The sequence below is a fragment of the Brachypodium distachyon genome, chromosome 2 (genome assembly GCF_000005505.3).
Source record: "Brachypodium distachyon strain Bd21 chromosome 2, Brachypodium_distachyon_v3.0, whole genome shotgun sequence".
NCBI lineage: Eukaryota > Viridiplantae > Streptophyta > Magnoliopsida > Poales > Poaceae > Brachypodium > Brachypodium distachyon.
This window is the reverse complement of record NC_016132.3, coordinates 1,278,829-1,412,516: the sequence shown is the minus strand read 5'-3', so window position 1 is coordinate 1,412,516 and position 133,688 is coordinate 1,278,829. Positions and strand designations below refer to the sequence as shown.

At 46.1% G+C, this 133,688-nt stretch overlaps 22 protein-coding genes and 2 long non-coding RNA genes across 61 annotated transcripts in view; 12 read left to right on the top strand and 12 right to left on the bottom strand.

Annotated features, from left to right (window-relative positions):
* The window catches only part of LOC100830622 (alpha-xylosidase 1), a 5,397-nt gene extending 1,141 nt beyond the window's left edge, over nt 1-4,256 (bottom strand). The window contains exons 1-3 of the mRNA XM_003567961.4: nt 3,760-4,256; nt 2,663-3,321; nt 1-974 (exon numbers count right to left, since the gene is read on the bottom strand). The exon at nt 1-974 is cut by the window's left edge and continues 1,141 nt beyond it. Of these exons, the coding sequence (XP_003568009.1) occupies nt 1-974; nt 2,663-3,321; nt 3,760-4,022 (1,896 nt within the window). The 5' untranslated portion in view covers nt 4,023-4,256. The remainder of the gene's footprint in view (nt 975-2,662; nt 3,322-3,759) is intronic.
* A 9,214-nt stretch (nt 4,257-13,470) lies between these two features.
* On the top strand, nt 13,471-14,318 carry LOC100828875 (protein NEGATIVE REGULATOR OF RESISTANCE). Its single transcript, XM_003565244.4, has one exon. The coding sequence runs from the start codon at nt 13,576-13,578 to the stop codon at nt 13,984-13,986; it is 411 nt and encodes a 136-aa protein (XP_003565292.1). The 5' UTR covers nt 13,471-13,575; the 3' UTR covers nt 13,987-14,318.
* A 5,321-nt stretch (nt 14,319-19,639) lies between these two features.
* On the top strand, nt 19,640-24,987 carry LOC100828577 (metal tolerance protein 7). 3 transcript variants are annotated; one of them, XM_024460262.1, is made up of 5 exons: nt 19,640-19,943; nt 23,530-23,648; nt 23,721-23,966; nt 24,066-24,377; nt 24,462-24,987. In XM_024460262.1, the coding sequence occupies exons 1-5, from the start codon at nt 19,814-19,816 to the stop codon at nt 24,804-24,806; spliced, it is 1,152 nt and encodes a 383-aa protein (XP_024316030.1). In that variant the 5' UTR covers nt 19,640-19,813; the 3' UTR covers nt 24,807-24,987. The 3 variants fall into 3 exon arrangements, with proteins under 3 accessions (XP_024316030.1, XP_010230408.1, XP_024316031.1); XM_010232106.3 differs by lacking the exon at nt 19,640-19,943 and adding an exon at nt 21,665-22,067; XM_024460263.1 differs by lacking the exon at nt 19,640-19,943 and adding an exon at nt 22,102-23,448.
* A 3,223-nt stretch (nt 24,988-28,210) lies between these two features.
* LOC100828274 lies at nt 28,211-31,690 on the top strand. The gene is made up of 6 exons (XM_003565242.4): nt 28,211-28,816; nt 28,908-29,347; nt 29,458-29,928; nt 30,266-30,724; nt 30,838-31,040; nt 31,130-31,690. Exons 1-6 carry the CDS (start codon nt 28,518-28,520, stop codon nt 31,379-31,381), a joined length of 2,124 nt encoding a protein of 707 aa, XP_003565290.1. The 5' UTR covers nt 28,211-28,517; the 3' UTR covers nt 31,382-31,690.
* A 7,639-nt stretch (nt 31,691-39,329) lies between these two features.
* LOC100827969 (zinc finger protein STAMENLESS 1) lies at nt 39,330-41,461 on the top strand. Its single transcript, XM_014898998.2, has 5 exons — nt 39,330-39,607; nt 40,017-40,129; nt 40,336-40,470; nt 40,613-40,694; nt 40,782-41,461. Coding segments are annotated over exons 1-5 (750 nt in total). The 5' UTR covers nt 39,330-39,605; the 3' UTR covers nt 41,200-41,461.
* A 6,032-nt stretch (nt 41,462-47,493) lies between these two features.
* On the bottom strand, nt 47,494-54,942 carry LOC100846707 (extended synaptotagmin-1). 2 transcript variants are annotated; one of them, XM_010232103.3, is made up of 15 exons: nt 54,536-54,942; nt 53,693-54,083; nt 53,327-53,401; nt 53,137-53,244; nt 52,662-52,694; nt 52,493-52,582; nt 51,828-51,953; nt 51,236-51,379; nt 50,684-51,097; nt 50,447-50,578; nt 49,556-49,777; nt 49,193-49,468; nt 48,840-48,977; nt 48,123-48,428; nt 47,494-47,992 (listed from the first exon to the last, which is right to left on the bottom strand). In XM_010232103.3, exons 2-15 carry the CDS (start codon nt 53,879-53,881, stop codon nt 47,774-47,776), a joined length of 2,472 nt encoding a protein of 823 aa, XP_010230405.1. In that variant the 5' UTR covers nt 53,882-54,083; nt 54,536-54,942; the 3' UTR covers nt 47,494-47,773. The 2 variants fall into 2 exon arrangements, with proteins under 2 accessions (XP_010230405.1, XP_010230406.1); XM_010232104.3 differs by having other exon boundaries at nt 54,540-54,942.
* Nucleotides 54,943-59,168: 4,226 nt separating this feature from the next.
* LOC100843652 lies at nt 59,169-63,791 on the top strand. The gene is made up of 10 exons (XM_003567920.4): nt 59,169-59,748; nt 60,096-60,233; nt 61,064-61,249; nt 61,668-61,805; nt 61,918-62,039; nt 62,162-62,294; nt 62,370-62,499; nt 62,604-62,683; nt 62,764-62,895; nt 63,122-63,791. Exons 1-10 carry the CDS (start codon nt 59,281-59,283, stop codon nt 63,356-63,358), a joined length of 1,764 nt encoding a protein of 587 aa, XP_003567968.1. The 5' UTR covers nt 59,169-59,280; the 3' UTR covers nt 63,359-63,791.
* Nucleotides 63,792-64,245: 454 nt separating this feature from the next.
* On the top strand, nt 64,246-65,819 carry LOC100827659 (protein MAO HUZI 4, chloroplastic). The gene is made up of 6 exons (XM_003565240.4): nt 64,246-64,384; nt 64,471-64,666; nt 64,766-64,866; nt 64,940-65,068; nt 65,212-65,300; nt 65,407-65,819. Exons 1-6 carry the CDS (start codon nt 64,340-64,342, stop codon nt 65,543-65,545), a joined length of 699 nt encoding a protein of 232 aa, XP_003565288.1. The 5' UTR covers nt 64,246-64,339; the 3' UTR covers nt 65,546-65,819.
* LOC100840115 (endonuclease 2) lies at nt 65,813-69,289 on the bottom strand. Its single transcript, XM_003567908.4, has 8 exons — nt 69,095-69,289; nt 68,817-68,988; nt 67,045-67,146; nt 66,798-66,937; nt 66,587-66,679; nt 66,418-66,485; nt 66,247-66,320; nt 65,813-66,141 (listed from the first exon to the last, which is right to left on the bottom strand). Exons 1-8 carry the CDS (start codon nt 69,209-69,211, stop codon nt 66,011-66,013), a joined length of 897 nt encoding a protein of 298 aa, XP_003567956.1. The 5' UTR covers nt 69,212-69,289; the 3' UTR covers nt 65,813-66,010.
* Nucleotides 69,290-70,883: 1,594 nt separating this feature from the next.
* Nucleotides 70,884-73,041, top strand: LOC100837987 (endonuclease 2). The gene is made up of 9 exons (XM_003567901.4): nt 70,884-71,116; nt 71,203-71,377; nt 71,475-71,591; nt 71,694-71,749; nt 71,883-71,966; nt 72,062-72,154; nt 72,254-72,321; nt 72,542-72,615; nt 72,775-73,041. The coding sequence occupies exons 1-9, from the start codon at nt 71,006-71,008 to the stop codon at nt 72,882-72,884; spliced, it is 888 nt and encodes a 295-aa protein (XP_003567949.1). The 5' UTR covers nt 70,884-71,005; the 3' UTR covers nt 72,885-73,041.
* A 3,749-nt stretch (nt 73,042-76,790) lies between these two features.
* LOC112270999 lies at nt 76,791-93,818 on the top strand. The gene is made up of 3 exons (XR_002963756.1): nt 76,791-76,940; nt 81,238-81,244; nt 93,808-93,818. It is a non-coding gene; the product is annotated as an uncharacterized LOC112270999 (long non-coding RNA).
* Nucleotides 78,174-79,667, top strand: LOC100827361 (transcription factor JAMYB). Its single transcript, XM_014898792.2, has 2 exons — nt 78,174-78,684; nt 78,763-79,667. Exons 1-2 carry the CDS (start codon nt 78,417-78,419, stop codon nt 79,566-79,568), a joined length of 1,074 nt encoding a protein of 357 aa, XP_014754278.1. The 5' UTR covers nt 78,174-78,416; the 3' UTR covers nt 79,569-79,667.
* On the bottom strand, nt 83,405-91,133 carry LOC100835530 (mannose-6-phosphate isomerase 1). Of its 29 annotated transcripts, none has more exons than XM_024459839.1 (10): nt 90,609-91,133; nt 90,317-90,484; nt 89,397-89,609; nt 88,200-88,466; nt 87,425-87,638; nt 86,162-86,276; nt 85,828-85,897; nt 85,309-85,742; nt 84,151-84,237; nt 83,405-84,060 (listed from the first exon to the last, which is right to left on the bottom strand). In XM_024459839.1, exons 1-6 carry the CDS (start codon nt 90,948-90,950, stop codon nt 86,233-86,235), a joined length of 1,248 nt encoding a protein of 415 aa, XP_024315607.1. In that variant the 5' UTR covers nt 90,951-91,133; the 3' UTR covers nt 83,405-84,060; nt 84,151-84,237; nt 85,309-85,742; nt 85,828-85,897; nt 86,162-86,232. The 29 variants fall into 29 exon arrangements, with proteins under 29 accessions (XP_024315607.1, XP_024315610.1, XP_024315612.1 ...); XM_024459842.1 differs by lacking the exon at nt 84,151-84,237 and having other exon boundaries at nt 85,309-85,418; nt 85,624-85,742; XM_024459844.1 differs by lacking the exon at nt 84,151-84,237 and having other exon boundaries at nt 85,309-85,418; nt 85,631-85,742.
* On the bottom strand, nt 92,607-95,783 carry LOC100832551 (putative receptor-like protein kinase At4g00960). The gene is made up of 5 exons (XM_003567883.4): nt 95,250-95,783; nt 94,948-95,158; nt 93,761-93,998; nt 93,494-93,644; nt 92,607-93,404 (listed from the first exon to the last, which is right to left on the bottom strand). Exons 1-5 carry the CDS (start codon nt 95,469-95,471, stop codon nt 93,000-93,002), a joined length of 1,227 nt encoding a protein of 408 aa, XP_003567931.1. The 5' UTR covers nt 95,472-95,783; the 3' UTR covers nt 92,607-92,999.
* Nucleotides 95,784-97,145: 1,362 nt separating this feature from the next.
* Nucleotides 97,146-98,267, bottom strand: LOC100827050 (Bowman-Birk type trypsin inhibitor). Its single transcript, XM_003565238.3, has 2 exons — nt 98,100-98,267; nt 97,146-97,840 (listed from the first exon to the last, which is right to left on the bottom strand). Exons 1-2 carry the CDS (start codon nt 98,200-98,202, stop codon nt 97,356-97,358), a joined length of 588 nt encoding a protein of 195 aa, XP_003565286.1. The 5' UTR covers nt 98,203-98,267; the 3' UTR covers nt 97,146-97,355.
* Nucleotides 98,268-99,909: 1,642 nt separating this feature from the next.
* On the bottom strand, nt 99,910-104,067 carry LOC100826742 (Bowman-Birk type bran trypsin inhibitor). The gene is made up of 3 exons (XM_003565237.4): nt 103,869-104,067; nt 102,923-103,507; nt 99,910-100,705 (listed from the first exon to the last, which is right to left on the bottom strand). The coding sequence occupies exons 1-3, from the start codon at nt 104,005-104,007 to the stop codon at nt 100,212-100,214; spliced, it is 1,218 nt and encodes a 405-aa protein (XP_003565285.2). The 5' UTR covers nt 104,008-104,067; the 3' UTR covers nt 99,910-100,211.
* A 559-nt stretch (nt 104,068-104,626) lies between these two features.
* Nucleotides 104,627-107,155, bottom strand: LOC112268510 (tetraketide alpha-pyrone reductase 2). Its single transcript, XM_003565235.4, has 3 exons — nt 107,016-107,155; nt 105,312-106,153; nt 104,627-105,036 (listed from the first exon to the last, which is right to left on the bottom strand). Exons 2-3 carry the CDS (start codon nt 106,136-106,138, stop codon nt 104,886-104,888), a joined length of 978 nt encoding a protein of 325 aa, XP_003565283.1. The 5' UTR covers nt 106,139-106,153; nt 107,016-107,155; the 3' UTR covers nt 104,627-104,885.
* On the bottom strand, nt 104,649-109,596 carry LOC100825804 (uncharacterized lipoprotein syc1174_c). 2 transcript variants are annotated; one of them, XR_002963145.1, is made up of 9 exons: nt 109,292-109,596; nt 109,033-109,149; nt 108,800-108,928; nt 108,516-108,692; nt 108,152-108,292; nt 107,561-107,749; nt 107,387-107,458; nt 107,016-107,282; nt 104,649-105,036 (listed from the first exon to the last, which is right to left on the bottom strand). XR_002963145.1 is itself a non-coding variant. In XM_024458998.1 (8 exons), exons 1-8 carry the CDS (start codon nt 109,562-109,564, stop codon nt 107,085-107,087), a joined length of 1,296 nt encoding a protein of 431 aa, XP_024314766.1. In that variant the 5' UTR covers nt 109,565-109,596; the 3' UTR covers nt 106,780-107,084. The 2 variants fall into 2 exon arrangements, 1 of the variants encoding a protein (XP_024314766.1); XM_024458998.1 differs by lacking the exon at nt 104,649-105,036 and having other exon boundaries at nt 106,780-107,282.
* Nucleotides 109,597-109,964: 368 nt separating this feature from the next.
* LOC104582480 lies at nt 109,965-113,375 on the bottom strand. Its single transcript, XR_002963146.1, has 4 exons — nt 112,562-113,375; nt 112,029-112,470; nt 110,563-111,104; nt 109,965-110,386 (listed from the first exon to the last, which is right to left on the bottom strand). It is a non-coding gene; the product is annotated as an uncharacterized LOC104582480 (long non-coding RNA).
* Nucleotides 110,069-111,988, top strand: LOC112270791 (translation initiation factor IF-2-like). Of its 2 annotated transcripts, XM_024458999.1 has the most exons (7): nt 110,069-110,214; nt 110,325-110,381; nt 110,587-110,634; nt 110,794-110,850; nt 111,038-111,082; nt 111,535-111,591; nt 111,727-111,988. In XM_024458999.1, the coding sequence occupies exons 1-7, from the start codon at nt 110,085-110,087 to the stop codon at nt 111,747-111,749; spliced, it is 417 nt and encodes a 138-aa protein (XP_024314767.1). In that variant the 5' UTR covers nt 110,069-110,084; the 3' UTR covers nt 111,750-111,988. The 2 variants fall into 2 exon arrangements, with proteins under 2 accessions (XP_024314767.1, XP_024314768.1); XM_024459000.1 differs by lacking the exon at nt 111,038-111,082.
* Nucleotides 113,322-116,469, top strand: LOC100825497 (protein ABCI7, chloroplastic). The gene is made up of 3 exons (XM_010232099.3): nt 113,322-114,258; nt 115,390-115,649; nt 115,776-116,469. Exons 1-3 carry the CDS (start codon nt 113,401-113,403, stop codon nt 116,092-116,094), a joined length of 1,437 nt encoding a protein of 478 aa, XP_010230401.1. The 5' UTR covers nt 113,322-113,400; the 3' UTR covers nt 116,095-116,469.
* A 388-nt stretch (nt 116,470-116,857) lies between these two features.
* On the bottom strand, nt 116,858-120,118 carry LOC100825192 (factor of DNA methylation 1). The gene is made up of 7 exons (XM_014898484.2): nt 120,089-120,118; nt 119,063-119,612; nt 118,581-118,762; nt 118,164-118,253; nt 117,814-118,083; nt 117,491-117,685; nt 116,858-116,916 (listed from the first exon to the last, which is right to left on the bottom strand). Exons 1-6 carry the CDS (start codon nt 120,116-120,118, stop codon nt 117,659-117,661), a joined length of 1,149 nt encoding a protein of 382 aa, XP_014753970.1. The 3' UTR covers nt 116,858-116,916; nt 117,491-117,658.
* A 2,644-nt stretch (nt 120,119-122,762) lies between these two features.
* Nucleotides 122,763-126,447, top strand: LOC100839694 (multicopper oxidase LPR1 homolog 2). Its single transcript, XM_003567822.4, has 3 exons — nt 122,763-123,409; nt 124,543-126,105; nt 126,202-126,447. Exons 1-3 carry the CDS (start codon nt 123,179-123,181, stop codon nt 126,253-126,255), a joined length of 1,848 nt encoding a protein of 615 aa, XP_003567870.1. The 5' UTR covers nt 122,763-123,178; the 3' UTR covers nt 126,256-126,447.
* Nucleotides 126,448-126,714: 267 nt separating this feature from the next.
* On the bottom strand, nt 126,715-133,416 carry LOC100841219 (probable ubiquitin-conjugating enzyme E2 23). Of its 5 annotated transcripts, none has more exons than XM_024458472.1 (9): nt 133,302-133,416; nt 130,200-132,215; nt 129,874-130,011; nt 129,625-129,769; nt 129,350-129,549; nt 129,113-129,185; nt 128,885-129,024; nt 128,398-128,709; nt 126,715-127,562 (listed from the first exon to the last, which is right to left on the bottom strand). In XM_024458472.1, exons 2-9 carry the CDS (start codon nt 132,159-132,161, stop codon nt 127,293-127,295), a joined length of 3,240 nt encoding a protein of 1,079 aa, XP_024314240.1. In that variant the 5' UTR covers nt 132,162-132,215; nt 133,302-133,416; the 3' UTR covers nt 126,715-127,292. The 5 variants fall into 5 exon arrangements, with proteins under 5 accessions (XP_024314240.1, XP_003567875.1, XP_024314239.1 ...); XM_003567827.4 differs by having other exon boundaries at nt 129,113-129,182; XM_024458471.1 differs by having other exon boundaries at nt 129,350-129,769.
* Nucleotides 133,417-133,688: the final 272 nt, after the last annotated feature.

The window sequence follows — 133,688 nt, the reverse complement described above, 5'->3', positions numbered from 1 at the left end:
GAAGGCCCCGAGCTCGATCCACCGGCTGCAGAGCTCCTCCAGAAGGTTGGGATCCGCAGGGTAGAACCCGCAGATGTCCGCGCCGACCATCGGCATGCCGAAGATGCCGAAGTTGAGGATGGTGGAGATGGAGTACCGGAGGTTCTCCCAGGTGCCCTTGTTGTCACCGGTCCAGTGCGCGGCGTAGGCGCCGGACCCGACGAAGGTGGAGCGTGTCAGGATGAAGGGCCTCTTGCCCTGGAGACCTTGAAGCCCCTTGTGGGTGGCAATGGCCTGCGAGAAGCCGTACAGGCTGTGCGCGTTGTACTCCAGGATGCCGTTGTAGTGCGTGGCGCTGGTGGCGATGGTGTTGTAGCCGAGGGGGGCCGACTTCCCGGAGGCATTGATCTTGTACGGTGGATCGTCCCATCTGGTGTTGGTGAGGTTCTTGCAGTCCAGGCAGCACAGCCATGGCTCCTTGGAGTTCGGCACCGGGCACTTGTGCGTCGTCGGGATGGTGCACTTGCCGGTGCAGAAGTTGGAGACTTCGTTCATGTCGATCCAGAGCCCGTCCACTGGGACAAGCTCATGGAACCTCCGGACCTCGTCGATCCACCATGACGCGCCGTTCGGGTTGAGGAAGTCCGGGAAGTAGACGGGGCCTGGCCAGACCTGGGCAAGGTATGGCTGACCGTCTAGCTTGATGAAGATGTCGCGTTCCATGCCACGCTGGTACACGCCGTATGAGCTGTTCACGGCGATGCCGGGGTCTATGAGGACGATGTACTTCATTCCCTGTGCATGGATCTTGTCGAGGAACGCTAGCAGCTTCGGGCGAGGATAATTGACAGGGTCCAGTGTGAAGTCCTTCGCGGCATCCATATGGTCATCATCGTTCCAGATCACGTCAAGGGGTATCTGCGCATTCCGGTAGCCCTCCACGACCGCCTCGACTACCGAAAGATTCTGGTATCCCCACCTGCATTGATGGAAACCTGAACATAAAACATTGAGAGGCTATCAGATTACTGTGTGAAAATTGCTACCTTTGGTGCTGCAAATGCTCTTTTGTTTAAATTTGGAATGATTACAGAGTAAAAATCTATATGATTTACATCTATTATGCTGCATGTACATTTCTAACTTTACCTGCGATGAAAACAAGTATTTTTGGTGATAGCAGTTGGACCACATCTACTGCAAGAAATCAAATGCAAGACTACTGGCAAATTTATTGCTGTTTGATATTTTCTCTCGGGTCTCTGACCATATACAGAGCATGTTTTGTTTTGGTTTTTACTGTGACTTTTTCAGAGCAAGCTGGTCCATGAGCTGGGAATATCAGTACAATGCAAGTGAAGTTATCACGTGAGACACAGCTAACAATATCTTGTACAAACAAATACAAGATATTATTGACAAAGGTATTCATGATGGTCACCATATTATTTATCTGAATCCATAAATGCTGTCAATCACCTATGATGATTTACTACAGAGCTAAAGACAGGTAATTGCTCGTAATTCAGCTGGTATGCTAATGGTTTGTGTTCAAAACCCCAAAGGTAGTACTAGTATTTTATCTGTAAAAAAACAAACTAGCCCCAAATATGATAGACTGATTGGTCTGTCATGCCTAACCCAAAATCATTAGATTATATGTACAGAATATTACAACTAGAGAAAGTTAAGTAGTGCTGCCAACAATTACACAATATGATTAAAGGAAGTAAACAACAGTCTACCAAGGTTTTTACCCAAAATCCAGTCGGGAAACCGGAAAATTTCTATGATGAAATAATTTTAGAGAAATCAGCAAAGCAAACTCAAAAACTAATACTAGGAGATTCACACTGTTACCAGGAAGGTATAATGGATTATGTTACGATGATTCCTAAAGCACAAAACAAACAGATTCAGAGAAGTACTGGAAACAAGGAGACAAGCTTTGCTACTTTTCTGGATGGACCTACAACTGATTCCGCGCATATACTGATGACTAATATAGCAACACTGCTTCCAGAAACGTTACAATTACAGGGGGGCTACTGTAGTTGTTTTTACATTATCTACACAGCATTGATTAGGGACAACAGTTCAAGGAAAACAATTTTGCTCTCTGCAGTCTTCTGAAACTGAACCTAAAATAGTGTGCACCTAACTGACAATATTCCACCCTTACCGGATTATCCTGTGATGATGCCTAGACCACAACTGAACAGATTCACATGAGTATGCCTTATACTACTTGCAAACAAGGAGACCAGCCTTGCTATTTTTCTGGATGAACCTACTGATTATGCCGGCATATATATATTTGGATGACTTGTACAGTAAAACTGCTAGCAGAAAGGTTACGATTATATTTTTCTTTTATATGGCTGAGTATGGCACATTATCTACACAGCATTGGCTAAAGACAACAGCTCCAGCAAAACAAAAACAAAAAAAATACTCTCTGCAGCCTACTGAAACTGAACCTAAATTAGAGTGCACCAAACTGGCAATACTCCACTCATAGCATATGAAACCTATATGTGATCAGTCATTTTGGACGCTAGCTAACCGTCTGATCAGGTGTCGAATGGATCAAGAGTAACCATATAAAAACATTAAAAATCACAACACAATTTAATCCAAAAAAATGAAAACAAGATAAGGCAGAGCCCATCATGAGTCTCACCAAATGCCCAATACGGCATGGGCGCAGGGCGGCCGATCATGGCCGTGTACTGATCAACTACAGCGAGCGGCGTCGGCCCGGCGAAGAAGTAGAAATCAAGGAGACCCCCAATGACCTTATACGTCAGCGAATCCCCTCTATAGAAGACATCCATGGCATTGCTGTTCAGCAGCAGCACGGCATGGGCGACGCCATGGCCGCCGATGTTCCTGAGGTCGACGTACACCGGGTGGGAGCCATAGAGATCAGTGTTGAGATTAATGGCGGAGGCGTCCGTGGTGAAGATCGTGTAAGGGTCGTTGGGGCGGAGCTTGATGCCGCCCGGCTGCGTGTTCTCGCCCAGCCCGTACAGGGCGGCGTCCTTGGGCAGCCGCGTGGTGAGCTCCAGGTACTGGTCCTTGAAGACCAGCGGGCCGCCATGGCTGGTGTTGAAGAGAGTCTGGCCCGTGGATTTCCTGTGCACCGCGAAGTGGAACGGGTCGCGGCCGTAGGTGAAGGACAGAGACTGTCCGGAGTACTCGCCGGTGGTGAAGGGGGCGCCGCCGGGGAGCTTCGTTAGGGGCGGCGCTGGCTCGCGTGGGAGAAGGTCGTAGGGGACCTCCCACCTCTGCTTCTCTGCGTCCGTTATCTGCACCCTTACTCTGTCCTGGGTCTCGTGCCTGAAGAAACAACATTGTGTGATATTGCGCCATTAGAAATTAAGCCATGAAGCTTGGGCTCTAACAATAAATCAGGAGCTACTCAATACTCATGATTGGAATATTAAAAGTGGGAGAGAGATCATTGGAGCATGAAAACACATGGGAATCTGACACAAACAAGGGGAACAAGTAACTGAACATTTCGCTGCCTAGCTAAGACTCTCCCTCAAAATTGGAGTGGCAATTGTTGTTTATTCTTGAAGAGATGAACAGATAATTTATGTTGCAACCACAAACATTCCCCTCAAAGCTACCGGTACTACTACTACTACTACAAAGCGCGGTTTAATATTAATGAAGGGGTCGGCGGTACCAATGGAACATACAGAACACTGTGCAAAAATAAAAAATAAAAACTGGTGAAGGACGAGCTAGGAGCAAAGATTTGTTGCTTACTTGACGAAGAGCCTGAGGCGAGCGATGTCAGGGCCATAGGTGGAGCTGGGTTGCTTAAGCTGCAGGGAGCCGACGAGGCCTCCGCCATTGGGGAGCTCGACCAGGGACACCAGCTTGTACCCGAACCCGGCAGCAGCCTTGGGTCGTGGCGGATGTGCCTTTGCAGGAGCAGCGACGGCGCCATTGCTGCTGCCCACCAAGGTCAAGAACAGGAGAAGGAGGCGCCATGGGAAGAGATGGGGAGAGAAACGAGTGACGAGCATTTTTCTTCTTCTGGTTTCTCTCACTCACACTTCACTGCCTTTTTTTTTTGACTTCACTGGCTGGCTCACTCGTTTAGCAGAGGCTCTGCTCGCAGCAGTGTCACGAGCGAGTGTGGAAGATGAGAGTGAGAGAGAGACGTTATGAATTATGATGAGTGATGAGAGTAATGAGGGGGTGTGAACAGTGTCAGTACTCGGTCCTGCATGCATTGAGTGCCATTGTACAGCATGCAGTGTATGTATATGGAGCACGGTGTGTCCTACCTTTATAGACGACGACCTGTGCTCGAGGAGTTCTTTGTGCCAGTGCTTGACAGGTGGACCCGTGCAAACTACAGCGGTTACCAAGGCCTGATTGCTGCTGGTAAAACAAAGTTATGCCTCATGGTATCCAGTTTTCACCCCCAAAAGATGCTGTACATTCTACATTTCGTACTCCGTTTCACAGATCATGGTGTATGAAAAGTTGCCCTTTTTTACCGAAGTACTATTACAGTATGTACTACCATATTCTGCGACGAAGCGAAACGTTGCTAGTACTACCAGTAGAGTAAAACTGAACCTCACTCCAGCTCGCCTCGCATCAAAGACACCTCGACAGGTACGTACTGTATTACTCCACGTAGACCCGTAAAGTTGTAGCAAAAGATGCTGCTGCGTCGTTTTTCTTTCGTTTTGGCCTTTGCAGAAACCGAAAAGTGGCCGGTGCATCCATTTGTCTGTTTGGTAGACGTGATTACAGAGAAAACACACACGGAGTAAGAGAAGCAGAGAGCGTGCGGTTTTTTTAAGCACGCGGTTCGACGAGATCGAGAGGATAATCACCGAAAAGCTGAGTACAGAGGGGCCCCGGTGACCATTGAGGCATGTTCGTTCTCGAGGCGCTACAAACTTTGGGCAGACAGCAGCTATTAGTACTAGTACGTTTAGGCTGCAGTTTTCACATGGCAAGCCTAAAATGTTGTCCGTTTCTCTGAGGCTTAAGCTCGTGTCGTGTTATTAACTGTAAACAATGATGGAAACAGAACCGATCATTTATATATACTGCCTCGAATTTTTGCATCACTCAGAGACAGCGCACCAAGAAAGATACCAACACCCTCTGACTGATATCTACATGGTGATTTTAAGGTTATATAAAACATGGTGATTTGTGCTCTCTAGCTACTGTCGTGCCCTTTGTCGCTGCAGGAAAAAAAAAGGCGTGAAAGAAAGGACGTCCATACAAGTACTGTGTAACGCCCTGAGTCCCTGACATCCGCGAATGCGATTACGCTGTATTGATGCAGTTGAAACAAAAATATAAAATAGTCTAGACAATATATTTATATTTTCGACACTTCCCCTCGCGTCCAGGCTATTTTAGTTTTTAGACCTTTTGGTTCTGATATCATGTAAGACTGATGCGGTAGCCAATTGAACCAAATTCCGAACTTATGAAAAGAGGCTAGCATATATATTCATATTCTCAACACTCACTCTCACGTTTAGGCTATTTTAGTGCTTAGCGTGGGTTTGGTGTAGGCCGCAAAATCTTTTTTTTTAATACTGCATGAGCAGGGTCTCGAACTTGACTCTGATATCATGTTAAGATACCCCATCTAGCCATCTATACCAAAAGACCGATCTGATAGGAAGACGGGATTTGATATACTTAACACCCCCTTTCACATCCGACGTGGATGTGTAAATTAAGAAAGAAACTCCCCCACGCCCGACGTGGCGCGTGGATAATATTGGGAAAATGCAGGGGATTGAGACTCGAACTCGAGACCTTTTGGCTCTGATACCACGTAGAAATATGAGATTGGAATCCTAAATCGGTATTCCACGATGCTTGATGTTGTATTAATCTGACCCTCATATGGGGTATATATAGAGGTACAATAAGAAAGATAGACTTGGAGTACGAGATAAGTAATTCGTTAAACCTATTCTATCTTATCTCTAATACCAACCATGTTTATATTTCTAACATAAGGAACATGGGGAAGACAGGGGACCCAAGCTCAGGAAAAATCGGGAACAAACGGAGGCATATACACATGGGAATATTTTGTCCCTCGCCAGGAAATCGGTGGCCCGGTGCGTTTTCGTGTCCAATCTCGGTCTCGTTCACGTCACTCAACGTCCATCATCGGTTAACTGATTGATTGATTTTCTCTTCCTTGTTCTTTTTTTTTCTGAGAGATCTCTTCCTTGTTCTTGCGCGAAAGAAAAGAGATCATGGACCGGCCCTGTACGTTGCGTGAGGTTGATCGAGGATAAGGGGAATCAAGCACCATGCACCGCATGGACACGGAAAATATACTATCGGATTAAAATTCGGGTCCGTGTGCACTGTTTTCTGACACCCTCGTTGATGCGTGCAATCGTGGTCGCGCGGAGATTGAGTAACTGATGAGCCCTTGTTTCTGACACCTCGTCATGCGCTGCAAGCAATCAATCGTATAATTGAGCTAGATACGCTCGTGGGAGCCGGACTCAATCGTTCTTGGAATCTTTGACGGATCAGATTAATTGTATGTACACGAAAGTACTAGTGGCAGCGCGAATAGTTTTTGAAGGATTTCGCAGGGTTTGCTTGCCGATGTTTCTTATACGTCGCTTAGTGCATGGTTTACTCGTTGGTCACAGGAGATCAAGATCGGGATCTTGTTAATCCCAAGCACGTGCGTACGTTCTGCGTGCTCTAGCTACGGATGTGAGATAGTGTCAAGATCGACGCGGGAAACTTAATTAGGAGACAATAATCAAGCAAAGTCATGCAAGGAAGACCGGTCGTCGTAGCGTTACGTAAGTTTAATTGCTTGCGCGAGCAGTGACTCGAATGCTATGGGTAGGGTGCATCACAAGCACAAGCAAAGGACCATTATTCATCGATTAATTCTGAACGGCCGCTTTGCATGTATTGTATATTTGTATGCATGCATGTATGATGTATCCCCACGATCGATCGATCGACACGTGACGGAGCTGGCTGGCTAGTGGCGAGACCAGCGACGTTTGTCCTGCATGCATACAGCCGCTTGACTTTGGGTGCCTCAGTGACCAAGTGTACGCGAGCCAGCAGGCTGAGCTGGGCCTAGCTAGCTTTTCACGTTGCCACGTTGCCTGTCAGGAACGCACGATCAGGACCTCCGGCCGGCAGGCATATGCCGATGGATGTGATGGCGTAAAGCTTTGGACTTTTGGAATTTGGACCAGCTGCCAGCCATGAGTGCGCCTGCCGTGCGCATGGCGATCGAGCTACGTACAGTATAAATCGAGATTTCGTCGTCGCGTGTCCTGGGTCCAGGGCCCTCTAGATTTCGAATTTACACTCAAGTCTTTGTATAATCATTGCAATTTCATCATACGAGTTTCATATTATTATGCTTTGGTGCTCCTAATAACTCCTCACTGTGTTATTTTTCTGCCTCCGCCCCTGCCTGGGTCGGCTTGTAAGGTACGGCCACGCTCGAGTTGGATGCATGTTGACCGTTGCTGCCGCGCGCTGCATGCATGCCCATACGGGACCTCTTCCCGGTGGGGCACGGCGCGTGTGTTTACTGTTTAGCCATGCATGGGACCCAAGTACTGTTTGTCTCGGGTCCAACGGGATCTATAAAAAAACGGGACGGGACCATCCTGCGGTGCATGCTGCAAATCCTATCCTACGCGACCCTGTGGCTGTCGTGGCACATTGGCACAGTGGCACCATGCGATGCGAACGAGCATATACCCTGTGGGCTGTGGCCTACACGTTTTGTTCCTTCTACTCGATCGATGGGTTACTGATCGGACGTCGTGCGTACGCATGTCTGATGAACATGGAAAACACGCACAAACAACACGGGTCCATTTTCGCGTCCAACTTGCTGTATGCAATCGTGTCACGCAAAGCGTAAGCTATTTCTGGGGTTCCAAAAAGCCACACCCTGCGGCCAGCTGACAGCGATGAAACCGCCTTAGCGAGGTTGTGAGCATCAACATTATACGAGCGCTTCTCGTGCTTGAAGGAAGCCTCGGCAAAACACTTCTTTATATCCTCAATCTCCTTCAGAATAGTGCTATAAGCCTATAATAGCCTAGGCTCTCAGCCTTCAGGTCATTTATGACAGTAGAGCAATCGGACGCCGAAACAACCCTGAACGTAAGAACCCAACAGCTAGGTAGCGACCGGCCCAGGAATCTTATCGTAAGGTCCTCCTAGCTGGGCCGCGGGTCCAAGCAAGAACACAATAACACATAACAGTTGGCACTCAGCGGGGTCGATTAGAGAGAGAAGGCTAATCTGGCCCGCCGATGCAATTAAACAGTCAGAGGCCGCCGCGGCTCCCGTGGAGTACGGGCCGGCCCGAGTGCACCATTTTCATCACACTGAGTCTTATTTGGGCCGGCCTGGATAATAAAGAAGAGCCCAGCATGCAACAGCCAGCGCAAAGGAAGTTGCCCTACGCGGGCCGAGAAGGAGAAGGCTAACTTTTAACCTGGCCCCGTCGGTGTTGTTTATGTCAGATCTCGATCTCCTACGGTGACGCCATCAGAACGTATATATACGTGTCACTCGTCGTTTTTTTTCGTGTTGGCGACAAATTAAGTGGGCTGTGGGCGTACGGTGTTCTTCTGTGCACAAGACGGTACCCACTCACTCAGTGTGAAATACAAGGACGGCGTGTCCTTTTCCCCTTGCAAATCAAGACAGCGATCGGCCATCAAAAATGGTCCCCTTCATAGGTACTCCTACTGTTCATTTCAACGCAGTCAATGGCGCGTCCACGTCCCGATGATCTCTCTAGCTTGCGTGCGTGCGTGCTTGCGTCAGGCTTGCATCACCCCGCATGAGTCATGAAGCATGAGAGTGAAGACAAATCACAAGCACACGCAGGCAAAAAACACTCAGCTTTAATTTATTAACGATCGTACAGGTACTATTAGGTCCTTGGAATTCCATGGTCAAGCTAGCCGTCAATTACGTAACTATCATCGTGCTCACGGCAACAACTTTGCAGCACATCAATAGTTCGAAACAATATTGCCGGCCGTGAGTTACTTGTTAATCAAATGTGCCCCTTCTTTTTGCTTGTGCACGTCACCTACCAACTACCGGCCATTCATGTTTGGAGCCTTGGATGGAAACTCTCACAATTCTGGTCGTTCATTGGTGGGGATGAAAGGAACGAGCAACAGTGACTAACACTAGCTTCCTCGCCAGGTAAGACAACAACAGGAAGAAAATACAGTGACCAAAACTGTAAAAAGTTATCGAAACAGGCAAACATACAGGGACAAGGGACCCCTTGTTTCGCACGCACAGCTTGTGTGACCTCGGTTTTGTCATCGATTGAACGGTTTTAGTTGGCCGAAAGGGATAATAGACGAGGTTTTTGGTTTTCTTGTTGGCCACCAGCCCGAAGATGTTCGTGATGCCTCGTCATGCCACGTCGAAAGGTCACTATGAGTGGTATGTCGGCACATGTGCCTTAATCTGCTGATCGATGCAAGATACAGAAAGCTACTCTTTTTTATGCTAGTTGGTTAAGCAATTGTTGTTACTCTCTCCGTCGCATATTAAGTGACGAAATATTACATGTAATATTTCATCAGTTAATATGGAATGCACGGTGGTTACTGAAAATCTAGCCAAGAAAATTTCGATTGGAATAAATTAGTGCAAACTGTGTCAATGTTTATCCAATCTCATCAGGAAATACTACATGTACAAGCCCAAGATTTAAAACCATATGTTTTCTTTTCTTTCGCAACATACCCCAATTCTTTTTTGAGAGATACCATACCCCTCTGAAAAGAAGGGGAAAAAAAACAGAGAAACTTGTCCTCAGTCAGCCTCTCGGGGTGTTGTATGCTGCGAGGGGCATCACAACGAAAAGCAACAAGACATAGAGATCCGTATTGATGGTTCACCAGGATAACTATTCACTGTTTAAGATGCTCTAAGGACTGTGTATACAGATGTCTGATCAATCGGACACTGATAATTGTCGCCGGGTGCTGCAACAAAAGATAAGGGAAGATGCCACCGCTACTACAATGCTTGGCTGGGACTAATTAAGAGGGTTTTTATTTTTTTGAGACAAGGGACTAATTAAGAGTTAAGCCACACGAATTTTAAAGGAGACCTAACTTGACCCGGACAATAGGGCTTGAGAGTCAAGGTCATTGGAGCGTGGGCCCACCGCGGTAAGAGTGATGACAGCGATTCCTTAGCCGCCTAAGTGGGCTGACATCACATATGTGACGGAAGCACGTGATATCACGGCTTTTCTTGATTCTTGATTAAACCCTCTGTTTCGTTTTTGCTTTCTTCCACCGATAATCAGAACGGTCACATTCCATTGTCAAAAGCTCAAAGCCATGGCAGAAGAGGAGCCGAAGATGCAGAAAGAGCCCCTAGGCACTGCAGTAGTATAATCGAAATTCAGAGCAAAACCATTTTTCGGGCGACCAAAAGTCGCATAGAATATATGCACAATAAAGTCAAAAGAGCAAAAGAGGTTTGCGCAAACACGTTTTTGCACGCACACCTCATGAACATCACATGTGGTGGTCAAGTCATGTAAAAGAAGCGTGATTTAGACCCTTAACAAACAATAATAGTTCATTCAAAGAAATAACGACATTGACTTTTAAGCAGTGTAGTTTGCCTAGTTAACTATCCTTAGGGCCATTATCAAGAATAGTCATTGGGAAGTTATCTTGAAATCTGGTACGCATCCCCTCTCCCCAGCAACAAGAAAAGGGAAATCAAAATCTAATACTCACTTCGATTGGTAATATACTAACTTTGTACTAAATTTCAAGACAATCATGGATTGGAGGGAGTCTAATTCATGGCCTTGAAAATAAAAAGACAGCTCTAGATGAGGAGTCTGCACTTTTAGCTAGATAGGCTGGTAGGCAGCTCCTTGGTGAACATAAATCGCGAGAGAATCATATGCCCCTCAATCCCAAAATAAGTGAGTTGGATTTGTATAAATTTTTATATAAATTTACGTCACCTTTTTGAGACGGAGGGAGTATTATATATTCTCGTAGAGAGAAGATGTAATTTCTAAGTGCAAAGTAACATCTGATCTTGTACTACCTCGGATTCTCCGATCTTTTATCATGCCTTCCATGATGCCTAGAAAATTGACAGATTCATGCACTCAAGAACTCAACTTCACTTTTCTTAGTGCACTAAACTACCAGTTGCTCATTAATTAGGTTGCGTTGTTTAGTGCATTCCACAAGAACAGGGGAAGGATATGCAATAATCACAAACAAACTAAGGAGACTGTGTTGATGGGTCTCATTTTCTTAATTGAGTGGTAACGCAGAGTCTCGGCCAGGTTTGAGTACTAGTGACTTCCGTAGCATGATGCGTCAGCATCACGACGAAAGGCCCAGAAAAGATTAAGATCACAAGGAAAATATAATTTATGATGAGACCGCTCTGACAGTGATTTTCTATCCAGTATTCATTTTTATTTTTCCAATGTCTTGAAAGTGATGCGATTATAACTGCTCCATGTGAATAATAAGATGCTTTACATTTGGACATTTGTTTGCCGATTCTCATCCGACGCACCAAACCACCCTTTGGTTCAAATCTTAATTAGTGTGGGTCGACGGCTATGGAGGCCACAAGATTAGCGCATCATAACAAAATCGGGTACTAACTGTCATATGCATATAAGTTCCATCACGGAAAAATCCTGGCGATAAGCAAATTGCAAACTCTCAACACCTGTCCTATTTTAGTGGACAAAATACAGAGTTAAAATTTCACACTGTCCCATATTCCTTGTTAAGGAATCAATTATTAGTGGTGATGAACAAGATTTCTTTTGACGAAAAACATCAGCTACTCCCTCCGATCCTAAATTGTTGTTGAAATATTACATGTATCTCAAATTTTTTTAAGAATAGATACATGCATATTTGGACAAATTTGAGACAAGAATTTAGGATCGGAAGGAGTAGTATTTATCGCAAAAGAAGGCCAGAGATAATTAAACTAGAAAAAATGGAGTTTTAAAACACTAAGAATCACACACACATAGAGTTTAGCTCCAATTCGGGTCAATTTCAACCCGAAACTATATAGAAAGTGGACCAGCTAGAGTACGATTCAACTCATTTTACGTTTTGTAAGTATTTAAAAAGTGACAACTCTCACATAGAGAACCAGACATACACAATGAGTCTCATCAAAATTTCAAACTTTTAGTTCTTATGATGTCGCCCTTGGCCCATAAAAACAGAAACTATACTGTAAAAAAAGTGTTTGACCCATAAAAATGGTTACTAGAAAATGTTCTTTTTGCATCCTAAGTCTGTTCACTCAAAACCAGGAAATATCCTTCTATCTTTTCTTTGGGCAAGTACGGAAGCCTTCCTTTCTTGTTTTTCTTCCTAGATCTATTCCTTTTCTGAGATATGATTCACTCACATTTTAATTTTTTTTGTGACATCATAAACTCGGGTGCTCTTTTCATTTCACCGCCCGATCGATGCTAGCTTGAAGGAACCACCTTCCCTACCGTCCTTGGATGTCATCGGCCTCGACTTGTTCTCGTCGCCGCTGCCCACGCCACATGTCCTTGTTGTCCGCCGACAAGTCTGTCACCTTTTACAATACGTTGGCATAATCTTCACCTTGGACCCCCCCAAACTTCTGCTCTTTCACTCCTTTTTTCTGTCGCTCCATCGACCATTCTGGATGCATTCCAGTGGAACCGTGGAAGTATGGCGAAACTAAAGCGAAGTGGCGGCACACGACTATCGCGACAAAGGTAGATTCTTGTATGGCGATACGCTGCGAGAGCCCATGCATATATGATATGATATATAGCATCAAATGCATGACCGCCAAACTAACAATGCATGCATCCTCCACAGTCCACGTTAGCCCACACTTAGCTTCGAGCGCGTGACACATCAAAGAGCTGTTTCGCACGTCGATTTGGCCCATCTTCTTTTTTGACACGATTGGGCGCATCTTTGAAAGTTGAACAACATGTAACAGACAGAGGGCACCTTAAGGCTTAAGCTAGCTTTGCCGAAACCCTTTCCCGAAAGGAGCCAGACCGGGAGGCCTCGGACCGGCCACCCCTTTGTACCGATCGCCACGCAAAGGCAAAAACAGATAGCCGGGAGCGGGAGCGGGACAAGCCACGTAGTAGTATGTGCAAATGGAGCCTCAGCAAATCTGAAACCATTCGAGATTTGGGGCGGGGGTTTGCATTGCGTCAGCAAAGACGAGCAGCAGTACGTAACCATTTTGAGACCAGGGGCTCGTCCCCGGTCCACGTCCTAAAGAAAAAGAAAAAGATAACAAGACCTCCCGTAGATTTGCTTTCCGTGACAGATTTTTGAGCTTTTCCAACTGGCCGTTTAATTTATTTTTTCTCTCATCGTGACGACTGACGAACGACGCGGCAATATAAGGCGTGCTGGGCTTTCGGGTTCTTCTTTTCTTCCGAAACACTCTTCGGTTCGAGCCCAGAATCCAGACGAGACGCAGCACCCCACCAAACGTGTAAAAACGCTTAGATTTGGGGATACCATGGAAGCGGCGGCGCCCACGGCCACCGCCAAGCGCAAGCGCGGCGCCGCCACCGCCGCAGACAACGCGCCCTCCGCCGCTTCAGTCTCCGCCGCGGCCATCGACGAGGTGTCGGACGCGGAGGTGGAGGAGTTCTACGCCATCCTGCGCCGGATGCGAGACGCCTCGCGCCACTTCTGCTCCCCGGCCGCGCGCGCGCCGGCCTGGTGCCCCAGCTTCTCCTGGGAGGACTTCGCGCCGCGGCCTCCCCTTCCGCCTCCGGCCCCGGCGGCGCCTCCGCCGCCTGTCGAGGAGCGCGTCGCCGAGAACGGCACGCCGCCGCCGCGGCCTGTCGCCCTCGACCTGAACGCCGAGCCGGAGCCCGAGGCCCCTGCGCCGGCGCCGGCGAGCCCAGAGCGCGTGCGTTCGTAGAGGCCATGCCGATCGGCACCCCCAGGACGAGCCCGCGTGATCGATGCCACCCTTCGGCTTGCTTTCCAGCGATGCTCTGATCTGGTAGTTACTCGGTGAACTTTCTCCGAAATCACCAGTGGTAATTCGGTCTGTTTAACTCTTACTGTTACTGCTCCCTTTCTCTTTCTGCTCCTGTCCTCGCTGTGTGAACGACTTAGAGACTTGTAAGAAAGAAGTCCGAATAGTCCATTTGTCAATCAATCCCGGGGGCATACATGGATCCAGTTTCACTGTACCATTCCATCGTTTAATGACTGCTTAATTAACCTCGACTTTTTTTTACAGCTTTACTTAACTTGCTTACACCTGCAGCCCTGCTACTTCTCTTTAGTGCCAGGATTGTTCTCTCAATCTCCCTTTTTTCCTTCTCCTGTACAAATCTTGAATGGAATGAGATTCCAAGGACGCTAGCTAGCTAGCATGGTCCAATCTGTCGTACTAGCTGAAGAAAACATTCAGCATCCTGCAGCTTCAATTCATCGGTCCGTGCATGCTTAACCATTTTGTTTCTGGGGATTGTCGATCGATGCTAATCTCTTCTGTTTGGTTACGACGGACTTAGTGTGGAGTCACATTTCGAATGCGCCACATAATTTCCTTTTGTGCACAACAAACTTGCTTTCGTAAAGAAAAGAAATAAAAGGTGTCCCCCATGCATAGTGGTAGCTGCAACTTTCACTCCCAGCCGTCCGTCCAGCAGCCAGCATCTCTTTTTGCTAGTTGCTACGACTTAGTACTACGTGCTCTGGCTAGGCTGAGCGAGTAGTACACTTGTAGTACAACTTAATTAGGTCATGGTTACTAGCGTGTCTAGGTGCTAATAGATACGCGTAGCGGACAGTAAACTTTGTAAAAAGGAAATCAGCGGCAGCTATGGAGTATACTAGCACTGTACATAGGAGTTTATATCGTCGGTAGCATAGGACCAGGACGTAGCAAACATAGCTCAAAGACTTTCTTGCACGGTGCCAACTTCGCCAGCATAGTCGAGTCAATCTAAATACACATACAATATCTAAGCTTTGCTAAACAAGTGGCCAATTACAGTAGGTACTACTGGGCTACCAGCTATATATACTTAATTTTTCCAGGACAAAGCTGCGGTTCCAAGCAAACCACGAGAGGGTCGTGTTCGTACGAGGAGGACTCGTTCGCGCGTTCCATGTGTAAGTGATTAAGTATAATGCTTTAACTGACCAGCCTCGCTAGCTTGGTCATTAATTGAAACCTTCCTGCTAATCATGAATAATCAGCCGCTGGCCCATTTGACATGTTCCACAACAACAACGAGGACCACGTACAAGGAGTTGCACGATAATAGAGCAAGATAAGATATGGGGGCGTTAATGGGTGACGTCATCACCGAGCCATCGGCACGAGAACGTGACGTCATCCGCCTGGTCGAGCTTAGCAGCAGAACGGTGGGCTTAAAATTTCTCGTGTGACTGACTGCGGCGTTCGGTCAATGAAAGATAGTACATGAGTAATTGCAAGTCTGTCCGTGCAGTACATGTTTCCGAGACATGACAGAGTCGGACGGACCATAGAGCTCGTCAACAGGCCCTGCACGCCATCCATTGATGCCTACACGCGGTTCACGAGGACAGACCACTCTGGCCTGGCGTCCTGATAAGGGAAACGGAATTAATCGGGATCGGGTCTGACTCGATCGGCTCCTTTTTACTGAATGCACAACGCCCATGCCGATCGATGAACAGTACTGTCTCTTGGGCCTGCGAACGAGTCCCTGTTTACAGCAGCTCGATAGGCACGCTCGTACGTACGCCATCAACAAGACGTCATGCCTCGCATCTGACGTCACGCCAAACGGACCCGATTATTAGCGTTATAGGAATATTCCTCCACCGTGAGTGCACGCATTAGCTAACGGATGCGTGCATCTTAATTCCGCAAGTGTGTCGTGATCCACAAGCTAGGGGGACCCGGCCGCCGGTGCACGCTACGCCGGCCGGTGCGCCACAATAATATACGCCGACACGTCCAACCGGCCGGCCGAGATAGCAGAGTCTTACTCCGTTTCTAAATATTTATCGTAGTTTTACTACAAATTTGCACTAAAATCACGACAAGTATTTATGAACGTACAAATTTGTACTAAAATCATGACACGTATTTAGTAACGGAACGAGTATTACATATGCATATCGTTCGTGGCGTTACGTTCCGCACCGACAGGGAAAAGGATGTGTGTCGCGCAGGGGTGTTTGAGACTTGAGAATGAGAGGGACGTTTAATTCCTTGTCGCTCAAATTCTAGCGTCCGAGTGTGAAGTGAACATCGTCATGCCGGCCGCCGCGGTTAATTAGATAGGATTAGCGTGCAGAGAAAAGTTTAACCCTGCTAGTAGTTTGCAGCAGCCAAAATCCGGAACCTACCCTTGTTCCTTTGACGGAGCTCCTGGGGTTAATTACTACGCCAGCACAAGACGTCACCCGGCCGCAAACCGCCCTCTGAATGCACGCGCCATTGACGGAGCACGTGACGCGCCGGGAAAAAGGAAAGAAAAAAGGCGATCGACCCTTTGTGTGTGCGAACGTGACCGACGAGCCGTTTCCAGTTACGGCCACGCCATTAATTATTTTGCACGGGGCCGGACGGACCCCTCCCGCCATTAATTGGCAACGTGATCGGTGCAACATGTCCATTTGGCCTTCCAAACATGAAAAAAAAAACATTTGGAAACAAAATTTAGGAGATCTCCTCTCAAATGAATGATAGCTAGCTGTACTGTATTGTCCTCTCCGGCTCTCCGCCCGGTGGCCGGCCGGGGTGCCCGATCGTGAACACAAAGGGCCGCTTGCCCGGACACACGCACGCATGCAGGCGATGGCCTGACACGCATGTACCTGTGCCACCTGTGTTTGTTGGTCAGGTTGCCCGTCTTGCCGACACGGAAAAAAAGATGTTTTCGGAACACGCGTAATTCCGTCAAATTATCGAGCACAGTGCTACTGTCAGTGGCAATTCTGTCGCGATCCTGCGTGGGTCTGTCCCGTGCCAGATTGCCAGCCTGCACGTCGTTGGCCCGCGACGTCACGGTCGGGGTCGCTGCCATCTTTCCCCAGATTATGGGCTAGCCTTTTATTTTATAATATATAAAAAAATGATTGTGGGCTCCCTACCCTGATTCTCTCGTATTGGACATACAGTACAGGCCGTTCCGGCGAGTAGGTATACCCGCCTAAAAATACGACGCGGCTAGCTTTTTTTTTTTTAAGCAAATACTCCGACGCGGCTAGCTCAGAGCGGCGGTGTCTGGGCACTTTCTGGTGCGTGCCCAGCCCAAGACTTCTGCCATACGCTATCTTTGCTACGGTTTTAGCCCATATAGGCCCTTCCTTTTGGTTCCTCGTCAGGCCCAACAACTTCGTTCACGATATGCAAGATAAACTTCCCGTGAGAGCGGCCCATCAGCGGAAAATATAAAGATCTGCAGTTGATTTTTATGCACTCCGTCCACCCGATCATATTTCTCCGTCCCAAAGTACTGGCTCGCGTGCATGGGCTGTGCTCGAACCGTCGGCCTTCTACTCGTAGGCGTTTTTTCTTCTGAGACGATCTTCCTCGTAGGTTGCGAAGACGGGCTTGCTTTCCCTGCGGTTGTTTACGGCCCAGGTTGGCCTCCTGATGCCATCCGATCGTTTGCTCCCGGACCCCAACATGGGACGCCCACGCGGAAACGAAATGAAGGTACAAGATCCTTCAAGGCGTACTTGGTAAACAAGAGAGGAGTTTCTCAAAACAAAAACAAACAAAGAGAGGGAAAAAAGTACCCATTCCGTGCTGGTGCTCAACTGCTGGAGTAGTTCATTTCTGTACCTGTTTCTGTATTCATGGGGATGCTCTAGTTATGCAATCAGCGGTAGCCAACTCTAGAACAAATTATGTACATTATGCAACGCAGATACAAAAATGTCAGTAAATATGATTGCGATAGTAAATCCATCATCCCCACCTCACACCAACCACATATCCCTCGTACTCTCCAACAATTTGCTAGTGCCTTCATTTTCTATACACACATTACTAGTTATATACTGTACTATGTAGTGACGTCCTATGAAAATGTTTGCATTTGGCGCACTCGAGGAACTAAACACAATTTTTAATCTGTACAACTAGCTAGTGCCTTGTTACTTTGCTTAATTAGATCGTCCGGGCGCAGGGCATATACTAATCCTGATGGCGAAGTGGCGTTAGGTGCCAAAACGGCATGTTACACACCCCGAAATCCGTCACCACTCGAACCGTGTCTGCTCGCAAACGGATTTGCCAAAGCCCACACAGATATATAGTAAGTACAAGAAGCAGAGTCGGTGGAGTGCTTGCCTTTTCACGTTAGCAGCAGACGTGTTTTTTGTACGTAGAACGGCACCCACTCCACGACTGGTGCTTTGGAAATGCTAATAGCTTAGTCGTTTTTCTGGGAGGACATGATTACGGGAAAACTGCTCGCTCGTGATCGTCGTCACTCTATAGCTTTACCCAGCGAACGGTCTCTCGGCCCGCTTCTTTCTTTTTGGCGGCTTGTGCTACTTCATCCGTCACGTTTCTTTGTCTTCCGTTCTCCCGCTTCGCGTGTGGGACGAGGCCGTGATGTGTGTGTGGTACACGCGTCCGTTCCCCTTTCTCTGCGTGGCGCGTTCCGGCGAGAAACGCCCAAAACGACGTCGCTCGTGTATATCTATCCCACTGATCGTGTTCCCGTGTATAGGTAGTGATCGGTACCCGACGTCTGGGCTTATTAGAGCGGTGGCCGTTTGATCCATTGGAACCCGGCTCCAAACCCCGGTCTTGCGGTGCGGGTTTAAAAGCAAGATTTTAAATCGCGTTTGAAAGCGGAGTTTTTCAAAAACCTACAACTCTTATAAAGCGCTAGAATGCGGACCTTTAAGGCATTTCGCGTTTCGAATATGAAATGACATATATGTCTTGTTCAGTAGGGAAATTCAATATAATTTTGGCACAAACCATTAGAGAATAATATCATAGAACCATAGTAACTTGAGGACCGAGACATCTAACAAGTTCACACGAAAATTAACCATGACAGTTGCAGCCTATAGTGCACGAGCGGCATATAATTAACAAGTTCAGAATTCAGATTAAGAAACAAACCATGACAATTGAAAACAAGTTCAAAACGAAGTTCTTAGCAACAAAAGGTAATACCGAAACGAAAGAATAAAGGTCAAATATTTCAGACACAACGGAGAAGGCATATCAATGTCATCTGCAGATTTTCTTGCAGTTCTTGGTCACTTTTTTTCTTCATAATTTACCTTGGGTTTTGATTCCGTTCCGGTGGAGGCCCATAGCGTTATTGTGGACGAAATTGCGGAGTCAGTTTCGCACGAAAGAGCGTTCTTATCGCGGAATTGTGGGCGTTGCGGCAAAATTCATCATCGCGTCGTGGTAGCCCGCCTGAACCTTGATAGCGCCGCAAAAGCGGTTGAATAGGGCTAGATTTGAAATCCTGTTTAAAAGCGGGTAACGAGAGGCAAAGCGCGCAACCAAACCGAGCCAAACCGTCCGCGTCACACTCGCAAACCGCTGCATGCATTAGTTTTCTCGTCCTGCGTGTGCAAAGCACATACACACAAGTCGTCTGCTCAGCGCGGTTGCATAGTACTATTTAGTCGATCGCATTTTGCGTGCCGTTGCTCCGCTAGCGATTTCGTTCCATATCCATCTCTCGCTACTCCTCTCTCCGCCGTCTTCTTCGATCCCTGTCCGTTCTCGTGTGACAGTTCCGTACGTTGGCATGGGGGAGCAAGTGCAGCAGCAGCCGGAGGCGGCGTCATGGCGGCTCAGCGCCAGCGACTTCCAGATCCCGGAGCGGCCCAAGGAAGTCCCGGCGCCCTTCCCCACCAGCGTCTTCCTCCGCGCCCACGGTACGTGCTCCTCTGCTCTCCTCCTCCGATATCACTTACTCTAGTACTGTATCATCTTCCTTGCCGCTCTCGCCCCATGCCTGCTCTCTTGTTATCTTTTACCATTCCCTTCACAATCGTCCCTTCTTTACACGGAATGAATTTGGTAGCGTGCTGCATGGGCGCGTTGTTTTGTCTCTGCGTGCATGCTGCTGTACTGATTTACCCCCGTCCCAAATCCCGATAGGATCATTGATAAATAAGATGATAAGTTGTGCCTGATGACGCTGTTCCCATTTCGTTCACCAACCGTGTGCACCGAGCAAACGCCGATCAATGCCGTCCACGTACGCTTCTGTCCCAAAATCGTTGCCAGACTTAGGTCCGACGACAGAAAAGGGAACTGAGACTGACTGACCGGGGTACGTTGATACACGCATGTGAAATTTAGTTCCTGGCCTTCATCACTTTTCCAGAAAACTATAGCGTAAAATTAATGAGATGGTTCACCGGCAATTCTACACGACAACATTTTCCTTGTTCTTCTTCTAAATTAAGGGCGTTTCAACTGATGATGAGAGACTAATCTTTGTGGCGTTTGCCGGGAACTGTGTGAACTGCAATTATCTTGTGTAATGACACCAACAAGGGCGCACTGCCTAGTAACATAATAACCTAGTGGGACTCTTCTTTTTTCTTGGCTATAGTCTGAGATGATTACAAGGTCTGTACGTGTGTAAAGAAAACTTGAATGCCGGAACAAGTGGAAAGCAACAGATAAGAGTGACCGTCTGACCTGTACATGTCGTTCCCTAGTCTTCAGGTGTGCGACGTGTGGGGAGTGACTTGCTTCGCTACTGGACACCACACCCCACTGAAATTTCCAAGCGGCGACCTGTACTGTAATCATGCCTTCTGGGTTCCCAAGACGTTGACACTGGGAAGCCAAATGAGACGGGTTTTATTTGGGATACCTGGGATATTACGCAATGCATTCTGATGTCTGCTGGTCCATTTCTCCCCTGTGGGCCTGTGGCTAGTGTCCCAAGGCTAACGGGCCGAGGATCTCTCGCACTGGATTTTGTGGGAGTTTTGAGCACAAAGAGGAGGACTATCAACTCGAAGCCCATTTGGCCATAAACGTATCTCTGGTCTTCTGGCAGTTTCGGCCAAATTTTCGGGCGAGACGCCGAACATTCCCAAAAGGACTACCGTTCCATGTGCACCACCAAAGCTTTCGGCAAAAGCGTGAAAGAGGGTTGTTAATTTGTTATTACGAACTCGGGAACCACCTCAGCTTATGTCGTCACGGCACGACACACAAGCAGTAGTAGTCACATAATTAACCCGCTCGGAGTCGCGTCCGATCGATAGTCCTCAATTTGGCATCGATCGGCGGCCGGTCGATCGTCTTCGGGTAATCGTCGCCGCCCGCCACGTACGTACGTACGTACTACTAGTACGTCGCACCAAATCTTTCGGACCAACGTAGATAGTAGAATTTTTTTTTGTTCAGAAAAGGAGGGAATCCCCCAAAATAGATAGGCATAGAGCTGTACCGCGGGCGTTTTACAGCGCGTGAGAAGGAAGAATCCTCCTTTCCATTTTCGCCGGGGATCGACGTTGAGCGCAAGAGTAAAGTTGGAATCCACGTACACCGGCGCACTTGCACAAGCACGATACGACACGGCATGACTCGAGCTAGTCGAGACGACGCGGACTGGTACTAAAGCGACCGGGCAAAGCAGGTCGGTGGCGCAGCTAGCTGGAAATGATGCACCGGCTGGATCGATCGGCCGGGCACGTGAGTGTATATAGGAGGTCTCCGACCAGTGCTGCAGCTAGCCTACAAGTATATAGTCACGATCCAAATTCAGGCTAGTACCACGCGACGCGAGAGATTCAGTACGTACTTAATTACGTACGCCTTTGGTTGGCTTCAAGCTTGATCCATGGCGGGCGAGGACAGGCCGGGAGGATCAGGAGATCAGGGAGAGCCGTCGTCGGCGTGGAGGCTGCGCATAGGCAGCAGCGACCTGCAGCCGCGCCTGCCGGAGACGGAGACGACGGAGCGGCTGCACCGCCGGCCACCACCTTTCTTCTCCAGGGTCTTCGGCGCCGCCGTTTCCTGCGCTTCCTCCCATGGTACGCGTGCGCAACTCGCCGGGCCTCTTGTTTCCTCCTGCTTCCTAGCAGTTTCCTTCTCGCCTTTGCGACTAATTGTACGCGTGATTAATTTGTGAGTGCTCGTTGATCTGATTGCTTGCTGATACCTTTGCACCATATGCTCCGTCAGTTTCTTCTCTCCCTTTTTTCCTTTTCTTCTTTTTGGGCGGGGAATATGCTCCGTCAATTCTTCGTCAAAAGTTGGAAGGGATTGGAGATATATGTTACCCAACGGGTCGGAAGATTCGACGACGGCCTTTACTTCACCAGTATCCATTCTAGCCCGAGAAACGAGAGCATTCTCTTCTTTTTTCTGACCAAGCACATTCTCGTCTCTGCACCATGGTTGAACTGTCGAAACTTAATGAAATTAGAGAGACACTGAAAAGTTGACGACCGAGGTGCCGCTTAGGTTTAAGCAGTACTGTATTAGTTTTTGCGTTAACATGGACTGCTGTGTAACACATCTTGTCGTTTCGAACGGGAAGTAGATCGAAATACAATACTTTTGAATGCGTTTCTTTCTACACAGCTTCCTCTTGATTGTGTGGCTATGATAAGGATGGATGGTGTGGTTTTGGCCTGGCAGCCGTTGGGGCTCTTTTGACGACCAACATGATCGCATTTTTTTTTTAAGGAAACATGATCACATTAGGTTCTAAAATATTTAATTTGGTCAGTTGGGTCTGACTCTGTTCCACTCGTGTGACCATTAATGAACCACAAATGTTAGTGCAAATCAGTCAAGGTACTTTATACTAGTATAGTACTATATATTAACCTATCCCCCACGCAAAAAAGAAAAAAAATTATCAGGGAAGCAAACAACCCCTGTAAAATGTACTCCCTCTTGGACAAGCAAGCTGGATCCCTCGTGGATCGCACAAAACAACAAATCCTGGATTCATTTTTTTTTTGAGGGGACAAATCCTGGATTCATCATCCCTGGATTTGTGTTAGCAGCCCCGTTCACTAATCTCTCCATGGCACGGCTAGAGGGAATGGCCTGGCCCACACAGCTGCTAAAATGTTGCAAACCAGGGCAAGCCCATGACGGCCCACAGAAACGGCCTAACAGTAACAGCAGGCCAGCAGCCTAGGAGAAGGCCTTAATAATTTGCCATGGCGACGAAACTTTACCAATGCAGAGCATTCGTAGTCATCTCTTGTTGCAGGCTATACATCATGAGCTTTTGTTGTCCAGCAAGTACAGTATCTATTAATACTGGCCATTAAGTTAGCATGAGTCCATGCGTGTATACATGGTTTCAGCCAATTGCACTGGTGGGTATCAAGTATCATGAGATAACATCTTTATAGCATTTTATCGGAATACCGAATTGAAGTCATAACGCGACAGGTGAAACAACTTTTATTAATGATCTGTTTTGCAGAGTAGTTTAATTTCTGACGAATGAATCGTTTGCCAAATCATTTTCAGGGAAGCAAAGGAAAATCGCAAAGTACTACGAGAAGCAGGAGAGCCTTCTGAAGGATTTCAGCGAGATGGAGAGCATGAATGAGTTTGGTTGCTTGGATCAAACCAGTGCTCCAACTGAGGTACAGACCTGCAAATACAGAAACCCAACCTCAATTGCTTAACTTGACTGGTGATGCCAATCCACTGCTTAGGATGAGCTGCGGCAACTGGCCAAGAGCGAAAGGCGGGCCATCAACCTGTCGAACGCGATCAACCTGATCCTGTTCGTGGGCAAAGTCGTGGCGTCGATCGAGACCGTGTCGATGGCGGTGATCGCCTCGACGCTGGACTCGCTGCTGGACCTCCTGTCAGGGTTCATCCTGTGGTTCACCGCGCACGCCATGAAGAAGCCCAACAAGTACAGCTACCCCATCGGCAAACGGCGCATGCAGCCAGTGGTACTTACAATTTCACCAACACCAACACGACCAAGCTCTGCATTTCGAATTCGCCAAGCTGAATTTACTGAAAAAATATTGGTTGGGCTATCAATGTAGGGCATCGTGGTGTTTGCGTCGGTGATGGGTTGCCTGGGGTTCCAGGTGCTGATCGAGTCCGGGCGCGAGCTGATCACGCAGGAGCACCAGGAGTTCGACACCCGGAAGGAGCTGTGGATGGTGGGCAGCATGTCGTCCGTGGCCGTGGTCAAGTTCTTCCTGATGCTCTACTGCCGGACATTCAAGAACGAGATCGTCCGCGCCTACGCCCAGGACCACTTCTTCGACGTCATCACCAACTCCGTCGGCCTCGTCTGCGCCCTCCTCGCCGTCCGCTTCAAGTGGTGGATGGACCCCGTCGGCGCCATCCTGGTAAAGTAACCAAATTTCACTCAAATTCACAGTGAATTCGGACAAGAGACACGTTGAAGTACTGAAGCAAGAATTGGGATGCAGATAGCGCTTTATACGATCACGACGTGGGCTCGGACGGTGCTGGAGAACGTGGGGGCGCTGATCGGGAGGACGGCGCCGGCGGAGTACCTGACGAAGCTGACGTACCTGATCTGGAACCACAGGGAGGAGATCAGGCACATCGACACCGTGAGGGCCTACACCTTCGGGACGCACTACTTCGTGGAGGTGGACGTGGTGCTCCCCGGGGACATGCCGCTCAGCCAGGCGCACGACATCGGGGAGACGCTGCAGGAGAAGCTCGAGCAGCTGCCCGAGGTGGAGCGGGCCTTCGTTCATGTCGACTTCGAGTTCACCCACCGACCCGAGCACAAGGCCGATGTCTAGTTGGCTCTCTTTTGCCCGGCTGGCCTGCCTGCCTGCTTTTTTTGCCAATCGTTTTCTGTTCGTTTCGTTTTCGAGCTTGGCTTGGCTGGAAGTAAGTATTGTAGCACGCAGGGCAGGTTATGCAAGTTGTATGATGATAACAAACAATCTGATATGCAAGGTCATGTCTGGTTTATATCTATTTGTGTGTGTCCTGATCATACTACGACGGCACTCTTTACTTTGCTATCCGTTTTTTTTCTTCCAAAAAACCTTCGATTCCATGTGTTGCGCGCGGGTGCATGCCGCTCGTCGGTCGGACGATCGATCAGAAAAAGAAAAAGAAAAAAGGAACAATAAATGCAGACCCGGCGCACGCTACGAATTATTGGGCACGTACGTAGGACACCCTGGCCGTCCTCAGGCTGGTAGGTACCAGCGCCAGCGAGAGGCAGCAGTATCATTGCCCGATGATTGTTTGGCTGGGATCGACTTGGAAGAGCGAAGAAAATTAGTACGACTAGTCCTCAGTAGTACTACTTTGAACTTTTCCCGGAGAAGAAGAAGAAGAAGACGACCTTGGCATCCGCGCGCATCGATAGGATTTCACCTGTGATGCAGATGCACTGACGCGCGCAGGCGTGCATACCATTGCTATGCGTCAGCTTGGGGGCCGTCCGTACGCCAGAGTCAGCCCCGAATGCGGCACCGTGTACCGCGCGTATCTGACTGGGTTAATGACCCCTCCTCCCACCGTAGATACGCGTCACGGACGCCGGTGATTACTTAGAGCAGAGCAAGATTAAGATTAATAGTTATAGTCTGCTGCCGCTGGCTCTAAGCATTGCCATATCATCTTATAATAGTTAGCATGTATAATAAGTTGGCTATAAAAAATATTATTTTATTAATAGCAGGCACATATTACAGTTTCACAGGGGTCTTGGAGCACGTGTTGCATCTGATTACTAGTTAACAACCCACCTTTCTTCTCTCTCGTCTTCTCTTTTCTCCAACTAAACATCAAAATAATATTTTAATTCTTGTAGCCAGCTTATAATTTTTTTAGCTGCATTTCAGGTCCCAGTACGTCCTCCGTGCCACTATCGGTCCGAGACTAAACTAGGGGTACTGTACAACAGTCCACGGTGGGCAGGGGAACACTGAAACAGAGCATGCAATTTTCCACTCACTCGCTAGTCACTAGTACCAGATACAGTACGATCTGTTTGTTTCTTTTTTTCCTGCTCTTTGACGTACGCTCGAGAGCCGACAGAGGCTTGGAAGACTTTGAGAGAGATCGAGGCAGGCAGTGGTCCTTGATTCCCGCTTCCCACAATCCCACCCCGCGTTACTAATTTGCTCAGGCACGGAAACACGGGGACGAACGCCCGCAATTAACCTGCATTCCACCGTTCGATGATGCCTCTACTGTTCTGTTCGTACCTCCCAAACACAAAACAACAAGAACGCCCCCCGCTGTTAGCTCTTTCTCTCTTAGCCGCCTCTGTAGTCTGTAGTCTGTAGACTCTCTACTGCCACAGTCCACAGCTTCCCCTCCGCCTCTCTCTCTGTTTCCAAATTCTCTCCGTTCTCCAAATTCACCGCAGAAGACGCCGACCGATGCTGCCGCAACCCGCGGCCGGCGGCGCGCGTGGTAGTAGCCGGAGAGCAAGACGGAGCCCGGCTGCAAGCAGGGCGCGCTACGAGCAGCTGCTGCTGCTCGTCGCCATCATCGTGTGCCTGGCGTCAGCGCGCCTTAGCGGCAGCAACAACAACGTGATTCTTCTGGCCGCCGCTGTCCCGGTGCGCCGCCCGGGAGCAGCATCGTCGGTGGCGTACGACGTCGGCTCCCGGCCGGCCCCTGACGAAGAAGAAGCCTCGCCTTCCTCTGACGCGCGGTTCGCGGACGACAAGCGGCCGATCCCGAGCTGCCCCGACGCCCTCCACAACAGGTAGGAGGAGGAATTAACTGGAGGAGCTAGCACGGCGAATCAAAGAGCCGTATTGCCCTGCAATTGCATCGTCCCGGCTCATGATCGATCAGTATTGCCTCGATCGATTTGTACAGGTTCACGAACCACCCATGTTATATTTTCTTCTCCTTCTCTGGCATACCGTATAGAGTAACAGAGACGATGATGATCTTTTTTGCGTCGTTGATCGATTCACATGCATACAGTGTTTGTTTTTGTTTGTGCCTGGAGGTGGAAAAGTTCGACATGGCCATGTCAGGTTCTGAACGTACGTACGATCCCCAACCCCTGCAGTTTCGTTCTGTGATCCTGCAAATCGAGTAATGTCTTTAGTAATTTACCCAGAGATTTCTGAATCTTTGCCGGGCATGCATACGCGCAGGGCGTGAGCTGTTTATCGATCAACCAAGGGATGAGCTATTTGTTACTGATCCATACTCCCGATACCACGAGATGTGATGTTTTTTGTTTTCAGTGCACGTTAGGTCCACTCTGCTCACATGCAGAGGAACCTGTCGGATCCATGGCTAGATCTGAGCCCAAGCCGGGCCATGCGTGCTATACATGGGCTGTGGCGATGCGGCCTCTCGAGATGTGAGTGGGCTGCAGGCGGACGAACCGTGAATGGAAGAATTGGGCCTTTTGGCCTGTGGACGATCGAAATGCCTTATGCGGGGGAGAAGTTTCTACGCGGGATGAACAAAACTGCAGGCCCAGCCAGTGGCCTACCTACCCCAGCAATTGAGTGATTCTAGATGGGCTTTTGCTGACCTGATGCACAGCAGCTATCCGGCCGGGCCTCTAAATTCGGATCGCTTCGCCTCTCAAAAAAAATAAAAAAAATCTCAACAACCGGCCCGGTCTTTTTGCTTGTGTCTCCCTAGATTTAAAATACTATGATGGAAAGCTTAATTCTCGGTGACAAACGTACATCCTCGAGAGATGACACGAATTAACAATGATTCTTTTTTAGAATTTTGCGCGCATGCAATGATGAACTCACTTTGATCAACAAAAAAATGAAATTAGTCCCAACTACTCTACTAAAAATGTACCACACGTCCACGCTATACCAGGAGTACACTACATCAAGGCGAACGAATTGAGGACCTGAAGACCGACTGATGGATGGCGAGCGAGCGCGCTATACCAAACCCGCAGGCGAGGCGATGAAACGCATCTCGCATCTAGGCTTAGCTCCTAATGCAAGTCACTTCAAGCAGGGCCTACTGGGCAGCTACTAGTTTACTGCTGCTCTCTTAATAAACACTCCCAGATTACTTGCTTGCTAACCCTGCCTGCCTACCCACACATCACATCCCCCACCTCTCTTTATATCACGTCGGGGTCCCATGCATCCATGAATGATACCACCGTATCAAAACTCCCCCTGAACTACCTTTATGGATGCATCCATGGATGGGAAGCCTATAAAACTCGTTGTTTCCCAAACCATTTTCCCTTTGATCTCACAGTCACAGGCACCACTTCCATTCCTTTCCCTCTCGTGCAAAGAGCCAAAGAGCAAAAGCAGCGGCCAGCTGCTAGCGAGTGTGTGCGCTAGCTGCGCCGTTCTGGTTGGCTTCCTTCCTTAGCCCAAAGCCAAAGGCCAAAGCACGATTACTTACACAAAGCAGAAAAGGCTTCTCAGCGTCCCCTGGCGTGTCTGGCACTGGCCGGCCTCTAGCTAGAACAACAAGCGCGCACACATCGTGATTCACTGCTTGATTTGCAATTCTGTCACAAGTATAGATAGATGCGTAATGCGACCGGCGGCAGCTGCTCTTCGTCTTCGTCTTCGTCTCGGGTGGGGCTGCAACAAGTGTTTGGCTCGCAGGCTCCTTCTCATGGCCAGCTTATTACCACGTCGCCTGGTCGTCCTCCCATGGGAGATCAGCAGGTGATGCGCCGGGTGCCTGCTGCAGGTGATCTGCTCCATGGCCTGGTCTCACTCAACGTCCTGCTCCTCGCCGTCTTCCTCGTCGTCTTCCTCCTCGCCAAGCTCCTCGCTCTCCTGCACCGCCCCGGCACCGCTGCCTCCGATGACACCACAAGGTACTCCAAATTAACTGCTGTTCTGTTCAATTCAGAGATCTTGGCAACATTTTTCAGATATGAATTGATTCTTCTGTACACATGTGCGTAGGGGTCATCATGGTCGTGTCGACGCCGGAATCGATGGCGAAGGAGATGAGCGGCGGGAGGAGGAGGCGCTGTTCTGGTTCGACGAGGCCGTGCTCGAGGACAGTGCTCTGCTTGGCCTTGCCGATCAAGAAAAGGATCACCATCATCATCACCTGTACAGTAGTAGCAGTGAAGCTGGCAACACAGCTGCTGCCCATTGCGTGCAGGTGGCGCAAGAGAGCTGCGCTGCCTTTAAACCCGCGGCAGAATCTCGATCATCTACCGGCCGCATCTCGATCTCGCCGCACGAAGAGAGACAGTGCGACGACGACGACGCCACTACGGGCCTGAAGGAACAACGAGATGCCGCCGTCGATGGCGACGAGGTCCCCATGGCGGCGCCCGTTCGGCAGAATCTCCCGGCCGCCGCCACGACAGTACCGGAGAATGCTTCCGTCCAAGGCAAGCTAGCTACTTTTACACTGCAATATTCCGTTCCATTTCCACCCCGTTTAACTTTCACCCGCACAGGATTCTGAGTTCTGAAACTTGGGTTAATCCGTTAATTGCAGAGAAGGAAGGAAGCAGAGTCAGAGGAGACGATCCTGTTCCTGACAGCGGCGGGCATGGCGAAGAAACAGAGGAAGCAGAGGAGGATCAAGAAAAGGGCGCCGGCGCCGTCGGCTACAGCAGCTCCGAGGTAAAGCTGTTCGTGAACCGCCGGGCGATCGCCGACACTCGGAAGCTCTTGCCGGAGTGCGGCGGCGCGGCCACACGGGCGCGGCGGGAGAAGGAGGAGGAAGAGGACTACGGCGGGGACGACAGCTGCAGGTTCGGCGCGTCGACGCTGACCAGCGAGTCGACGTCCAAGAGCTCGGTGGAATGGCAGATGATGGGCTCCACTGTCGGCAAGGACTGCTACCCCTTCTCGTCGTCGTCCCGCCGGAGCTCGGCCCGGTGGGAGTCCTACACGCTGTTCCGCAAGTACGACGAGGACATGGTCTACTTCCACCGCGTCGGCGCCCAGAAGCTCACCGAGACAGGTAAACAAAATTAAGAGCCCGATTTTAGCAGTTTCTTTTAGGCAATTGATTTGCTCGTCGTCAGTCGTCATCATCAGCGAATTTGGGAAATATTCCCCAAACCATCATTGCCACTCATCAATCACTTACCTAAGACAGAACTTTTCTTGGCAACGTTCGAGTAAGCTTCGATCGGTCCGTCCGTATTTCCAGTTCCCTGCAACTCTTTTCAGGAACATGTGGGTTCAGACAAGAATTTTCTTTAATTAACACGTTCCTCGATGCACGTAGAAAGGCGTTAGTAGAAGTGTTGTGTTCTCGATCACTCTCTTCATCCTGTTTATGCATGGCGTTGCAGAGTCGTTCAGGTCGATCAAGTACCAGCCGCGCTCGATGTCGCAGAGGATCACGCACAAGCTATCCATGGCTGCCGCGCCGGCAATGGCGAAGCCCGGCATCGGCGGCGACCCGGTACCGATCGGGCTACGGGACCCGTACCCGGAGCTAGAGCGCGCCTACGTGGCGCAGATCTGCCTCACCTGGGAGGCGCTCAACTGGAACTACACCACCTTCCGCCGCCACAACAACAGCAACGGCAACAATGGCAATGGCGGTGGCACGACGATGGTGGAGGAGGCCCGGTGCTGCCCTGCGCGCGTGGCGCAGGAGTTCCAGCAGTTCCAGGTGCTGCTCCACCGCTTCATCGAGAACGAGCCCTACGATTCCTCGTTCCATGGACAGCGGCGGCGGCGGCCCGAGGTCTACGCCCGCATGAAGAACTCCTCCCCCAAATTGCTCCTCGTCCCAGAGTTCAGAGGTACTAATGCAATCAGCAATCTTGCATAGTACTAAATTTCAATCCAGATTTTGTTCGTGGTTACCATTGATTGGTTGTGAAATTAATCGTGAGTGGAATCCTGGATGATGCAGAGGAGGAAGACGAGAAGGACGACCTGATATCGGCGGCGCAGTTCCTGCACATACTGGAGGAGTCCATCAGGACGTTCATGGCGTTCCTCCGGGCCGACAAGCGGAGCCACTACCAGATGTTCAGGGACATGGTCAGGCGGCGGCGGACCAACGCCACCGACCAGGCACTCATCATCGACGCCCTCAAGAAATCCAACAGCAGAGTGAGCCCTCCAACATCAAAATTAAACATCTCTCACTCACTCAGCTTCATGTCCCGTTGTCTGAATGAGACTTGTTCTTGTGGATTCAGAAGAAGAGCAGGCTCAAGGACCTGACGCGGCCTCGGCGGTGCCTGAGGAGGACCAAGGTCCGGGAAGAAGAGGAGATGTCGGTGCTGCTGGGGCTCATCGACCTCAAGGTGGTGGCCAGGGTGCTGCGGATGCCGGAGGTCACGGACCAGCAGCTGCACTGGTGCGAGGAGAAGATGAACAGGCTCAGGGTCGATATCAGGGACGGCTCGCTGCACAGAGACCCCGCGCCTCTCTTCTTCCCTGCACATTGAAATCCAATGAACCTTACTTCTCCATGCATCCAGAGCTACTCTTTTGACCGTAATCTGCTTTCATTTCCTCTTCCTTTTTTACCTTGTCGATCTCCATTTTCTTCCTTTGCGGATGTAGTGACAAAAGATAAAGTTGCACTGAATATGCAACGCACTCAGCCAGTTTCTAGTACTACTACTTGTATAAAAAGAGTAAGTGTGAGATCAGGTTCAGAGATGACGATCGATATTGTAAAGGCGTACTGTATATGTTAAGAATATGTTATCTAGATAAATAAAGGATCAACCCATAATCTTGTACTCCTAATATATACTTGGGTGCATGTGATCTGGTTCTGAGATGGACATACGTGAGATTGGGATCGGAGTACAATATTTTTCAAATGTGTTGTGTGACACAATCCGTGCATGCAAAGCAAAAGGTAGTGACGACGCATTGCATGCATGCAGGGTAAGGGCTTTGTGCTTCTTTTGCCTTTCCTTTGATCATGCGTTCCTTTGCTTTGCTTTATGAATATCACAAGACGGTGTACTATACTAGCAGCTAGCATCCAGCAAATGTCACGCACTTAGATTTGCCTCCACATTTATGTATCACCACGTCACCCCTTCTTCTACTTTCCTCTCTTCGTCTCTCTTTGCTTTTGCCATCTCATGAAAAAGCACTCCCGCAAACTTATCTTCCTTCCTTCCTCTGTATGTCTTTCCTCTGCACACGCAAAAGCAACAAGATAAAAAGGACGATCGATGAATTGTTGATATATCTGGAATTGCAAGTTTATCGTTGGGAGTGTCAATGTTGGTGTTGATAAGCTTCGAGCGAGGGTGGTAGGGACCAGATGAAACGAGACATGTTGGTGGTGGTGTTCTTACTTTTTTGGAAAAGATTAGCAGAGTCAGGAAGTGGCTCTCTCCACTGTAATAACAAGTCAAAAAAGAGTCGTCGGGGAAGCTTTATACTATCAGAAAGGAGATTGTTGGTCGATCAGTCGCTTGGAGTTTTCTTAAATTAACCTGAAATGAACGACCTCTTCGCAGCTAGAGAGATGAGCCGGAACTTGATGATGTCTACTGACAGCAACGGAGTAACAATTGGGGCAGGACGAGACTGTCACGGTAATGCCAACAATTTTTTTGGGATTTTTTTTTGGTGAAGGAGTAATGCCAACATGAGAAGAGGGAGTAGATCAAAGCTGTTGGAATTAGATCCGATGGTCGTGGCTCTTTTTTCTCGTACTCCAGTAGATAAGCTAATGAAAAGAGTTTTTTCTTGGGTAGCTAAAAAGAAGAGCGGGGAAAATACTGCCGGGCTTGCAGTCTGATATGGGCTGAGCTTCTTCATTATGGGCCTTTTCTTTGTACGAGACATCAAAGCCCACGGACTCAACAAAGCTATTTTAGAATCTGGACCTGCCCAGTACGATGCCAGGATTGTGTTGAGATGCGCCATCAGTTTTACGATCTGCTGTGGGTGTATACTGTGCCTAAGCCCACATGTTCTAAAGAGAAAAATAAGTCCGCATGTGCATACTAAATGTGTTTTGCTGTCCTAAAAAAACTAAGTGTGTTTTGCCCTATATGGCTGCCCTATATAGGGTGTGTCTTCGGTCTGGTGCGTTCAACGAACTCAAATACTGAACGGATGCACCACATCAAATACAAAATCTTCCTATGGTTCCAAGAACTTGATTTTTCTAGTGAAATGAAACAAGATTGAGTTTTTTTTTGTCCAGGCAAATAAATTTTTTGTCAACTCACTTAGTCTATGCAATCTAATTGGTTAACCAAGCATAAATTAAAGTATATGTGCTCAATGTTATTCTGCATATATAAGTACCGAAATAGGAAGATTATTGAAAATTTGACATGACTATGGTTTTATTTTTCGAAATGGCAGTTTGACATAAATGGTGACATGGGCGGAGCTCTTCGGTTTAATTCCTTTAAAATTAAGATAAAATGATTATTAGTTTAGTACTAAATTTTAACAGGTAAACTCTAATTTAGGAGGAAGATAATGCACTTTGTCCAGGCTCCACTAATTAGTTAGCTCCGCCACCGAATGCTAGGTTTGTGGGTTACTCGGCCTGGGATCAATTAATATAACATTTCATACATCGTCATTAATTATTTGAACTTCCAACCTAAATTAACATATCCACAAGCCGAGAAAATAGAAGAAGAAGATAAAACCGTTCTTGGATGAACTTTCGTGGGACTCAGCACAATGCATGATATCACGAGTGCTGATGGCCGGAGGCGGGAATAACAGATGGTACTTGTGGAGAGACATGCACACTGATCAGAACTTTGAGAAGAGAAGGTGTCGCCGGCATATATGCTACGCATGCACGACTTTGAGCAAATGTCGTGCTGGTGTCACGGCAGATGTCATAGGATGGCTTAACTTGGAGCCGATGGACGCAGGAGGATCCGGGTGAGGGAGGACGTGAAGGGAAACACGCACAAAACACACAAGCACACATAGATTTACTCAGGTTCGGAGCCCTCTTGTCGAGGTAAGACTCATACTCCTGCTTTATTGTATTAGCCGAGATAGGCAAGCTCTACAATGGCGCTCCTTGAGCTGTATTCCTGAGAAAGAAAAAGAAGAAGGGGAAATCCTAGAATGTCTAGCATGGTCACCTGACACCGGTACGCAGGCGCTGACCGCTTTTCTGAGATGATGATGGCACTGTTTCACTTTGCACCGTGTGGTCAGGAAGACCATTGAAGGATCTCGGCACCGCCAAGGTCAAGGGGCTCGTCCTTATCCTGCAAACTTACAAGATAAGAAAACCATGCCGCCATACGCCCGGGATGCCGGCTTATCGTCAGTTTAACTTTATGATGCCGGCATAGGTAGCTATGCCGGCTTTGCCTTCCTCATCTTGGCTAGGGTTGTGTCGCTATGACCCTACTCGGGGTCATCCCGCCGACAGGACAAGACAACTTTACTTTTTCCTGCCAGTCTGCAATGGGTACGGCTATCCTCTGCCGGCTTCCGTCATAGATTCTCTTTCAATGCTTCTCTAGCGTGATCACCTGACACCGGTACGCAGGCGCTAACCGCTTTTCTGAGATGATGATGGCTTTACTTTACTTCGCACTGCGTGCTCGTCCTTATCATGCAAACTTATAAAACAGGATAGCTATGCCGGCATACGCTCGGGATGCCGACTTAGTGTTAATTTAACTTTACGATGCCGGCATACGTAACTATGCGGCTTTACCTCCGTCATCTCGGCTAGAGTTGTGTCGCCGTGACCCTACCCGGGTCATCTCTCTGACAGCAAAATTCTTCGATCTTCTTGGCTTTGGCCGGGGGGCCTTTGGACAAACTTGAGTTAATGGATGCTCATCTCATCTCTTCTCTTGGGTTGGGTAGCGCATGCAATGGCACATTACAGCATGCGTGAGGACAAAGTCTATCAGTGTGTAGTACTACTACGACTAGCAGTACTGGCACTAGTGTGTGAGTGTGTGCTTGACACTTAAGATGATCAGATGTGTAAGGAGTAGCTGTTGAGCCTAGGATCCAGGACCACCCACCGGGCTGTGACAGGGCGCCCGGGTACGTTAATTTGCTTTTTGAGGCAGTGTTGTTTTCTGGCGTACAGATATTGCCAACTCCATGGTGGACAAATCCCAGACGCACAGTGAACCTAGCTAGAGTGGTGTGTAAACGGTACTCCCTAGCTTCTACTCCCTTGTCAGTATTTCTTGCACATCTAAACAAAATTCCAGTTTAGTTAACGTGCATTAGAGTTTTTTTTTAGCAAAGGGCAAGAGCTTTGCCGGTCAACTTCAATATAAGTAGAAGAGAGTTGTGTGGTTAATTTCGGGAAACCGACGTGAAACCAAATGCGAAGAAGAAACACTAAAATTAATGAACATACTAGAGCTTGGAGATATATAGGTCGAGACCACAGATTTAGTAAGCATGGAGAAGTCCAAATTTAAACTTTGCGCTGTAGTTTTCTCCGGTTTCTTTTCATCGCTCATCATCGAGGACCTACCGGCATTTTGCATCATCTCGTCATCGATTAACTCGAAGTATTGAAGGTTGGCCTAGAAACGGGATATATGCGGGATCCCACACATTTGCATCCCTAATAGGGTTGCAGTGGCATAAGTCATAGCAATATTTGAGATATGTCATCAGAAAACATGTCATATTCTCGTGATGGTCAAAATTGTTCACAAAAGATCACGACAATATGTTGAAAACAACATGTCCTTTCAAACGAAGGTAGTGGTATATCAACACGAATGACGGATTAAAAAGTGCATGATCTTGAAAGCAACAATGTGTCCTCAGATAAATTAACCCTTTCTCGAAAAAGTTAACCCCAAGTACGGTCCATGAATGTCCCCAACTCCATTCGGGTTACAAGATCCCTATTGGAAAACATTACCAAGACAAAGTGAGAAGCGAGGGGATTGACGGCGTCGATTTAATGTCAAAAACATTGGCGCCAAGGAGAAAAAGGCTCATTGCATGCAAGGAAACTAATGTCGATTTGGAAATAGATGGAAACAGAGTAAATTAGGGCATCTCCAACAAGGTGAGTCAGCGGTTACTAAAACATAACATGGCAGCTTTTTGATGATGTGGATGAAAAAAGAAAAGTAAAGAGAAAGAGATGGTTTCTTCCTAGAGAAACTAGTACTACACGGAAACCAATGTCTAAGTAACCACTAAATCACTATTGGAGAATGAGTTGTTACTTAGCATCATGTTTTTGTCGGACCAACACCAAAAGATAAACAATAGATATCTTTTGAGTCTTAGTAACAATGTGAAGAAACCATTTGTGGGAGAGGTTGCTACTATCTTTGAGTTTTGTTATTCTTTCTCATCTGTATCAGCCTTAGTAATGGCTTGTTGAAGATGTCCTTATAGAACAGTGGCCTTGGAATCTCCAATTTCTGAGATCTAGAAAGAAAGGAGTGTTGATCAACATCTATCATCTTTTCTCATATAAGAAAAAATAGAAACGAAAGATCCTAAAAACACACATAGGTACCATGGGCGTGTCCTTGCTTTCTTGCAGCCTTTCAGGCATGCATGCGGTTGCATGCATGGCTCCCCGGCCAGTTCAGCGAAACCCTAGCCATCCTCTCTCTATGCCATTTTGCGAGCTGGAGGGCGGGCATGAGGGGATGGGAGTTGCTAGTGAAGAGAAGGCGCTATATATCTAGCTGGGTCCCAGGGAGAGTTTCCATATAAAGTGGCAAGTGCAAGTGAATGAGATCGCTGATCGAGCTAGCGGCCGTATTGCGGTGAGAAAAGGGGAAAGGGAAGCAAGCAGCAACAGCAGCAGCTGGTGCAGTTGGCTGCTAGGCGCGCTGCGAGCAGTAGTGTCTCAGTGTCTGGTGCAGCAATTACAGTTACAGGGCGCCCCCTTGTCTTCTACCTCTAGCCCCCGGCCTCCTCACATGAGAACCCAGGCCAGGCCAGCTGATACGCCTCTGCCTCTGAACTAACTGCCACCTCGCCATGCAAATCTTTCACTCCCCCGGCCGGCCTCCCCTGTGTCCTTTCTCACTGTCCTATCTTGGCCGTGCCATGGAGCTCGTGCTGGATGCTGCTCTGCCCATATGCGCGTATACACACCCCTCTTCATGATTCAAGCCCATGCATGGCTAAACAAGCCCTAAGCCACCACTCCATATGTTTAGCTGCCCAACTTTGAGTGGAGCACATGGTTTTATGTTAGAGAAAATTACGAAGAATCACCACATTTGAGGCGACGTTCTAGAAAAACCACCTTTAAAAAAATCAAATCAACACCGATTTTGAGGATACATGTCACTCTGAACACAAATCTTTCGGTTGAGCACGAATTGACAAGAGAAAATGGTGATCTAATGGTGATTTGGGGATACAGGTCACTCCAATTTTCTTTTCTCGGGATACTTGATTTTTCTCTGCGATTTACTATGTTTCTATATTGGCATTTTTATATATGCACTTTGCAATTGACCTCTCTTGTGCTTTTACATACCTTTGTTTTGAGAAAGAGAAAATGGTGATCTAATCTCTTGGTGTGTGCAAAAAAAGATTTGCAATATTGACATTTCATCCGCAAATTCTTAAGTATTCATGCTAGGTTTTCAAGAGTATAGAGTGTTAAAAGTCAACTAAAATAACTCTAGACAAGAGAGAAACAGGCTTTACGGATAGTAGGAGAAGTCAACACGGGAGCGGGCAAAGAGCTGATTAATCAGGAGACATACAGCCGCCTCATGCAGCTAGCTACCCTAGCTCCCAAAGTAGACTATGACTAGATAGATGATGAACTGTCACAATATTAGTACTATCACTAGTACTCCATTAATTTACCTTTCCAAAACGAACTGTCACGATGTTGTCCATTGATTGCCCCAGCATGCATGCAAGTGTCACCTGCCGATTCGATCTCCTAGCTCTGCATGCATGCAGAGTGCCAAAGTTTGGCTGGGCTTAATCAAATTCATATATAAGTACGGCAAAGCCAGTGCATGGCAATAAACTATATGAACCAACTTGCATGTAGGGTATATGCGAACGAATGCACTCATAAATCACAAAGCCAAGAAGATGCAGATAAAAGCACCTGTACTTCTACACATAAAGCACTTAATTATACTTCTACACACATAAAGCACTTGATTGTACTTCTACATATGGCATTATTTCAGTATCCATGAGGTCTCTCACTTGTGCACAGCTAAAGCTTCACAACAAAATATATGTCTCATATTTTGCATACACGAACACAACAGCAAGCTCTCCAAAGGCACTTTTTACTGGGCATCTGATCAATCTGATCTAGGAGTACTGCCGGAGTTGTAGATCTCTTGATCCCAACAGCACAAATATACAAAAGATAACTACTCCAGCTAGCTTTGTCTCTCTCTTGTTCTTCTGCCTCTCCCTGATCTACCCTAAACTCCCAGTAGTACTTGACAACAGCATGCAGTGAACCATCCTCCTGCATGCTGCGTGCTATGGCTATGTCTAGATCTCAAAGGCTAAGTAAGCTTGCATGCATGCACCTGTAGGACCCTTGCTGGCCACATCTTTTGCTTTGTGTGTGCATATCCTTTCTCAACTAAATACCCAGCCAGGGCTTTGTAAGAGGTGCCCTTGTCTTTATTACTCTCTCTCTCAAGATGGATGCAAAGCAAAGGACACACATAGCCCTAGCTATTACCTATAGCTATACATGGGTACAGATGTGTGTTTGTGTAGTGTTTCCTACACGCACTCTAGCTTGCACGAGATCTAAGGAGAAAGAGGAGGTGGCTTACTCCATTTAATGATCCATTGCAGGGAGGGAGAGATATCAGGAATCAGGTCAGGATTCATTCAGGAGGCGCCTCAGCCGCTCAGCGTATCTGTTGCTGGTTGCAAATAGATACACGGTGCAGTGTTAAGAGTAGTGCTGTTGTGGGGCTTCTTTCCCTTTTTTCTGCCTTGTGTGTAGTTGATAGTGACCTCTACACTCTCAAACACATGCATACATACCAGATACACACATGCATTTGCGCTCTCTCTCTCTCTCTATCATACTAGCATACACTAGAAGATGAAGAAGGGACCAAGGGGACAAGAGAGAGAAAGAATAGCAACACATGAACACAACTACAGCTTCACTTTGGATAACAACCATCACAGAATCCAAGAATCACATTTGCCCCTTGTGCACACACACATGTACAGCAGCAGCATCTTAGAGAGAGAGAGAGGTGTATGATCTAGGGGTTGTAGGTGGGTATGAATGTGTGACAGGAGAGAGAGAGAAAGAGACGGCTGTGTGCAGAGAGAGGAGGGTGAACTGACAGAGAACTTTCAGGCTTCCCTCTCTCTCCCTTCCCTCCACCTAAGCTCTACTGCTAGTACTACTCCTACTGCTTCTCTCACTCTCTAGTCTCTACACACCCCAAACCAACACTTTAAAGACAGCCTTTCCCCAAATGCATTTGATGTCCCCAAACTGCAGTGTCTTTTTGCTTTTGTAAATCAACAACAATACTCCTCTCTCTCAGTCTCTCTCAAATGATCAAGTCAGTAGTACTCAGTACACTGAACCCCCACCATCCGATATATATCCCCTTCCTTTTCCTTTCTCCTCCTTCCCCTTCCAAGATCTCCATCGCATCATAAGAGTGTTCAGTTGCTTTCTCTTCTCCTCACACCCTACCACTGCTCTCTCTTTTCTCTCTGCTCCACACCATGTAAGGAGAAGCCTCTACAAGCATAACAACTACCCCCTCTCATCACTTTTTTCTGTGTCTTGTTGAATTGTTCATCTCCATGTTTTGTACATCTGTTCTGAAACACTATTGCCCCAGGCAGCTGTGTTTCTCCTCTTTGTTTTTTTCTCTTCTGCACTTGACAAACAACAACTACTTCTTACATATAGTATATTATTGTGTATTTTTATCAGATAGATCCTGTTGTCAAACTAGTATGCATATGTTTGGATCTCCACGAACAGCTCTTTTTTTTTCTAGTACTGCATTTTTTTTTGTTCTTCATGTTTGGTAGTTGCGTGTTGCATCTTGCTCTTTTGAGTTCATGTAGTTGTGTGAATCTGCAAGAACTAATTAATCTCTCATGTATTTGAACTGACCAACTTAAAAGGAGACAAGAAGGTAGCCCCTTGGACTTGAACAACCTGCCGGAGGAGTACGGCAAGCAAGCAGCGCCGGTGGAGAGTTCAACGACCACCGCCGCATCCAGCGCCGACCAAACCAGTAAGGAACTCCCAAACATTGTCGATCTGACTACCAACTTACATATAATCCCTCAAAACTTGCATATAATCCTAAAGATTTTTTTTGGGTCGATCTTCTAGCTTGCCAGGAAGCACAAGATCTCTAGATGTGTCTATGAGTGCGACAATGACGTACTCGGCTGCAAAATGCATAGATTTGAACTGAAGTTGTTAATTAATCTGCAGGGACAAAGAAGAAGAGCGGCGGCGGCGGAGGGAAGGAGAAGGAGGAGGCCGGCAAGGTGTACGAGTGCAGGTTCTGCTCCCTCAAGTTCTGCAAGTCCCAAGCCCTGGGCGGCCACATGAACCGCCATCGCCAAGGCAAGCTAGCCCAGGAACTCTACATTACTACATGTGATCCATCGATCATGCAGTCTCTCTTCTCTGCTAGCTCGTCCATAAACATGAGAAATTCCATTGGCTCGACCCTAACTTGCTGAATTTGTTTGTGTGATGGATTCAGAGAGGGAGACGGAGACCCTGAACCGCGCCCGGCAGCTCGTCTTCGGCAACGACACCCTCTCCGCCGTCGGCGCCCAGATGAGGTACTACCACGTCCCGATCGTTCGTCGATTAGGGTTTCTCATGGACGGCCGCCATTAAATGTGATTTCTTTCTTTCCTTTGCTGCAGTTTCAGGGACGTGAACATGGGAGGCGGCACCGCAGCTCCGTCAGCCTTGCTGGGAGGAGGCTTCAGGGGCGGATCGGATCAGCCGTCCGATCCCAATTACCGGCGGATGGATCTGCAGCCGGTGCTCTCGCCCTTCCCGCCGCCGCACCCCCATTACCGGCAGTTCAGGAAGGCGCCACAGATGAGCTTCCCGGCGCCGACCACGTACCCGGCCCCACCCCAGCAGCAGCCCGCCATGGCCGGCTGCGGCGACTACGTCATCGGCCACGCCGTCTCCCCCGGCGCCGCCTTCTCCTGCTTCGGCGGCGCTCCGCTCGCCGCGACCTCGCCGCCGGCCATGGCGAGCGTGCAGCCGGCGGACAACGGCGGCGGCTGCAACTGCGGCTTCGGGTGCGGCCACAGCAGAAACATGAACTAATGCTTGCCTTTTGATGATGATTAGTGTAAAGAGCCAAGAAGTCTTGTTAAGATTAAGTTTCTGGACACTGTCAAAGGGGGTCGGCGGATCGATCGGTACTGTTCCAAGAGTCTAGCTTAATTGCCTTGAAATTCTACTAGTTCTAAGTATTGGTTTCTATTGTGTTTATTTTGGCTATATATGCATGGAATTGTAGAAATTGGCCATGTTTTCTCTGATGCTATTAATTATTTCGAAATAGATGTTATACAACTTGTGCATCTGTTCATTGTACAATCTTTTTTTGTCAATCAAGCAAACTTAAGCATAGTGGAGTGAGTAGTAGCATTTAACTGGATTAATTTCTCACAAGAAAAATAATGCTCGCATGTTTTGTACTTAATACACAGTACACATTGGTACTTAAATCTCATCCGTTTATTCTGAACATAAGTTAAGACTGGATTATTCTGCAATCCTTAGATTCCCTACCTAGCTACCTGGAGTACGTACGGCACTACTAGTGCTATAGCAAAACACAGTCAATGCCGTGAGCTCAGAAGAGCTTGGCGTGTCACTCTCACACTGAACTGATTTGACACGGGCGCCAAGTCAACCAAGGCAAAGATGGCAGAATTATTATGAGCTGATGCAGAAAACAATATGCTACTACTACAATGGAGTATACGTTGGATTATGGACAGTGTGCCGTGTTCTCGAAAAACATTATAGGGACTGTGGCATGCACATTGACCGCTGTTTCTTTGATGGGACAGGTAACTTTCTTGCCTGCTGTTGCTAGCTGCGCATTAATTTCTGGTACATTGGCGCTATCATTTCTAAAATGATCACCAACAAAAGTCAAGGCCCTTACTAAAACAAGGCTGGGTATGCCGGTCTATATATGCTTGCAGCTAATCTGTATTGTAATTTCTTTTTCCGTGGCCACTTTCACTGTTTTGCTATTTTTTAGGCCCACGAGAAATTGTTGTTTGCAGCCAGAGGCTGAAATTATTGGCAATTTTTGGTGTGTGGAAGTACTATGAAATTGTCTGCGTGCCCGGAATCTTGTAAACTCAAACATGTGTACATACAACAATAATGAAAACATATACACACGTCAGTACCTACGAGATACTTTTGTATAGTTTACATAGAAACTTTGGTTATTGATTTTAATTAATCCTTCAAAATTTGGCGATTTGGTTGTCAAATTTTTACGGAATGCATTCATAAATGTGCATCTAATTTTGTAGGAACCCCGACATGAACTGATCAAACCTTATTTTATTTTTTCCTTTCCTTTACAAGTGATCCAAAGATATATGATCTTTCAAAATAATGTCTACACACGCATGGTCAGCTTGAAAGCAAAGTACTATGTGGTTATGCCTTTCATGGACCAAATCTACATAAACTTGTTTTAGAGATCGTGCGCTCCAAGATGATTGTTCTATTTTTTTTTTGGCATTGCTACAATTCCAAGAATATACAAAATGTGGTGGATTGAAACTTTGGTGAAAACAAATACAAACCGACATGCAAAAAAAAGACAATATAGAGCATTACATGTTTTTTCTTAGCTGGCAAATACATTTTTTCACAAAAACAATAGTTCCATATATATATATATATATATATATGGCATTTTTAGGATGTTTAAAACCTTAATTAAAAAACAATTTTGATATGGTAAAATGAAATTCAGCGAAGATTGATATAGGCGGTCTTAAATTTTCTTGTTTGGATAAATATACAATCTCATAATGCTCGTACACAATCACATGTTCTATAGTTTTGCTTCACGTCAACAATATTCAGGGTAAGAAGACATGCGAAAATTAATTTGAAAATATATAATTATTTGTAAATGCAAAAAATCCAGTGTACGTGCAAGACTACTAGTACGAAAATAAATGTAGCACCAGAGCCCAACAGCTAGCCAAATTTATGTTATCAACTATCTATCACTTGGATATACCTTGGGATCAAACTGAGATATGATGTCGTTACTTTCACTATACAGATCTTTATGGGTATTTCTTAGTATTTTTAATTATTGTTCTATTAAATAGGTCTAAAATACTCAAAATTAAGACTAATGAAATAATTTGATTAGCAATCTGCTCAATAAACACAAAATAGCAAATAATTTCAAACCGACAACCTTTCTCAGTTTCTCTGGCTAATTAGAAGGGTACGTGTTTAAAGCTGGTGGGAAAAAAAGAGATCATGTTCCTCTGATTAAATTGAAATTATTTGGGAACACAAGTCCTATATTTCACACGTGTATATGTTAGTTTCGTTATTATATTTAATCTAATGTGACATCCAAATCCAAGCTAAAGTATTTCAATTCAAGTATTGGATACAAGTTTGATCTCCTCCTTCTACCTCCAGGCTCACTAGTAGTCCGAAGGTAAATCCGTAGATAACTTTAATTCAAACAACTGGATTTGAACATTTATTTCAAACGATCAAATGTCAAACATAAATCTATGGACCTAATTTGCATAATTAATTAGTGGAGTAAAACTGGTTTGAACATTCATTCCCTTCACTCACGTTTGTAAGCTTCTCCAGCTCCATCCTCATCCATCCATCCATCTCAACGATGCGTCGATCTACCCCTAAGCCCCTAACCTATACTACCTAGCTAGCACTAGCTAAAGGTCCGCTGTGGGTTTGCAGCAAGCTAGCCAAGCTAAGCTATAGCTATAGCCCACAAACACCCTGCATCCGTCGCATGCATGTACACAGAGGCCAACCAAACGACTGGTGTGTGCTTTGGGCTTCTCGAGATACACATACAGATGTATGCACTGATGATACATGCACACATCTACACATGTGTACATAGTACTCGAGCTACCGTTCGAGTTGTCAAAGTAAGCACGCCTGCCTGCCTAGCTTAAGCATGCTGCTCGATCGATCGCTTCCCATCTCGATCCATCGACTCCATCTCTGTAGCTTTAGCTCTCAGTCCTACTAGCTGTAAATCAGTGACCGGCCAGGCTAGCGAGCTGCTGCACTGCAAATGCCAGCCCTTTGTCTGAAGCAGCCGCCGGCCTGCACCTGAGATCGATCAATACCTCTATTTTACTTGGTTTTTGTAGTAAGGAGAAACAAAAGGACCTGGAAACCTTTGCAGTTGGCAATGTTTGGGTGTTTATGCCAAAGCAGCCAAGCATGCGCATGCACGGTTGAGTTTACACATGGAGTAAAATTAAGCTATGGCTTAGCTAGGGAGAGCTTTGGCATGCAGGTTGTTGGTAGCCCTGCCCAAGCCTTGCTAGCTTCTGAGGTGTTGCTGCCCTTCTTCTTTTTATCTGGCCTTTAGGTGTAGCTAGCTAGCTGCTGTGCGCCGCCCCATTTGGCACGCGGATTAACAAGGGGAACGATCCAAACACATTCAAACAAACCTAGCTTCAGATCGCACTTGCAGATCGAGAGAGATCAGCATGCAAAAGGAGTACTTGCACGCGCGATAAGTGTGCAAATAATTAAAGAATGTGGACAAAAGCCATTCTTTTAATTTCTTCTCCAAAACTTGTTTCAAGCTCTTGATTTTTTTCAAATAAAATTATATTTGTAAGTACCACAAAATTCTAGAAAAAAATAGTAGTCATATGTAAATTTGAATGGTTTTGCTACTTCTAATGCGCCCGAGAAATAACTCTTTCTAAATAGATGCAAACAATCGTCTGATCTGATCAGTGAGATTCCTGCAAGATTCATGCAAGTACAAAGGATGAGAAAATCTTAATCGGACGGTTATGATCGTCGATTGAGAAATAACCATTTCTAAGTCGAGTGAGAAATAGACACTCCCAAATTTGAATGACAATAAATTTGTTCATTTACGACCCGCAAAAAAAATTGTTCATTTTATGGGCTACATGAAAAAAACAAATACTCTCTCCGTCCAACAAAAGATGCTTCGAGTTTTTCAAAATTTGGATGTATTTAGACATGACTTAGTGTATAAATGCATTCAAATTTAGTTAAAGTTGAGACGTCCTTTGTTGAACGGAGGGAGTATGTGCATTTATACTAAAGAACATTCTTTGTACCCCCTCCGTCCAAAATAAGTGACGTGGATTTGTATAAGAATCTATACACATTTATTTATTTTTGTGTGTAGACCATACACATGTCTTCATGAAATTTTACACGTACATATCTATAACACATTTATATATTTTTTCAGGATTTGGTATGCTTCTAAATATCGTTTTCATTTTTTACAAAAAATTCCGGTCACCCCAATCACAAACCTTTCACACGCGGCTGCTTTAGGTACTAGTATTATTGGAGAAGGTTGATCGGTAAGATGAATAGAGCTCGGGAGTTCTTCATGAACAAACATAAGACAATTAAACCAAATAAATAAAAAGAAAACCAGCTAGGCCTAGTATATGCATGTGTTAACTTTTGGCATGCGGAAAGAAACGGGACAGAATGAAAGATGCTACAAGTAGTAGCAGTGCACGTACGCACGTACCAGCTGCTGCATGACAAGTCTTGCCTTGTCGTGTCCTTTAATTTCTCTCCTGGAACACGTACGCACGTAGTACTACGAAAATTCATAAAACAAACAAATGAATTCGGCCTAGTAGCTAGCTTAGACACAGCGGGGCCCGATGGAGTGGCGTCCTGTCCAGGAGGCACTTGTGTTCCATCAAAAAGGAAACCCATGGTTTCAGTTTACAGGGACAAGGTCCTGGCAAATTGTGTTATGTATGGGTCCCATGGCCCAGGCCTGGCAGAAGGAGTGGACTCATTGGCTTTCTGAGAAGATACCTCTGGGTACAAAGGGGGCAGCTCCTCTGTGTGCTGTCAATCGGTGTATGGTGTGAAAAACCCATGCATATATGCACGCAGGACCAGGCGACAAGAGCTTGCGAGCCCAGCCACCACATAGTAGTATAATTTTACTCCTTCCTCAGATTAACGTGGGATTCTCAGTCACCGCACTATATATGTATAGTGTTATTAACTATGTATAGTGATATTGTAAACTTATAGCTAGGTATAGTCAACGTTCAAGCCTTAACTGTCTTTGTTGTTGAGAAATTGAGCAGCACCGAAACCAAAAGTTGAGAACAAACCAATATGTAAAATCAGGGCAGAAATTCACACACTCTCTGGATGACATTTCCGCCCTGGTTTTGTACAAATGTCATCCAACGGCACCAAAAGTATTGTCCTCCTCCAGTGTTGCTGGAGGAGGCCAGTACCTTCTCAATCGGAGTATATTTTGAACTGGAAAAAACATGATATTTTTCTCGTTTTCCAAATTCCTAAAATTTTTGGTTCAAATTTGTCTAAATATGCATGTATCTATTTTTTAAAAACGTATAGATATGTAATATTTTGATAACAATTTAGAATCGGAGAGAGTAGCAAATAGGGAGTGAGAATTTTGTGCCGTTGCCTTGATAGTTGATACTACGGCTGAACTAAGTACTTGATGGGTCGATTCATCATCAGCAACGCACAAAGCTACGAGTAGCTCTCAAAGGCTAACATCAGATTAATCTTCAGTTGTTGGAAATTAAACGCGAGGGAGAGCTAGCTAGCACGCGCGTCAGCATTGACTCCCCGAGGTCAACATTTCCCTAGCCAGCCAGACTGTGCCGCACTGCACTGCGCAGCACTTGATGAGATGGACCAATTGACTTTGCTGGCGGGCGGCGTGGCAGAGCCAACGACCACAGCCAGCCGGCCGCCCGGCAAAGCCAGCTAGCTAGTACTCCGAGGAGTACCACGAGTCAGTGCCTGAATGGATCAGCCGATCGAGAGAAGGGATATCCATCCATGGAGGACTCGGCCAGAGCCCAGAGGCGGCGTTGCATTAATATCGCCAGGCCTCAATCCCTGCGTTGATCCGGCGTTGCATTAATCTGCACATGTCCGCTGCAAGGTTTGCAATTGCACCCAGATCACTTCTGGTTCAAAAAACTTGCGACTAGCACTTGCCCGCGTGTCACAACTCACAACACTGCATATGTATTCTGCGTGCCAGCACAACGAGTAGACTAGTACAACGAGAAAACTTCAGTTTATACCCCTCAACTTGCAGACAAAGTACACCAGCTTCTTTTTTGAAGGCAGTACACCAGCTTGTTAATCTCGAAATTTCGAGGCCTAAGCTTTCTAATCTCGTTCAACTCTAGGCGTTTTTTTTTTGTTTTTTTTGCTGAAACACATTTGGGCATCGGCTTTGCTACATTGAAGAAAAATTTTAGCAGCAGCAGAAAAGTTGATGGTACAATCGTGACACTCGAGAACTGCAGCGTGAGAGCTGAGAGCTCCGCAAATACTCCTGTTCATGTTTCACAACTGAAACCCTGATGACAAAATATTGTTTGAGAACCTTTTATGCAGTGTTACAACCCATTTTCATGGAATTTGTTTTTACAACTTCAAGGCCGGGCGTTTTCGAGTGATAGTTTCTCCATCTACTGTACTTACTTACTTACAAGCACGTATATATATCCTACGGACGTGAAATAATTAAGGCTTGACCGACAAAAAAGAAGGGCTTAAGCTTTGCCATCTCGCTCGTGGAGTTTTAGCTGTTGAATCTAAACTAGAAGGGCGTCCTTGCAGGACCAGAGGATGTCCTGATGATTTCAGAACCAAGCTCGTGTATCTTACTCAGCAGCACGGCCTTCTCCCGCTCCAGCTGCTGTATGTACAGCTCCTGCTCGTCCTGGACGCCCTCCACCTCCGTCAAGGCCAGCGACACCGCCTCCGCGTCGCCCCCCTCGTCGACCAGACCCGCACATTTCTTCAGGCTGTCTCTCATCTGTCCAGAAATTTCAATTCATTCAGAGGATGCTCATCACACGGCGTATGATGATCGTCGATCCCGCAGAGGAGAATTAACGTGGCAGGAGTAAACAGCAAAGCACATAGATATATATGCATTCAGTCACCTGTGCTGATATCTTGTGTCCTTTGCCAAGGGCGGATGCAGCTGTCTGTAAGCTGGCTTTCCTTTTCGGGTCCGTGACTCTCCGCGCGATCTTCACATGGATCTCTCCGCTCCGCACACCTTGGAGCGGTATCCATTTATCAGCGGGTTGATTCGGGAGAAGCATGCTGTACTCGACGGCGCAGTTGCCTATGCTGGCGGTTGGAAGGACCGCGTTGTGGTCCTTGACATGCAAGATCAGGGGCTCTCCGGTTTCCGCAAACTCAAATGTCTGGTTCCAGTATGGAGACAGTGTCTTGTAAATGACCTGCGTGGAAAGAAATATTGGTTTAAACCGGGTTGCCTAGCAACTTCAAGTAAGAGATTGACCTTAAGTCTCCAACCTCGGATGTAGAAGAAGTGGCAAAGGCACGATTGTATATATGCTAATGAACTTTCTGGCAATCCAACAGAAGCTCTTAACAGTACGGCTAAGCACAGACTTGTACTGGTTGCGGATTTTGACTAATCCGGAGTAACTTGACGCATTATCTAATATTAATTCATGTCACATACTACCACGCTTCTTTGCTATGGTACTGGCCATATTTTCTCTACGTTAACTAAAACCACTCAGATATTCAGTATGACTTGTGCCATGCCTATTGGGACAGATTCTATGCAACAGACAAATGAAACTCTTATTCATGAAAAATATCAGTAGAATTTATCACCAGACCTTGGTTCGCTGCTTCTTGTTCCCATACTGCACCCTGACATAAGGATCACTAGTTCCTCTCAGATCAGCAGCAACAAGATCCCTGGCTTCAATTACTACGAGCTCAAGCCAGCCGGCTTCAACTTTACTGCTTGATCTCTGCAAAAAGAAGCACGGCTTAGATTTCAATAGCACAAATCAGCTGACAAAATGGTAATACACATACCTGATTACTCACAATTATGGAGGGTTTCATATGTACTACTAAAAAGAATACTGAACATCACAATTTAAAGTTTCTGGTAGGATATTTCCTTGCTAAATACTGGTGAGTGGAGACAGTCTTACACGTTCAAGTGCTTAAGGATGCATACCTTCAGACTGTCGTTCTGATCATTTTGTATTGGCTCTATTTCAAGCCTGATCTCTCCTGAATCTACTTTTTCAAGTGGGACCCAGACATCTCGGCTAGCACCATATAAAAGGCCCTCCAAATTTACTCTTGCACTACCAATGCTATCATCACCAAACGTATCTGAATTATAGCATTTGATCTTCAGATATTCACCACCAGCAAGCTCATCAAACTCAAACTTGTCATTCCAAACTGGTCGAACTGTCTGGGAGAGTGTCTTTGTTTTGTATAGAGCCTGATGGCATAATCTGAGGTTAGAATACAAAATTATATGAACTGAATGTATGTTTGTTAGTGCAACTAAAGTTGTTAAAGAAAAAACCTTTCCATACTGGAGCTTCACATAAGGATCACACTTTCCAGATTTACTATTTACTGCAAGGGCCCTACCCTCCACTACTTTGACTCTGAGCATCCTTCCTGTCCTAGATTGAAGCTTAGGGGATCGATCAGGAGAAGACTGAAATCCGTTGCTCAGAGAATTGCTCAATGTAACTGACCCATCAGTGAATTGCCATTCTTTTAGCACAAGGCTGACAGTTAACTGCAAAGAAAAGAATTTGAAATAGTGTGCATGGAATTAAGAGCAAAGCTAAAGCAAGCCTTCATAAGGAAAAATGAACTAAAACAAGCAAAAGGCATGGAATATATAGCAAAGCAAGTCAATCCTGTAGTTAGCCAGTATGTAGTCAGAACACGTAAGCACCCATAAGAACAATCCTTATGCCAATTTGATTCGAAATGATGTTAGCACCCCTACCTAAAAATTCTTCAACATTCAAACTTTTAATGACAATCCAAAAACATATGACAGAAAAGTTATAACCAATACGCTGGCAGGTCATGCCAGTGTGCCAGTTGGCATGTCTTGGACTAAAGATGAACCACTTCATAGATGTGCCTATGAAGTTGTTGGACCTACTTGACCTCACCATGCAAGTTTTTTTTAAGAACAGTGGGTGCAAGCTACTCATACAAGTTAGCAAGGTAGCGCAATCGTATACTAATAAAGAAAACCTCAGGTAAGAGTAACTTTTTTTTTCTGATGGATCATGAAAGTTAGCCGCTAATATGATTACATTTTCATCAGTGGTGCATTCATGCATTACAAGTTAAACATTATTTTGGTCTAAAAACAGGTTATGTTATGTGACAAGAACTCATGATACACGGATAGTTTATAAAAAAGACATGACAACAAAGGGGAAGTTACCTCGCCTGTGATATCCTCAAATGGAACCACCATTCCAACTTCTTTCCCACAATGCTCAGCATGCCTTGCGACCACACCAGAATTATGTCCTATAGCCCAAAATATCGTTGAACCATCTAAAACATACTTGACCTGTTTAAGTCAATTCTCAGTGTCCTTGGGTATGTGGGAAGAACCTCAAATGTCTCAAGTGGTGAAAAATATAATAAAACAAGAAGAGCACTGTCTCAACCCTACCTTTATCTCGCAACTTGTCAGGTAATTGAATTTAACACCACCAGAATCCAGTTCATACAGATTAAACTTGACAACACCTGTCTCTCCGTGCAGTACCATGTTAAATGTGCTATTCCATGTTGGATTTGGACCCTCACAAGTATTTGTTTTTCTCATCAAGTTGCCAACTTCTACTTCAATAAATGCATGTGCTACCTTGTTATCAAAAATCAAACATGCATTGCTTCCACTTGAGCTTTGGCGCTTCCCTAACTCATTGGTTGTGCCCTTTCTGCGAAGATTACTAGCTGATACAACAGTAACCGAAAGAACACCGCCAACTGCTTGTTTCTTTAGATCTACCGGTGGCAAAGAAAAACAGAGACGGCGAGGCTCAACCATTGTCTTCCCTATGGTTTCAGTCAAAAGCTTTACCTGGATGATTCACGAAGCATGCATTAGATATGTCAACTCAGTTTAGCTTCCAAATGTCATTACACAGGGACCACCACGATTACATTTAAAAACTGCAAAGATATCAAAGTCTAAATTAAATGGTCCACATAAACCCACCAGCCATGTTGAGACGCCCGGTAACTCCATTCCAGGAACTGCTTGGCTTCCACCACTTCCAAATGCTACTCCTATCCTGACTTCTGGAGTTGATTCAAAAGAATAGAGAATAGCTTCACCATCAAGGATGGGGCTCAGTAGAAGCTGCAAAAATGTAATTCAAATGAGATAGTATCAGAAACTCAATCTTGCACAAGTAGGGTGCTGCAACCCAAGTGAGAAAAATATTATTAACCCTAAACCCAAGATAAAAGTAAATAACAGTTTTAACAATTGCAGAGACAAAACAAAAATCAAACATTCAAATCTATGCAAAATTGAGTAGGCCTAACAAAAATTTGTTTCCTGTGGAATAACACAAGACACCATGTCCTTGCAGTAACAAATGCTTATAAAGTTAACTGTATGCTAAAGCTTTATTTCCAGTGTCAATCACTCAGAATTTGAAATGGCTCTTGAAAACAACTTGTTTCATCATTGCTGTTAATGGTAAGCCTCTTGGTATCATTAAACAAAGTTGAAATATCTCACTTTCAAAATAGATAATAATGGTTAGCAAGAGCATAACCAATGAAGAGAGAAAAATACATACATCTCCCTTGATGTGGATGCTGTTTACAACAATGCGAGCAGTGCCAATTAGTGGATTTGCTAATTTTGCCAAGAACATTACACTCATCTCGTGGCTATCCCAATCAAAACCCAAGGTCATGACTTGCTGCATAACAAAAAAAAAATAGAGTTAAGTTGTACACCTAATAAATGCATCGTAAAATAAATACAGCTTCCTTCTACAGTTCCACCTATCCTCCTTCTTAGAAGATAACATCTTTCAAATAACTAAGGCTACTGGGGAAGAGCTGCTCAACTTGTTTGTGCACACAAATATTGCATAGTTATCATCATAATCACTGAAGACTTACTCTTTATGTTTGGGCTTTCAATATAAGATGAGTGTTAGGCCTTTTTCATTAATGATATTGGTGCATCTTTGATCAACCTTTTTCACTATAGTATTATTTTTCAGTCAGTTCAATAAGTTAATTGAACATCGAAACAGCACCGGCAAGATTTGGATTTTGAGACAACAAATAACTATGGCAAATAAACTAAATCACTGCACATAGCTCTACAGGGTGCAGACTACAAACCGCCTGGGCAGACAGATGACCAGCACCTGAATTAATATTTCGTCCCTCTTAAGTAACTCATAGATTTCTAACTTTCACATCATACGAGACGCAGAATATGTCTGACCTGGTCACCTGAAGTCATCCAGCGCATGCCCTGACTTCCCAAGGTAGGTGGACAAGAACCAAGTGAGAATTCCTGTAATTCTATTTTGTCCTGGGGATGTGAGAGCAAGATTTTAGTACTGCAATCAGAGTAGCAACAGAAGAAGAAAAACAAATTACCCAGAACTTACTATCAGTTTTGGTCTTCGATTTTTTAAACGTCTCTGCAAAATTATAGAGCTCTAGTCAGCTACTTATAAAAAGTGCAGTATAGAAGCCATTAAGCAACATATCTTGCAGTACATTTGTTTTGTTGCAGAGATATCTTGCAGTACATATTGATCACACTAAATTAATGAAATTGCCAATGCAGTTGATTCTGGGTCAATCAACTTCCCCAAATCAAATGCAAATAATCTCAAGCTCAACCAACTCAGGTATCAGATGCTTGTCTACCGATCTACCCTCTAATGATAACTAGTCATTAGTACCTACGGTTATGATCTACTACAATTTTTAGAACTATGTGACTACTAACATCCTAGCATAAATTATTGACTATAGTGGATATAGATATCTTCCCAAAATCACAGTACATTGGTTTCATATCACTTTGATTTCCATGAGCTATAGCGAGCAAATATGAACAATGATGCAAAAGCTGACCTCAACAGTAGACTGAAACTTCCTTGACAGTTTCGGTTCCATGTAGTTGGGCCAAACTTCTATCAAAAGTTTGTTCAACCACTCGCAAGGCTCTATTGGTGTGGTAGGCTACAACAGGGAGTTAAAATGAGTATGGGTGGATCTCCATGAATAAAAAGGAACAGAAATTTAGCAAAGGATCAGAACATACTGCCGTGTTCAGTATAAGGTGCTTCCATCTTTTGTTCAAATCTTCTATAGCTATCTTCCTTTTAAACCTCCCATACTGTATACAAATAAGTGATACAGAAAAATGTTGATTACAAAAACTTCACAACCCAAAAAAGATTAGCACTTCCTAGTAAAAACAAATTATAGTCCAAGCAACAGTTTTTCCATCAAAAAGTAGTCAGCGCTAAATTGCAAAGTAACATCTGAAATTCTGAATGTCGAATCCAATCCCAGAGTCGATACTGCTTGGCGCTAGCAATTCTAAATGACATCAAACAAACTGAGCCAGACCACAGCCTATGGATCAATAAATCTGAAATCTGAACACCACAGGAGAAAAAACTACCTGAATCGTTGCCCAAACGGCAGCTGCAAGGGGAACCCAGTTGGAGAATGGCACAACCCACCGTTCGAGAAACCACGCAAACAGGCCAAGCGGGATCAGGAATGGGAGCAAGGGCTGCTCCACCATGACATGGTTAAAAAACTCCAGGGCATCCTTGGCATGCAATTTCTTCAGCCTCTTCTTAGCCATCTCTGCTCCCTTCTCTGTATGGCTTCAGTAACAAGCTGCCCCTTACCACTCTAGTAGGATTCCACACACTGACACATACACACCTTGGTACAGGTACCTCGGTTGCTTTATGCCTTTGTTTCCATTGGTTCCTGTCTTCTTGAGTTCATGTAGTCTTTTCCCACTCACTCTTCAGCACTGTGAGTTGTGGATACCTGTCCACCTGCAATTTGGCTCGAATTAATGCCCACAACAAGAGAAGACACCTAAGGGAACAAACATGAGACGATTATGACATATTGCTCCCCCCACTAATAAGATCTTTCACCTGCCCTTTCTCCGCCCCACGTTGAGAGAGAACCACATGTTCCCAGGAAGAGAAATCCATGTGGACTTTTCTCACAGTACTACTACAAAGCATCAAGAACAGAATTGACCCAGGCGAGTCTCCCCATCCAAGTCAATTGCTGAATAACGAGCCTCCTAGACCACGGAAAAGTACTAGAGGGGAAGTCCTACCTACGGCACCATTGCAATCTACTGCATTCATATCTTAAATTCTGAACTGTCATCTCTACGACAGGGATGAACTAGGCGGCAAAAAGTAACTGGCGCTTAAACACGAAGCAAATTTGCAACTGTATGAATGCAAAGGAAAGCCTTCCGAGATCGAACCAACCCAGCGCTGCAAACTCCTCCAGCAACCGCTCCCAAGAATCCTCCTTTCTTCTCAAAGAAGAAGACAGACAAGAAGAAGAAGATGCATCCTTCCCAATCCAGCCCACGGCGGGGCGCGGACGCGCCCGAGGACCAGATTGGGCGCCGTTACAACCTCGATCTCCGGACCAAAATCACGAGGCTCCTCGCCGCCGGCCGCCGAAACCTCCGCGGTACGTACGGGACAGGGAGAGAAGGGGGAATTTGTTCTGGGTTGGTTGGACTTGGGATCAATTGGCGCCCGGATTTGGGTAGGTTCCGAGCCAGCCCGCGCTGGGTTGCAAACGTTGGGACGGGGACGGAATGCGTCAAAATTTGGATTTTGGATTCCTCGCCCAGGGACAGAGAGAGAGGGGGGGGGGGGGGGGGGGGGCGAGAGGGAGAGGGAAGTTCAACCGCACCCCCTTCCTGCTCCTACTCTCTGACAGCACGAGGCTTCGGTCGGAATTCCATAAAACAAACAAAATGGAAAGGAAAAGTCGGCGTTTGTTTGTGCGTGTCGCCGTCGAAAGCGCCGGGTCTGGCAGAAGAGAAAAAGAGGAAAGAATTCCGTTGCGGTGGTGGAGGTCGCCGTCGACGATCTGTCATCGGTGTGTCACGTGCTGACATGCGGCCGGATGATTTGGACGACTAGAAAGTTCTCTGCTCCTCCGATTGCAAATGGTGGTGTCATTTCAGTTGTACAAATGTACAAAATGTACATGCTACAGTATTACCAGAAGAAAAATGTACAATCAGGGTAAGAGGGATCCGTTTGGGGCTTTGCGATGAATTTGTTTTACCATGTGCCATGTAAAAAAGAGTCACAATAGTACACCAATAAAATACTCAATTGGTGACGATTTGTCACACATTCAAACTGCATCACTTGTTTATTTCACACAAAACGGTAAGATGATCATAAATATGGACTATATGATCGAAGACAAAAGACGATTGACGATTGTACAACATTTTCGATTAAAATATACAGTAGTGTATTGTATTTAGTTCGTAAGAGCACGAGTATAAAATAGCCAGCGGCTAGTTAGACCGATGAAATTATAAATAAAAAATCACGTGGTAAATTTAAGGGGTAAGGGCATATGGTTGCACACATGCTTAATTAGGCAAACACATTTTTTTTCATGCTTGATGGATTACGCGTCTAGACTTGCATGTTGAGCGAACATCTATAGCGATGTAGAGAGAAGGAAGAAGTGGAAGAGGGGGATGGTTGACCTCAATATTGGCGATGTCTCATCTCCCCACCCCTTTCTAATTAGGCCCACACCCAACAAGAGCTTCTTGTGCAGCTTATAAGGAAGCTATCGGGACATCAATGCCCTATGTAGACACCGACAGCGATGGACATTCAGACCTAAGGAAGATGGGTGGAGACTATCATAGTTGCGATGCCTGTTTGAGCATTAGTGTCATCTATCTTAGTTTTTTGGTTCCTTCTTTTGTTGAATGAACCGTTGCAGTATCTTAGCGCTCACGAATTTGCCATGGCTCTCGAATTGGTAGGTGGTGCAAACTCTCAATGACTATTTCAATATCCTTCTTTGAAATTTTATTCCATGACTTCACTCCTCTCCTCATAATTTTCAAAACTAGCACCATGCCATTGAGTCGGTCGACAGTCAAGAGTTTGTTATCGATTAGATGAGTATGATCTACCATATCTGTAAAATATTATTTTCAGTGTAATTTAAAAGGTATGAGTTGCTTTCATATATCCATAGAACATTTCTTCCATTGTAACCGACATCACATTCATTTTTGCTTTCCTGTATTAAGAGGAACATCATACTCCGTATATTTCATTGCTCTGAGGACTCCACCAAACAAGCCGGCAACACGATGATGGACGTGTCAGTTTTTTTTTTTTGAGAACGACGTGTGCACGGTAGATACTAGAGAGAGATGACATGACATGCTTTGGGCCGGAAAATGGTGGGCCCCCGTACCAGCGCCGGCAGGAAGGACCTTCTCTCTCACCGTATGGGCCGACCGGACCGAGTCTGCCACGTGGGCCCAGACCGCGGGCACAAGCAAATGCGTGGCCAACCCAAGAATGGCAAGCCCACGCGACACGTGTGCTTAGCGTTGTGTAGGCCAGGCCAGCCCAGGACAGCCGCAACGGCGCACGCGGGCTGAGGCGCTGAGCAGCTGCTGACGCGGGGGATGACATCATCCGTTCCGATGGATGTCAATCGCAATCCAGTCCAGGATCAAAAAGATGATTGTCAAAATAAACGAAAACAATTACAATTACAGGCTTATTGCAATTTTTTTGAGAAAGGCTTACGGCAATTGGAGTAACACCATGGCGTCTGTTCTGGATGCCAGCGTTTTATTTAGTTTTTGGGCGCAATTAATGAGCAGCATCAAATGCTGTTCTTATTTGGAGGTCATCATAGATTATGATATCCCAGGAGATACGGAGTACAGATTGCTGGAAGCAGTTAATAAGCAGTGTTAAATTGCTGCCTTATTTGGATGTGTAGATTGGTGATAGTAATTTACTTCGGATATTTCTTTTATGGGAAGCAATTAATAATGACTAAGAATGAATTGCTATTTTTTTTATTTTGGAGGTAGTGGATTAATGCCGCATGGTAAGTGTGTGTGGGCCCCACCTGCGCAGCCTCACAGTGCATCGGCTCTTCTAGACTTCTACTACCAACGACCACCTGTATATTGATGAGGAGCGCATCTGGTATGGCTACGCTTTTGATTTGAATTTGATTTCAACATTTATGCACTGCCATTTCTTGTAGCTACTGCACGTTTTCCCCATGCGAGGGGAAATAAAAAAGATATAGGCATTTAATGTCCTTTATTTATTTTCCAATATTGTAGCTGCGTCCATGCTGTATCTGAAATAATTAAAAAAATTAATACTTCCTCTGTCCCATATTAAATGACTCAAATTTTGTAGCTACATAGTTTTCAACATTTATGCCCTGCCATATCTTGTAGCTACGTGTTTTCGCCATGCGTTTGACGAGGGGAAATCAAAAAAGATATATGCATTTAATGTCCTTTATTTATTTTCCAATATTGTAGCTGCGTCCATGCTGTATCTGAAATTAATGGCATGGAAAATATTTAAAAAAAAATTAATACTTCCTCCGTCCCATACTAAGTGACTCAAATTTGTCCAAATAAGAATGTATCTATACCTAAAAAGCGTCTAGATACATTTAATATTTCGGCACTTAATATGGGACAGAAGGAATATACGGAATTTTAATATCGACACGAGACTTTTGGTCAATGGAAAGTATAATACTTTCTACTTAACGCATCTAGGTATGCGTAAATAATATACGGCATAATTGCTGGAACTCACAAACAATCTCCGTAAATAATACTAGCGTGTAGGTTTTAAATACGCGACGGTCACGACGTCTTTTGTCAAAACATGAGGTGTAAAGAAGAAATCAAGTGTCATGATCAAAAGGATACTCCAACTACACTTATCAGTATAACAAAACACGTCATTGCTCTTATGGAGTTATCCGAATTAAATTTCCGTTTTGGATCCCCGACTTATCCACACAGCTGGCAATGTACTTATATCCATAGCGTCACGAAATTCCTAACAAAATCAAACCGCATAAGGAAACAAAACTAATTTTGTCGTGTTAGTGTTGTTCCCGCCTCCTTTTACATGGACGCCACGTGCCCCTGGGGTCCTCATATGGGTTTTCGCGTGTCCACAACGACGTCTCACCAACCCTAAAAATACAAATCTTGCACGCATTCATCCATGGATAAAAAACAACTAGTGATGCACCATTGTCATTCGTACCAAGTAATCCAAGTTAAGCAAAAAGATGTCGATAAGTCAATGCCGTGAAACAAAAAGGTGGTGCAACGACATGCATGCTACGTGCACGTCCAGTTTACTTGCTCCGCACGTTTAACAATACCGGACGGCTGTATCCGCCTCTTCTTACACGGGCGACATATCCGCTGTTGCACATTCGAGTCTCGACATTTTCACTCTTGTCGCACCTACATAAAAAGAAACCTAATTATATTTATCGTTGACAACATACAGTAACCCTAAATAATAACGTGGTTGCTCTATGTTCATGCACATGAAAATTGACGGACCTCAGATGCCCTATGTCCACGTTTGAGTGACATTTTTACGATATCTACGTCTCTCCCAACATAAAATCTACTTATATTTACAACTGATAAAAAACTTAAAAACCTGAATAACAAGCCAGTCTTTCAAAGAATCTAATACGGAGTGTTCAGGTTCTTACAAAAAAAGAGTGTACCAGGCAGGTTTGAAAGGCATCATAAGAAAAGGCCAATAACAAACAAGTACTACCAGTAACAAAAGGCTCGAAATTCATCCTACCACCAAAAAGGAGCAAGTACAAAATTACGTCGACATAAAAAAGAGTAGTTAGAAAGAAGAAAAAGGATTACGTCGAAAAAAGAAAAGGTCTATAGACGTCACGTAATCAAATCGCAGAGCTTGGGACACACACGGGAACGAGATCAGGAGAGAAACCCAAACCCAGAAAGCAGTAGAAACTGAACTGCACCTCGCGTCCCCGGCTCAGAATAAAATCCCCGGACCCCCCTCGTTTTCCTCCTCCTCGCTCTCCTCACCTCTCCTCCTGCCTGCTCTCTCCAACGACTCCTCTCGCCCTTCCCTCGCGCTTGCGCCCCTACCACCGCTCCGCCGCGCCATGGCAATGGACGACGTAAGCGCCGCCTCCCTGGACGCCTTCGCCGCCTCATCCTCCTCCTCCGCGCCCGCCTCCGCCGACCCCTCTCACGGATGGCAGAAGGTCACCTACCCCAAGCGCCACCGAAAGCCGCAGCCGGCGCCCTCCACCGCGCCCGCCGGGGCCGATCTGGCCAACGGCGGCAGGCCCGGCGTGTTCGAGGGCGTCGACAAGCGCGCCCAGGACCGCCACCGCGCGATCCAGGCCGCCAGGGACGCCGCGGCCGACGCGGACGGCCCCATCGCTGCATGGGCCCGCTCCGACGACTCCGACGACGACTCCGACGAGGCGGCGGCTCGCTCCTCCGCCCAGCCTGCTGAGGAGAAGAAGCCGAAGAAGCCCAAGGTGAAGAAGCCCAAGGTCACGGTCCTCGACGCCGCACGCCTGATCGACGCCGAGAACCTCGAGGCGCATCTCGTCGACATCTCGGTAATACCAATATCCCCCCGCCTCCCCCTTACCGAAATGCTTTGTTTAGAGGTCAGATCTCGCGAGGCCCGGCCTGGATCATGGTTTTGTCTCTTCGTCATGGATCGGATCTGACCGGGGTTTAGCGCTGGATCTCGCCGGGCTCTGCCCCAATTCCCGTTGAATGTTCGGTCATTAGTAGTTTCGGATTATGAGGACAGAAAATTCTCGCATAGTACGACTAGTCCTGCAGCGGTAAAGTTGGATCTCAGGATGGTAGGATCTCGGGAAAGCTTTCCTGTCGTGCTGTAAAGGTTGCAACTCTGTTTTTGTTTCCGAGATTCCAATTGTTTGTTCTGTGTGTGCAGGCCTCGTACGAGAACCAGGAGGGCATCCAGCTCATGAGGTTTGCTGACTACTTTGGCCGAGCATTTGCCAGCGTCAGCGCTGCCCAGTTCCCCTGGGCAAAGATGTTCAAGGAATCACCTGTGGATAAGATGGTGGATGTAAGTTATTACTTCACCCGAGGTTCCTCAATTCTTTATGCATATGATTGTTGTATTTGAATTCTTTATGCATATGGTTGTTGTATTTGAATTCTTTATACACATGAATGTTGTATTTGAATTACATGTGGATTAGAATCGTGGTTTATAGGATCCTTGTAGAATTTTAGGGTTCGCGCCAATGTTGATAGTAATTAATGTTGATAGTAATTAATATGCTTGTCGTTAGTTGTTTGTGTAGTGGTTTTATTAATTATGCGACTGCTAAATGTTCTTACACCATTTACACTGGTACTGCTTCAGGCGTCGTTTAGGTTTATGAAACTGTCATGGTACTTTCGGTGGCTGTCCAGTATCATTAATCATCTGAATTCCAGTTAAGGTACTGTGTAAAGTTATTTATCGTCATCAGAATATTATATTGACTATGGCGTTAGCCCTACAAGGCATTTTTTACATCTATGCGTCAATAATAAATGTAGTACGTTTGTGTGCATGTCGATAATGCCGGTTAGTCCAACGGTTTTGGCAAGTTTGTGCAGGTTGGCAGTACATACTTTTTTCCATAACCGTGTGTCCTAATTTACCTGGATATGGTAATTTAATTACTACGCTTTCACCTGCATGCTCCAACTATTACTGCTAAAGGTGCACACACTTCATAGATGATTAGACGTTGCACGTGTTTCTGCAGCACCATTGCCATTTTGACGTAATCAACATGATTGATCTTTATCTTGCATACATTTAAGAATGAGATTGGCCTTGCTTTATACTTGTATATTTTTTTGTGATGCGCCTAATTGGTTGTTGTATGATGTATCGAGCAGATCCCATTGTGTCATATTCCTGAGCCAGTTTGCAAGACGGCGAGTGACTGGATCAATCGGAAGTCTCCTGAAGCCCTGGGAGAATTTGTTTTGTGGTGTATAGATAGCATCATGTCTGAGTTGTCAGGTCAAGCAGTGGGACCAAAGAATTCGAAGAAGGTTGTCCAACAAACTCCAAAAGCCCAGGTAGCACTCAGTCCATTACGACTTTACCTATCACCAGTTCATCATAGGAAGTATCGTAGATTCATGGAAAACACAAACTATATATTTACTTGCAAATGCTATGTGTTGATCCTGAACCCTTGTCAACCGAGTCTAGCACCATTTTAGCTGCACTGAAGTGCTGATTCAGGTAGAAAGACCTGGTGCTCGAACAACCATCTTGCATTTCATAGGTAGATTCTGCAAATTGTATATTTTATTTGCTGGCATCCTACATTGCATATTGATCTTAGATATGAATCTAGATTGTTAATCTTGTATTTTAACCAGCATAAGTCTTAACGTTACTTGTTGAACTTGTGATTACAATAATGCACCAATTTCTTGTTGGAGTTGATGTTTTGACTGGCCGTGTGTAACTAAACATTGCTTTTGCCAGGTTGCAATCTTTGTTGTGCTTGCCTTGACTTTAAGAAGGAAGCCAGAGGTGCTAATAAACCTTTCCCCAAAAATAGTGGGGAACAGTAAAAATCTTGTACCGGAAAAACTTCCCATCGTTGCCTGGGTTATTGCTCAGGTATTAGTTTTCTTGATGCCTTCTTGCTTGCTCTGAATGACGCTAATTACTTTTGAGGCCGTAATCTGTATGGTTTTCTATATCCTTATACATTTTTCGTGTTATATCATAGGCATCTCAAGGTGACTTAGTGTCAGGAATGTTTTGCTGGGCTCACTCCCTGTTTCCCACAATATGTGGAAAGTCAAGTGTGAATCCTCAGTCAAGAGATATAGTTTTGCAGTTGCTCGAAAGGTATTACTTGCTGTAAACCTGTTTAACAATATTGCTTTGTTTTATTATGGAGCATGTTCTGACTGTACCTTACAGTTCATAGTCGTACACTTAAAAAGTTTTTAACAAGATTTTGTGTGCAGATTTTATTCTCCAATCAAAGCTCAGGCTATCTTATTGAATGGCGCTATTAGAAAGGGGGAGCGCCTGATCCCCCCTAGTGCATTTGATCTTTTCATGAGATGTGCATTCCCGCTTTCTAATGCCCGTGTCAAGGTTGTTTTTCCCTCCTCCTGTTTACTGCATGTTCAGTATGAGCCAATGTTCTAATTGTTGCATGCAACTCTTTAGGCTACAGAGAGGTTTGAAGTTTACTACCTTAAAATAAAGGAGCTGACTCTTGCTGGCCACCCTGGATCTAAATCTGTGAAGCAAGCAGCACAACAGCTTTTGCCTTTAAGTGTGAAAGCAATGCAAGAAAGTGAGTTGAAACGCTGTTGTTTCAGTGGCTTGTTTTTGCAATAAAAAGCTAGTTACATTTGTTTTTGCAAAGTCCGGTTAGCTTATTTGTGTATTTTTGATCAGACAATGCAGAGCTCACCAGGGAGGCTGCTGATGTGTTCATTTGGTGCCTGACTCAAAGTGCAGAGTCCTACAAGCAGTGGGTGAGTAATCTTTTGCCTTGGTACCCTTTGTAGAGCCCCAGCCAAGAAGGTCGCCCCTGATGTTTAATTTCTGTTTGCAGGAAAAGCTTCACCCAGAAAATATCAAGGCCAGTGTCATTGCCTTGAGCAAATTGGCTGCTGGTTGGAAGGAAATCTCTCCTAAGCTCAATATTGAAGCTCTCAAAACAACTCTGAAGAACATGAAGGCTAAGGTGAGCTAAATGCTCCAATTGTTTTGCCAACTTTGGATACTAAAATGTTAGGAATAACTAGTGCAAGTTTAGTACAATGTGGTTCAGCTTTTTTTAATGTCGAAATGAGATACACTCCTGTGGCCGTCAGTCAATAGCATTGACAGTGTTAAACTGAAGTTGAACCATCAACGGTATACCTGGATGCTCTTGTATTCTAAATCTGCACATTTGGTTGGTCTTGCAGAATGAGGTGGCTCTAGAAGAAGCTGAAGACTCTGGAGAGAAGGCAACCATCAAAGAAGTAGACAAGCTGTGCAAGGTGATCCTGGGAAGGCTGTCCCGCGGCGCAACCTGCCTGAAGGGAAGCCTGCTGGTGATCGCGCTCGCCGCGGCGGCTGGCTTCGTGCTGTCCCCTGACCTGGACCTCCCAGCTGAGCTGGAGAAGCTCCAGGCCATGGCGTCGGCCTACCTGTCCGTCTAGACAGCACCGTCCGTCCGCCGGCCGCTGTTGATCAAAGCTTTATACATACCATCCAAATGAAGTAGATGCCGGGGGGAGGGAAATAAGACAGAGGGGGAGAGGGATAGTAGATCCTAGGGAAAGGAAAGGTATACTAGGTTTTTCAGCGTCTGCTCCCAAGTCCGCTTGGGAGGAGATGTCAGCAGCAGCAGCAGCAGCGACTTTGCAGAGAGTTTTTTAAGTTAAATCGGTTAGACTGATCAGCAGCAGAAGGTTCGGCCAAATGGCTCGTTTACCTGTGAGACGATGAGAAGAAAACAGTTTTGCTTTTTTCCGGACCTGTGTCGTTTACCTTTGTTTTACCGGAACCCATGTGTTTATGGGTGTTAAAGTCGGAACCATATATATATATGTATTCGTTAATTGGTGTTGATAACTTGATATCCAGCTGTCTGATCTGTGGTGTTATGCTGTTACTATCATTTTCATTTCACCTGTGTTGTCCTCTCTTGTTTTGGTTTGGTAACCTTCTATTTGCAGATGCAGAGCCGTGTTGGTCACCGAAGAATGATCCACGTGTCGAGCCGGAGGCGGGCGGCCGGCTGCCGGAGACGGGACAGATCGCCGCGGAGGCAAAGATAGGCGGCACGTGGGCACATGGGTTAGCTTGACCGGTGAGTGGTGATGCAATGGATGAATGAATGGAGTTGGGGATAAACTATGAACCGGGACGTGGTTGGATGAGACGGGCGGACGGTGGCTATGCCTATGCACCGCCCCGGCCGACCTCTCCTCTCCCCCCGAGATGGCAAGGCAGCAACAACACGTTCGGTGCTCACTCATCAAATCCAGGCGGATCTACCTTACCACTACTAGTACAAAGGGGAGGGACCAAAATGGCTGCTCTGCTCTCCTCTGTCTCCTCAGCTCATCGCCCGCTTCCTCCCAGAACACGGCCACGGCCACGGCCACGGCAACACCTCCCAGCAAGAACAACAGGAAATGGCGGCCACCCCCTACGCCCTCGCGCTCTCCCCAACCTCCCGGGTAAGATTAGCTTACCCTAGCCGCAACTCCTTTCGCCGTGCATTTCTCTTCAATTCTGATGCTGATTTCTTGTTTCTCGCCTGCAGGTCGTTGGTCTGCCCCTTCTGAAGCTGAGCCGGCCGGCGGTGACGCGCCTGGCCTCCCTCCACGCCGACCAGGCCCGCGCGTGCTCTTGGGGCGCCCCCCTTACCCGACCGGACCTCGCCGCCACTGCCGCGGCCCCTCTCCCCGCCTCCGCCGCCGGCTGCCGCCGCAGGGCGCCTCTGCTCCGCCCTCGCGCATGTACGCACACAGCTCCTCTTCTAACCAAGACCTCACAATTCTAGCTTCCACTCTCTGCGCCATGGCTGGATTACTGATTGGGTAATCTCCTGCTGATAGGGATGACGACGCCGCAGATTGCCAGCTCTGCCTTCACCTTGGGCACCATCGCCGTGCTCCCCTTCTACACGCTCATGATCGCCGCCCCCAATGCCGACATCGTAAGACCACATCACCTCTCCTTCCCTCTCCACTGACCGGAGAATCATCGACTCACGCCCTTTCTCGGCGCAGACCAAGCGCACCGTGGAGAGCACGGCCCCCTACGTGGCGCTCGGCATCCTCTACGCCTACCTGCTCTACCTCTCCTGGACCCCCGACACCATCCGCGCCATGTTCGCCAGCAAGTACTGGCTCCCGGAGGTCAGACACCAGCACCACCGTTGCACACTCTGCAGCAGCAATGCTGAAACCTGAAACCACAACATCTACTTTATCTGCAAGTTTAATCGTGCATTGAGGATAACTGAATAACACACGCTTGGTTCATTGATGTCGCGTCGCAGTTGCCTGGCATCGTGAGGATGTTTGCGAGCGAGATGACTGTCGCCTCCGCCTGGATCCACCTCCTCGCCGTTGACCTCTTCGCCGCCAGGTTAGCAGCTGTTCTTACAGAGTGGCTGGGTTACATAGCTGCGCTGTGATTGCGAGGAACATGCTCATGTTTGTGTTTCTGTTTTTTTGTCTGCCTGGTGATGCAGGCAGGTGTACCATGATGGCATCAAGAACAACATCGAGACCAGGCATTCGGTGTCGCTGTGCCTGCTCTTCTGCCCCATCGGGATCGCGGCTCACGCGTTGACTAAGGTACTGGCGGGTTCGACGGGCCGCTCACATTGACGATCGGGTTGTGTGTAGGCTACTGTTATTGTTTAGACGGTGGATATTGTGTGATTCGAATATGAATAAAGATGATTCGGCGCACCATTTGTTACAGATAGATTCAAATTTATTATTTCCTACCTCTTGTTGGGATTGCTTGGGCAACCGAATTACTTATCATCTAGAAAGCTCGAAAGTCTAGAAGAGCTGATTATACTGTTGTAATTAATTTATGTATAATCTCAGACAAAACAGTAACTTTCAAATGAAGAAGATGAGAGAAAATGAATCATTGCTTTGTACTGCACTTCTGGATTGTGTATTGTTCGAACAAATAGAGGGTTTACAACTGTACAAATAATTACATAGCTGATGTGTTTCTTATTACAGAATGTGCAAACTTATTGAAGTGACAAATTGATCAAACAATGCGGCAGCTATAATGCTTTCCACCCTGTATTTTTTGTGCTGTAGTTATAGCTTTTACTGTACATGTAATGGTATAACATCTGCTTTGTCCTTGTCAAATATCCTGTTGAGTATCAATGCCAATCTGATGCCGGCCTGCGCTAATCGCTTCTCCACAACCGGGTACCGGGAGAAATAATAATCATCTGCATTGCAGAGTGCGGCGTTGCTTGAACCATCAGTACTGTAATCTAGGTAAATGCAAATTGTATTTGTAGTTTTCATAATACCATCGTGATGTAGAGACTTACCTCCTAGAGTAACATTTTGCTCCACATCTTTGTAGGCATAATTGCATGACAAATGTATGCTCTCAATTGCATAGCTGCACGACACATTAGATATGTTCTTATGTCAAATTTCGTGATCAAATTGCACTATATATGAACAAAAAACTTTGAGTGTTTGTATACAAAACATACTCATTTGCGCAGGTTGCCCTTTTGTTCTCGCAATTTTCCCAGTGACTAACATCGTCGGACCACCCATTCTACAATCAACAGCATCATCAGAAAAAGAAGAGCTAGCATATAGTACTACTTTGAACCTGATAAGGAAAATAATATCTGGAGAGTTTGCTAGTGTACTCACTGTCAGGTTCCCCTTGAGAGCATCCACCATGGTGTCCAGGCTCCTGTTATAGAAGTTCTTCATCACCGTGTCTATGATGCTGACATCCCACACCTAGGAAAACACAACAGTTCAGATAAAAAAAGATCAGTGAACTGTGTGTAGGTAAATCTCTGAATTTTACACGAAGAGTGTATTTTGCGGAAGGTGAAGATGAAAGAGCAGGGCATACATGGTGCAGGTTGGCTTTCCTCCGGTACCAGTGCACCATGATAGTGTTCCCGCCTTCGTCTTTCTCAAAGGCGACGTGCAGCGGCTGGTGCACGTCGCCGACGAAGTGGGCCAGGAACATCAGGCTCTCCGTCAGGTTATCTGGGTTGTTTGAATGAGTGAATCAAATCAATGTTCAGAACCCCTCTTAGCCCTGTTTCGACAGTGTTCAGTGTATCAGTATAAAGCTCGTGTGCACTAGTGCTTACATGAACTCTTGGGGTCTCCGTAGCTGTAGAGCTGGTCCGTGTAGTTGTTGATGGCTCCCACGACGCACATCCCTTGCTGCCCACGAGAGTTGTGGCAATCCCCTGAAAGGAGCAGTAACACAGTCAGCTCAATCCAGGAGCTCGTGCTTGATGCTGAACAACCTTCAGAAATCATGACACGTTTGCCTGGATTGTCTAGTCAGTTTCTCAGGCTCTTCCCTTTGCCTCATTACATGCACATTATTATCATCCCAAGCTGGAAACATCTCGACTGTTTATTTGTTATTATTCAAAGCCGATTTGCCATTTTGATTAAAATTGAATGGTAGTACTTCCTCTGTCCAACAAAGGATGTCTGAATTTTGACTAATTTGAATGCATCTATACACCGAGTCATGTCTAAATATATTTAAATTTTGACGAACTTGAGACATCTTTTGTCGGACCGAGGGAGTACTGCGTATATACCGACGGATGCAGAAGCAAGAGAATCTTCTCCTTTGTCAAAAAATAACACATGCACGTTATGGTGCTACTTAATTTATCGACCGATGTGGGCATACATGCATGTGTTCGCCGGTGGCCGGCAGACAACGTACATACATGTCATCCACACGATGCCAAGTTTACAGAACTAAATTTGTCATCCCACGGAATTAAATGTTCGCTTTCTAGTTTTCTGACACGACGGAGTAAAGTTGCCACCCGCACAGAACTAATGTTGCCATCCTCACAGGTCAAAGTTGTCATCCATACAGAACTAAAGTTGCCACGCCACACATAACTAAAGTGTCACCTCCACAAGACACGTGGCGCGATCTCAGATACACTCTTCTCAATCGGATGGCCAGCAGATCGTTCGCTCCGAGAGACTAAAGAGCGATGTTCGCTCAATATAAATTCCGTACATATATAGCTGGTCCCATGAAAACGTGCTCATAAAATAAACAAGTGCAATATTTTGTTCTGATCCGGAAACAGATAATATACATGGCGCACACTTGCCTCGTGCAAATTGTTTAAGCTGTCGACGTATAATTGGAGAGATTTATTCTTTCCAAACAGAAAATTAGGGATTTTTTATTTTAATAATTGAGTAGTATTCCCTGTCTTACTATGGAAGCGGTTGGCTGAAAAGAACATGTATGCAGAGTTGAGAGTTGAGTTGAGGAAGCGCTGAGGGGGAGTGGATGGGAATAGGATAATGTGGTGATGCGTGAAGCAAGCAAACGAAGCCGATGAGAGAGTTGTTTATCCTTACTCAACCTCTGGTAGCCCTTCCTGGCAAGCAACATCTTCCTGTGTCGTGACCACGACATTGATAAGCGATCAGCCGATCGGCATATGCATATGCAGCACGTGCACAACGTCTCCACGGTTGTCGATATTCATCGTCATAAATGGTCTAGTACTGCTAATCTAAAACTTCCTCCAACTGAAGGGGAATAAAATGCATCCATATGGAGAATGACAAGTATATGCTGTTTTTGTAATTTGGACACAGAATTGACTGAAAATTGGATGACTTGAACCAATTGTAGCAACAACAAAACAAACATCGGCTGATCAGTTTACTGGCACATTGGGAGTTTGGGACATGTATGTCTGGAGACTGGATGTATCTACGTGGAGTCAAAAATGTTGAAGTGCACTTTTGCGGTGGCTCTACTAACGGTGCGCGATTAAAGTGCTCCGTTCAGTTTACGCGAGAACCGTAATTGAGCTTAAACTGAAGGCAGAGAAGAAGCGAGGGGGTGAAGAGGATAACTGACGGGAGAACTTGAAGTTGCAGACGTTGGGGGTGTTGGCGTAGTGGAGCGGGCTGGCCCAGTGGTAGCGGAACCGCATCTGGTCCGCCCACGGGCACATGGTCGACAGCTCCCCGCCCGCCGCCTCCGGCAGCAGCTCCTGCACCGCCGCCGCCGCCGACGCCGACAGGTACTTCTGCAACCACATCATCCCAGACGCAAACGCAATTCAGCACCAGGCGAACAGGCAGCACAGTTCGATCTGACGAGATTGCCTCTGCGAATTGAACGGGGTTAGTTACCTCGGCGATCTTGCAGACCATGATGTGGCCCTCCTTGCCCCACGCGGCGGCGCGGCCGGCGTCCAGCAGAGGGACGAGGAGCAGCAGCAGCGGCAGGCGCGCTCGCGGTGCTGCCATCTTCCCGGCTTCTCCCTCTGCTCTGCTCCTGCTGCTGCTGCTTCTGAGTTTCTGACGGACGACGCAGGGGAGCTGCCTGTTCTTAGAGCCTGCTCTCTTTATTGTTCTCGTCTCTCGGAACTCGATCGGCTCGGACAGAGACGTGCGTGGGCTGGGCTTGCCGTTCTTAGAGCCCAATAGGTGGTGGGCTGCTGCCACAAGCACTTTCACTCGGACTGGGCCCAATAGGCATTTGACAACAAGAAAAAAAATCCTTTCGCTCAAAAAAGAAAAAAGAAAGAAAAAAAAAATCCTTTTTCTTCTTCCCATTCCTGTTTCCACGATTTCTTTTGTGTTTTTCCGTTTAATTTATTATAGAGTAAAATACAACGATGGTCCATAAACTCGGAACAAATAAATAGTTTAGTCCACGAACAAATAAAACTCTAAACTCGGAACGACACGCGGATGCCACCTCGGACATTGACACTCTTGTCTACAGGCCAAAACACGAATCCTTGGAGATGCCTTCAGGGTATTGATGTGAGAAAGTATCCGATGGAAACCACTCTTTTTCATGGTAACATGCGAACCAAAAATGTCAGCCATCGAATCGAATAATGTGTGGACTGAGATGAAGCAAAATGATATTTTAATGAATATCAGCCGTCGAATCGAATATGTTAATTAAATATGAATGAAATTTGGGAAAATTAGCCACAACACACCGTTATTTTGCTGTCTTTGCCGAAAACACATCGTCGGATTCTGACTTTGCCCAGCACCATTACAATGTTGTGGTCATTTGTCACGACACACCGCATGTAATTTTTTTAATGAAATATTAATGAGGTTTCAATGATATATCAATGATATTTGATTAAATAGGAATGAAATATCAGTAAATTAATGAGATACCTTTTGCGGATTGCATGTGGATTTGAAGAGAACTCAATGAAATATTAATGAAATTTTAATGAAATAATTAATGTAATTTAATGAATATTTCAATGATATTTGATTAAATAGGAATGAAATATCAGCAAACTTAATGAGATATCTTTTGCGGATTGCGGGTGGGTTTGAAGAAAACTCAATGGTGTGCATGGAAAAATTAATCAGATGCAAAACCAGACAGAGGGATGGAGTGCGAGTTGATTCGAAACAATCGCGCATGTGAAAAACGGCTGAATGCTTACGCAGGAAGGATGGATATTCCACACGATATCTTTACTCTTATGAAAGAGTCAATTGGTGGCGACGGTCCGTCACCTTCTTTTATTGTAAAAAACTTTTCATTTCTTTCTAATGCAAACACTAAATCTTAATAAACTAACATGATAACGACGTTTGCCACCAGAGTTGGAGATATTATTACTAGCAAATATCGCTAATATATCATACTTGTTTTTAGTCTAATTTATCTATAATGAGTAGTTTAATTTGTATTATCCGTACCACGGGTATTAGGCTAGTAGCCTCTAGTTTCTCCATCGACATGGTATGAACATGATTCGCATTTTCCAGCTTTTTCTCCATCGACATTGTATGAACATGATTCGCATTTTCCAGCTTTTTCTCCATCGACATTGTATGAACATGATTTGCATTCTTCAGCGCGCGTGATGTGAACAGCTGCTCGCAGAGCGTACGTATTCATGGTCCAGCATTAATAATTCCCAAGGAAAAGATATCCCGCGCTTTACTGCGTACGCCGCTGATCCCGCCGATCCCCTTCCAAAATCCTGCATAAATCACAGACGCACCCCAGCACAGCAGAGCAGAGCTCCATCTGCCGTCCCCGGTCTCTCCGCCATGGCGCCCCTGCTTCTCGTCCTCCTCCTGGCCGCCGCCGTCTCGCCGCTCCCGGCGCCGGCGCACGGCTGGGGCGTCGACGGCCACCTCATGATCTGCCAGATCGCACAGGCATTCCCTCCTTCCTCTGTTCTTGCTTCCTATAAAACCTCATGATCTGGCTGTATCTGACGCATCGTGATGCGTGTGGCTGGCAGAGCCGGCTGAGCGGCGCGGCGGCGGCGGCGGTGAAGGCGCTGCTGCCGCGGGACGCCGGCGGCAACCTGAGCAGCGTCTGCTCGTGGGCCGACAACGTCAGGTTCAGGTACCACTGGTCGGCGCCGCTGCACTTCATCGACACCCCGGACAACCTTTGCGGCTACAGCTACGACAGTAAGAGCATCCTCTGTCTCCCAGTCTGCACTGCAGCTGGACTGAAACTTGGCAATGGCATTCATCCATCCATGGCGACCCAAATTACCTTTGTCAGGGGACTGCAAGGACAATGACGGCGTCAAGGGCCGCTGCGTCGCCGGCGCCATCAACAACTACACCTCCCAGCTCCTCACCTACGGATCATCGTCATCACATTCTTCCTCTGCCCAATGTACTGTTCTATTCGACTCCGCAAACTTCAGAGCAATCAGGACGAATTGTTCATTCTTGTCATCATACTGACCAAAGTACATATTTTTCTTGAATGCTGCAGATAACCTGACGCAAGCGCTCTTGTTCCTGTCGCATTTCATGGGAGACATCCACCAGGTACTGCCGAATCGAATTCGGTTCCTTCTGTGAAATCCTGTCAATTTTTGGCTAGTGTTCCTGTTGTTGTGGCTTGCAAGTTTAGTTAGTTGATGATGCTTGTTTATGAACTGCGAATTTGGGTTGGTTGTAGCCACTTCATGTGGGGTTTACTTCTGATAGAGGAGGGAACACCATTGACGTCCACTGGTATAAGAGGAAGACCGTCCTCCATCATGTAAGCCTCATCTTCAGACTTCAGTTACAGACTTCAAAGAATCTACTGTAATAAGTAGTATATGGCAATGATGGATTTTTCTTTTGTATCGTGAGGTTTGGGATGCGAGCATCATAGAGACGGCGGAAGACGACTACTACGATCGCGGCACAGCCGAATTCGTCGACGCCCTGACGAAGAACATCACGGTGCGAAACTGTTCTGAAGAAGTTTTCTTATGATTTAGCTGGTTCGTCAGGTGGATTTGGTTTGTAATTATATCTGATATTGTCACTGCTTAACTGCAGGGAGAGTGGTCAGAGAAAGTGCAAGGGTGGGAAGAGTGCAGCAAGAACCAGACGGCATGCCCTGACATGTATGTGTATATGCTTAGTTTCGTATATGCTTAGTTTCACAGGCAAACATGAATGTTCAGTGTCAATTTATTTGATTCATAGTTCATATCCAGGAAAACTAGCTGTATAATCAATTATAGCAACAATCCGAAAATATATCTCCCTATGTTACAGATTACCGATCATTACACCTGATATAATTGTGTTTAATGATTTGATGTATCATTTCCCCACTGCAAGATACGCTTCTGAGAGCATTACTGCAGCCTGCGACTGGGCGTACAAGAACGCCAAAGAAGATTCAACTCTGGGAGGTACCTGTACTACATATCGAATTATCGTGTGCACGTATATTTTTGAAGAGTTTCAGCACACTGACATTATTTTGTTAATCCCTAATTAGTTTATTTTTTATGAGGAATATCAAGCGCTGGTTGGTTGATCGACTGGTTACTCGTTTTTGTTGGCTGCAGATGCCTATTTCGGGAGCAGGCTACCGGTTGTGAGCTTGAGGCTGGCGCAGGGTGGCGTCCGATTAGCAGCTACACTAAACAGAATATTTGGGGAGACGAAGACAGCATGATTATTTTTGCAGCAGTTTGCTGAATTTGGCCCAAATTGTACCGAGAAACTCTATATTATTCGTGTTTCGTTTGTAATAAAGTTAAGACAGGTATTATTAGGGCTTCTTTTTTATACAAATTATTTTCGTAGGATATCTGGAGGATTCTTTACTAAAATTGTTTTTACTGTCGTGTCCATGCTTTCAAAATTTTCCAAACAAAAAAGGCCCTTAAGGGAACATTGAAGAGGTAGGCGAAATGGCTTCCGAAATTAAAAAGTAAAATCGCAAAAAAATCATTTTAGAAGGTCCGTGCCTGATACTCTGTCCATCCAAAAATATGACTTTTCATGTAACTTTCACCGTACCGTGGTTTCCACTTCTACCGGATATTTTCTGTTTTTTTAGGGGGGATATTTTCTGTTGAGAAGTTGTATTTCACATATTCCAGGCTGGATCTTGGGCCTGCCTGGTGGAAAAGGTCCTGACGGATGTGTTGCAAAGCACGATCTCCCGTTGCGGTACGGCCAGCTAGAATCACGGCCCAGTCTGCGCTTTCCGGATAGCCCAGCAAACGCAGGCTACCTTTGTTTAAGCTACTTGCACTAAAAAAAAACCTTTGCTTAAGCTACTCCAACAGACAGGCGATTAGATCTTGCAAAAGAAGCAACCTTGTATAGCTAGCATGGAAATTTGCCGTTCCCCTCGGCTCTGGCGCTATCTCGGTGCTGCGAGGTGAGGGGAACATCAGATTTTTCTACACGTTTCAAGAAGACTTCAGTTTTATAGTGTGTGTTCCTCGTCGGCGAAGCTATGGTGGAGGATGCGGCGTCGTTGAGAATAAAGGTACTCCGGTTCTTCTTCTTCTGCGGCGGCACCTTTGTGGGTGATGCCACGGAGCCAGAGAGTTTTCCCGTCCACACGTTCGGTATGTCCGATCTTGTGAGATTTGGGTTTGTGTACTCGCAGATCTGTTCACACGGATCTGATGAGTTTTTGTTAGCGTGTAGTGCTTTTATTGACATTTTTTTGTGGCTTTGGAGTTCTTCTTTGGTGTCCTGATGAAGATTTTGTGGTTTGACGACCTGTACCTTCAGAGGGTCATCCCCGGCCAAGTACGTTCAATGTTCATGACTTCTCATCTTTTTTGATAAGCGACTCAAGGTTTTTTTTCAAACCTTCGAAGGTAGTCAAGTTGGTGGAGGTGTTCGAGTAGCGGTGTCCTTACTCCAGTATGATTGCAGTATCTTTACTGAAACCTTGACAGTACTTCTTGTTGCGAAGATTGATACCACAAAGAAGATTTATTTGAAAGACTTCAATGTAATTTTTAGTTATAAGATTTACTTTGTAGTTTTTTGGATTTTTATCCAAATCATTGTACCGGTAATGGATGTTGAATCTGAGCCATACAATCATGATTCGGTTTCCGTCGATCCTGTACTAATTAATCTTTCCTTCATCAAAATTGCCGAACTTAATTAGAGCACTGCACACTAGCTAGGAATATATGAATCTGTGTATCCTGTGTGTTTTTTCCAGCTGGCTACGCTACTTTAGTCGACTAGCACTGTAGCACAAACGCACACTACTCTCTCTTCTTGATTTCTAGGTAAGATTTACTTTATGTTGCGAAAAGTTCTTTTCATTTAATTGTATACCTAGCAGCTAGGTATATATCTATTGTCGGCTTTATCCTAATCAGGTTCCGTGTGAATATATCACGGTATGGCTCTAGCTTGCACAATATGGAAACGTGCCGAATTCCTTCATGAGATAGAGATGTCCAGGAGATCAAAGTAAATAGTGGCAGGACCAAAATTCAACACATTTATTAATTTGCGTTTCGATCCTGGGTGAAAGCTTGGACCGGTAGTTGTGGCCGTGGTGGTGTTATTGGGTTTGGTTTGACTGTTGTGAAGTCGGAGTCGTTTGGTCGGTGCAATTGGTGGCGACTATGACGTGGTGTTAGCTTCAGCGTGGGGTACGGTTCAATTTTTGTCGCTCAAAATTATGGACTAGATTCAAACATGATCCAAATAAATTTAAATTGGTTAAAATATATTTAAAATTTAATGAAATTTGCTCGAATCAGTACTCAAACGATTTCCAAAAGTTTGGCAGGGTCCGATTTTTTTTGTCCATTTTCCAAAATTTGAAACCATGTCTAGGTGGCCTTGTTAGTTAATTCCTGGAGTTTTTGCGTGGTTATCTTAATCTAATAAACTGTTTTTTTAGAAGAAATTGGTTTCTTGCTAGTTCTTTTTTTCTGTTAAAAACCGTGCTTTCTTTTCCGCCAAAAAAAACCCTATAATAAAATCGCTCTCTCCGTCGAAAAACAGTGATCAAACTCTATAATTAATAGCTTGTGGATCGATCACAATCGTCGCATATATTCGCAAGCTAGCTAGCTCTAGCGCTGGATATATCGGGTGCATATAGTCAAGAGAGGGAGTAGCGTGTTGAGCTTACGATTCCCCCGGGGGACTTGTCACCTCCATCCGTTGCATATCGCCACGACTTAAACAATTAATGATCACCACTACTAGGAGTACTACATGCTGCCTATAGCTAATAATGGACTTCTTATGCATGGCCGACGACCGTCGTCGCCGGCAGTCGCCGTCGTCCGGCGTCTTCGCGCGCAGAGAGCTGCATGCGTTGTGTAGGTAGGTAGGTGACCTACCACCCTAAATGGCATAAGCTCAATTTATTAGTCAATTCTCGCGTCGAATAATACTAGTAGAGCACGTACTTCAGTTTTACTCGTTACTTATTCCCTCTGTTCAAAACACCTCATATTAAGCTTAATTTATTAGTTAATTCTCGCGTCGAATACTACTACTTCAGTTTTACTCATTACTTATTCTATCTGTTTCACAAAACACCTCGTATTAACTAGATCAAGAAGATATAGTTGAAGAATTAATGAGAGGATCAAAGTACACGGGCCGGGGATTACAGGAGATCGAGTAATTAATCTAGCAAAGGAAATAAAGAGTGCATGGATGAATGGATTTGTGTATATTATATATAGACGATGATCGATGATTTCTTGCTGCAGCAGTGAGAGCTAGCATGATGCAGAAGAGATGGATGGATCAATGGCGGTCGCTTTCGATGGGATCGAACGGCCGGGAGGATATGGAATTGGGAGCTAGTCGAGGAGGGAGACAGCATGCCAGTTGTCGACCGTAGAACGTACCAACAGTACCCAATTAACCTCTTCAGCCCGGCCTCAGGTGATCGAGTTGCATGCGCATATATATGCCAGCTGCTAGCTACTGACAGCGCCAAGTGATCAAATCCACGTAAAGATGTCGTGTTTCTTACGTAACGTACTTTCCACGCCTACACGTGCTTAATTATTTGTAAGTGCTGTATCTTGAGTACGTTTGTACGTATACGCAACATGGTGACCCTCGGGGTATCCTTTGATACTCCTTAGTAAAAACAAATGAACTAATTTTTCAAAAAATTGTGTCATTTTAAAACTTTAATTCATTTGGTTAAACTAAGGAGGATCAATGGGTACCCTGAGGGTAACAAACTTGCAGCTCTACGTATACGACTGTTTGATTTTTGGGTTTGCAGCAAGGGGTATTTTTCTGTAAATTTTTTTACCAATCTAGTTTCCCGACTGTACTTGTACATGTGTGCCCACAATGCCATGGCAGTGCATGCGTGTCCATCTGAAAAGCTTACCGGCCAGGCATATTTACAAGTGTAAAAATTTGGACCAGCAATGCACTTCCCACCTCTTGTGAGCATGTACACCATATCCTCCCAATATGCTCTTACTGTTTGTTGCTTTCAGGTAGAATTATCGGGAGCATTTCATGACCGGAGAACTCACTCCGTTCCATAATTCTTGTCACGGTTTTTAGTTTAAATTTGAATTAAAACCGCGACAAAAACGGAGGGAGTATGAAATGCATCAGTAGGGGAGCGTTCCGCCTTAGAGGGAAGCAACCGCGAAAGCGGGGGTCGACGAAGCGGAAGCGAGAATGTCGGCTTGAGTAACGAAAACATTGGTGAGAATCCAGTGCCGCGAAAACCCAAGGTTTCCTCCGCAAGGTTCGTCCACGGAGGGCATGAGATCAGTCCACTGATGAATTACAATTTCTACAATTAGAAATAGCAAATTAATCCAATTAAATTATGATGTTACAACAACCCTAGCTATATCTAGCTATCGTCAGTTTTGATTGAATGAATTGACCATATATTAAATACACAACCAGTTCCCTTCCAACTTAAATTAACAGTGAATCAGTGTACTACTGAAAATTCGGTCAAGGAAGCTAGCTGCAAATTGCAAGCTAGCCGCAAAACAACCACTTCTAACTCTAATTTGTAAGCAGCACAAGGATAAATTAGCTGCAAATACTTGACCACATGTCATGCATGCAAACTGTGGCAGCATCATGCAGATCAATTGTCTAAGCTAAGACACCTAGCTTTGAGTTCAAAGTTTTCACCGGCCAGCCAGTTAGGTCAAGAATCATTAGGTTCTACGAATATTAAACATGATTATCCTAGGAGGCTACACAAGCAAGCATGCATATATACCTACCTAATCTTTGCTTACTTCTCAGGGTGCTGTCTCCAAAGTTTGGTGTTTCATTTTGCTTTTGGGGAAAGAAGTACAAAGCTATGTGTATGCTCTGTGAGCTAAAGTCTCCTTGATTGATGCATGGCTTATTCTTTGCTTCAAGTAGACTTGCTCTGTCCACACAATTCTAGACCAAATGGTAAATTAATAACAGCAACAAATTAATAACGGCAACAACTAATCTAATAGAAGAAACAAAGCTAGGATCAGTACTGTGTAGTGCTACCACCAGACATGGATAAAAAATATATCAATAATGCACTTAACTAGCATGTAGTACGTTTACAAATTGGATATGATTCGATCCTTTCACAATTCATGGAAGACTATATATATACTGCCTTCTAGAATTTATATTCTAGTTTTTGTGTGCAAAAGAAGGTGGTGGTTCACAATGCATGAATGCATATATGTGTACATCATATCCAAACGATTTGCTGCCCATCCCTCCCTCTCTCTCGTCTAATCCTAATAGTGCAAGGGTGACAAATTGTTCAGTCAAACACGCTACATGTAGCAAAGAATCTAAAGATCAGTATACCTAGCTAGGCATACTACTATTTCAATAAAGTTCCTCTTTCTCTCTCATAAAAAAGAAAGAAGGAAGCTTTGAAAGATCTCTCTCCAGCTATCTAGCTTTTGAAGTGTAACTACACTTGGCCTTTTCTCCAAGAAGTAATTCATTAGCTAACAATACCACCAGTAGTCATTGAGTCTTAGGTTGAGCAGTGGCGCCCTAGCTAATTAAACAACCAAAAATCCCTTCCATCCAGATGATTGCCACAAGTCATTATAAAGAGCTCCATTATAAAAGGGTAGCTAGCCACCAATATAACTTGTCTCTGCAGCTAGGCCCTCTTCTCACTCTCTCCCTTCTCTTCTACTTCCATTAATCCCTACACACTCCAAGCCCTCTAGCTAGCTAATTAAGCTAGTGCATGCTAGTGCCATATCTGTCTATCTACTACTATAAGAGATTGAAAGGAGCTGCACCCTCCAAGGGGTTCATCTTCGATCGATCATACTCATTTATAGAAACTACGAGGTGGCCAACAATGTCACGGCCGAGGAAAGCAGCCATGGAAGAAGAGGATTCATCCACCGAGCTCCGGAGAGGCCCCTGGACGCTCGAGGAAGACAACCTCCTCATGAGCTACATTGCCTGCCACGGCGAGGGCCGCTGGAACCTCCTCGCCCGCTGCTCCGGTGAGCTTAGCGTCCGCGTTTGTAACCGTGTTTCTAAAAAAAAAGTATACTATTGTATACTAATTTCTGAAGCTGCAGGGTTGAAGAGGACGGGGAAGAGCTGCAGGCTGCGGTGGCTCAACTACCTGAAGCCGGACATCAAGAGAGGCAACCTGACTGCCGAGGAGCAGCTGCTCATCCTGGAGCTGCACGCCAAGTGGGGCAACAGGTGGTCAAGGATCGCGCAGCACTTGCCGGGCAGGACAGACAACGAGATCAAGAATTACTGGCGGACCAGGGTGCAGAAGCAGGCCAGGCAGCTCAACGTGGACGCAAATTCCCCCGTGTTCCGTGACGCCGTCCGCTGCTACTGGATGCCCCGCCTGCTTGACTCGCAGTACATGGCGGCTTTCCAGGCTCAGGCTCAGGCGGCGCATACGCCGGAGTCGGGGACGACGATGCAGATGCAGCAGCAAGAGCAGCAGTACAACTGCTGCTACCCTGTTGAGAATCATAGCCCGAGCACGGCCACGGCGTCGACGTCCGGCGGCGGTGGCGGAGAGATGGCGACGGCGGCGATGCAGCAGCAGCAACAGGCGGCGGTATTGCCGGTGCCCTGCTTCTCCGAGCTCAACTGGGACCTCGACGACTACCCGGCGGCGGCGATGCTGGGAAGCAGCTGTCTTGGGCTCGATGGGCTGGACCTTGGCCCGGCCCAGGCCCACGAGGCCGACTCGACGGCGACGCTGCTGGACTACGTCAACCACTCGAGCTTCACTTACAACCACATGAACTATTACTACTGCGGCGGCGCCATGGACGACGACGGCGGCGATCATCTTCTTCATGGCTCGACGACGTCGGCGGCGAGGAAGCTAGGCGAGTGGGGATCAGGAGGAATCTAGAAACTTGGAAATTCTAGCTAGCTAGCTAGCTAAGTTAGTAATCCTTAGTAATAGTAATGCTACTCTAATTAGTTAATGAAGCTAAAATTATCCAGCCAAGTGGATGGATGGTATGGCACTCTCCTACTCTGAGTAGCTACGTACGTTGCTTCTTGCGACTTCTCTCTACATGTTAAAGCGAGATGTCAATTGGCTATAATGGAGTTCATCATTGTCGTCATCGTCATCGTCATCGATCCAGTAGTGATAAAAGTTACCCATTGTGATCAAGATTGCCGTAGCTCTTAGTTGCCTGTCCGAAGCATAATTAGCTTTGTTGTTGATTCTTCCAGCATAGTCGATCGATGTGGTGTGTGGTGCATATATTCATGCATGTATAGACGTGTACATACTTGTCATGCTCTTCCTTTCTTCCATCCTTCTCCTGCTTGTTTGTTAGTTGGTGTATAGGAGAGGTCATTGTCTCCAAGCGATCTATCATGCATCTGTGTTGGTGAGGTGTTGTAATTAATTGCATCTGGAGATGTGTGAGAGCTAGACAGATCATAATCACATCTTGGCAACGACATATCGACATTCATGTCATCTTCGAGATTAATTGACACACGTCGTCGATCTTAAGTTTGCCACGACTGCTAGCTAGCCACGTACGATACTCCCTCGAAACACTTTAAAAGTTTATCCTTTTTGGATGATGCATACAAGGGCCCCGGCATTTTTGAAACTTTTTTGATTCTAAATAAATTTAACTATACCATTAAATTCTAAAATATGTATATGGCGTATTTTGATTCGATAAGACAGTGCTTTTTGAACAGACAGTCATGGTCATACATGGTTTATGGGATTAAAAAAAAATCATAGGCGAGTTACGTTTAAATACGAATTTAATTAATGACATTAATTTTATGTCACATAAGTTATGTATTAGATAGTGTAATTATTGATTAAAGCCTTGTCTTAACGAATCCATGAGTAGTATTTAGATCCTTTGATTTTCAAGCTAGTAAAGGATCTATATAATTTGGAGCGGAGAGAGTAGTATTTAGATCCTTTACTAGCTTGAAAAGCAAATGTGTCGTTTCTTCTCAAAATATAGCTTCTCAATGTACTACTCCCTGTAGGCTTCAAAAACAAGATCATTTTTGTCCAACTTTTAAAACTTTGAACAACATTAACTTCAAATATTTTTTCTTGATGATGTGTAAAAATCATCCTGAAAAATATTGCGTAACGTAACGATATTAATTATTAGGTTTCTATATTGTGGAATAAATTAATAATCAAATTTATGTTTTAAAGGTCTCGTGTGAATGTTTGAAAGTCATTTTTAAAGATATCTGGAGGATAAATTTTATTATTTTTCTTATATGTCACAATATATTTCAGTGGTCAAAGTAAAGTTTCCGGTTGCATGCAGAAATAAATTCTCAACGCATGAGGCATGCCGAATTAATGAACATAATAAATCTTAACTCTTCAAACTACTTAATTTTCCAACTAATAAACACATTTAGTAGTTCAATTATAATATTAGCTCTATGACCATCTTTTATACATGTTCATTTTTACTAGTACATATGGACAACATACGGCATGCACTCAAAAGAACGCTATCTTACCACTTTACTTTAGTTGATGCATGCAAACCCGTTAGGATCTGATCGAGGTGATCGGTGAATGATATGTGCAAGTGCAAATCATATCATCACATCAAATCTGACGGGGAAGGAATAATTTTCTACATTCATGGCTATTCATTTCTCCTTTAATATGTTTACATTATTATGTTTCCTATAGATGGAGAAATGTGTAGAAGAAAATTCTACCAAGCTAGCAAGAAAAGACGAATTGATAAGACTCATGGAGCGCTTTCAAAGACACTGTACCAGTAGACTTCCTCTTAAAGGAAGTGGGGTATGGCATATCTGATAGTGAATGGCAAAAAAAAACACAACTAAAAGTGCTGCATGCCTTTGCAAAGATAAATAGAAGAGTTGTACTGTACAATTGTTGTCGATCGAATGGAAAATGAAGGATAGTGATTTATAGGCCAGCCATGCTATATAAAAGGAGATTCTTTTGACTTTGGAGACCTTAACGTATAGTTTAATTACACAATTTTTCCAACACTTTTATACTTGTGTTAGTTTTAAACAGTACTCTCCATCTAATTTGGGCTCCCGGCCCTCGAATATAAGACTCAGTTTGGCATTGTTGAACTGTGCTGCGCTGAACTTATTTTATAATCTGTTATGAAAAAATGTAAAAAAAATAGAAAAAGGCTGGTTAGTCAAATACGAAAATAGCAAAAAGCGCGTGAGAAAAACGGGATTATGAAAATTCACGCAATACCAAACGCAGCTTAAGTACTTCTTGTCAGTTTGTCACGATCAAAGAACCCAAGACCCACGCAATCCATGAGTTTACACACTTACTCCAGTGCTGTATTTGGATGTAAATAGACATCTCAATGCTGTAGTTACACAGTACGGTCTGGCATGCATGCCCTGCTCCCGTAGGATGCAAACATGCTTCCTTCCATGGAGCAAGAGAGAGCCAGCATGGTACAGAGCTGACCATGATCTGACAAACAGAGAAATATTCCGGGAACGCATACATTAACTCCGGTTGGATCGATCGACCGGCCAGCGCCCAGCGACTGTTTGCAGAATGGACGGAGGTAGACTGTCTGCTGGCTGGGTCTCTGCCTGCCTGCCGTCTCGTGATCAGCGCTTACAAGGCTTTCAAGTCTGGCCATGTCTCATTGCTTGTTTGTTCGAGTTGACCGCCACGGACAAACGCTCATGTCCAAATTTTATGCAGTGCACAGCATGCATCAGTCCTCTGGGCTCTGGAGCAAGCTATCTATAGCTAGCAGCTGAAGGAAGAAAACTGAAAGGAATACTGTCCGAAGCATTCGGTAATCTAGCAGATAATGTAATGTGTGTATGCAACGTGACAGGGAGGCATGTCCGGATCAAAAGTAGAAAAGGGGAGTTTTTCCTTTTGTTTCCTTGTGTGAATGGGAATCGATAAACACACTACAAACCTAGACGCTCACAACACTTTGACGAAATTACCGCTGGCGTCTCGTTATTGATGGGTATGTCACCTACGAATAACGCAGGTTAAAAATCCTGAATTAATGCGGAAAAATGTGACATGTCTAGGACTTGAATCTGGGTGGGCTAGTTCCACCACCAGAAATCAGACCACCTGACTCAGTTCGCTTGTGTTGATGAGAATTAGTTTGAAGTCTTTGTCAAACAAAATCTATCAATGTACTCCGTATTTCAGTACAGCCGGGTTTTTCCACATAGTTGTGCATGTGCCTTTGCAAAATTACCCAAGAGTAGCGTACGCACAATTGTAAATGTTTGTACAAAAAAGAACATTCATTGGAGATATATAGACCAAACGGGGTCATTCCCTGCTCTACCGATATACACGCATGCATCGCGTCAAACAGGAAAACCGTCCCATCCAATCAAAATCAGGACCGATCATGTCCAAAATGGACAATTTTCCTTGTCATCTTGTCGATCCAAGTCGAACCCTTTGATTTGAAACGACCAAACTCAACTCCAAAAGACAACGGGGCCTCACCCCACCAAGTCTTTGTGCCGAGCAACCTAATTATTAAGCCAACGATTTGACATGTTAGTAGGGAGTTTTGTACGCATGTCGGCATGTGGCTACTGGGCAACTGTTTGAGATCATCCATGACAAACTGGGCCTGAAGATTTTTCATGGCAAAGCACCCACTGGGACTTTGCTTAGTTGAGACATGCATGGAGTACTGTGGCTGCCATAGAAATTTGAACAAGAGGGACTTGTGCCGCAACAAATCTTAGGGTAAGAGTCAAGGCAGGAAAAAGTGGAGTCGTCTTTCAGTGTGACATGATGGGATGCAATGAGCCTGATGAAACAAGCATTGTGCTACTAATTGTGCCATCATGCCCGTAACATGGAAACATGCTACCTGTATTGCATATGTGATGTTATACTAGCTCTTCTAAAGCACCCTTGACTGCTGGCCTAACTCTGTAAGTCCACACGTTGTACAGCAATTATGTTTTCTGGTGTACACTTTACTGTGTGTAACAAAGCCCCAAGATAGTTAATTAGTATAGGATGCAAGCTCTGGGTAACTTCCCCTGGTCTCCAACACATCATCATATCCTAGAGGCCAGGTCTCCATTATATAATCTTCACTAGACCTTGGCATACAATATAATATGGTATCTTTGTTTACCAGGATAGCAAAAGCTTGAATGGGTTTTCAGATGTCTCAAACCACCTTGCTGAAGCTTTGGTCACCTGGGTGAGGTGGCGATGATACTGATTGCTCTAGCACTCTGTTTTTCAACAACAGTCCAATATATAGTCCATGTCTTCTTGTGACCCACTATAATCTTCCAGTTTCCAAACATGCAACTGTTTTTTCCACACATGCTGGAAAACTATAGGTTGCTTCACCTGAGTTTTCCTGTCAATACATAGCCATCAACAGGAAGACAGAAACCAGAGGAAACAACAGCCAGTGAGAACTGAGAAGTCCAGCATGACATGACCATACATGTTTAGACCAGGATTTCTCCCTTGATGTGCCAGTAACGAATATTATCCTGCTTCTACCATGCCTGTACACTGGCCGGCTGGCGGCCTTCAGCACCAACCATTAACTCCCAGCCTCAGTGTTAATAACTGTTAAGTAATAAGGAGCAGTGCAGTACACAGCAAGAAAAGAGAAAAAGGAGAGCAGAGTTCTCTTGCTTCAGCCCGTGAAACTCTCTCGAGTCTTGACGGCCGAAATGCCGCACGTTTGCTTTAATAAAGCCTAGCAGCCAGGGCAGGGCATCCTGAAACTGGAACCATAACCATAAGAGAGGGACATGTTTACCTCCCTCTATCATTTGACTGAGACCAGCGCATCAGCACAGACCACGCTGACAAAGTCAAGTCCCAGTTTTGGACAGATTTTCCAAAGCTCGTTAGATTAAACCAGCCATGCAGCCGGTGTAGGGCAAGGCGGCCAGCCGGCTACTATGACTAAAATTTGACAAGTCCAGCAGCTAGCTATGCAAAGAGAATTTGGACATTTTATATGTGTGTGTGCCCAAGTGGCTATGTCCACGCCATGAAAGACGGCGTTTCCGTTAACCAAATCGGGCCATGAGAACTGAGGCAAAAGGAAGAAGGAACGGACTTGGACTCCAAGGTTGCTTCTTCTTGGAAACAAAGCCCAAACAGCAAACAGGGCCTGGCACCAAGTTGAAGGCTTTACCAAGAGCTTTCACTTGTTGAAAGCAACACCAGCAAATAAAGAGAAGCAATCGGAAGCCATGCATATCGACATGCAAACAGCAAGAAGCAACTGGTGGAGCATCCAAAACCCAGATCCTCAAAAAAAAAACAATGGAAAGATCAAAGATATTTCCCTTGGCCTATCCGTCATGAGATGCACAGGCCAGCATTTTTGGACCATATAAAAAGCTGGCACCTGTCCCCGATACGAAATTGTCAGTCGAACAAAACAGCATCCCCAAACCAGCCTAATGAGCCGAAAACAGGCTACAGCAGAACCCACTAAGAGACTGCGGTCCAACAATCTGCACAAAAGTAAAAGGCCATAGGAACAAAGGCAGCCCAGTAGCCAACCGGCTGCATCAGAACTAAATGGAACCTGGCTGGAAGATTGCAGTGTGTGTGGGGGGTGAGAGGAATTGTTCCTTACCTGCCTTTAGCCTTCCTCCTCCTGAAACTCCTTTACTCAATGCTTCTGCCTTGTTTTGATCTTGCTTTGTTGACAGCCAACAAACTGATCTGATTCTATATGGAGAGTTGCTGTAAAAACCAGAGACAATGAAAAGCATGAGAAAAACAACACCAGTTAGGTCTAATGTTTAGATTGGGAAGTTAAATCTGAAAAAAAAAAGGTTGAGGACAGCTGAATCAGTTAAGAATGACCCCCTGGCATTTTAAAAACCTAGCATGATTGAGTCATTCTAACTTGGTAATTAACAGTTCTTAATTTGGCACCTATACATACTTTGAACCTTATTTATTGTTGCTTATCTGTCATAGTTACTCCTTTGTAGACTGAAGCTTGATGCTTCAAGTATGTCTCTGACACTTACTTTGGAGCCCCATCACAAAATTATTGAAGATCTGCAGCAAAAGTGTGTGATCGAGACAGACACATCATATAAAGAATTTGTAGCATCAGAAGCATAAACATTAGGAAAAATATTACATCGTCACTTGAGCTCTTGCCTCCTTTGTAGTTACAACGTTCTGAATCATCTGCTACCAAGCTGCAATTCCTTCAAATTGTACAAGATACAAGAATCCATCAATCAAAAAGAAACAAACCGAAAATGAACTCTGGAGAAACTGAAAGTAAGAAAATTACCACCCAAAAGAAATACAGCAAGCTTGCCCCCTCCAGCAATAAAAAAATAAGAATTTACAGAGAGTAACCTATCCCCTACTTCACATCTACTTATTGACAGCAAGCTTGCTCCTGTCATTCTACCTATAAAGCCCATGTTGGAAGCTCGTGCAAGGAGTGGAATTTTGAAGCTAACCTGAACATGTACATAACTTTATTTATTAGAGTCTGCTGTACATTTACAGAGTTTAACTTCAGAAGCTAAGGTCACATGCAAGCAGTTAGAATATATCCTTCTTTGTACCAAATCGCTGCAAGAAATATAGATAAAAACTGGCATGAATCAATCACAAAGCAGGACAAGAAATTGAAACACAATAAATGAGGTTAAAGTGACCACTACTTCTGAAGATGGCAAGAAACTGAAGCTTTAGACACTGACCAGAAAACTGCTGAAAAATAAACTCTGCTGCACAAGTACAGTGATATCCACAGAGAGCAAGTGCTCCACCAGGAAAACTGATGCGCCTAGGAAAAACTAGCTAATTCAACATATGGATTTCTTTTAGTCTGTTAGCTCTTCTTTTGTTTACTATTGCAGTAGCAGCTCCACTGGATGCCTTTGGGACACAGAGAAAACCCATAACCCACAAACTTATGGCTAATGCTCAGGCAAATTACCCGGCCCCACTGGCCGGAGACGACAAAGCCCGCGGAGGCGGTGCGCATCACCTCCTCCGCCTTTGTACCTCCCCTTCGCCATGCTCGATGTTGCGAAAAACTGAAGACAACAAGCGCCCTCTCTGTCACCGCCCGCCATTTACCGAGCCAACACATGGCGTGCTTTTGGGCTAAAAAACAATTAAAAACGACAGACCGGGGCGAGTGGCAGGGAAATCCAAAACGGCCCCGAGGATGAAAAACAGACACAACCCAATAAGAAAACACAACTCGGTAGCGAGGATCGAGATGCACGTCGTCTTTGCGATCGGACGAACTAAAAAACGAGAGTGACTGAATTTAAAAACAGCTCTATGGGACTTAGGAAATCCGTTCCAATCATCTTCTGAATTGGAACGTTATACAGTTTACATTTGAATTCTAAACTAAGGTAAAAGAATGGCTGAAATTTATTATTCACTAATTCCATTCATTTTCTGTCAGCAGAGTGCATATGGAAGACCTAAAGCAAAAACCTCTTTGTAAGGGGCCTTATTCTCAAGATATCAGACTAGCCAATTTATTCGTTTCATTGGCCTATACAGTATATCAGCACTTTAACTAACTAGTCATGTGATCATTTCATGTATATTTTGTAGCTAGCACATCTTCCCTAAAACAACAGTGTTGCGTGAATACAAGGATCTGCTGTTCACGCCAGCTCTGTACAGCTTCATGGACTCATGACCGCAAGCAGAGAGCCTAGCTTCAGTATATGCGGGTATGAAAAAAACATCACCTTCCTTTGCCTTCTCACCCTCTAACATGGAGTCCACCTGAATCTCACCCTCCCCAGTCATGACAAGGAAGATGGATGGACTTGGTGCTGGAAACATGACAACCACTTCACCTGGAGGTAGCAAGCAGCAGTCAACCTCAAACTCATCAGACGGAGGGGTGTAGCGTCTTACATATGGCTGCACAGGTACCCCACGCAATATTTCAGGGAAGATCTGCATAAAAAGGAGACTCCATGATCACAGCACTCACAGATTTCTGAAGTAGAATATGGTATTGAAAAAGCTTTATAAGCAAAGGGCAGACAATATGTTAGTCTGGTAGGCAGCCTCGAATAACTGATTCTTGGCACTTGTAAGACTTGGACATGTGCCCTTCGCCTGATTTGCTTATATGATCAAAATCAAGACATGCAGAAATTCCATGAAGGGTGTAAAAGGGTCATAACAGAATGAGAGACAGAAAACAAAGAACACTTGGCAGAAAATGTACCCGCTAACATCAAGGAGAATATTAACCTAGTGCATCTAAGCTCTAAGGTCTAACATCATAATGATACAATAGCATTAGCTATGGATTACAGTCAACAGACGGTTTTGAACTAAAACTAAAGCCAAAGATAATAAATGTATGCAAGGTGAAGATGGCGTATGTGTACTTATGAACTCACAGAGCATTATATATTTCAAATAAATGAGAAAGCTCTGCACCTAAAGAATGAAAGAAGGCTATACGAAACAGGAAATATGTGAGGCGCCAGTAACAGTGTAACCCACCTGTTTATATGTTAGCATAGAGCAAAGAGTCTGCACATCTCTGTACTTAGGCGTCAAACCAGCACGGACAACATTGTCTGAAGTTGCCATACATTCAATGCAATCCCCGGAAAGATACGCATGTGGTTCATTAGCTCCTATATAAATTGCTTCACCAGGACTGAGCTTGACATAGTTGAAGAAAAGTGCTGATAGAACACCAACGTCTTCTGGATATTGCCTCTCCAGCGACAAAAGAAGATGCTCTTTCTCTGTTAAGGTCCGAATCTGAACATCATCATTAAGAAAAACAGAATGTCAGGCTTCTCAAAAGCAAATAGTATCAGGATAAACTTTCTTTCAAATACAGAAGGCTATTGGTGAATAGTGGTGCACCATGTTCTTGGTGGGAAGAAAAACGCTAATTGATCACTCATCAGCAACATTTTATAAAACGAGGATAATAAAAAAGAAAATTGTACTTAAAATACTCCACAAGAATCTTTAGTAGCTTCTCTGTAATTTTATGTTGGAGCTCTTGCTCCCTTCCTACCCCTGTACATATGTTGTAACGCCTTTGCACCCCTTTAATTAATATCACAGTAGGAGCCTCTCCTGCTGTTTTCCCCGGTCAAAAAAAAAGTGATCTTCTACCTGTTTTACCTTCCCTGTTTTCTCGATATCATTCGAACCAATAGTACTAAGCAAGTACGAAGTGTAATATAATCTACACAAGCTCAATCATATATTTTGTCCTTGTTCAGTAAACAGTTTTGTAGCTTGTGCCTATCAATTAGTATTGACAATTAACGCTCACAGTTTCCAATGGTTCCTAGTCCCAAAAGCGATATATCCAACATGAATTGAGAGCTTTCAGGCTTTGGGAGCAGCAACAACAATTTGTCAGCTATGCTCACCTTGTGTAAACTATATCATGCTAACATATGTGTCATATTACAAATGCCATCTTAAATGCAGGCTAAATAACATAAGTTTAATTTTTCTTAGGATGCAACGATGTCACTTTGTAAGTGCCATCTAACCATGTGTGCTGTGTGGTTGAACATTCCAGCCAACCATTTTACAGACCACAGCTGGTACCCGGTAACAAAAAATGAAACACCAAAGAAGAGGGGGGAGTTTTAAAAACTTCTGGTCATAAGAATCTGTAGATGGCCCTCATCATTCAAGATTCTAGATTGACAAAAATTTAATTACCTTGCTCTCATCATCCAGGCGAACCTTCAGTTTAGCAATTGCTTCGGAAACAGCTTGTTTGCTTGCTGTCATTAGCTTAGCAAAAGCTGATTGCAGACTGGATTTTACATCATTAGCCTCATGATACCCTTTGATAGCCATAAGCTTGCCGGCATCTTCATGCCCAATCAGACCCACAACTTCAGGTACAGACCTTATAACATCCTTGAGCTCCTTCACCATGGTATAAACAGCATGTTACTTTACAAGTAAAGGGGCAATCGAGTCTAGAAGTCATGTCCCAGAAAAGAAAATTTCTATCAATAAACTGTGGATGTTTCTATATTTTTTTATAGTGATTATGCAAGTAGTGTGATCTGCTCCTGATCTCATTAAGCATATAACCTACAGATGCCACTCTCCGACAAGGCAACAACACAAAACTTCACCCAAGTAGAAAATAACAGCAACAGGAGCAGACTGAAAAATGAGCAATTAGAATAACATCAACAAAAGTAATTTTAAGGCAAACGTAAAATTAAAGGGTATACAATTATACAGCTTAATGACCCGATTTAGAAAAACTTGCTACGATACCTATTTAGGCAGGCGAAGAAACATCCAATCACTTGCTTACTGATATCAAAGAGTTTTTACTCCAAATATTATTTCTGGTGGATATCCTTAATCAGACGAAACAAGATATGCGCAAGCTTCGTTTTAGCATAAATGTGGGCAATCAATTGGTATTTTTTTTAATCCTAAGAAAAAGGCACCGGTCTCTCGACCACTGTGTTAAGCAAGCACTTGTGCTAAAAAGGCAGATTTATTTCTTTCGAAAGTGGCTGCAAGTCAACAGCAGGGGAGCAAACAGCTCGGCATCGGTAGGTGACAAGAACGACAATGGTGTACATTTGGAGGTTGATTGAAGACGCACGCACCTCTGTACCGGCAAAGCCGAAGAGCGCGCGGAACTCGGTGATGGCGATGGCCATCTCCGGCTTGTGGTTGCTGTCCTTGTACGTGGCCGGGCGCATCGCGTGCAGCAGCTCCGCCAGGTCCTTGTCCGGGTGCGCCTGGATCGACAGCGGCTTCCCCACCGACAGTACCTGCGATTCGAACGCGCGCGGGCGCGGGCGCCGACGGACGGCGACACGAGCAAACAAACCTCAGCGGCGTTCCTTCGAGCAAATGGTGGGCGAACGAGCAGAGGCGCTGAGGTAGAGTGCGTACCTTGAAGAGGAAGGGGAGGTCGCCGGCCCAGCGCGCGGCGACGGCGGGGCCGAGCGCGGCGGGGTTGCGCGCGAGCCAGTCGCGGAGGAGGAGGTCCCCACCGGGGAGGCCGGGGAGCAGGACGGAGGAGGGCGCGGCCGGGTGCGTGCCCATCCAGAGCTCCGCGTAGGGGCGGGCGGGGTCGATCTCGGCGCCTGCGTCGGGGTCGTTGGCGGCGGCGAGGCGCGCGACGAGGGAGGCCGCGCCCAGGCGTCCCCACCCGTAGTGCTGCACCCCGCACCGCAGCCGCAGCAGCGATGGCGATGGCTCGTGCGCGTCGGGCTCCGGCGAGGGCGGCGCCATCTTCGGCGGCGACGGGGTCACGGGGAGGGAGCGGTTGGGTTGCCGGGCTTGTGTGCAGGGGTTTGGATTTTAAAGAGGAGGGAAAATCGGGAGGCCGCGGCCTCGCGGGGAGAAGATGACCGGGAAAAGAAAAATCTCATCTTTGCCCCGGCATCAACGGCGATCGGCGGCCGGAATCGCGCGCACGCTGTTCCGCGTACACGTACATCTTGTTGTACGAGTACTCCTTATTCTAGACCAATGTACACGTGTTAGCACGTACACGTGTCGTCGTGTACACGTGTCTATCCATTCAACCAAACGCACCTTGGACATGGAATTGCGGTGGATGTGGATGGATACATGCCGGCGAGCACATCGATCTCAACGCAGATTGCATCGCACACGTTGAATCACCGCTACCGCGAAAGCATGAGCATGACGGTGGTTGGTTTACTGTGGACCTAAGATTAAGTTTTAAACTTTGCATGAGCGCTCGCAATTTCTTGTTGGTATCTCAGAATTTAACGGTCTTTTGCTTTTCATGAGCGTACGTATGCACTTTTAAACTTTGCATGAGCGCTCGCAGCTACGAGCCATCTACGGTGATTTCGTCAACAAGATGATCAAGCATCACGGAGGTATGCCTGTATTGTGTTTCGTCGGGGAAAAAAAAACTTGCAACATTTCCCTCCCTTCTGCTGAAGGAAGATATGTATGCATTTCCATGCTTGGATCAGCCTCCATCCATCCATGATCAAGCTGCTAGCTGGCTTTGAGTGACCTTTCAGAATGCAGTTCAGCATGTAACACAAGCAACCCTCTCTCTTTTTTCAGGCCTGTTACGTATACAGTTAGATCTGCAGCGTAGGTCTAGACGCGTTCGAGTTGTTCTCAACATATGGAAATTCGCAGATTGCAATTAGACGTGTTCGTTGTGCCTTTTTCCTGTCACATCCAGCATCTATACGTAACTCTGACGACAGGAAATTGAACTTTAATTTGACATCTTCAGAAAAGAAAACCATGGCATACCCGTATAATATGCATAACTGCATAACTACCCAGCTTCCATCTGAGTGCAAATTCCTGGAATTAAGTTCCAGTTATACTATGTAAGTAGCAGTATCCGATCCTTGCAGCCAAAATAGAAGGAGCATATGGAATATATTCGCTGGGATATCTGCAATTTCAGTTGCCGCTCAATAATGCAGGATATAAACACCATGCACAGGCATATGCATACAAGTATGCGTATATATACGAAAAAAACATTCGCACGCAAAGGTACAGTACTGACGTACGGCATGTCAACTTGTTCACACAAGCTAAGCATGTGGACTTTTGATGGATCCAATGATGGCCCATTAAATAAGAGCACCCTTGCTTGATGTATTAGTCGAGGTCTTTGCCAGCACTTCAGAATTGGAGTAGATTGCAAGTGCTCTTGATCATCAGGAAAATATCGACCTTTCTTGCTTCGGAAAATACTACTGTCTCCGTCCAACAAAAAATGTCTCGAATTTGTCAAAAATTGGATGTATTTAGAAATGACTTAGTCTATAGATGCATTCAAATTTAGTCAAATTGAGACATACTATCATGGATGCATGTGAGCATGTCTCTTTCCAAGGACTGAATCACCGAAGGGTAGTTGTTATATTTAGAGAGAAAATGTTTGAGCGCAAAGAGAAAAAAAATACTTTACTGGCCGTATCTACTGATAATGGGCCTGGAAGCCCAGTTAGCATGTCCATCTAAGCCGACGAATCATCTCGTGGGAAGCGGACAGAATCCAGCCCACCCAAGCATTGTGCCATTGTCTGATAGTCAAATGGCCCATAAACCACCCGACACATCAGTGATCTCCAGTATACTATACCCTATACACTACACTCCCTTAGCATGAAAAAAAGAGACAATGATAGTATCTCTGCAAACCAGGCTAACTGCACTCCCTTCATCACAAAGCTTATCCCTACACATATCTATGCTACGTACTGTACTCAGTAAACTCTGCTTATTTACTTGCAACCGTACGTCATCTTATCACATCGCATTCCCTTGAATTTACCGGCCTTCCGTGGTGAAGGACACAGAAATGGAGTTCCTGGACTCATCCTCAGCAATGCCTTCCAACACCAACCCTGCCGACGCCCTCGTCGTGTCCGTAGTGTTGCTCGTGTTCGTGTTCGTCGTGCCGGATCCGGAGCCGGACGCCGATGGGGTAGTTGTCGTGCTGATCCACCGGCCGACCCGGCCGTGGATCGCCGGCTTCCCGGGCCTGGGCAGCGTGAAGGAGCCACTGGACAGCATGAGGTGCACGCTGTACATGTCCGGCCGCTCCGACACGACGGCCTGGCAGCACAGCAGGCCCAGCTGCACGCACAGCGCCGCCTCGTCCTCGTCCCAGCCGCCTGACAGCCCCGGGTCCAACGTCTCCAGCGACCGGCCTTCCTCCCACAGCTTCCATGTCTGAAAATTTTCCAGACACATAATGGATGCAGGTTATGCAGACATTTAATTTGCATGATATATCATTTTGAAAAGAAATGCTGACATACGTAGTTCAAGAGGTCAACTTTCTCGTCGTCGAGGCGCCGGTCGATGTTCTTCCTCCCGCTGACGATCTCCAGCACCAGCATCCCGAAGCTAAACACGTCAGTCTTCGTCGACAAGTACCCGTTCATCGCGTACTCCGGAGCCATGTACCCACTGCAGTTAACTGACATCATTTCATCGGCATATTCTCTTCGAGCCCAGAACGGTACTTTAAAAAGATAGAACAACAAGATGAAGATGTTTCGTTGGGAATTGGACGACTCTCTTACTATGTGCCTGAGATCCTGAAGGTGTTGACGTGGCTGGCGTCTTCGAGGAAGAGCCTCGCCATGCCGAAATCAGAGATCTTGGGGTTCAGCTTCTCGTCGAGGAGCACGTTGCTTGCCTTGATGTCCCTGTGGATGATCTTCACCGGGGATTCTTCGTGGAGGTAAAGGAGGCCCCGTGCTAGTCCCAGGATTATCTGGTACCGCTTGGGCCAGTCTAGCTGCGCCCTCTTATCCCTGTCTGAAAAGCATCCAATTGAGTTGCAGGTTCAGAAAACGTGACAGTTCTTCTTCTATGTTGTACTGATCAACTATACTTTGCAGGAATTGTGCAGCTGTAATTGAGTGCACACGCAGCATATTCGAAAAATCCAGCCTAGTTATGTTTGAGCTCAAAAATAGCTGCTGATCTACTACTTAGCAGAATTTTCGCTTTCTGCATTACTGAAAACTAGTTGCTTTCTGCATTACTGAAAACTAATTATACTACTAATAATGTTTGGTTTGTTCTATTCCAAAGACTGCAGAAAAGTCCCTGTTTTCCAAATCTCACCTTTTCTTAACGCAACTTTCTTTTTTATACGCGCAATTGCTTATTGCTTGCGGACGATAGAGACAAGACCATGATAGAGAACCGGTCAATGCAAGGAAAGCCACAACTGTCTGGTGTAACATATGCCTTGAACCTTTGAGATTAAGAAAGCCAGGAAATTTCTTTTGACGCAGTCATGGTCAACAGACCATGCTTGGAACCGGCTGGTGTATGACAAATACTCCGCCAACACATGTCGTAAAACAAACTTGAATGCACCTGGTTATCAGCGATGCTCTGACTAAACTGCTACAGGAACAAGATGACATTCAGAAAAGAGGGATGTTTTGCTGTTTGTCTGTCTGTCTGACTCTGATACCATAAACAACTGTAAAATTGCATTGATTTCCGTCCTTATATTTCAGTTACTCGTGTGTGTACGCTTGCAAGCAATGATTTGAATGATTTTGGTCTCCTACACGATTCGGTTCGTTACTGAAACACTTGTTCTGAAATCATCAGAAATTACGTGTTAACAAACAAGAAATGTAACTAACGACTGAAACCATGCATCCAAACAATTAATTTAGTGCTGGAAACGAGAGTTGAAGGAGGTGTCAGATTAACGGAAGCTAGGTTGTTTAGTTTAGTGAGTTACCGAAGAGGATGTGGTCGAGGCTGCCGTTGGGGAAGAACGGGTAGACGAGCATCTTTTGGCCGGACGCCGCGCAGCAGCCGAGCAGGGAGACGAGGTTGCGGTGCTGCACCTTGAGCAGCAGGCGCACCTCGTTGAGGAACTCCCGCACCCCTTGCCGCGACTCCAGCGACAGCTTCTTCACCGCGATCTCCTCCCCGCTCCCCAAAACACCCTGAACAACGAATTCGATTCAGCAAACAAGTTACAAGCTCCATTGGGGTCAATTTAACGAGAGAGATTCAGAGGAAGGGGGTTTGGTTTGCCTTGTAGACGGGGCCGAAGCCGCCGCGGCCGAGGAGGTTGAGGTCGGAGAAGCCGGCGGTGGCGGCTTCCAGCACGGGCAGGTCGATGAAGATTCCGCCGCCGCCGCCGCCCCCGGTGCCGCCGTCGTCGTCACCCGCGAAGATCCCGCCCCCGCTCTTCCTCCGGCGGCCGCACCACCCGCAGGTCGCCGCCCACGACCAGGACGCGCTCGGCGGAGCCATATACACTAGCTCTGAAGCTCTGAATCCGCGCACCAGCACGGCCTGGCCAGTACTCAGCTACTGATAGCTTCCTTCCCCAACGAGCTTCTGATAAAGCTATCTATTATCTCCCGGACTCCCGCTTAATTCGTCGACGCGCTGGATCAACCGCGCGGATTTGGACGGGCTCGATCGCCCTCGCGGGTGCCAATTTGGGGAGAAGACTTGACGTGATTGCGTTCTCCGATGCTACTCTCTCATCTGCTGCTGCTACGCACTATCATGGGTCAAAATGGGTTTCTGACAGTGGCTGCTGACGAATGGTTTTGACAGCTGTCGACCTATGAACCTGGGGCGTACGTAGCTAGCCAGTGACGACTTGACCGGGGAGTTGGAAGGTCAACCTCGGCCTGGACGACGACGGCCGTACTGTCCGGCCGGCCGGGCACTCTCAGCATTTTTTCCCCCGGTGTCGCCGTCGTCGTCCCCCGCGAACATTCCAACGCCGCCGCTCCTCCTCCGGCGGGCGCATCACCCACACGTTGCCGCCCACAACCAGGAGCTAGCTGCCTGACAAATTAACGAATCAATCGGGCACCAGCTAGCACGTGTTCCCTCCGTTTCTCGAATTTGTGTAAGAATGGATGTATTTATATGTTTTTTTAAATGTGTAGATACATGTAATATTTCGACAAGAATTATCAAGCGGAGGTTAATACATAAAACTACCGTACCTAGCAGAGCCGGTTTAATTGTAGCCTCAGAGGCCGGGCTCGCGCGATCGATGGCGGTCGCGGTACCGATTTTGGGGCGAAGACTTGACGTGAGTGAGTACATGGTCAAAATCAAACTCCTGTGGCCGCTGACGAGTGATTTTACACGACGTACAGACAGTTGGGCCGGCTAGCTTAGCTCAGCTCAGCTGTCGATCGTCCCAGCCGAGTACATACGTATACGGCATATACGGATACTACGTATAGCTGGCAAGTGACGACTTGACGGGGTGAGTTGGGAAGTTCAACGACGACGTCAACCCGGACCACGACGGCTGGCCTGGCCACGCAGGAAGATCGCCATCGCAGGCAGGGAGTTGGTCGGACTGGACGCTGCCGGGCCGGGTCGTGTTCCGCTGGAGCTGGAGCGGGCCGCAACGGTCTGGACCAAGAAGATGGAACGAGCCGGGTGGATGGGCCAACGCCAGCTTTCTTGGCCCAGCAGAGGCTTTTGTTGTTGCCACAATTGGGCCCGTCTGAGGCAGGCGGTGCCCTTCAGGGTCGTGCTAGCTAGCTCCCCTGTTACCCTTTTTGTTTTCTTGGATCCAACATGCTGTATAGTACGTGCTAGCGCGACCTGCTGAAGTTAAACACCCACAACCAGACGGTCAAGGTTTTTCTGGTATAAAGAAGAACCGACGATGCGTGTGGATAAGATCGTGTCTGTATCGATCGGCGTATATATATGCATGGCACGACTTACGTGGCATGCATGCATGCATGATTTGCTTCTGACTGGATGCATGGGGCGCGTGGTGTCACGTGCATGCGCTGCTTCTGACTCGATGCGTGCATGGATGCGTGGTCTCATCTCCTCCGTCCTTTGCATTTGCTGACGCCTGGATTAGCTAGAGCACGTACGGTCGATGATAGCTACAAACGATGATAGCATATGCACTAGCTCTGTGGACTGTGGCCACTCTTAAGTCTTAATCTTTTATCTTATTCATCGACGATGCTTACAAAGACTCGAACACAGCTAATTCGAAGAAAAAAGCAAAAGAGAACGATACATAATCGATGGACTACATAGCTCGGTCGCTGGGCCAGCCCATCATTTTTATTCATTGTCTAGCAACACCCTGCGTCTGAGCTGGGAGCAAACAGTGCAGAGCAGAGCAGCTAGTGGTGATCACAGGCCATCGTTCTTGTTGGTGCACTTGGGCCCTGGCCAGCCATGGTAGCGGTCCAAGCAGAAGAGGCCGGAAGGGTCCGACTCGGACGGCCCACATCGCTTGCAACGGCCGCTGCAGCGCTCCACCTTGTCCAGGCAGCTGCACGTCGGCGGGGCCGACTTGGTGCACAGCGTGCGGTCGCAGCACTTCCACGGCCTCTTCTTTTTAGCCGCCGTCTCGTCAGCAGCGACGGCCTTGTTGTCGTCGGTGCCGCTGCTGCACGCGGGCCCGGGGCTGCCGTGGTACATGTCGTGGCAGACGTAGCCCTCGGGGTCCGACTCGTCCTCCCGCTCCGCCTCCCGGCAGTCCTTGCACGCGCCGGAGCACCGCTCCACCACGTCGTGGCACCAGCAGAAGGGCGGGATCGACCTCGTGCACCGGGCCCGGTTGCAGCACTTCCACGGCCTCTTCTCTGCGCTGGCCTTCGCCATCACCTCGTTCGCTGTATACATACATACATACATAAAACAATGTCGTCGTCGTCCAAGGGCCGGCAGGAAGGCATTTCCAGTACCTCTTATCCATAAAAAGTTTGGTCCATTTATGGACGACACATTTTATAGATCGGATCGAGCAATGGAGAGATGGATCTGGCTAGTACTCTTTCCGTTTCTAAATACTCATCGCTGTTTTAGTGCAAGTTTGTACTAAAACATCGACAAGTATTTAGAAACGGAGGGTAGCAATAATTGATTCATTACCGTGACTAGGCAGGCGAATGGTGTCGACGTCGTCGGCGGCCGAGAGCCAGGCGGCGGCGAGCGAAAGCGTCAGAACCAGCACGGTGGCGACGCGCCCCTTCATGCTTGCTTTTAGTTTCCTCTGTAGCCACTCCTGTAAGTAGTCCGGCCTGTGTTGTGAATTGAGCTTTTACGGCCGGCGGTAGCGGTATTTATAGGGCGGACGGATATATCACGCGAAAAGACGTATCCATTGGCTCCATCTTTTGCTATACGCACACGTACGTACGAGTCGATCTTAATTTGGCTATACGTACACGGTACACGTACGTAGTACGCTCTCTAGATCTCGATCCCGATTCTCAAATGCTGATTAATTGAATATTGCTGACAGTTGCACGGATGGCTTCATGCATCCGGCCACGTGTTACGACTACTGTTCGATCTGGCTCCCAAGTCCCGACCGAGAGATCGATGCATGCATGCACGGCGCGAGCGATGCAATATGGCGCGTGTTTGCATGCACGGAGGGCACGCATGCATCACGTACGTACGTGGGCGGTGGCCGTGCTTACGCGCGCGGTTCTCGGGATATGCATGCCGGCCCGATTAGTAATTACCAGTACTCGATCAGCGGCAAAAACGGATCTGAGTCGTCGTCTGCAAGGCACGACTCCTTTTGGAAAAGCCCCTGGTCCACGTACGGATGTCGGATTCCGTACACAAAGAAAAAAACGGATCTGAGTTTACCGTGGCGCTGCAACTTTGTGACTCTCAGATGGTATCTTCACCCTATTTAGTTCGAACAAATAAATTAAAGTTTTAAAATGAAACAATTTTTTAAAAACTTTCATTTGTTTGAACTAAAGAGTGTCGATGGGTACTCTGAGAATCACCACTCAACATGGGAGGATAGAGGAGCCGAGACACAAAGAACAATAACCAACCGGTCAACCCTAGCTAGAGTGTTGGGGACGGGCCGGGTCTACCGTAGTATACACATGAAAATTCAGACTATCTATCTACTAAGTAAACTGGATTTTTTTTAATAGAATCTGGATTTTTTTTCCCTTTCAAGTAAATTTCACAAAATCCATGGGGTCACCCTCGCGTATAGATTTTTTCAAACAAATTCACTAAACAGCTCGTTTTTTTCTTTGATTCCCGCGACATTGATCGCTCCTACTCCTATCAATGGGACAGACCATGCATCACAAAGGCTCCTCGTCTTCTCCCGTTTTTCTCCTCGTCTACACTCCGTCTCCACCTGCAGAATTAATTCCTACCGGCATCGAGATGCATGTGCTCCTTGGAGCTCAGCCTTGGTCCGATGTATATGAACGCATGTGCATGAACGTGATCGGCGTTCCTGGAAACTTTACTTCTGTGCTGATCTGCTACTCCGTACTACATGCATGGTGAAATCGATTTCTGTGGCTGCTGGCTGACGAATGGTTTGACAGCTATTGCGCCACTGTAATACTGTTCAACCGAGGCACAGAGCAACGTATACGTAGCTATCCAGTGACGGCTTGACCGGGGAGTTGGAAGGTCAACGTCGACCTGGACGACGACGGCTGTACCGTGTGTGTCCGGCCACTCATCAGCGCAACGCGTGTCGGCGTGTGTGACGCAATGCGGGCCGAAAGTCCAATTGGTTAGACATGTGCGATCGAGCCGGGTGGATATATAAGATGGGCTGACGCTAAGGTTTCTTAGCCCAGTAGAGGCTTTTGCCCGTGCAATTAGGCCCGTGGAAGACGTAGCTTTAGCCTTTACCTTCATCAGGGTCCGTTCGAAGTGCATGCAGCGGCAAAGGTGGCATGCATGCTAGCTCTGTGACCACGCTTGTCTTATTCATCGAACGATCGATGCATACAACGACTCGAAGTGTCGAACACTCTAGTCGAACAGAAGAAAAAAAAAAGGGGGAAAGAGAAGGATCATCGATCTCTCAATCTCTCTCATATCGCAAGGCTAGAAGAGGAAACAAAGATAGTAAGATGAACACGCACGTGCGTGACGCTACTAGCTATCTAGCAGTCAATGGACTGAATTAGCCAGGTCACTCATATCACTGGGAAGGCGCCCGGCCTGGCCCATCATTTTATTCATCGTCGTTTAGCTAGGAGACTACTGGTTGTTGGAGCACTTGGGCCCGGGCCAGCCGTGGAAGCGGTCCTTGCAGACGCGGCGCGACGGGTCCGACCCGGCCGCCACGCACTCCCTGCAGCTCGCGGCGCAGCGGTCCACGGTGTCCAGGCAGCGGCACGTCGGCGGGGCCGCCCTGTTGCACAGCGTGTCGTCGCAGCACTTCCACGGCCTCTTCTCCGCCTCCGCCGCCGCGGCCTTCTTCTCTTCCGCGGCCACTATTGTCGCCTCGTCAGCGAAGACCTTGTCGCCGTTGGTGCTGCAGTTGGGCCCGGGGGCGCCACGGTACACGTCGTGGCAGACGAAGCTCTCGGGGTCGGCCTCGTGCTCCCGCTCGGCCCGGCAGTCCTTGCACCCCGGGCACCGGTCCAGCAAGTCTAGGCACTTGCAGAAGGGCGGGATGGACCGGGTGCACATGGCCCGGTCGCAGCACTTCCACGGCCGCTTCTCCGCCCCGGCCTGGTTCGCCACTTCATCTGCAGCATATAATCCATATATATAACAATGTTGTCAGAGCCAGTCCAGTAGGCATCAAATAATTATAACGGTTTTGCTATATTTGAGTTGTTTGATTTTTAGTTACAGATAGGTTGATTTTTGAGCCGCTGGATATGATTTGCAGTTTAAGTTTCGAAATGGACGACGAAAAAAAAAAGGTAAAATGAGACGTGGATACTAATTGAAGATTTAAGATTTTTGTTTAAAATATCAGCCGACTTAAATATAACCACACCTTAATTATAATAGAGAGATGGAGTAGTCGTGGCAACAACTATTACCCTGGCTAGGTAGGCGAATGGTGTCGACGTCGGCGGCGGCGGCGGAGAGGCAGCAGGCGGCGGCGACGAGCGAAAGCATCAGAAGCACGGTGGCGACGCGTACTCCCTCCATGGCTGCAGGCGCCTGCTAGCTTGCTTCTAATTTCCCTGGAGTGTGTGTCAATTGTCAAGCTAACTACGGCCGGTACCGGTATTTATAGGACGGAAAAGGACCAGTGGATCACGTGAAAAGATCGATATGGAATGGCGCATAAACATGTATAGCTGACTATACACTTGGGAAACTTTGTTTCACACATCCGACTCGAATCTTGAGACGAGGGAGCGTTCTTCGAGCCCATATATGTTTTGGTACCCAATCCATCTAATAAAAGATTCTCAAATTTATTAAAATTTAAATGAATCTAGTTAGACATGACTTACGACTTAGCATACAGATGCATTTAAATTTAGTAGAACCCAGAACCCAAAGAAAGTACTCCAATGCGAGTACGCTCTCTGCATCTCGATCTCGACTCTCTCTCAGTCTCAAATGTTGATTGAAATATTGCCGACAGGCGCATTGATAGCTTCATCCACGTACGTACTTATTGCCACTACTGCTCTACTCCCAACCGAGATGTCGATGCAATGAACCAGCTAGCATCATGCACGTGCATGCATAGCAAATATGGCATCACGTGGCGTCCACGCACGCGCGCACGTGCATATCTTCTTTACACGATGATGCGATGTGGCGCGTGTACAGAAGCATGGCATCATGAGCAGCCTGATTTGCAACGGCGTTTGGTAATGACTCGACCAGCGGCAAAGACGGATCTGGGTCGTCTGCTCGTGGGCAAGATTCCTTTTGGATAATCTAATCCCGTAGTCCACGTACGTACGGATGTCAGGTTCGGACGGAAATAAAAAAACGTGGGTCTTGCCAAACACTCTTACCAACTGATCCGGCCCTAGAGACTGCTAGGCAAAAATAGTCCGTAAAATGGCCATAAATCAGTCCACTAGCTCTTCGACAGTAGTAGCTTGTGTGTGTGGATTCAGGCATTGAGACATTAACCACGCCGCTTCACATACTGAGACTGATTCAGGCTCATAGCGGGAGACGAAATAAAGAAGACGGCTCAACAAAATGCTAAGCGAAAATGCGCTTTCAGTTTGACTTGCAATCACTTGCTACTACATCAGTGGTCCATCACGCGCGTCAGAACCAGCCAAACGAGTTAAACGGGGTTAAAAATTATCACACATTTACGAATATAAGATAAATGTAGCATAACTTTAAAACGAGTTAAACGCCGTCACAGATTCACAAACTTGGCCGAAGTTTATATCCGCTCTCGTCTCGATGATTATATGAAAATCAACATTTCTAGCGGTCCAAAGGTGATGGCCACAGCCACCTTCTGTGATATTTACAGGAGTAACTTTTTTTTGTTGTCTTTGTGACTGTTTTACGGCAGAGGTCAAGGATCTGCCGCTGGTATATGGTAAGCGTTGGACCAAAAGCCCACACGCACTCGCGCGGGGAGCACGAAGTAGGTCCGGCCCGCCAGCAGACGAGGTGGCCGCCGTGACGTCCGCCGGCCATGGTGGGCCTGGGCCGCCGCGGCCCAGCAGCTGCGGCGACGGCGAGCCTCGTTGGCCCGCCCCAGCGCACTCGCAGCAAACATGTACTACAGGTGAACGGTATGATTTGCTAAAAAAAAGGTGAACGGTATGGTTCTCAAAAAAAAAAAAACAAAAAAAAAACAGGTGAACGGTATAGTACACCGTGTGCACGTAAGGCTTAACTTTGCAACGGGTTGAATGTTCTGATTATTGTTTCTTTTTATTCGAAAACACATTTAGGCTAGCTGCCGCATCGTGAACACACAACATTCACGTCGCATCTGATCCATCTAATCAACGATCAAGTCTGGGTAAAAAGCAAGACCGTACTAAAAGCCATCAATAACCCCGTCGTGGCGCCGCCGACAGCAGCGAGCGACGGAGAGCCGCCGCCGGCGGGCGGCCCGTCGTGGTGCTTGGACTTGCAGGTGGGCCCGGGGTCGCCGAAGTACTGGTCCTTGCAGACGCGGCGGGCCGGGTCGTCCTCGGCCGGCTCGCAGCGGTCGCAGGCGGCGGCGCAGCGGTCGACGACGTCCAGGCAGCGGCACGTCGGCGGGAACGACTTGGTGCACACCGTCGCGTCGCAGCACTCCCACGGCCTCTCCGGCACCGGCGGCGGCTCCGTTATTATCGGTATTGCTGCTTCTTCTTCTTCTTCTTCGTCATGGTGAGGGCACCTTGGCCCGGGGTCCCCTCGGTGCCAGTCGTTGCAGACGCAGCCGGACGGGTCGGACTCCGACGGGTCGCAGCTCTCGCAGGCGGCGGCGCAGCGGGGAACGACGTCCAGGCAGCGGCAGATCGGCGGGAACGACTTGGTGCATAGCGTCGTGTCGCAGCAATCCCATGGCCTCGTCGCCGCGGCCATTGCTGTTTGTCCAATAACAAGACCTGAACAACATTGATCAGGACGTTAGCGGAGTATACCAATGAAGCCAAAGTCAAACCTTTTAAACTCTGACCAAATCTATAGAACAATATATGGACATTTTTTAGATGACTCCAAACTAGTTTTACTAAATCCGTGTGAGATATGTTCTCGTACTTATTTGATGTTCCAGATGCTAATACATTTTTACATAAACTTGATTAAATTTGATAAGTTTTTTGACTTGGCACAAATTTATGATCGTACTGATGTTCCGGAACATGAAGCGGTGCATGACAAGAATTATGAAATGGAAGAGAACGTATGTAGTACAGTACTTTCAGGACATCATGCACATGATAAAAAATGCATCGATGGGATCACCTTCCGCTTCGACGACACTGTCGCTGGGGAGGCGGATAGTGTCTTCCTTGTCGGCTGCCATGCCGGCGACGAGGAGGGCCGCCGGGAGCGAAAGCATCAGCAGGCCGATGGCGGCGGCAGTACTGCCTCTCTTCGTCATGGCTGCAGTGGTTAGTCTGCTAGATTCGGTTCGTGGCGTGTTTGGCGTTTCGCATTTTTGGCCCTCGATATATGTAGCCTCGTCGGACCAATCACCGTGGGACACAAGACTGCGTGCACATCAACTGGACACGGCGGTGCATGCATCATGCATGTGCATGGACATAAAGTACGTAGCGTTCGTACGTATACGTGGACCTCGAGTTCCGAGATAAGCTGCGTGCATGCATGACACGCGCGCGCGGTCGCGGCCATGCATGCCGATCACCAAACGCCGATGCGCTGACTGCCTAGATTACCGTATGGGTGGCCTCGAAGTCGGAAATCAATGCACGGTCACTGGCCGACACTTGGTCCACGCCTCGTCATCGTCTTTCTCGAAAGGATCCAGCAGGAGGACGCGCCGCGGGAACGTACGCAAGATCATCTGTATTTTTAATGAAGGATACGGGATAAGGCAACATTTCACATCTGTATATTTCCGAGCCGACAAATGGTACCCATCACCGTCTTCTCCGTTGGAAGTTGTGGGAGACATAACTTAAACTTAGGGACAGTCAAAAAAATTGTCGCAGTGGCTTAAAGACCTCTATCGCGGCAGATTCTTGGTCACACACAACTCATGTGTTAATACAGTAATTCTTGGTCAAACAATGGTTCAATTCAGAGATATAAAAATACATCTCATATTTTGGAAGGGAGACAGTTACTATACTTATATCTCAAGTACGACGTGTCATCAACAACTATAATTAAAGAGTTTTTAGCTAAGGGAACACATCATCGTTTACTCATTTAATTAGATCTTTACTCAATATACTCCAGTTAGCAGCTATGTGTTGTGTGGCGTACGGGACGGCGACCGACCAACGGTGGATCTCAAATTAGAGGAAGAAGGCCCTTGTCCTGGAAGCTCTTGATGCAGTCGTCGAACATCTGCCTGATGGACAGGAAGGGAGGGAAACCCAGCGCCAGGATCTTGCCAGTGTCCATCTTGTGCGCCCTGTCGTCGCCCTTCTGCCCGCTACACCTGCATGCATGTAACATTCACATTCAAATCCCATACACCAAACAGCATTTTGGGGGAAAACAGAAACTTCTTTGGCATTCGGGGAATTCAAAACCCAAGAGGATATATCTCCTCCCTACCAATATGCACATAATTCACTTTGCAGGCCTATCACAATAACAGTTTGTCACTTTTTAGATGAAATAAACAGATTGTGTAGCTTCGTTCAAACCTGTTAATTCAATCCTCTTGATAACATCAAATAGCAGATTAGTGGGAAGCAGAAAGCTACTTACTCTGTGGGGATGGGGTATTGCGGGTACTGCTCCCGGAGCGCCCCGAGCACCTCCGACCAGTGCGCGACGTCGCCAGAGCAGACTAGCCTTCCCTTCGCCCTGCCGTCCTCCATGGCCAGTATGTGCGCCAGCACCGCATCGTCCACGTGCACGAACCCGATCGTCGTGTTGGGGTACTTGCCCAGCTCCCCCCTCAGCAGCGCCAACACCACCAGCGCCGTGCTCGTCGGTGCCGGCGCCAGCACAGGGCCCACGACAAACGACGGGTTCACCACCACGAGGTCCAGCCCGTGCTGCTTCGCGAGGCGCCACGCCTCCTTCTCCGCCACCGTCTTGGCGTAAGCGTACCATAGCCCGTAGCTCTGGCAGTAGCCCGTGTCGCTCCAGTGCGTCTCGTTCAGCGAGGGCGGGTGGTGGGAGGAGTAGCGGACACAGGAGCAGGAGGAGGTGAACACGATGCGGCGAGGCGGCGCAGGCGTGGCCCGGGCGCAGGAGCGGAGCACGTTGGCGGCGCCGAGGACAATGGGGTCGACTAGCTTCGCCTGCGCATCCTCGCCGTCATCATAACCGACGACCACAGGGGAGGCGGTGTGGAAGACGCCGTCCACGCCACTGACAGCATCATCAAAGCTTCCTTTAACGAGCAGGTCGGCACGCACCAGCTGCAGCCGCTCGTCGGCGCCTTCCAGGTCCCATAGGAACCCAACCTTGGCCTCATCGGCCGGGTCCCTCACCGTCGCACGCACTGTGTGGCCGGCAGCCAGCAATGCCCGGATCAGGTGCGACGCGATGAACCCTGTCCCGCCTGTCACACAGTACTCTGGCATTGTGGATCAACTGGTCTGTGTGTTTCTGGACTGTTAGAGCATGCAATTGGGCACGGATTTATACTACATTTTCTCGGCTCGATCGATCTCATCTCATGAGGAGAAAGAAAGAAGACAATTGATCAGTTGGCTGGGGTGATGCAACACAAATGTGGCATGATAGAATTCGGTTTGTGTTAGGTCGATCATGGGAAAACAATTCTTCTTGCTTCATCATGCATGCATGGGTTATTATTCTTCATTGGCTTCATTCTTTTTACAGAACATCACATATGCATGTACCAGCACTAAATGGTAGCTTCTCATGGAGAAGTGCTGATGCTTTGAGGATTATGTGATACGCATTGTCAGTACACGTATGTAAGAACTCAATTTAGTGAATCATACACTATTAGTTATTGCTGTAATTAGTGATATCCCCAATTGATAATCAAGCGACCGAAATCATCGATCGAAGTAAGCACTTGCTGATTAAAGAGTCGTCTGACGCTAGCTGGCCACCGACCGATCACACGTCAAAGGAAATGCCCAGTTAGATTGGTAGTTAGAGCAAGGAAGCAAAATCAGCACCTACTCGTTCTCACACACACAGTATTCTGATGATGAAATGTATTGGTGCAGATGCATGACAGACAGCAACATCAGAACAGTCAATGAGTCTCAGGAATTACAACAACCAACTGTTGCAAATATCGATAACTGCAAGTACTAAAACTTCCATGAACAGATTGAAGAGCTATATAATTATCAGATTGTCAGACTCGAAACATGAAGCTAATGGAGAAAGATGTGTGCGGGTGTCCCTGCCTAATCCCTCGCATGGCAACGACAAAATAAACTGTTATAGAAACACGCTACTATTGCTGTTAAAATGTACCTGTGAGTCTGTAACTTCAAAATTTGGAGCCTTCTATTTGTTAAAACTGATTTCTTCTGTAGTAAACTGTCAAACTAACTGCTCCACATATACTTTGTCCTGCATTCCAGAGGAGGCCATACGCCGAGGACCAGAAAACCGAGCAGAATACACTTGTCGAGGGCTCTTAAGATGATCGATTCCTTGTCTTCTAAGAGCATTTGGATTGACACCGGCCTTGTGAGCAGCAATAACTCCAATAGCTTCCCAGTAGTTCTCGACATTCAGCTGGGGAGAAAAATATCAACGCCGCTAAGCATTTGCCAGATAGAAGAGTGCATGGTATATCAGAAAAAGGACTTAAAGGATAGATATCATGAAATGTTACGTACTGCATCTATACTGAATTTGTCAGGGGTGTCATCAAGCACTGTCTCATTTTCCTGAACGGTGATAATTAAGGGCTGAAAAAAAGAATTATCTTTAGCTCACCCGATAATTACAAAGAAGGGTTACTGCAATTCGATTTGTACGATACATCATCATTTTGTGCACAGAAAGTATACCTTGTTATTTCTTGTAGTTCGTGCAAAAGCAAGAGTACCATCACCTCCACAAGCATCTTTTGGAAGAATAACGCTATCAACGTCACTAGCCACTATGCAACCAGCATCAAAGGTTCCCTGTCTCCTCGTCACATACTGAGGAGCATTGCTTAACCCAGAGAGCACACAAGGGAGAAAGGTATAGCCAATCTGTTAGAGAATATCAATAAGAATGAATGAAGAAAGTCAAGAAACATGAGCTGAAATAATAAGCACTCTTAGTTTAACATTGGAGAACATGCATTTGTATACTTAACGGTCAACTAACAATCAACTCACTGTAGTGGCATATTTGTACCTCATGCAAAATTTGATTGGTAGATTTGGAACAGGGAAATTCTCAGTGGCATTTGGGCATCTGGAAAAAAATTGGATGGCAAGTATGGAATTCTCTCTTATGCTTTGCGAAACCATGTAACCAGCAGACACCCATAACAGTGATTGGGTTGTTTATGAATGCCATTGTTGTGTCATCACTATTCACTAAGCATACAAGTATACAGCTTGCTAACTTGATTATGCACAAGCAATTCAGCACAAGGGCATAGATACCTCTTCAGCAGCAGATCTTGGGGAAACTGATGGGCTGAGTGGTGGGGGTAAAACCGCAGGAGCATGAGCAGCAGGGATTTTGAATTCTTTCACAATTAGGTGGCTGATGATTGCTTCTACTCCTGCTAACAGATCAACTCCCTGCATTGATATTGCCATACAGCAGCCAGAAACATACTAGATGAGAGGTCATATATTTAAATTCGATGAGAAGAAACCAGACATGTTTCCCTGCAAATTATAACCTCAGCATATTTCAGTGAAATAAGGGGCAACAACTCCCGTATTTATGGAGAACAGAGGTGATAACATCTATGCCTGACTTTATATGGGATTGTGGGTGACTAAGGGTAAATGCTGTTACCTTTCCTTCCCGATAACAATCTGAATCTTCAGGATCATCATCTGGAAATCGTGCAACAACCGCCACAGCATTCACGCCCGAGTGGTTCACTAGCGTGTCAACCGCTCTTAACAGAGAATCAGAGTTCCCGACGCTCCCTGTTGATTTCCCGCATTCTGGATCGAACCAAGTCTTGATCTACACCAAACATGGGCAGTCCATAAATAAACATTGAAGACAAGTCGTAGGCTAACCAGCAACTGAACTGTATTCTAAAGCCACTACTTTCAGAATAGAATGTGCACCTCCAAAGGAGCATCTGTGACAGTGTACTCAACCACAGGGAGGCCAAGCGATGCCCTTGCGGCATCCGCGACCTGCAAATGGCGGAGCCGGAGCTCTTCCTCGATCCCAGAGTCCAGCACCAAGCCTACCTAGGTTAAAATCAGTTACAACTCACAATCCATCGAAGATGTTCTTGTGGGTGTGTGAGACTGAGACGAGTGGTCTCCACAACCAATGTATCAGAGTAACTGACCTTGTTCTGGTGGACTGGCTGAAGAGCCCAGGCGCCTTCGGCGAACCTGTCAAGGGCGTACCCCTCCACGTAAAGCGCGTTGGGCATCGGCCAGTACAGCATCGCAGCGTTGAGCACCTAGCGGGTGGGCGGCCAGAAAAAAGTTCAACCGTTTGAGCAATCGGATTCGAATGGTTTTCGCAAAAAAAAAAAACGAAAAAAAAAACGGATTCGAATGGAGAGCAAGCGATATTGCAGGTGGAGAACAGCCGAAGCTTACATTGGGGTGGGATATGACGCAGTCTGCGACGGCAGAAAGGGCGCGCGCCACGGGGAGTGCGTCGCCGGCGAAGCCCCCGACGGCGGCGCCGACCCCCGTGGGCACCACCAGGACGGACGTATACGGCCTCCTGAAGGATGGAAGGGTCCGTCCGTAGGCGGAGGGGGAGAGGGCACGAGACCGGGAACACCGACGCGGCGGCGGCGGTGGGGCGTGGCGGGAGGAGGAGGAGGAGGGGAGTTGGGACGGTCCCGCGAGAAGATGGAGCGCCATTGTTTCACCCCGGAGCGAGCGCGAGCGGGGAAGCGGAGGAAGGAGCGTGGGGATAAGGTTGGACCGGACCGGCCCACCGTCTTGGCCCACGATCCGGCCCAATAGTCGGGAAATTGGGCCTTTCGCTTGAGCTTCTCTCTCTTGTAAATTTCACCAGCCTCCCTTCAGCTCTGTTTCTTCCGGTAATTCCTTTGCAAAGTTCGCCCATCTTACGGGCGTTAACCCCGATCGATTATGCTGTCAAAGAAAAGAAACCGATCGATTATCTTATAGTGTGTTCTTTAAACGAAAGATCATCTTAATTTCAGCATGCATGGGGTACTACTACGTGCATGGCTTTGGTCTGAACGAAGATGCATATAAACAAGGGGAGATTCCATGCACAAGGCAAAAAAGAATATCGAATATGCCCAATGCATCATTTTCTCAAATCAGAAAAGTCCATGCTAGCTAACTAGGGAACCATGTATAAATATCTGTACGATGTACCGTGTGTGGCATAATACAAGCAAATTAAGCAATGGCGTCAGCTTCAGCCATTAATCCCTCTGTGCACTTGTGCCTGCTGCTGCTGCTGCTGCTTCTTGCTCCTCGCCTCGGCAGCTCCTCCCTCCGTTCAACCACGACGTCCCGCTCGCCCATCCCTTCTGGTGAAGTACCTTAATTAACCACTAATCCCTACAAAAGAAACATCGATATGCTTCTTATAACGGCATTAATCAATGGTTGTCTTGGCTAACATGTCTCTACAATTTTCCAGGAGATGGCGGTGGAATAGCAAGACCGCTGCCGGGAGTGAACTCGTCCATCCCTTCTGGTGAACTGCATGGCATTAGTTTACAAAATAAACATACCACAATATTGCCTTAATCACATTCACTACTACATAAATATGTGCGAAAAATAAATAAATATAGTGCTTATAATTATATGTGAGATATGACTCATTTAATTTATGCCTAGTCAATTAGGTGTTCCAAGCACGTTGACTTAATTACCTGTCTACACTATCTGTTAATCAGGAGATGGCGGTGGAATAGCGAGACCAGTGAATTCGCCGGTCCCTTCTGGTGAGTGCATAATATTAATCATCAAAATAAACGTATCGAATCTCTTAACTACACACACTTTCATATTCGCGTCAAAGAAAAACTAGGTAAGATATCATGTTACTTTTATTTTACACAAACATACCCAACACAATTGACTAACATTGTCTATACTTTTAGGAGACGGGGGTGGAATAGCAAGACCATTGCCTGGAGCAAATTCGCCCGTCCCTTCTGGTGAAGTACCTTGAATTATCCTTGCAACAGAATTGTCTCTCGTGACTTTCGAACCACATGCACAATTGATCCACATACATTGCAATATGCTTATTAGTTATACTTAAGAAATGAATTTGTTTATGCTTAGACGGTTGGGCATTCACTTGTCTGACTAACTTGCCTTAATTGTGTTCATAATTTTTAGGAGATGGTGGTGGAATAGCAAGACCGAATTCGACCACCCCTTCTGGTGAATTCCCTTGCATGAACTCCTGCAAAAGAAACACCCTCTCATGTTATATTAACTGCATTCATCACCTTAATGCCTGAAACAGAGAACTAATTTCTGCGTGCAAAAGAAAATTAATTTATTATACAAATTTTGTACGTATATAATGATCAAGTTTGTTTATGTTTTTATATTCCACCAGCATTTGCTAACTTGTCTACATTTTTAGGAGATGGTGGTGGCATAGCGAGGCCGCTACCTGAGACAAACTCTGGAATAGCGGCTTGTAGTTGTATTAGTCCTTGCAAAACAAATATTTCCCAAAGTGGCTTAATTAACCAAATGAACAAGTATACATATATAACTGCAAATCAATTGCTTATCTTTGTACACAAAAAATAGTATAAGTCCGTTTAATTTATGATATTCACCGCAAATTGTATTATCTTACTTGTTAATTTATATTTGTGTAGGAGATGGTGGTGGAATAGCGAGACCGCTGCCTGGACCTGGACCATCCATCCCTATCGGTAAAGTTCTTGCACTAATTAATTCCTACAAAAAAGAGACGCCTCCTGAATTACCTTAAGCAGTTGCACATTGCTATTGGCTATTTATTATATATATGCACATATGATTTTTTAAATGAGTTCACCTTCATGTAGGTGGTGGTGGAGGTGGTGTATGATACGGGTTCGTGGAGGCAAGATTGGGTTCGTCCCCAACCGTTGCTGATCCAACCAAAAGGACCAATCCAATATATATCCACGCATCGCATATTTGTTTGCTAAAGACTTGTGTGTGTTCATGTAATAACTAATAAGACTCTCAGATCGATTTTCGGAGGTTTGTAATAAGCGAAGCAATAAATGTATCCTACTCTATGTTCCATGCCTTAAAATCATAACGTTCAAAATTGAACCTCGAGGGCCCCTTCACCCTTCCACCAGCATACAAAACAACATACCTTTCAGTTGTATTGAGCCACATTGAATGTCATCGCCAAAATGGCAAGCACGCTTCTTCTTGCATGGAGATCGTGGACTTGAATCTACGAGGAACAAATCAAAGCACTCGTAAACAAAGTGAAGATTACTTTTAATCATAAAATTGCAAACTATAAATCCTGTTGTTGCATACAACTTACACATACCTCGAGACAACAGTCGGATCAAGTTTCTTTTCCAGAAACTGCCAACTAAGATCAAGAAGCTGGTCTATCCGTCTTCAAGCTGCACTACAAGTATATCTAAACTAACTGATCCTACAAAGCTAAAAGATTTGTACGTCAGGTTAAGTTTTTTTTGACTTAGGTACCTCAGGTAAAGTTGTACAAAGGTTTGATGCCATCAGATCTATCACTTCATCTCTTCTAATGCCGATCTTCTCGGCAGTAGTCTCATGACCACCTAGAGAGATTAGTGTTAAATGGTACCAATTTTTTTTTCCTACTTTTGAGGAACAGCAGAAATTTGATGAAAATGCCTCTCACATAAGAACCTTATTCACAACAAATCCTCCCCCGATATTGTGGTGGACAGATAGCTCATCGCAGCGTAAAGTGTGCGGCATCCTTACTGTCTTGAACTCCAGATCATGCACTGGATGAGCACTATGCCTGCAATAACTCTTGCTTCGTTCAGTACTGGTACCAGGGAAAATCCTAGTAAATGTTGTACTAGTTGAGTTTGGTTGCCGTGGGTCAATTACCCAGCGCAAAGTATAGCTCCCTCTAGTCCTGGACCGATCACAAGGAGTCAAAACTGCTATGTCCCCTGCCAAGACTCCGACGAAGTCTCCCGCTGTCCCGCAAACTCACTCAATGGCAAGACCTACCAAAAAAGCTACTACCAACTCCGAAGAAGAGAAGAGACTAGTCTGTGATCTTTGAACTACAGACGGGAGATAAACTATTTTCTGATATTTTTTATTACATGTGCAAGAATCGCTACTCAATAGAAAAGGGGATGCAGGTCGTCACCTCCAGGTTCGGTCTTGCGGATGTTCCCTTCTGCATCCCTCGAAATACCCAGTACTTCGGTTCGCCGGATGTAATGCGGAGCGGCCGGGCGGCTGAGTATTCCGCCGCCGCCACCTCCGGCTCCGCCGCAGTCGCTCCCCCCATGGCCCCTCCATTGTCCTCACCGTTCGAGAAGCCACCGGCCACAAGTAAGCCCATTTTCTCATTGCACGAGCCGGCCCATATAAGATGTTCTTCCAGGGCCCCACTAAGCAGCCCAGTTTGACCCAACCTGTCAGTATCACACAACCCAACTTCCTGCCCATCCCCTCGAGACGAAAGGGAACACGAAGCTTCGCCGGCCGTCCGCCCGCCAGCCATGTCTCCGCCGTCGCTGTGCGCCGCATCCTGCTCCGCCCCACTCCGCGCCTGCCCGACCTCTCTCCCGCGCTCCCGCCGCGCCGCGGCATCCGTCTCCGCTTCGCGCGCGGCGGCGGCGGCCGTCTCCGACGACCTCGTCCTCCGCATCGCCGAGCAGCTGGAGGACTCGGCGTCGTCTTCCCCGCTCCTCGACCCGCTCCGCTCCGCCTCCGCGCTCTCGCTCCTCTCCACGCCCTGGCCCACCCGCCGCTCCAACGAGGCCTTCCGCTTCACCGACATCTCCTACCTCCGCTCCCTCCCCATCTCGCTCCCCTCCCAAACCCCCTCCTCCGCCCCTGCGCCGCCGCCTTCCTCCGACTTGGGATCATCCCACATCCGCTTCTCCGATGGCCTCCTCGTCTCCGCCACCGGCGCCCACGCCGCCGCCCTCGCCGACCTGCCCCCTGGCCAGGCCCGGGACCGGGCCGCCGCCGCCCTCGCCGCCTCCGCGGAATTCGCCCACAGGGACCTCTTCTACGACTTCAACGCTGTCGGCTCCAGTGACGTCGCCGTCGTGTACGTGCCCGAGGGGGCCAAGATGACCGACGACCCGGTCCACATCTCGTTCGCTTACAGCGGCAGCGATGGCGCGAGCATGATGATGTCGAACCCGAGGGTTCTGGTGATAGCGGAGAAGGGGGCGGAGGTTGCCATCGTGGAGGAGCATTTTGGGATTGGGGAAGAGGATGATGGCGCGTGCTATTGGGCCAACCCGGTGGTGGACATCGTCGTGGAGGAGGGTGCTAGAGTGGTTCATTCCTATGTGCAGCGGCAGTCATCCGCCGCCGCGCATACCAAGTGGACCACCGTCCAGCAGGTGCAATATGCATTCATTTTATTTGATTATGGGTTTTACATAAATGTTGTGATACTGGTGTCTGGTCGTTGGTGAAAGTTTGGTTGAGCTATTTAATTATTTGCACATTCAGCTAGGAGAGAGTGATCAATGATGATGAGACAACCATCTTGATTCATTTATGAAGAAACATGGTTAAACACAATAATATCTGATTGTTTGAGCTGTATGCCTGTATTGGAATTGCAAATAATTACTAGTAGTTACGTGGTAAGCAATAAAAATGCAATGATGTTTGCCGTCAGTGTAAACGTAGGATATAGAATTATATATCAATGAGTTAGTCAATTAAGTCGGTGTTCAGTAACACCAGATACAGTAAGGGTTGTAGAATAGGATCAACTCATGTATCCGGTACATTTGGGATTGAGCACTGCTATAATATTTTCGATTCACGACCAATCAACCATATGGAATATAGATCCCTCCAAACTACATTTCATAGTAATGGTTTCATAGTTTATTTCATCATCTTGAAGTGCTCTTTCCATGAAATCGAACATAGCTTGCTGTGTTTCTACTCATTACTGAATAAGTTGCCATTTTGATTTGATTAGGAATAAACATTGTTAGACTTATTCAGCTGATTGCAGGGTTTGTAATCACGCCAGTGTATGATTGTTTAAGCTATTGGGAAATTGGAAGTAATCATTTTCACATATGCGGTATCCTAGAGGTTAGGGATATCAGGGGTTTGTTCTTGCTCTCACAAGTCAGAGTGGGAGCATAGATCAATGGCAATTGACAATAAGGAAGCTAGTGAAGTCAGTAACACCAAATGCAATTTAGGCATTTCCTTAATACTTTTACTTGCCATCCATGGAATCAAACAATTGTATGCAAACTGGAAAAACGGTAATGGTCACACAGCTTATCTTATTCCGCTTTTAGTGTTATTCATGTGATAACGGAGTGACAGACATAGCTCAGTGTATTCCTGTTCATTCAGATGCCAGCTTTTTACTTATTTTGAAAGTATCTGAAGGTGCAAGTCAACCATATCTATCTTTCATTACTTACGAATAATGCTTTGTGTAGAGAAGTGTTTAAAAGTAAATCGTCAGTTTCATTCATTTTTAGCATCCTTTGCAGAATACATCCAGTAAATATGAGTTTGTTGAGGTCAGCACCGGAGCAAGACTGAACAGGCACAATCTCCACATCCAACAACTTGGTCCTGAGACTATCACGGAACTGTCAACATTCCATTTAACGTCTCAGAATAAGCAGATACATGATCTGCATAGCAGACTAATACTTGATCACCCCAGAGGATATTCGCGGCAGCTCCACAAAATGATTGCATGTGGTACAGGAAATGGTATTTTTGATGGAAATATTAAAGTCAACAGGTATTTTTCTTTGTAGCTATAGCAGTACAAAGAAATTAATGTAATATTTTACTATTTTAGGAATGTACACTGTTAGTTACATCTTATATTGCTCTGGCCTAATGTTTTGATGGTGTTGATTCGCAGGTATGCACAGCAAACTGACGCAGGGCAACAAACAAAGTGTCTTCTCCTCTCACCAAAGGCTGTTGTGAACGTCAAGCCAAACCTTCAAATTATCGCCGACGATGTCAAATGCACACATGGAGCTGCCATCAGTGGCGATCTCGACCCAAACGAGCTCTTCTACTTCCAAGCGAGAGGCGTCGATGTTAAAACAGCAACTGATGCTCTGCTTTTCTCGTTTGGAGCCCAAGTGATAAACCGCATCCCTTTTAAGCCCGTAGAGCAAAAGGCATTAGCACAGCTCAAAGAGTTGCTTACCCTGTCAAGACAAAGCAATTGATGAGACCCTGAGGTGCTCTTCGAGGTAGTTCAACGCATTTTGGTTGAGATGGGAAAGAGTAGGGCGAGAACTCAACGCTACAAAGATTCCAGTGAAACAAGGTGAGGCGCGATAGCTATGTTTGCTAACTGAGAAGAAATACCACTCTAGCCTTTTTCAAATTCAGCATATTATTTGTAAATTACTTGTTTATCCCTATCGAGAGCTAAAGAATGCAAGCTTTTTATATAGTATAGGTGTTTCATCAGAGTAAACTTGTCTCTTTTTGTTTTTCCTGTGAAGAATACACTACAGCTGGGTGAAACAGGACATGTAAATCTTTCTTCGTTTAGCCTCTGGATTCCCATTATTTATCTGAATACACGTTCAAGATAATACGTATCTGAATTTGTCAGGCCTGTGAAAAAAGAACATATCGAGCAAACCTGCAGCAAAGTTGCTCGGTACCATAGCAATGATCACGGAGCTGGAGAATATCATCGAGTATGTACATATAGATGTCACTGACAAGTTCTAGATTCAAGTAAAGTAAATACCGATTCAGGTATGTAGTTCAGGAAAGCAGATTCTATTGAGTCTAGGCCTCAACGCTTCCTCTTGTTTGCCTTCCACTGTTTCAGTGCGTACTGGATGGCTTCTGTCACAGTTGCTAGCCGGTCATCCTTGTAGTTCCACAGCTCCGGCACGCCGTAGATTTCTCTTCCTCCGCCACGCCCTTCGGCTTGCGGCTTGTACTCGTTGATCTCATGCAGCGCCTTTGTAAGATTTCTTCGCCGTACTCTTCTTTTAGTTCTCGGAGCATCTCATCGTCCTCGGAGATAACTTCCTGCGCCGGAGCATCCATTGTTAGGCAAAAAGATGGCCAATGTTAATTCCACACAGGAATACCGTGAGTCTCAGATAGTGGTCAAACACAAAATATGTCTTTTCTAAGGATCATATATAGTTATGAATGTTATAATCAACATAGGGTACACATACTCCATTACTATAAGATAAAACATGACTACTGAAAATTATAGAAATTATATACCGGAAGGTTTCCATGTCCAGTAAAATTTATATGGTTATGAATGTTAGAATCAATTAATATTCTTTACCATTACTTTTTATACCACTACACCACACCAGTGAAAAAAAGGGAAATGTTGCCATGTATAGTAAGGAATTCTACCTCATAAATTTTACTTTTCACACTTCAAATCTAAGTACTATTTCCGCTAATGGCTAAAGTGCAAGAAGTTTGACAGAACACTTGTAATTTATTGGCAAAATGGGTACCCAATTGCCCATGGAAAGTTGACACCGTGGAAATGTTTGTAAAAGTCTACAGTGAAAATTATGAGTAAGCTGTCAGAGAAAAGAAAGTCAAAAAGCATTTGTAATCAATTTGTACCGTGCTTTTCCCGTCAACCATGGCAGACCTATTTTCAATCTCAGCCTCCCACTTTGAACAAAGAGTGACAGCAGTAAATTCTGCATCCTCCTTCGACAACTTCTTTGTGCAAGCATTTACAAATGATTTGACATCAAGCTTGCCAATTCTTTTGATGCCTATATTTGCTCAACCAGATGTAGGTTCCAGGAAACCCTGCCAAACATGCAACAGACAAAAAGGAGAATGATCTTCAGAAGTTACAGAAAAACGACAGGTCATCATCATCGACAGCACCACTTAACACAGTACTGGCCAAGTGCTCGATCAATGGCGTAACTTACGTTTATTAGCTTCTTCCGAGCAGGCTGCAACTCATTGTTGAGATCTGTTTGCCTGGTAATCATATCCTCCTGAACCTTTTCCTCACGCTTCTCTTCTAGCTTCGCACGAAGATCTTCTAATATTTTCTTCTTGGAGTCTTCCTCACCTGGCATCATCTTCATTACTTCCAGTTGGCCCTGCAGCTGTTTCACTTCAATCTCTAGGGCCTGCCTGTCAAGCATTATCTTTTGTAACTCAAGCTCCTTGTCTAGAGCGATTTTATCCTCCCTCTGCATGTTATGCACAGTAATACGCTTGTATAAATGGTCTTATGAATAACTTGAGTGAAACAATATGCCAAGACACAAACCTTGTGTTCTTCCGCAAGCTCCACCAAATTTTCATGGACCTTGAAGTGCTCCAATATTCCCATGGTAACATGATTTGTTTCAACTTCATGCTGTATTTAAATCACATTAGCTTCTCACGGTTATGTGTATAGTACAACTAATATGCTCCATGCATTTTGTCACTGGAACCATGGCCTCCCTACAAAGTAAAATTGTATACCTAAGTTCCCAGCATATTACCTAAGTCCCCAATTGCTAAACCTTCTGCACTATACTATTTGAAAACTTAGCGATTAAGAAAATAAATTGCATGATTCTAATAAACAGAATGTTCTCGTGTAAATTGTCCTCCCCAAAACAGAAAAAGGAGATGAGGAAAAAGAAACAGCATAATTCTTTACTGTGAAAATTTTAGTACTAGAAACAAGACATCACACCTTTTCCATCTCTTGCTGAAGGATTCTTTTGTCAAAGTCACTTTGTGCAGCTTGCTCATCAAGCTGCCTAGATTTTGAGTCAAGCTCCCGAGTCTTGTCCTCCAATTCTAAACGGAGCTTTTGATTCTCGTCAATGATCTTCTGTTTATCTCTGCGAGCGCGTTGTTGGATCTTACGAATTTCTAGTTAAAAAACAAGTATAGAAGACCAATAAGCTTATAAAATCATTAAATAATACTACCTCCGTCCAACAATAGTGGGCGTATTAGTTTTCTTTGACTAAGCTTTTGACCAATAATTACTCCATTAATATACAATGAAATGACACAAAATTGATAGAGTAATTTTTGGTCAAAGCATCAGTCAAAACAAACCTAATATGCCCACTATTGTTAGATGGAGGTGTAGAAGGGTCGAATTAGTACTCTTAAGAAGAGAGATACATATAAGTTGAACGTATAAATAGCATATGATCAACAAACCTTCATCGTGAGACCAATGGAGCTTCTTCATATCTGCCTCCAATCTACCAAGCAATTCGGCTGTTTCATTGTTCTTGCATTCAACGTCTTGAACATGTCTTCCCATTACCTCAACTTGGATAACAAAACTTGCTTCGAGTTTGCGACTTTTACGCTCTTCATCATTCTTACAGTCAGCGAGGGTTTTAAGATCACCGTACTTCCGCACATAGGCCCCAATAGGCCCGTGAGATCTGAAATCATTGGCTCTCGCAACCCAACCAAAGATCTCTGACCCTTTGTACTTCTCCTTCCAGAGCTTTTCGCCACATCCTTGTGCCTCGAAGTGGTTTTCAAAGTCCAATGCATTTTTTAAACCACTCCAATCGCTTTTAAACTCAACAATGGCACTCCCTGTATGGCCTCTTTTTCTGTCCCACAAAGGTATAACCTTCTTGGGGCAAAACTCCGAGAGCTGCTCCCTCAAGAGGTATCCACTTTCTCCAACGTGGCGCCCACTCTTCCATTCAGTAGGCACATTAACCAGAACACCCTTCCATGGCCAGACAAACTACTCATCTCCTCTTTGTTGAAGAGGTTGATCAGGCCCCATAGGCTTTAGCTGAGACTGCGGCTCAGAGTAACTAATTTCACGGTCTTCTTCTGAAGTAGTGTCTGTTTTGAAATTGTGGGAAATGCGTTATCTAGAGGATATGTAAACAGGATAGTATATTATACGGAGTAGTAATTAATTTGGCAAGCATAACACTATACTCCAGACACAGAATTTGGACAGAGCAACACCAAATATGACAAATAACCATCTACACATCGTCAGTGCAGATGGCTTTTTCATACATTACAATACAAGCTTGTAACAAAACGAGCATTGTTCATGAGATGTTAGCAAAAATGATATGGCATTGTCTAAAACATACTTTATTGAGTGTGGGTTTCAAAAACTTTCAGCATCCGGTGTTACAAGAAAAAACTTCCTATAGTTATCCATCTTAATCGGAATACATCTGCAGGCGCAAAAAAACTTACAATTACATGGTCACAGAATGAGCGGTTCATCCGGCCATTGTGCTCTGCTCTCGGATGCACGTACGAGACGAATGCTTACAGTTACAGTTCTGGCTACATTTCATTTAATTATTTTTCTTTATTCTCTTTCAGAGAAGCTTAGCGCGGATAATAAGGGCACAAATGAGTAAACTATACTCCTGTAAAATGAGTAAAAACTGTTACCGGCAGTAACGAAAAGAAGTAAATGGGGTCCTCAGAAACAAAAGGTACTAAAACGGTGCAGCAGCACCTGTCTCACTTCTTGCTGGGGGAAATTAGATCAAACAGCCTCCACTCATGTTGGGCGAAGCCAGAGTTTTCAATCTACATCTAATTCTCCTTTGATAGTACTGCCATAGTGGGGTTTTGCCGACTTAGCATTCGCTTAACCAAATGGATCCGGGGAACACAAAAATCAAAATACAAAGCACCAGTTCTCAATTGGCGGGGCGCAAGCGCAACAGAAACCACAAGACATTTTATCTGAAAGCGCAAAGTAAAGCCACAAGATCGAACATGATGAGATGAGGAGTAGTACTTGCCCTGCCACCGACGAGGATGCTGGCCGGCCACTGCTCTCTGAAGCTGACGCTTCTTAGCCGCACCACGATCGGCGCCGGCCGCCGCGATCCTTCAGAGGGAGAGCTGCCGCTGGCCTTCCGATGGGTCGGTGTTAAGCAGAGCACTTAACGTTGGGGTTAGGATTTTATGGCTCCTTTTCTGAGCGCTAAAATGTGAATGGAGTATTAGCGTTTAGTGCTGCTCTCATAGCAAGAGCGCCTCGACAAGAGAGTGAATGCTCTTGGGAAGACGAACCGCTAAATGCAAGGCGTAGTAGCTTTCATACGGGATTGGAGACGCGGACAAGTGGAAAACCAATACGCCGCCGTTTCGATTTTTCGCCGGTTTCCTCCTTTCGTCTCTCTCGCAACTGATTTCACAATGTTGTGTAGAAACTCCGTTCTTAAATACTTATCATTACTCGTTATTTGTACTAAAACAACGATAAATATTTAGAAACTGAGTGAGTACTACTCAACGGAACAAAGTTCTCCTGCCTGCCTTCACAGCTTTGGTAGCGGCCATTTACACGAAGATAACTCTGTGTTTTTCGTGTCTCTGCATGCTTCTTGTTTGGGTGTGCCCTTCGACACGAAGCTTTTAATGATTTTAAATCCCATTTTTAAACGATTTTGTTATTGAGAAGTCACATGTTTTTTAGTTAGAGATCAGTCAACATGTTTAGTCATCGGATTTTAATCCAATGATATCAAGTGGGAGATGAGAGAATGATGATGGTCTTAAACGTCGACCGAGATTTAAGACTCATTTCTTAATAATTAGGCGACTTGTAAATAACCACAACCATTTTTAAAAGTGTATGTTAGCATTTCAATATGTGTTGAGCAGATAAATAAACTTGTCCTCGAAAAGAACTCGACGAAGCTTTTGGTTTTATCTGAGGCTTTTTTTGTTTCAATCTACTGCATTAGTAAATGAATTAATAAAACTAAAGATCGTTATTTTAAAAGATACTCCATTCATCTACTTTTGGTGTCTCCGTAAGTTTTTTGAGAACTCTTCGTGTAGGCTCTTAAAGGTGCCCAATGAGCCAAAAAAAAAATCAGTTGATGCATTGACCGTTGACCATGATTATTTCACCTCACGATAAACTGGACTCGGTTTAGTTCACCCTTCACCTCACGACCGCACGATTCAATTTGTCAGGTTGTATCGTGACACGGCAAACAAATGGATGCCACCTAGGAGTATAGTATGTATATTTTTTCCCTTCACCAGTCCGTGTCTCTAAGATCTACCTGCCCATCACCTCTTGTGTGTATACCTTAATGAGACATACTCTTTCCGTCTCATATTAAGTGACTCAAATTTGTCTAAATATGAATATATTTATGCCTAAAAAACGTCTAAATACATGTAATAAAAAGTCACTTAGTATGAGACGGAGGGAGTAATACATAGTAGTACAGTATATATTGTGCATGCATGGAGAGCCTCTTCTTATACTGCAATGATGATTTTTTTTTTGCAAGTTACTTGTAATGATGATTTGCATGGACTCTTTTTTTTCAAGTACGGAGTAGTATAAACATGGCACAAGTGTCCGGGTAGCTAGTGGAAGCTCCACATCGATCGGCATTACATACGTAGATGTATAAATTTTCGTCAGTACTGAATACCTTCAGCTAGTGCTGACCACATTAATTGTTGTTCCTCTTGCGTATCGACACACATAGCACCTCCACGGTTCGCATCCACACGACCACACATGGTGAATACCATGTTGCACGGTTAGCGTAAATTTGGATGCTTTGATGAATTTTGGAATGGAACACATCGGCCTTTTGGTGAACCGGAACCTAAAACCTCCTCACTGTAGAGTCACGTTTATTCCACATAATCCTAAGATAAACAACAGCAGTTAACAAACCAAACGAGCGACGCAAAATGAAAAAGGAAGCAGCAGGAATTTGTCCTCGACGTGACGTGCACAGCTAGCTAGTCCTCGTTCCGATACGATGATTTGTGGCTGAAAAATACTGCTACTGCGTACGTCTCTAATTAATCCTGATCTCACAGCGAATATATAAAGAACCCAAATGGAATCAGTCCAAGCTAGGACTACTAGTACATTTTTCCATGCTTCAAAATAAGTAACCAAAAATGAATTTAATTTGAAGGGAGACTAGAAGGCCACATCATTCTGCCAGGAGATTTTCTTTTTTTGAAGGTGAGATTTGGAGAGATTTGATGATTTTCCTTATTGGTTACATAAAGAGGAGCAATATGGGGCATATAATCAAGCACCCAAGTAACATGGGGTAAATTATCAAATCTTCCCATATAAAGAGCGACTCCTGCCGTCTCTTCGGTTTCACTCAATCTCTCTGGTACAGAAGAGAGATTTTAGAGAACCAAACCAAAACCAGGGAGACAAACACAAGGCCGATAAATAGATAGAGAAGTCCAGCTGTGTAGCTCTGTTCTTCAACCTCTGTCTCTCTAGCCGGGGAAATCCAAGCTTAATTGCGTGCGTGGCCGCCGGCAATGGAGAAGAAGATGTTTCTTGGCCGCGCATGGCTGCTCCTGGCCATGGCGGCGGCGGCGTGGCTTGTGGTCCAGGAGGCGGAGGGCGGCGGGCGGCTGCTGGACGCGGGGAAGCTGGAGAAGTTCGTGGACGAGCTGCCGGACATGCCGGTGCTGCGCGGCTACGGCGTGGCGGACGGCGGGCGGCTCGTCGCCGGCGAGCTCAACGTCGGCATGTACGACACCACCTGGGTAAGTACGTAGTTACGTACGTATATACAATCGTCTATACAAGTCTTTGATTTTTCCCCTGCGTCTCCGTCTTCTTCTTCTTGGACGGCTCTTGGATTCTCTTGTGGTATCAGACTGACGGTGACTGTTCGGTGTTCGTTTCTTCAGATGAATGATTTTCGTTTCTTCAGAGATATTTTCTTCCTTCTCAACAAACTGCTTTTCTGCCGTTTTTATGCTAGTCGGAAATTAAAGATTGCCGATGAGCAGCTCATCAGAAACCACAGGATATCATTGTGCCAGCAATTTGCCATAGCTAGAGCTTTGCTGGACAACAAGCGCTCTGCAAATAACCAGTGACTGGCTAAATGCATGCATACATGCTTTAGCTCAAATTAGGATTTTCTTTTGCTTACAAGTGTAGCAGATCACCTTCAAGCAAAAACATTTCCACTGACAACCACCCACTCACTCCCATTCATTTTCAAAGATTCCATTTGCCAAAATAACAGAATGAACAAAACAATGCCTTCTTTTTCGGTTCATGCGCTAAAAAGAAATTTGGAACTTTGTTCTTCTTAATATTCTTATCGCCTCACCCACAAGATTACTAAATACAAGTGTACATGTTTGCATCTGAGGGAAAGCAAAAGAGGAGAGTCTTTGCTTGCTGTGCATGCACGGCACAGTGGAGGGGACCTGCTGCTGCAATTAGATGATGAGCACTGACTTTAAGCTATTGTAAGAAAGAAAGGCTTAGCTAAGATAAGTGTCAAAGTGTCGGCCGATTCCTTTTCCTATCTTTGGGTTTGGGGTGACTGATGAATGTATCGCATTCACGGGTCACCCCCTACGACTGACTGATCACTCTCACGTTGGGAAGTGTATAGCTCGAAATGCTCGATCATGCATTGGGGGGCCCTGCTCACCTTATCGCTTTTGGAAGCCAATGGCAGACAATAATTCATCGGAGATCAGTCTTGGGATGGAGATGGATCCATCCAACTTGCTCTGAATTTCTTTAGCAGCCAAGTTTCTTTTTGCAAGACTTTCTGCTAAATTTACACGCGTTTGTTTTGTCCTACCTGGGCATCTTAGAAATATTGTGTTATTTTTCATACTGACGAATCATCTTCTTCCTCTCTGTCGTGCAGAAATTCCACCGCGACCTTCCGCCGACGAGGGTCTTCGCCTACGGCACCAGCAAGGAGACCGCCACCGTGCCGGGCCCGACGATCATCGCCGCACGTGGCGTCCCGACACGCGTGACGTGGACCAACCACCTCCCGCGGCATCACTTCCTCCCGTGGGACCGTTCGCTCTCCACGGCCCAGCCCCACGCCGGCGTCCCCACCGTGGTCCATCTCCACGGTGGGGTCCAGCAGTCGACCTCCGACGGCCACGGGATGGCCTGGTTCACCTCAAACTTCTCCTCCACCGGCCCAACATTCTCCTCCCGTGGGCCGTACCACTACCCGAACCGGCAGCCCCCGGGGAACCTCTGGTACCACGACCACGCCATGGGCCTCACCCGGGTCAACATCCTGGCAGGCCTAATGGGCTCCTACCGCGTCACAGACCCGACCACTGAAGCCCATCTCAACCTCCCTTCCGGCCCGGCCCACGACAGGAACCTCGTCCTCTTCGACCGCGACTTCACCAGCGCCGGCGAGCTCTTCATGAACGCCACGGGGAACAACCCCGGGGTGCACCCGCAGTGGCAGCCGGAGTACTTCGGCGCCGTCGTCGTCGTCAACGGAAAGGCCTGGCCGTTCCTCCGCGTGGCCCGGCGGCGGTACAGGTTCCGGATCCTCAACGCCAGCAACGCCAGGTTCTTCCGCCTCTCCCTCTCCGGCGGCCTCCGCTTTGTCCACCTCGGGTCCGACTCCGTGTACCTGGCGAAGCCGGTGTCCAGCCGGGAGTTCGTGCTCGCGCCGTCGGAGATCGCCGACGTCGTGGTCGATTTCGCCAAGGCCTCCGGATCTTCCGGCCATGTGGTTCTCCGGTCCGACGCGCCGGCCCCCTACCCCGGGGACCCCGGCGAGAAGCCGGAGACAGTTTCCGTGATGAAATTCGTCCTCCCCAAGAGAAGCCCCTCCTCATCGCCGGAGCTGGAGAAGAAGGAGATGGAGATGGACAAGTCAGCGATCCCGGCGGCGCTGATGGAGAAGAACCCGAAGCCAGATCCGCGGGAGGCGGTGCGGACGCGGCGGATCGCGATGTACGAGTACACGAAGAACGGCACCGACGAGCCGACGCACCTGTACCTCAACGGCGTGTCCTACACGGACCCCGTGACGGAGACGCCGAGGGAGGGGACGTCGGAGCTGTGGGAGGTGATCAACCTGACGGACGACAACCACCCGCTGCACGTGCACCTGGCTCTCTTCGCGGCGCTGGACCAGCGCTCGCTCCGCCGCGCCGGTGAGTTCAGGGACTGCATGCGTGGGAACGCCGCCGACGGCGCCGGCGGGCGGAACGACGTGGTCAAGTGTCGCATGGGAAGGCACCTCGCCGGCGGGAGGCGGCACAAGGTGCCGAGGCAGGAGCGCGGGTGGAAGAACGTGTTCAAGGTTAGGCCGGGATCTGTGACGCGGCTGCTCGTCAGGTTTAAGCCGCTGGAGGAAGAGAAGGATGGGGATCAGATGACTCAAGGCGGCGGCGGACGATTCCCGTTTGATGTCACCGCCGGCCCCGGCTACGTCTACCACTGCCATGTAAGCAATGCATCAGGCTAATATGATTTTTTTTTATTTACCTTGTGAAGAACCATCTTTGTGGGTTATTGACTTGCCTTTTAATTTGGGTTGCAGATTTTGGACCACGAAGACAACGAGATGATGAGGCCCATGAAGATTGTGCGCTAGATGGCTGGCCATGAAGCTCGATCGAAGACTCGATGTTGCAAATCCACGAAGACCATCTTTTATTATAGTGATAGCTTGTTGATTGTTGAGAACAAATAAAATGTGCGAAAATCGACATGCTTGGCAAATCAAATCAGGTGGTTTATTGGTATACGTGTTAATTGTGAGATCAGAATCGACATGCTTGACGAATCAGGTGGCACGTTGGTGTACACGGTAATTGTGAGATTGTCCAGGGCAGCATAATCTTCGAGCCTCCTCTGTTTGACATTTTGGCAAGAGAAAATAGGCTTGAGCTGGGGTGGGCCCAGCGATTTAGAAAACTATTTCTAGCTTAAGGTTCGGTCAGGCTAACCCACTTTTCAGGTCAGAAATCAGCCTGGAACTCCTCTTCATTGAAGTTCAAATATAGAAAAGCGGCTCCAGTATTTCAGAGGAAGCAACTACAATATGAGAAAATAAATAAGATATGCACCTTGAACCAGTTGTTTGGTTCTCCCATTACTGGACAAGATAATGTCAACCAAGATTACAAGATAAAATCACCCAGAAGGTTTCTTCCTCGAGAATTTTTTTTCATCTTGAGGATTCTTCACAATCTAGTTAAAAGTAAAACTTTGACTAACACTAAAAGTGAGGCAATGACGCCAAATCATCACTAACGAGGCCATGGATAACATATATGTATTCTCAGGCACACAGGCCAGACATATCTTTAGAGGTACGGACTGGTGAAGGGAAATACCATCTATTAGTTGGCACTCCGCACCTATATCCCTGGAATTTCTAGGCTCGACCCAGAGCTGGCAACCCTATCCTGGCCTCTTAAGAACCCCGCAAGCTTTAACAAAACATAAACTGTGCAGGGCACCTCACTCCCAGTTTGGACGAGATGGATTCATTTGGAACCACATTTTCCAAATGTTCAGACCCAAACAACAAATGTTGAATGTACATTTATATGAAAACAGTGGGGGGTGAAGTTTTATCATGTTTCTGAAGCCAAAAGAAGATTTGAATACAACTCAGCTCCGTGTTCAACTTTCTTGAACAGTTTCTGTTTTCCCGAGGTGCTCGTACTGGCTGCAGTCTGCTCCTGTGTCTTTCAAGGCTGTGATCAACCGTGGCAAAATTTTACCTAGGGCAAGTTTGAAACCCATGGAGCAGGAGTGCTCCTTGCTCCTCTCAGTAGAACAGGCATCATCAGTGAGTGTGCCGACAACATTTCCTTGCAAATAGGCCTCACAAGCTTTCAGAATGTAGTGGCCACGCTTGCAGTAGTGGCTTTTTACAAAATCTTCGAAATGCTGCAGCAATAGTATTGTGTAACAGATCAGAACAACAACGATTTGATAAAGTTACAGCCAAGCTTCTCAATTGTACAATAGTAAAAATAGAATAACAACTACAACAAGTGAAGTTCTATAATTTGATTACATGCCTACACATGAGAGCTCGATAGTTCCATTTAATGTAAAGGAGTTGGTGTGGGGGGCATGATGCAAGGGAGTTGGTTTCTTTTTTCTCATTGCTCCTTCCACGTCATCATGTAAGTCGAACATTCTATAAGTTAATAGGATTTCTCATTAGAAAGTTACCGTTAAGTATCACCGTGCATATGCCAAATGCAGGTGAAGATTCAGAATATTTACTAAAGACAGAACCTTGAATATTTATCATGAAAATATATTATACTTCCTCCAATCCATAATAAGTGTCTCAGATTTAGTACAAACTTTGTACTGAGTTAGTACAAAATCTGAGACACTTATTATGGATCGGAGGGAGTACTATATAGTAATCTAAAATACATACTCCCTCTATTCCAAAATACACCTCATATAGATCTGTGCACTCGGACCAAGGTAGCTCTCGTTGTGCCTAACCACTCATATTAGATTAATAGTAAATGTATGTGACTAGTTATTGGCCGGATGCGGGTACCAAGAGAAAAATGAGGTGTATTGTGGAATTTTCTAAAAAAATCTATACGCGTTATATTTTGAAATGGAGGGAGTACATGGTGGCTCATGACAAAGGACTGAAAAGGTTAAACATGGTGTCAAGAAAATATTAGTCTAGTTGAATTAACTAGTTAATAACACAAATGCACTGGTTATCAAGAGGGTGTAATAGTAATACCATAGGAGGTCGCCTCAAGATATACAACATGGATTTCAAGCTCAGCAGATAAGTGTTCTCATTGTATGGCAGTGCATTCTTCTCCCCTTCAACAGTACCGACTTGCTTCTCATATCCAGCTTCATTAAAATATGGTTTTTCATTGAGAACCAGCCCCTGAAGCGAAACTAGTACTTGGAGAATACTAGATGATGTTGGATCCCATACTTCATTCCCTCTGCCAGTCCAGGTATTTAAGAGGCTTAAACAAACCTTCCCATCCACGTAAAGATTAGGGTTTACACGCAAACCACCAGAATGATAGTACGCTGACTGCAGATTTGGCAACAGATATTAGTAATGCAAAAGTTGCAGGCAGTATAAACAGAACATGAAGCTCTATGTCTATGGGCTCCCTTACAACGTAAATAGGCAGCAGCTATGGTAGCCAAAATAGAGGCGGGAAGACAAAAAAAGCATAATGGGGTAATGCAATTGTGGTAATTACCGGAGGAACTTGCGGAAACTCAGGTGGAAGATGGAAGTCAAAGAAGAATAGGCCATCTTGGTATGGTGTGCCACTGGCTCCAATAATCACAGCTCTCATGAGATCCATACGATCTTCAAATACCCGGACATAAATGTAATCTAGATTTACAGTAAAAAGAACATCAAGAAAATCATACTATGCTTGACTTTACCATTCTTATGGTTAGGAATGAAACTCAAAACAGACCTGGTAGGTTCTTCTCAAGTATGCTCCATTCCTGCTGCACTTTTTTGACCCACCTTCTTCCACCGATACCCTGCTACAGCATTGTTTACTTGTAAGAAATCAAGAAATTACTGACAAGATATTAAATAGCCAAAGAAACTTATAAAAGAATGCTGTTCGAATCTTGCTTGTTTAAGATGCAATACAAAAGGGTAACAAAGTATGGATGTAAATAATAAATAGACAAACAGAACATACCTGTGCTGTGTTTTCAAGGTAATGATGGTCTGGAGGGCATTGCAGAACATCAAAGTGTTTCAAGCAATCAGAATCTGCAGGCTCGTCAACCATTACCACATCTACAGCCTTCCCAGCAGAGTCGTCTGCTGTCACCATGGTGCACTCCGATGTTTCCATGCGGTTCTCATCTTCGGATTTATCAATGTCATCACCAGATTCTGAAATCTCATTAGACTGGTGAGATTCAACTTCATCCATAGCATCTGAGTTTGATCCATCTAAATGCTTTTTACCTCGGGCAAAGAGCTCACTCGCCAGTCGGGTCACAAAGCCAAAAGCAACAGAGAGAGGACCAGTTGTGACAGAATTTTCATCCTGGGAATTAAATGACCCATTTTCAGTTCCAGCGATGTTCTCGGCTATATTTTGCGAATCATCCTGAAAGAGAAGGGAGCAATCAATAAATGGAACAAAAGGAGGCTAAAAGATTCTTAAAAGCGGCTGGACCTTAAATAAATCGTTAGCCTAGTAGCAGAGAATACCTTTGCAGAATCATCAGGCAAGTCCTCTTCATTATTATCATCAACAGTCTCCCAGCTGGCAGCATCAGAGGCAGCTCCATCATCTAGTGAGGCACCATCATCTTCTCGGCCAACAACATATATCTCATGAGGTCCAACCTGAAAAATAATACAAACTCATTAAAAACAACACAAGTAATGCATGGAGCAGGTTAAGTTTTTGCGCATCACCGGTGAAGCAATAAGAGGAACACAAAGCAAGCAAGAAAAGGTTAGGCTGGACAAGCCAACAGAATGACGAGCTAGTTCTTTCAAATAATGACACAACAGCTCTGAAGTAATAATACCTTTGACACTGACCCATCCCCCCAAAATACTTCAATCTCACCGTCTTGGAAGCCCACTATATTTCCTACCCATGAAAGACCAGGAAATTCTGAACTGGATTCATTCTGTGGAAACTGTTCCTCTGCACCAACAGCAGGTGGCGCGGCATTTGAAGCAGATGATACTCCTGTAGATTCCACCTTCTTGTCCAGTTCCATAGTGTTTCCACCATTGGTTGATTCTAAAGGAGGTGAAACGGATGGCAAACGAACAACAACATCTCCATAGCAATAATCATAATCTGGGTGGCCATCCAGTTCATATGCACTAACAACTTCATTACACTCAATTTCCCTGGGCTCCTCTGGGTGCAATGAAGGCTTAAACCATGATACAGTGGCAGTTCGGTCCTTCGCATTTACGCTTCTAACAAGACCAACACGCTTTGTTTGAGAAGACTCATCAACATCATCAGATACCTTGTCCACAGCATATTGCTCCGGAAAGAACTCATGCTCATTTGGACTCTGGATCGGGATCAGTGACGTTGAATTTACTCCATATTCTTTAGTCCCATCTTGCCATATGACATCAACCTTAGTATATGTATTTGTGATGAGCAGGGCTCTTTCAAAGCTTTCATCTCTTCTTTTTGTTCTTTTATCTTTTCTGACAAAAACTTTTCTACACTTTTTTCTACAAGTTCCATTGTCATGCACTCCCTCCTTCGGAATGGTTGATATGCTAGTACCTGACTCCGATTCTTTGGCTACACACGTATTATCCCCACCTGACATATTTGATCGATCAGCAGGAGAATCACCATCTGTCTGCCTGGGGTTTGCATCTGTTTTAGTCATTTGAGCCTCTTCAGCCTGAATATTAAGGGCAGATTCAGGAATATCAGATGGTAGACATGAGTGCTCAGAATTCAGCTCTTTCATTTTTGACCCTCCAGTTACAGCATCATCAGTACATGATGATGTGTATGGCTGAGGAAGACACCACTCAGTCAATTGCCAGTTTGCATACGAAAAACAAGACAGAAGAATCAGATCCTTTGGGTTCTGCTCCTCAGGAGGAACAGATTCTTGATTTGTGCCACAGTGTGCAGATGCAATCCAATAAACTATAACAGCAGCAGTTTCCACCTTCGTGACAGTACCTTCAAGACGATTTGCTTTCCACAATCCATTAAGCCATCTGGATGCTTTGTACACAGATGAAGATACTGCTTTCACACGCTGCCCTGGATAAAAGGGACAGGCTGTATCTGGATGCATTGGCCCTGATGCAAGCCTTAGGCGCATAGGATCTGCCCTTGAGACCTTGCAGACAGAACCATCATCAAACAACACATTAACATTGTCGAACACTTCATCAACTCGACCAAGCCATGGCCCAGAGACAACATAATCACCCACATTGAATTCCCTGATGCGTTTCAAGTCCTTGGATGATACACCCTTAATCATTTCTCCATGAGCACCTTGCAGATCAACCACAAGACTGACATCAGCAACAAGCCCCATTTGACCAGTTGGATCAGAGATAGAAGCAACTATATCTCCGTGAAGAAAACTTCTGTCAACAATAATCACACTGTCAATATCTTCTGTCTTCTCCGTACCATCAATCCATAACACCCTAACCTTGTTATCTGGTAGAGAACTCTGACTGTCAACATCAACTCCATTACTGGCATTATCGCCATCAGCACCACCATTTTCAGTCCTACGAGCACTTTTATGTTCATTCTCCTCAGTGTCAGTATCATCATCAGTGATACTACTTTCTGAATCATATTCACCCGCTACTTCCAGCACCAACCCTCGGGCATCCTGTTTTGACTTCAAGCTGACAACATCTTCTCTGTAAACAAATATGTCTGCTACCTCTTCAGGTTCACCAGCATCTGCGGACCTCTCGTTTTCCTGGCTCTTCTCAGCAATATCCACAGAGCCATTCGGTAGATCTTCCATGCTTGAAGGAAGCTATACAGATAGGTCCCAGCAATTGTGAAATCCCTTGTTTAGCTGAAACACAGATGATATGTTCCAAAATTAACTCCAAAAGGACAAGCAGGAAAGTTAGAAAAATTGATGTAAAAAATAAAATTAGCAATTCAGACAACATGTCTATCTCGATTGACATTAAAGCCGACCAAACATAGACTACCACTTCTGTCAAGGGAAAGAATTGGAATTAAATTAAGCGCTGACTAGCGTGTAGAGCTGTATGCTCGACAATTGCATTGAACAGCCCTGACCATCAAAGGGATAACGACAAAAAAAACCCGCCATATTCGTCTGCACTGTAATAACGTATTTGTCGGTATGTATACTTCATCCAGTCGACCAGTCCTTTGATTTATCCAAACGTTACACACAGCCCTAAACAGATAAATGTACACTCAGTGCAAGTTCATCGAGGAAGCAATACTCTGCAAGTTCTCATCAAGGAAGTAACCCACTTGACTCCAGACGTGGAATACTTCAGGGGTTGTGTGCACGTTACTCCAACCTCATCGAACCCACTGTTCTGCTGTTCTGCTAAATCTAATGTGATAACTTCTTCTTTTGTTACGAACTCTTATATCTTATTTTCTAAATCCTAACTAATGAAGACATCCCCGAACAAAAATCGCATGGGGGTGTCACTGAACAGAACTCCCTAGTCGCGAAACACCACAACAGCCAGAAACGAAAGTTACAGAAAACTTTGTAGGAAACGGAATATGCCGGAATCAAATATCTAGCAGCGAAGGTGAAGCAACCTCTCTTCATCCTCCCAGCGGAAAACCAATCTATCCCTACAGAGACCCTCGGACCGCGCGCCCATCCATCCATCATCAATCGGCATCATCGACGGGGCGACGGCTCAGCCCCATCAACCATCCACCAACGCCCACGCCAGTACCGCCAGGCGCGAATCGGAACCGGGGCCGAAGACCCCGAGGAACTATCGGGGATACTACTACAGACCAAACGCTCAAGACCCCGAGGACTATCGGGGCGGAACCAGCGCCGCGAGATCAGGGGCGCGGCGGGGCGGGCACGAGGGACAGAGAATCGAGAGCGGCAGGGGGGGAGGGAGGGGTGGGTAGGGAGGGTACTACTGACCTCGGGGCGATCGGGTGGGGAAGAGGATCGCGGGCGGGCCGCGGGATCGCGCGGCGGGCGGCGGCGGCGCCGATGCGTGCCCTAGGGGTGGGGGGTTGGGGGCGATGATAGCGGGGGGAGGGGGAGGGGTGAGGGGGAGGGGTGAGGGGGGGGGGGTGAGCAGACGAGAAGAGAAAGACGGAGAGAGGAAGGAAAATAAATAAAAAGGGAGGAAAAGAAGAGAGGGGCCGGTAACCTGGACTTCGGGTCCGTGTGGGTGGCTCGACTCGGTCGGAGTTGGAATGTTGGATACTACGCTCTACGGGTCGTTGCAGTTGGATACGGTGCGCACGTACGTGTAGCAAGATCTTTCTTTCCTGTTCTTTTTCTTTTGACCGAGAAAATGAT

Bases quoted from the DNA above. Each gene is read 5' to 3' on its own strand.
- LOC100825497 (XM_010232099.3), top strand. From the start codon at position 113,401: ATGTCTCCGCCGTCGCTGTGCGCCGCATCCTGCTCCGCCCCACTCCGC. The intron at 114,259-115,389 runs GTGCAATATGCA...CATCCTTTGCAG, and splicing joins AGTGGACCACCGTCCAGCAG to AATACATCCAGTAAATATGA. The intron at 115,650-115,775 runs GTATTTTTCTTT...GTTGATTCGCAG, and splicing joins GGAAATATTAAAGTCAACAG to GTATGCACAGCAAACTGACG.
- LOC100839694 (XM_003567822.4), top strand. From the start codon at position 123,179: ATGGAGAAGAAGATGTTTCTTGGCCGCGCATGGCTGCTCCTGGCCATG. The intron at 123,410-124,542 runs GTAAGTACGTAG...TCTGTCGTGCAG, and splicing joins GCATGTACGACACCACCTGG to AAATTCCACCGCGACCTTCC. The intron at 126,106-126,201 runs GTAAGCAATGCA...TTTGGGTTGCAG, and splicing joins GCTACGTCTACCACTGCCAT to ATTTTGGACCACGAAGACAA.
- LOC100826742 (XM_003565237.4), bottom strand. From the start codon at position 104,007: ATGACGAAGAGAGGCAGTACTGCCGCCGCCATCGGCCTGCTGATGCTT. The intron at 103,508-103,868 runs GTGATCCCATCG...AATGTTGTTCAG, and splicing joins CAGTGTCGTCGAAGCGGAAG to GTCTTGTTATTGGACAAACA. The intron at 100,706-102,922 runs GATCGTTGATTA...TATATGCTGCAG, and splicing joins CTTGCTTTTTACCCAGACTT to ATGAAGTGGCGAACCAGGCC.
- LOC100828577 (XM_010232106.3), top strand. From the start codon at position 21,875: ATGGCGGGCGAGGACAGGCCGGGAGGATCAGGAGATCAGGGAGAGCCG. The intron at 22,068-23,529 runs GTACGCGTGCGC...AATCATTTTCAG, and splicing joins TTCCTGCGCTTCCTCCCATG to GGAAGCAAAGGAAAATCGCA. The intron at 24,378-24,461 runs GTAAAGTAACCA...ATTGGGATGCAG, and splicing joins ACCCCGTCGGCGCCATCCTG to ATAGCGCTTTATACGATCAC.
- LOC100825192 (XM_014898484.2), bottom strand. From the start codon at position 120,118: ATGAACCGCTCATTCTGTGACCATGTAATT. The intron at 118,763-119,062 runs GTTTGTTGATCA...TTTTTTAACTAG, and splicing joins CCATTGGTCTCACGATGAAG to AAATTCGTAAGATCCAACAA. The intron at 118,254-118,580 runs GTGTGATGTCTT...ATTTAAATACAG, and splicing joins TTCAGCAAGAGATGGAAAAG to CATGAAGTTGAAACAAATCA.
- LOC100835530 (XM_003567893.4), bottom strand. From the start codon at position 90,950: ATGGCGCCGCCCTCGCCGGAGCCCGACGCGCACGAGCCATCGCCATCG. The intron at 90,485-90,608 runs GTACGCACTCTA...TTCGAATCGCAG, and splicing joins ACCTCCCCTTCCTCTTCAAG to GTACTGTCGGTGGGGAAGCC. The intron at 87,639-88,199 runs GTGGGTTACACT...CTTTTTATGCAG, and splicing joins CTATGCTAACATATAAACAG to ATCTTCCCTGAAATATTGCG.
- LOC100828875 (XM_003565244.4), top strand. From the start codon at position 13,576: ATGGAAGCGGCGGCGCCCACGGCCACCGCCAAGCGCAAGCGCGGCGCC.
- LOC100843652 (XM_003567920.4), top strand. From the start codon at position 59,281: ATGGCAATGGACGACGTAAGCGCCGCCTCCCTGGACGCCTTCGCCGCC. The intron at 61,806-61,917 runs GTATTAGTTTTC...GTTATATCATAG, and splicing joins TTGCCTGGGTTATTGCTCAG to GCATCTCAAGGTGACTTAGT. The intron at 62,040-62,161 runs GTATTACTTGCT...TTTTGTGTGCAG, and splicing joins GTTTTGCAGTTGCTCGAAAG to ATTTTATTCTCCAATCAAAG.
- LOC100828274 (XM_003565242.4), top strand. From the start codon at position 28,518: ATGCGTAATGCGACCGGCGGCAGCTGCTCTTCGTCTTCGTCTTCGTCT. The intron at 28,817-28,907 runs GTACTCCAAATT...ACATGTGCGTAG, and splicing joins GCCTCCGATGACACCACAAG to GGGTCATCATGGTCGTGTCG. The intron at 29,348-29,457 runs GCAAGCTAGCTA...CGTTAATTGCAG, and splicing joins GGAGAATGCTTCCGTCCAAG to AGAAGGAAGGAAGCAGAGTC.
- LOC112270791 (XM_024458999.1), top strand. From the start codon at position 110,085: ATGGCGTCAGCTTCAGCCATTAATCCCTCTGTGCACTTGTGCCTGCTG. The intron at 110,215-110,324 runs GTGAAGTACCTT...ACAATTTTCCAG, and splicing joins CCGCTCGCCCATCCCTTCTG to GAGATGGCGGTGGAATAGCA. The intron at 110,382-110,586 runs GTGAACTGCATG...TCTGTTAATCAG, and splicing joins GAACTCGTCCATCCCTTCTG to GAGATGGCGGTGGAATAGCG.
- LOC100827050 (XM_003565238.3), bottom strand. From the start codon at position 98,202: ATGAAGGGGCGCGTCGCCACCGTGCTGGTTCTGACGCTTTCGCTCGCC. The intron at 97,841-98,099 runs GTAATGAATCAA...GTATGTATACAG, and splicing joins CATTCGCCTGCCTAGTCACG to CGAACGAGGTGATGGCGAAG.
- LOC100827969 (XM_014898998.2), top strand. The intron at 40,130-40,335 runs GTAAGGAACTCC...ATTAATCTGCAG, and splicing joins ATCCAGCGCCGACCAAACCA to GGACAAAGAAGAAGAGCGGC. The intron at 40,471-40,612 runs GCAAGCTAGCCC...TGATGGATTCAG, and splicing joins CATGAACCGCCATCGCCAAG to AGAGGGAGACGGAGACCCTG.
- LOC100827361 (XM_014898792.2), top strand. From the start codon at position 78,417: ATGCTAGTGCCATATCTGTCTATCTACTACTATAAGAGATTGAAAGGA. The intron at 78,685-78,762 runs GTGAGCTTAGCG...CTGAAGCTGCAG, and splicing joins CCTCCTCGCCCGCTGCTCCG to GGTTGAAGAGGACGGGGAAG.
- LOC112268510 (XM_003565235.4), bottom strand. From the start codon at position 106,138: ATGCCAGAGTACTGTGTGACAGGCGGGACAGGGTTCATCGCGTCGCAC. The intron at 105,037-105,311 runs GTAAGTAGCTTT...ACATGCATGCAG, and splicing joins CAATACCCCATCCCCACAGA to GTGTAGCGGGCAGAAGGGCG.
- LOC100832551 (XM_003567883.4), bottom strand. From the start codon at position 95,471: ATGGCTCCGCCGAGCGCGTCCTGGTCGTGGGCGGCGACCTGCGGGTGG. The intron at 95,159-95,249 runs GCAAACCAAACC...TTCGTTGTTCAG, and splicing joins GCTTCGGCCCCGTCTACAAG to GGTGTTTTGGGGAGCGGGGA. The intron at 93,999-94,947 runs GTAACTCACTAA...GATGCTTTTCAG, and splicing joins CCTCGACCACATCCTCTTCG to ACAGGGATAAGAGGGCGCAG.
- LOC100837987 (XM_003567901.4), top strand. From the start codon at position 71,006: ATGGCGCCCCTGCTTCTCGTCCTCCTCCTGGCCGCCGCCGTCTCGCCG. The intron at 71,592-71,693 runs GTACTGTTCTAT...TGAATGCTGCAG, and splicing joins ACATTCTTCCTCTGCCCAAT to ATAACCTGACGCAAGCGCTC. The intron at 72,616-72,774 runs GTACCTGTACTA...TGTTGGCTGCAG, and splicing joins AGAAGATTCAACTCTGGGAG to ATGCCTATTTCGGGAGCAGG.
- LOC100825804 (XM_024458998.1), bottom strand. From the start codon at position 109,564: ATGGCGCTCCATCTTCTCGCGGGACCGTCCCAACTCCCCTCCTCCTCC. The intron at 109,150-109,291 runs GTAAGCTTCGGC...CCCACCCGCTAG, and splicing joins GCGTCATATCCCACCCCAAT to GTGCTCAACGCTGCGATGCT. The intron at 108,293-108,515 runs GTAACAGCATTT...ATATCAATGCAG, and splicing joins ATTGTTATCGGGAAGGAAAG to GGAGTTGATCTGTTAGCAGG.
- LOC100846707 (XM_010232103.3), bottom strand. From the start codon at position 53,881: ATGGCTAAGAAGAGGCTGAAGAAATTGCATGCCAAGGATGCCCTGGAG. The intron at 51,098-51,235 runs GTGGGTTTATGT...TGAATCATCCAG, and splicing joins CGGGCGTCTCAACATGGCTG to GTAAAGCTTTTGACTGAAAC. The intron at 48,429-48,839 runs GTCTGGTGATAA...CTTTCCACGCAG, and splicing joins ACAAGAAGCAGCGAACCAAG to GTCATTTACAAGACACTGTC.
- LOC100841219 (XM_024458471.1), bottom strand. From the start codon at position 132,161: ATGGAAGATCTACCGAATGGCTCTGTGGATATTGCTGAGAAGAGCCAG. The intron at 129,186-129,349 runs GTATGTTCTGTT...ACAATGCTGTAG, and splicing joins ACCTTGAAAACACAGCACAG to CAGGGTATCGGTGGAAGAAG. The intron at 128,710-128,884 runs GTAATTACCACA...CCAAATCTGCAG, and splicing joins AGTTTCCGCAAGTTCCTCCG to TCAGCGTACTATCATTCTGG.
- LOC100827659 (XM_003565240.4), top strand. From the start codon at position 64,340: ATGGCGGCCACCCCCTACGCCCTCGCGCTCTCCCCAACCTCCCGG. The intron at 64,385-64,470 runs GTAAGATTAGCT...TCTCGCCTGCAG, and splicing joins CGCTCTCCCCAACCTCCCGG to GTCGTTGGTCTGCCCCTTCT. The intron at 64,667-64,765 runs GTACGCACACAG...TCCTGCTGATAG, and splicing joins TCTGCTCCGCCCTCGCGCAT to GGATGACGACGCCGCAGATT.
- LOC100840115 (XM_003567908.4), bottom strand. From the start codon at position 69,211: ATGGCAGCACCGCGAGCGCGCCTGCCGCTGCTGCTGCTCCTCGTCCCT. The intron at 66,938-67,044 runs GTAAGCACTAGT...CAAACAACCCAG, and splicing joins CGGAGACCCCAAGAGTTCAT to ATAACCTGACGGAGAGCCTG. The intron at 66,680-66,797 runs GTATGCCCTGCT...GTGTTTTCCTAG, and splicing joins GGAAAGCCAACCTGCACCAT to GTGTGGGATGTCAGCATCAT.